Raw genomic sequence first — 144179 nt, forward strand, 5'->3', positions numbered from 1 at the left:
TCATCCCTGGGGGGGGGGGGGGGTCATTCCCTGGAGAAGAGCAATGATAAACACACTATCATTGATTGATTATCCTACAATGGGTCTGGCAGGAAGTAAAAATACATAATACTATTCATTTAATTCTCCCCAAATCCTATGAGATAGGTAATATAATATTTCCTTTTTACAGATAGTACTACTGAGGCTCAGAAAAGTAATGTCCCATAGTTAATAAATGGCAGAACTGGCATATAAACTAGATCTGGTTGTCTGCAAAGTGCAAGCTCTTAATCATGGGGCTTGGGGTCTCCTAAGCCTGGGTTGGACACCAAGTGGCTGAAGCTGGATATGAACCAGGATTTTGCCTTGTTCCAAAGCCTGCACTTCAAAGAGAGCATTCTGCTGTATATATTTGGGTTCTAGGGACCATATTATTTTTTTTTAAGATTTTATTTATTTATTTGAGAGAGAAAGGGAGCACAAGCGGGGGGGAGGGGTAGAGGAAGAAGGAGAAGCAGACTCCCTGCTGAGCAGGGAGCCTGATGCGGGACTCAATCCCAGGACCCTGGGATCATGACCTGAGCCCAAGGCAGGTAGATGCTTAACCGACTGAGCCACTCAGGAGCCCGAGACCATATTATTTTGAAAAAAATCTCTAATACTAAAGACACAATAAGAATCACAATAACTTTGAAATATGCTGAACTTCATTGTCATTCAGAACTTCCTCCAATTGTCTTTTTCCACCGCCCCTCCCCACCATGTCCCCTTTCTCCTAGGCATTCAGCTAGATCACCTTTCCTAGTCCTCCTTGCACTTCTGTGTGACCACATGACTGAGTTCTGACCAACATGAGGCAGCAGAAGTGAAGGGCATCACATCCAAGCCTGGTCCTTCACTTTTGCCCTGTGGATTCCTGTCTGAACCAGGCCCCGCTTCCAAAAGGGGATTCACATCATAGTATTCCGATGCCTGGTCCATGACTTCAGATACCTGTATGTCAAGACTCGGGACATTTTGCTTGACGTGATCCCAACTCTGTTATCAGAAGCATGATTTGTTTTCTATGTACAGCTAATATCTCTCTACTCTTGCTTAGAAAAGACTGTTTTGCCATGTCCTCCTGCTTCAGGGCCACATGCTTGATTCTCCTTTGTGTATGTCTACTTTTCCACCATCAGAGCTCTTGAGTCAGACTGTGGAGAAAAGGGCCCCATTTAAAACATTTCTCAGAGAACTTTAAGATTCTCTAGCCCAAGTTCCTACCAAGGACAAGGCAGAGACCCAGGTACTCAGTCACCTGCCTAGGGACACACCATTAATAGTGGCAAGTGATGATACTAGAACCCAGGGCCAGGACCAGTGGGAGGAATCTGGGGTGGACAACTTAAGGAGACCCTCACTTTCAGAGGCTGACCCTGTGTTTATAACAGAACCCTCTGAGATGTTCTTTTCTTTAAGAAATAGCCACATTTTCTGCTGGGTAGCTTTCTCAGCCTGCTTCCTACTCCTAAACACTCAAGAGCAAAGAGACTTCTTTTCATTTTGAGTTGTCTCAGTCTGTTTTAGCTCATGCTCATCCAACTCCCTTAAAGTCTTTGCATTGTATTACTGTCCACTCCATTAGACAAAAGCTACACCCATCCTTCTTTTCCAGACAAGCCTTTCTTTCCTGACATACAGATTTCGGTTTCTGGGGGACTGCAACCTGCAGATCCATAAAAGTTCTTTTGTCTAGCTGGGCGGGTTTACTGGGTTTAAAGAAAACCTCAATCTTCCTCCTGCATTTCTCCTTTCCTCTCACATGACGACACACTCCAACACTTCTGACCCCAGACTCATGGGGGTTTCCCACAGCAATTCTGTGACACCATCTGGGTGTCCTACAATTTAAGTCAGTTCTGACACCATCTACCTGGAGACAACAACAGGTTAAGGGCTCAGTCCCACAAGACTAAACCTCCAGCCCCAACACACATACTTCAGATGCCAATCACAAGTAGGAGGTCCCCAGGTTACCCACAAGTTTTGACTTGGCTACAAATCGGAGGTTCTCATGACCTCCTCCCCTTGGATTCAAGTACTTGCTCCACCAGCTTACAGAACTCAGGGAAACACCTCCTTATGGTTACCAGTTTATTAAAGTATGTGATGAAGGACACAGATGAGCAGCCAGATGGTACACAGGGCCAGGTCTGCGAGGGTCCTGAGTACAGGAGCTTTTGTCTCCGTGGAATTGGGGTACTTCGAGCTCTCAGTATGTGGATGTGCTTACCCACCTGGAAGCTCTCTGAACCCCAAGCTTTGGGGATTTTTATGGAGACTTCATTATGTAGGCATGATGGAACATTAACTTCATGTCTAGCCCCTCTCCCCTCTCTGGAAGATAAGAGGTAGGGCTGACAAATTCTAAGCTTCTAATCCTGGCTTGGTCTTTTTGGTGACCAGCCCACATCCAGGAACCCACCAAGAGTCACCTCATTAGAACAAAAGACCCTACTATCACCCAGGAAATTCCAAGGGATTTAGGAACTCTGTGTCAGGAACTGGGGTCAAAGACCAAATATTAGAACAAAAGATGCTTCTAGTGCTCCTATCACTTAGGAAATCTCACAACGGTTTTAGGAGCTCTATGCCAGGAATGAGGGGCAGACGCCAATATATGTATGCTCTCTATTATTTCACACCAGTATCACCTTAAACATTTCAAAAGTCTTAACAAAGGGTCTTACAGCCAGATCTTTGATTTGAGCTATTTCTCACTTTTAGACCCTTGGGCCCTTTGAAGAGATCAAAATGTGAAATAGTGTCATTTTCCAATCTAGCAAGCCCCGGGTCCTCTACATTTCTTCTAAATCCTGCCTGCAAACACAACAGTTCCTTCTTCGGCTTATCTCTCTGCAGCAGCTGAGAGCACCCGATGTACTTTTCCAACACGTGTTGGGAAATTTTAGCCAGGTCCAGACATTTGCTAGCTGTTTTCCATCTTTCCACTTACTCTAGACAATGCTTGGTCAGTCGTTTTGCTACCGATAACATGGGCCATCATTCTTCCAGCCTGCCACCTGAGTCTCCACTAAGGTTGGCTTTATCATTTACCCGGTCTTTGCTAACAGTTTCCTCACCACTTCTCCAGCATCTTCTCAGCCAGTCCTACGGCCAATGCCTAACTTCGTTCTTCTAAGTTTTGGTTACAGCTATGCCACTTCTGGTACCAATTTAGGATCAGTTAACTAATATTGCACAACAAACCAACCAGAAAACTTATTGGCTTAAAAAAAAAAAAGCCTTTTTTTTTCTTTTTTCTTTTTATTCCTTAAGTTGCTGTGGTTTGGCTGAAGGGGTTTTCTGATCAGGGCTAGCTGGACTAGAGCTGGAGGGGCACGGGGGGCCCGGTCACATATCTGAGGACGAGCTGGAGCAGGACCCCCAGGCCGTTTATCTCCAGCAGCTAGCATGTGAGCCGAGGCTTCCTCACACGGAGGACACTGGGTCCTGAAAGCAGTGACAGAGAGCAAGCCCTTTTCTGTTATCTGTTTGCATTTCATTTGTTAATTGCCAAGGGACCAAAGCCTTGTCATGGGGCCAAACCCACACATACTTCAGATGTCATGGGGCCAAACCCAGATTCAACCAGTGGACAAATGAAATTGATGATGGTGATGTGGGAAGCAAAGGCAGAGGGAAATGTAGATAAAATTAAACATCCTTACAACCTGCAGCCTATTGACAAATACTTGAGGCAGGCAGAGTATAATGTTCCTCCAGGAAGGTCCTGTCTTTATGTTAATGCCTTGCGAGAGGGAAAAGCAACCTTAGTTTGACAATAGCAAGGCTTCCTGTATCGCATGAGTCTTGTTTAGCATATGAAAATCCTTTTGGAACCTCTCTTATCTTTATTTCCCCCAACCCCAAAGTATATAATCACTTGTTCCTCATAATCCTGGGGCAGCAGAAGGCTGCAGCAGCTCCTTCTGCCCACAGGTCCTGTCCCCGCGCTTTCATAAAACCACCATTTTGCACCTAAGACGTCTCAAGAATTCTTTCTTGGCCGTTGGCTCCAGACCCCACAGAACCTCACATATATTCAAAAACTACATCAATGGGAACTGCAAAATATGTGGCCATTCTGAAAATCTATAATGTAAAGTAAGCATTGTTTTGTGGAATTATTTCATGCATGCTTAGGGGACTGCTTGTCGTCCAGTGTGATGGATAATTTTATGTGTCAACTTGACTGGGCCACAGAATGCCCAGATATTCTGTCAAATATCACACTGGGTGTGTCTGTGACAGTATATCTGATGAGAGTCACATTTAATTTGGTATGATTGGTATATTGGGTAAGGTTGGTTGCCTTCCATATGTTGGTGGGCTTCATCCGACCTGTTGAAGACCTACATAGAAAAAAAATTGGGTAAGAGGGATTCTGTCTGATTGCTTGAGCTTGGACACTGGTCTTCTTCTGCCCTCGGCTCTCTAGTTCTTGGGTCTTCCTTCAGATTGGGACTAGAACTTCACTACCGGTTCGCCTGGGTCTCAAGCATGCCAACTGTAGACTTTGGACTTCTCAGCCTTCATAATTGTGTGAGCCAATTCCTGACAATAAATCTCTTTATAAATATAAATTTAAAAAATATCTATCTATATCTATATGTCTCCTATTGGTTCTGTTTCTCTGGAGAATACTGACTAGATGCAGCCAGTATTCCGGTAGTTGTGGGATGGTATGGAGAATCATCGTCATACATCATACGTAACACTGCTCATGTGACTGTTATACTCCAGGTACTGTTCTAAGTGCTTTACTTTTATTAACTCATTTAATTATCATAACAATCTGTGAAATAGACATTTTTATGGTACTCATTTATAAAAGATAAATAGGAGATACAGAGAAGGGAAGTAACGTGCCCAAGGACACATAGCCACCAACGACAAGACTGGGTTTGCGACCAGCCCATCTGGCTGTAGAACTTGTGACCTAACCACTATACTTTACTAACTTTCTAGAAGAAAAGGAAGTGGTGGAGGAAGGAGCGAGAGATGGAGGAGAGGCCACAAGAGGAAAGGAGCTAAGGGATGATGTAAGAGAGGTCTGTAGGACCCAGATCATAACAAATCTTGTGTGACAAAGTAGGCACTTTGGGGGGGTATCTGTATATCTATACAGGTCACATAACCTTTTCAAGTGCTTCTTCCCGCCAGACACTGTCAGGAGCTATGTATGAATGCATATTACCCCTTTCTCCTGACTCCAGTTGGTTGAACTGGATCCAGTCTGGGCCAATAATAATCTTGGCAGAGTTTGGAAATGGGACTGAGAGATGCCAGATGGGTCTGGACTTGACTATTGTACCTGGAAGAAGCAAACTCAGGAGCTTGGGGTGGGGGTGGGGGCAACTTCTGCGTCCCATGTGTCCTTGAGAGACCGAGGAAAAGAAATTCTAGATGCAGGCGAGAGCAGAGGAGATGGCTGGCGGGTCCCTGAGCTGCCCTTTGTTCTCAGTCCCAGGAGCTCCCTGTACTCCTGCTCTTTCCGTCTGTGAGGCCCCCCCATTTCCACCATTTCCTGCGTCCCTTAGAGCCCATCCACCCGTGGTACTTAAAACCCGAGGTCTGAGGGATTTCCTACAACCAGGGAAAAAAAAGTTTAAACTTACTGGAAGGTGATGGAAACCCTCAGAACAACTTAAAAACAGAGAAGAGGAAGGGGGAGTAGAATTGTTCTGTCTGTACCAAGGTGTGGAGGCTCAAGGGAGACCAGTCGGAGCTCCGAAGAAAGAAGAACTTCCCGACATCAGCGCGGTCTGAAAACAAGGCAGTGTGAACCCCACAGTGGGGCTGACACTTGGGTGGCACAAGCCCAGAATAACCCACCAGGTGACAGAGAGAATTCAAACGTCAGGAGGGGCAGGAGTTGGATGGGGCGATGAGGGTCCCTTCCACCCTGCAACTCGTGATTCTGTGAGTCTGGATTGGGGCGCAGATGTGTTTGTCAGGACCTTGTTTCTGGGAGGAGGCCCTCGGGGTTAAGAAGCCCAGTTGGACCGGCCACCTCAGGGAGCAGTGGCTTCCGCGGGAGAGCCGCTGTGAGGGGACAGCAGGCGTCCTAAGGCCCTGCGCTGGGAAGGCCGAGGCAGGAGCCAGGGCCTTCCTTGTCCTGATCAACAGTGTTTCTTCCCCGCACCTGCCCTAGCGGGCCCGCCAGTACCCGGGGCCCGTTAATGAGCTCTCTCTCTGGCGCAGGCCCCAGGCACAGAGCCCCCGACGGGCGATCACAGCCCAGGCAGTGTGGGCAAGCCCACGCCGGCCTTCTGCAGCTCCGCACCCCTCGCCGTGCCCCCTTCCCGCCCGCACACAGGTACCTGGTGTTGCGAGCTCTGAACCCCACCGGCAGTTACTCATTCGTAAGGAAATCCAGAAGGCCTAGAGAACAGAGGAATTATTCAAAACCCCGTCTCTCAGGAGTCATCAGCAGTCACCTTTTTGGTGAGCATCCATCGCCTCTCTGCCAGCCACACGCCAGCACATGCCGCTCCCCTCCTCTGGGGCGCTCTGTAAACGGCTTTTCAGGGTACCCCCTCTCCCACACAGGTTTTCCAGCCGATGAACACGGGCCAACCTTCCGAGGCCCGCTCGTCTCCCTTGCGCGAGCTTTCCCCGCTCCATTTGGGTTTCGGCAGCCCCGTCCGCCCCGCCCGCGCGGCCGGCGTCCGTCCCCAGACGCCAAGAACGGAACGAAAGCCTCGGCCGAGTGCGGGCTGCGCCCCCGCAGCTGCCCCCGGGCCCGGAGGCCGCCCTGCGCTGCTCAGCCGCCACCTTCCCGCTGACGCTTGGCGAAGAGCAGCTGCTCGGGAAATCACACTGAAAGAGAGCGGCGACAGAACTCTCTCTTGGCTCCTCGACTGGCTTGTCTCATTCCTCCTTTACGGCATTCTTGGTTTGTCTTTAATTATGTAGCGCCCGGAGCCTCTGGCGAGGCTGTGGCTGAGAGGACGCCGTGCTTCCAACAAGTCATCAGGGGCGCGTAGGATCTTTGGCACAAAGGACACTGTAGAAAAGCTGAATGCGGCCGTGGATCCATCAGACTCTTGCCGACTGAGACTCGTGGCTTCGCAGACCACAGGGACGGTGCCTGATTCAGGGGGAGGGTGTCCAGTGGGTGTGCCTGCCACTGGCGTCCCCACTGGAATGTTCATCCCGATGGGAACCTGCCCCACTCCCCGGGGGCTTATCCTAGAACAACAATCAATGCTTCACCTTTCGAGTTTTGTTTTTCCTCTAGTTGGAGGCATTAAATAGAGGACATGTTTTCTCAACTTCTCAACTGGGCACTATTGACATTTGGGCTGGATAATACTCTGTCTTAAAGGGCTATCATGTGCATTGTAGATTATTTATTTATTTATTTATTTGAAAGAGAGAGAGCACACAAGCATGAGTAGGGGGAGGGGCAGAGGGAGAGAACCTTCAAGCGGACCCCCTGCTGAGTGGGGAGCCCCACAGGATCCATGAGATCAGGACCTGAGCTGAAACCAGGAGTCGGGTGCTCAACCCACAGCCACACAGGCACCCCTGCATTATAGAATATTTAGAAGCATCCCTGGTCTCTACCCACTAGAAGCTGGTAGCATCCCCCCCCTTAGTTGTAACAACCAGAAATATTTCTAGATATTGCCAGATATTCCTGGGGAGGGAGGCAAATCACCCCTGAGTGAAAACCACTGGCATAGAGGTTAAAAGGGTAAGCATTGCAGCCAGACCAGTCTGGATTGAAGTCCTGCTGATGTGGGAAACAAGGGCAGAAGGAAATGTAGGTAAAATTAGATGTCCTTAAAACTTGCAGCCCATTGACAAATACTTGAAGCATGCAGAGTATAAAGTTCCTCCAGGAAACTCCCAAATGTCTTAATGTTAATGCTCCCCTAGAAGGAAAAGCAACTTTATTTTTTATTATTTTTTTAGATTTTATTTATTTATTTGAGATAGAATATGAGCAGGGGGAGGGCAGAGGGAGAAGGAGAGGTAGAAACAGACTCCCCACTGAGCAGGGAACCCCCCGTGGGGTTAATCAGTTGCCCTTCACAATCCCAAGGCAGCAGCTCTTTCTGCCCACGGGTCCTGTCCCTGTGTTTTAATAAAACCACCATTTTGCACCAAGGATGTCTCAAGAATTCTTTCTTGGCCGTTGGCTCCAGACCCTAACCCCAACACCACTCCAAACCACACCACTGGCACTGACCCTACTTTACTGTGTCACCTTAGGAAAGTTATTTTTAATAGTTTTGCTCCTCAGTTGTCTCATCTTTACAATGGGAAAATAACAGTACCTATCACAGGCAGGTTAGTGAGAGGATTAAATAACACAAGGGAAATAAATTAAATAGCAAAGGGCTCAGTGAATTATCTGATTTTGTTTTTCACAATAATTCTTTGAGGTAGATAATATCGGAGTGCCTGGGTGGCTCAGTCGGTTGAGTGTCTGAGTCTTGATTTTGGCTCAGGTCATGATCTCAGGGTCGTGGGATCAAACCTGGCATTGGGCTCCCACTCAGCAGGGAGTCTGTCTCCCTCTGTCTCTGTCCCTCCCCCCACTCTCATGCATGTGCACTCTCTAAAAAATAAATGGATATATCTTTTTTAAAAATGAAGTAGATAATAACAATAAACTCATTTTTCTGGACTGAAAATTGTGCTGGAGGGATGTTGGGCAACTTCCTTGATTAGGAAGTGGTTTGTGTCATTAATTCCTAGGGCAAGGGAACTTTCCAACCATTCCCGGAACAGGTTATGGTATGCTGAGATACCAGCTCCCTCAAACCAGGGGCAGGAGGCAGAGTTTGGGGTGCCCAAACTCATGGACTTCTTGTCTTGGTTTATAGCCCAGTGTGGTTCATAGATGTCATCACTTTTCTCTATGACCGGGTTGTACAAGAAAGCCTTTTTGTAACTCCAAGCCATCATGCAAATGAAAGCCATTATTATTATACAGAACTTATCCCTCAGAGGATGCAAATGCCCAAGGGAGAGGTTTATTTACTTTGTAAGAGTTGGACCTCATTAGCCTTTAAAATCCCTTTCCCTTGGGGCACCTGGGTGGCTCAGTTGTTGAGCATCTGCCTTTGGCTCAGGTCATGATCCCAGGGTCCTGGGATCAAGTCCCGCATTGGGCTCCCTGCTCAGCGGGGAGCCTCCTTCTCCCTCTCCCACTCCCCTGCTTGTGTTCCCTCTCTCGCTGTCTCTCTCTCTCTGTCAAATAAATAAATAAAATCTGTAAAAAAATAAAATAAAATCCCTTTCCCTACTTAAGGTTTTGTAGAGCCAACATCTTATGAATAAAGATGCTGAGAACTAGTGCTCATGATGAGAGAAGGAAGACAGACAGTAAGTAGCTCGAGCTGGACACCTGGGGAGGGAATAGGACCCCCAAGACAAGCAAGTGATCAGGCAGATTACATCACAAGATGGTCCCCCTAGAGACTGCTTCATCCCTGAGGATGCCCCTCTTCTGCTCCATCCTGAACTTCCAGAACCAAGGTTCAACCATGGGTGAATAGAAGGATGAATAGATAGGTAATAAGCAAGTATAGCAACGTGTAGAGGATAGAATCTAGGTGGTGGGTGTGTGGGTGTTCACTGTAACATTATGTCACTTTGCTGTATGTTTTGAAATCTTTCATCAGATAAAATATTTAATCCCTGGAAGAATGAAAGAAAAACTCTCCTCAGGCCAGAGACCCCAGCTGCAGTTGTGGACAGACCTCAAGTCCTCTTCTCACTCTTGCCCATTGGAAGCCTCAGCTGGGCTGATGCTGCTGAGCTGTGGCCACCCCCGCCTCAGCAGCGTGTCATGCCCTGGGGAATGGGGGTGGCCTGGAGAGAAGCAAGACTCACTGAGTCACACTCCTGAAGGCTGCAATTTGATTTCTGGGCTACCTAATTTCTCCTTCCCCCACTGTCTTTCATGCGTGTGGAAGTCCTCTGGAAGAAGCAGCCATCACAAGTATGGTCCCCAGCTTTGGGCCTCTTTCTTCACCTCCTGCTTCAGTGGTGACCTCACTGGGCTCCAGACCCTTCCAGGCCCCACCCTGGCTTCTGATGCTGACAGTTACCTAAATACCGGAATAGTCTATTACAGTTCCTGCATTTACAGTTTTACCAGGAGCCTAGGAGAATATATTTTTCCTTCTGAATTTCAAACTTGAAAAGATGTTTAAAAAAAATTTTAGGGGCATCTGGGTGACTCAGTCAAATGGTTAAGCATCTGACTCTTGATTTCAGCTCAGGTCATGATCTCAGCGTTGTTGAGATCGAACCCTGTATTGGGCTCCATGCTGGGTGTAGAGCCTGCTTAAGATTCTCCCCCTCTCCCTCTCCCTCTGCCCCTCCCCACCTAAAAATTTCAAAGTCTTTCTTAAGAGCAAAAAATTTCCTCCAGATCCTTCACTCTAACCTGTTATTTCCTGTCAGAACTAGTTCTTGTTTGAGATGATAGTTTTTGGACTGGCACAGGTTTGAATCTCAGCTCTGCCACTTTCTGGCTCTATGAACATGGGCCAATTCCACAACCTTTCCAAGCCTCATTTCTTTACATATAAAGTGACAATTGCTGCTTCATGTTGTTTGGAACTGAGAAAATATGTTTAAAGGTCTTTGTGTGATGCTCGGCATAAAGTATGTTCTCAATTAATGGTAGCTATTAATATCATTATCATTATTATATTTCTCTCTTAGCTTTTGTTTACAGATACCTAAATTTTTATGTGAGTGAAGGAATAGTTGACTTACATATAAAATTTTTGACTAAATTTTTGACACAAGAAGGCCCTGACTGTCCAGCTGCCAAGTACTAGGGTGACATTTTCAGTCTCTTAGGAATTTATTTATATTCATCAAACTCATGGAAGGCTGAAATACAAATCCAAGCATCAATTTTTTGACTGAGAGATATGTAACTGTCTCAATTGTTTAAAAAAAAAAATATAGGAGAAGATGTATCCCAAGAGTCTAAGGTCTCTTCCGATGAACAGGAGGGCTTACCTGATTTATACAAGGATGGATTAGTTTAATGCAAGACTGGACAGTTGACTTGCAATTTAAGAGAATACATTCTCTTTCCTACAATGAACATACTAGAGGTTAAATGAACAATAAGATATTTATAAGCTTTAGTGGTCATCCCTTGTTTTACAGTTGGAGGTGACATTCCTCCATGAGATTAAACAGGAAATCTGAATTGTGTAGTCCCGGAAGAATTTTTTAAAACCTTGAATATCAAGAGCACAGAGATGTAAATGTTTTCCAGCTTCCTTTTCTTATCTCATGAGGAAAGAAATGACTAGCCTAGTGCTCTGAGTTGTCAAAGAACTTATGTCAACGAGATTATTTCCTCTCAGGGCTTTGGATTAAATATACCCCTGTGCCTTATGGTCTATATTTCCATTAATTTTAATGAAAGCCAAAACAAAGATTGTAAGTTTGTGATTTGTTTCCACACACTGAACAACAGCAAAGGCATATCAGTATGGTGTTAGCCACTGGAAAGAAAACACTGAGGAGTATGGGTCAGATTGCTCCCATGGGCATGATGAGGTGCTTTCTCTCCGTAGAGACACCATTTAGGAATTCAAACATAATCTAAATTTCCCCAGTAAGAAACCACAAAGAAATAGTAAATAAATAGGACTGGAGAAAGATATAAATTTCTTCAGGTAAAAAAAAAAATGAATGCAATAAAAAGGGAAAAGGCAAACTAGGAAAAGTATTTTCAAAATATGTGGCAGAAAAATGATTAAGATCCTAACTCTATGCAATGAACATCTGCACTCATAATTTTGGTTGTCTGTCAGTTTGAACAACTTTTTTTTTTTTTACAGTTGGGAAAATGCCTGTTATGAGTTCAGCCTCCACAATTTTGAGTCAAAACCAAAATTCCCAGCTTCCCAGCTAGACAAAAGGAAACTGATTTTGAAAAGAGCAAAGAAAGGAATTAGGCTTTCACAGACTTCCACTTCATTGGCACTAGGTCAAATTCCTAATACAGATGGGACAGTGATGAAGATGTGCTGATTTTATGGTCTTATTCTTAGAGGGAAAGCTTATCTGCTTTTTAAGGGTATGGCTTAGTTAATTCCCAGTACTTCCTATATTATTAACACACATTATTAATATTTTATTTAAATACGTTTTAATGATGGGATGTCATAAACCTTGGTCAGTTGTTGGGGAAACCACTTGAGACAAGATGGGGGTAGCAGACTTCTGAAGATGGCCCTAACAATAGCTCCCATCCCACATGCTATTTTACCAAGTGACCTTGCCATGCCCCCCATCAAGAGGTAGAGGCTAATTTCTCTCACTTTGAATCTGAAGCTGTTCTTGGAGTCACTGATAACCAACGAATGCAGCAGAAGTGCTACTGTGTGATTTTTGAGGCTGAGTTAGAAAATGTGCTGTATCTTCCACCTGGCTTTCTTGGGTCTTTCTAGGGTCAGCCAGCCATCCCAATCACCTCAGGATCTCTATGTTGGGATGCCACATGTGGATACCCAGTTGACAGTCATAGACACACCAAATCTTCCAGCCATCTCCACAAGACACAGATATGTTAATGAAACAGTTTCAGACTCTCCACATTAGCCCATCTGCCAGCCAAGTACCACAGGTGAAGGACAGAACAGTCACCTGACTAAACCCTACTGAAATTCTTTGCCCACAGAATTCACGACATATAACAAAATGCTTAACATTTTCATCCTCTAAGTTTTGAAATAGGTTTTCCACACCAATAGTAACTTGGACAAGGAGCTTTGGGGAAAGATTACAATTTAACAAAATATTCAACTAGGGTCTTCTATGTGTGAGGCACTGTACAAGGTTCTGGGGATTATAGCAAAGAGTCAGAGAGATCCCTATTCTCAAAGAATTTATAGATCACTTAATAGAAGCTGACTTGCAAATAAATATTAGTACCATCACATGTTTCAGGGGCTGTAACAGATGTATGAAATAATGTTGGGTGGCATAAAGTAGGGATAGAAAATGATTATGTCACTCATGATTCTAGAGATTTTGCTACCTATTTTTTCTTCTAGCCCTTTGCTTCTGACATGGAAATGTTGACTAGAAGTTGGAATAGCAGACATCCTTGTCTCATGCTAATCTCAGGGTAAAATGTAAATATTGTAGGAGGTGATTTTGGGGGGTTTTGTTTCTTGTTTTTTGAGGGTTCTTTTTGGTAAAAACTGTATGAGATTAAGGAAATTCTTTTATATTTATCAATATATATTTAATCTTGAATGGATGTAGAATTGTCAAATGCTTCTTTCTTTATGAACTTATGATTTTTCTCCTTTATTCTGTAAACGTAATTAATTTTATTGATTGATTTTCACTGTTAAATCACCTTTACCATCCTGGAATAAATCCAACTTGATAATGATATATTATCCTTTCAATATATTGCTAGATTTAATTTTCTAATACTGTAGGATATTTTACATTAAGTTCATGAAAGTGATTAGCCTGAACTTTCCTGTCTTACATTCTTCTTGTCAGTTTTTCACCTCATCTTTTTAAAAAATATATATGGGTGAGTTGTGCAAGACTGGTATAATTCCTTCCTTAAAAGTTTGGAGAATTCACCAGTGAAATCACGTGGGCTTGGAGATTTCCTTATGGGAAGGCTTGTAACTAGAAAATTAATTCCTTTAAAAATTTGTTTTTCTATTATGTCAAAACACAATAGGGGTTTCTGGGTGGCTCAGTTGGTTCAGCTCAGGTCATAATCCCAGGATCCTGGGTTTGAGCCCCACATCGGGCTCCTTGCTCAGCAGGAAGCCTGCTTCTCCCTCTCCCTCTACTTGCTACTCTGCCTTCTTGTGCTCTCTGTCAAATAAATAAATAATCTTAAAAAAAACCACACAATAGTTGTTTCCTGTTAGAAAATTATTTTTTTTGTTGTTAGGAATAGGACAATTCAGATTTTTTATTTTCTTTTTTGTCAGTTCGTTAAGTTAGGTTTTTCAAAGATTGACCATTATTTTATTTAAAGTTTCAAATTTGTTGGCATCAATTTACTTACAATATCTTACAATCTTTTTCATGTCTGTTGGACCTGTAATGATCCCCTTTTCATTTCAGATTTTGGTGATTTGTCTGCTTCTTTTCTTGATTATATTGCTAAAGGTTTTCAAAGAGCCAACTCTTGATTTTCTCTATTTTGCATTTGTTTTCTATGTCATTTGTTTATTCTCTTATAACATTATTGTCTTCTATTTTCCTTAGATTTATATTGTTGTCTTTTTATATTCTTGAAATTGGCACTCTGGATCATTCTTTCCAGCTTTTATTTCTAAATATGCATTTAAGGCTCTAATAATACCTCAACTACAGCTGCATCCAACAAGTTTTAATAGGTTACATTTTCATTATCACTCAGTTCAAAATATATTCTGATTTTGAGTTTATTCCTTGCCTCAGGGCTTACTTAGAAATATATTGCCTAATTTCCCAACATTTGGATAATTCAAATGTTTCTAGTTTAATTCTACTGTGTTTAGAATATTTTCTACCTTAATTCTACTGTGGTCAAAAGACATTATAACGAATAAATCACATTCTTTGGAATCCACTGGAATTTATTTTATGGCCCTGCATATGGTTAATTTTGGTAATGTTTCATGTGCATTTGAAAATAATGTATATATTGTCCTTGCTGCAGTGTTTCATATATGTCAGGTCAAGTTGTTTACTGTGTTATTCAGATTTTCTATGTCTTTATTGATTTTTGTTTCTGTATGCTGTTTTGTCAGTTCCTGAGAGTGGTATTTTAAAACAATACCCCCACACAAATACACACCTACCCACCCTATGATTATAGGTTTGCCTATTTCTTGTAGACCTGCCAATTTTTGCTTCTTAAGTTTTGAAAGTATGCTAACAATGCATGCAAATTTAGAATTGCTATATCATCCTGGAAGATTGACTTTATCCTTATGAAATATCTTCCTTTTCTGTGGTAAGTCTTCTTGACTAAAAGTCTATATGTCTTCTGGTATTAGTATGATGAAAGCAGCTTTCTTTCCATTTGCATCTGCATGCATTCTTTTTAATGGAACACATTTTAAAAATGAAATTCTCCGTATTGTCATCAGTTTCTTGGATCATAATAATTAGCAATTTAAAACTCTGTGCCTAATAACAATAATGTTTACATTGCCCAAAAGTCTGTTTTTATCCTCTGCTTTTTTCCTTTGTTTTATTTCTTGGTGTGCCCGTTAATTGTGAATGCTAGAAACTGTCTAAGAAAAACTGTGAGGCCCTGGATGATGTTATATTTCTCCAGAGAATATTTGTCCTATCTTCTTCTTTTTTTTTTTTTTTTAAAGATTTTATTTATTTATTTGACAGAGAGAGACACAGCGAGAGAGGGAACACAAGCAGGGGGAGTCGGAGAGGGAGAAGCAGGCTTCCCACTAAGCAGAGAGCCCGACGCGGGGCTCGATCCCAGGACCCTGGGATCATGACCTGAGCCGAAGGCAGACGCTTAACGACTGAGCCACCTAGGCGCCCCTGGCCTATCTTCTTTTAGGCATCTAGGCTGGAGGCAAACTGTCTTAACCTAATCAGGGATTGGGCTCACCTGAAGTTGGGGTACAGCCTTTGTAAGGCTTAGTTGCAGAATTTGCATGATTTGCTCTCTGCTTGATTTGCCCCAGGCTCTAAGGTAGAGTCTCAACCAAGAGACCGGAGTACTTACCAGGGCACTTGCCCTTGGCAGATCCTAAATTCTAATTTTAATTCCTTAGCATCACAAAACTTTCCAAATTTGTTCTTGGATTTCCAGCTATATTCTCCTCATTTTTTTAGTCTCTCATGTCATCTGGCCTATGAAACAACAAATTCCTTGAAGTAAAACAGGAGTAGAGCATTGGTCTCAGTTCTTTGCATCTCTTTTCTTTTTGGAGTTTGGCCCCTCGATTCATGGCAGCCATAACACATCCAAACCCAACTTTTGCCTTCCCAGTCTCATGAGGTTGATAAAAGCTCTCTTGTCTTCTCTCTAACATCAGCTGTCTCCCACCCATCTTCTCAGCCTCTCATCTCACTACTTAATATTTGATAAACACTCCAGAGGAGAAAGTCATAATCCATTTGTCAGACTCAAATCAGTAACATTTCCTTCTCTCTAAAATCTTGATCCCTCACATCCTGGTTGCCTCTGTATCTCTGTGGCTTCATGCAGATTTTTGTTGCCTGTTTTGTTGTTGTGTTTTATCTGCTTTTCTACTTCCTTCATTGTTCTACTGCAAGTTACTCCAGCATAGCCACTGTTAATTATTTACTTTTAAATATAAAATAATCTCATGTACAGAACTCATACATGTTCTCATAAGGTCCTATATTAGTTATGTTTTATAATAAAATCTGTTATACATATAAAACTCATAGATTCTAAGGTTACTACAATGAACTTGGATGTAACCATAGAGGCTCAAAGAACTAGGCTTATAAATGGAAACCACAATGGGAAATCTACCAGTGTGATAGTTCCAAAAATGGCTCTATGGCTTTATTATAAATCTTTTAAAAAGTCCCTAAGAATTAAATTTTTACCCATGTAAATTAAACTTTCCACTTTACAGAGCAATAAGTAAAGAAAATTAGCTCTGTGCCCGAGACATGTGTGCCTGACACATACGTTATAAATATGAGAATATTTATAAAATAAATAAAAGAAAACGGGTTATAGCTGACAAGGTTGTAAAGGGGATTCTTTTACTGAAAAAACATAATGCTTGATTTCTACCAAAATAAAACAAGAAATTGATAAAGACTGTGAAGATGATGGTTCTTTTGAGTGAAGAGTCAGCTACTTTGATCTTTCATGCAGTGAATAATTTTATAGAAAGATGGTCATAGTACTCAAGAGGTCAAACAACTGAAATATTTTCTCTCTACTTTCATGAGAAAAAAGAAAACCAGGAAGATAGCAACCAGATGGTAAGGAAATCGGGTTTAACAAGTTTCAGGTTAACACTTAAATAACTTAGGATATAGGTTCAGCTGTTCTGACAGACTTAAAATAACATGTTTTTAATTATATAGATCAGGCGTCCTCAAACTATGGCCTTGGGGTCAAATCTGGCCCACTGCCTATTTTTGTAAATAAAGTTTTATTGGAACATCAATATACCCATTCATTTATGAATTGTCTGTAGCTGCTTTTGAGCTACAACAGAAGAGTTAGTAGTTGTAGCATGTATCATATGGCCTGCAAAGTCTAAAATATTTACCATCTGATCCTTTTTTTTAATTAAAAGATTTTTTTTTAATTTAAGTAATCTCAAAACCCAGCATGGGGCTGAAACTCACGATCCAGAGATCAAGAGTCACACACTCTTCCGACTGAGCCAGCCAGGCTCCTCTACCATTTGATCCTTTACAGAAAAAAAAAAACAAAAACTTGCCAACCCCTGCTATCACAATTTCTCTTTTGTGTAAATATATGAGCAGTTATGATGGCTCTGCTCTGTGAGGTCTTCAGGAGCTCAGGAGCTTTCCGTCCTATCCCTTGACCTTCCCTAGATGTTGTTCCTGTCTGCATACTACAATATGACTCACCATTAGGTCTGTATTACAGCCACTGGAAAGGAATCATGTAAATTCCAGTCAACCTACATCTATAGCACAATAAGTGAATTATTATGTAATGGTCCTCTATTTCCAAGAAAGAGTTAAGCTATGTTCAGAATATCCTGGGTTTTTTTTTTTTTAAGGTAGCAAAACAACATATTTTAGAAACATATTTCCATTTTAAATTCTCTACACCTGAAGGGAAAACTTTAGTTATCTTGTGTACCTCTGCTCCCAAACATGACAGTTAAATGATGGATATAAAAGCTGTATGATGTAGTGGAAAAAGGATGTGCTTTAGAGTCAGATCAGGTTTAATCTCAACTTTCCCTCAATGACTTGGGCAAATTCTTTAACCCTACTGAGCCTCAGTTTCTTCATCTGTAAAAATGGGTTGCTGAGCAAGTAGTTGTGAAGAGTAAATTAGATATGTATGCTGTGCTGACAGCTAGTAGGTACTCTGTAGCTGTTGATTTTTCCCTTTTTGTGGGTTTTCCAGTTATGTCAATAGGAACTTGAAACACGGAAATATTAACTTCACTGTTTCACTCCCATAGCAATGTACCAGGCCCTACACACATTATTTCTTGTACCAACTTTGTGTAGTTAAGTCCCATTTATGTATCAATCATTTGTGAAGAGCCTAACTAGGAAGCACATCTTTGTGCAGGAAGCCGATGACCATTCTTTGGTAGTGGGGGCATGTGGATTGAAGAGCATCTTTGTCTACTCTGCTTCTGAAGCCAGTAATTGATGCCTTAAACTACAGTATGTAATTTAGTGCGACAGACTTCTTTTGTGTTAACAAGAAGTTCCTCAATAATTCATTTCCTAGACCTCTCCCTATAAATCGTGATAAACTAATGTGGTTTTAATGAGGCTGTAATATGCTTTTCCAAAGGAATTCTGCTGTAACAATTAGTGTACCATGATTTTAAGGCATAATTGCCTCAAGAATGGATGCAGCTCAATACCAAAGGAGATGACACTTTCAGTGCCAGTGATGGGCAGGTCCCCAAAATACTTTCCACACAGTTGTGGAAGATGGAGATTAAATGATAAGCGCTTAGCACAAATCTCAGAGTCTGGCCTGTGAAATGAAACAGTGTTCTTCCACTCCCTGAAAACTAGTGTCCGCTAAGGAAGAAATAAAACAAAGAGACGAGACACATTGAGGCTTCCAGCACTCATTGCCTTAAACGCGGTAACTAACCCATTCCAGGTGCTTGATAAGACTCCTCCGAACTTTGAATTCCTTTGTTCATTTTAATGCGATTACTTTTGTTTTGATTTTCTTTGTCCTTTAATATTTTGCTTAATCGTGGGAGTTGGCTCGTGTGTTTTTTGAAAGGAAGGAGGGAGAGAATTACTTCTAAACAGAAAGCCGAACAAACAAATGCGTAAGACTTATTTAACTGTCGTATATCCTGCTACTTAAATTTCTCCTTCCATACGCTAGGTGTTTCTCCAGTATACACATTACAACATTTATCCACAAGGAAGGTAAGTGACCACCAACATCGATTCAATTCAATAAACATTATGTACGCACCTCCACAGGTGCTTAATACAAACAAAATGCAACATATTATGAGGACATAAAGATGAATAAATGCTCCTAGGATCCCATAGCATAACAGAGAACACAAAGGCAAACACACACAGTGCTGATATGTGGGACTGTATGAGAGCTGCTATTATAGAGTACTAGGTATTGAGGAAATATAATAACTTTAAGATGAATTGTACTTTTATAATTTACAAAAGGCTTTCATGTACATTATTATTCATTTGGATCCCACAAAAATTCCATTAAGTATATGAAGATTATCATCCCAGTTTTAAAGATGAAGAAATTGTAGTTCAGAGTTGTTGACTAGCCCAAGTTCATATGGCAATTAGGAAAAGGAGTCAGGCTCTAAGTTCTTTGCTTGATTGGCAGTATTATTCTGCTTTTCATATATAATATGAGCAGGCAAGACATTAGTGCGTTCTCTTTAAATAACGTTAAGTCCAGTAACTGTCAGGAAAGGCTGATCTGCCCATGTCATATCCAAATCCTTCACTGGCTTCCCAAGCCCTGGATAAAGTCCAAACTTCAGGGCCTTGTATAGAAAGCCGCTCATCACGGTGGCTCTTGCTGGAGTTTTCGGCCTCATTTCTTGTCATTTTTGGCCTTGAAGTCCAGCAACACCGTGGCAGCGGCATCTGTCGTTAGTTCTGCATGCAGTCAAGTGGTTTCTCGTCTCTGCCCAACTGGACCCCTCTACATAGAATACACTTTCTCCCCTATTTAACCTGACAACCTCCTATCACCTTGAAGACGGCTATTCTACTTCCCATTGGAAGTTTTCCAAACTCTATCAAGGTCAGTTAGGTTTTCATTCTCTGTGTTCCTCCAATATCCTTAGTTGTGTTTTCCTCACTTTATTATCATTATGTCCATGAGCCTTTCTCCTCTATTGAAGTGTGAGCCCAGTGAGTATGGGAACTAGGTCTTCTTCCCTGGTGCCTGATACATAGGAAGTGCTCAATAAATGAGGCCTGTGTGAATGACTGAATTTGTTTAACACATAAGTGCCCCTTCAATGAGGCTCAGCACAAACCATCAAGGGCTACAGTGGCAAGCTACTGGAGGTACCTTTTCTCACATTCTATAGGATGCCACTTGTGGATGAATGGAGAAGCTGATCTCTGGTCAGCACTGGGCTGTCAACAGTGCTTCTTCGTCTAGACTAGAGGTTGTACTAAAGGTAAAATACAGTAAAATTTTCCTAGTACAGAGGAGACAACTAAGTAAAGACAGCTTAAAATGTTGAAATAAGTAAATTATACTTTTATTAAAAGAGAGCAGTAATACTATAAAGTTTGACTCAAAGATGCTTTATTCCTAGAAGCAGATCATTCGAGGCAGATGGAATGCAAAGGATTGTCTGGGCCAGCACTGATGTGTAATCATCACACACATACAAAGCTGAACCTCACTACGAATGCAAATGAGGGTAAGACAGCAATCCCACTCCCATATCTCTCACTCCAGTCACTCTTCCACTCTTCTAGATGGCCAATTAGCGCTTTCTTTTCCTTTTATTGTTTCCTGCTTCATTGAGAAAAGGGGTGTTGTACTAGCACCTGGAACCCTGACCCTCCTGATGGGGGGATGCAGAGCCACTCATCCCAGCTAACTCATCTCCAGGCAACCCAAAGAGGTCATCTGGCAGACCATCTGGTCTCTTCACAAATTTACCATGACCAAAACTAAACTCATGACTTCTCCCCTAACCCCAAACCTGCTCCCCCCACAATTACCCCTATTTCAGTAAATAGCAATTCTTTTTTTTTTTTTTTAAGTTGTTCAGACTGAAAAATTTGTGGGCATTCTTGATTTCCCTAGTTTTCTCAGACCCTACATCCAAACCATCAGCAAATCCTATAAACTCTATATTCAGAGTTACTGGTCAGTGGGCCCCTCCTTCCCTGTTCTCTCCCCCGCCCCTCCCCCCGCCCCCCTGCTCTCTGCCACCCCGTGCTTCCCTCAGAGCTCTGTACTAGTCTCCCAAACTCATCTCACAGCTCCCCCTTTGCCTCGCCAGTCTAGTCACCACTTAGCAGCTGGGGGATCCTTTAAAACACCTCCGAGGGTTTTCATTTCATTCCGAGTTAAAACCAAAGACTTCACAGGGGTTCTTCCATGACTGGTTCCCCACTACCTCCTGCCACACTCCACCTCACATGCTGTGCTCCAGCCACATGGGCCTGCTCTCTGTTCTCAAACACACCAAGTAGGCTCCTGTCCTATGGCCTTTGGTAGCATTTGTTCTGCTCTGAGCCAGGGAGGCTCTTCCCTTAGACAAATGCTTGGTTCCTTCCCATATTTCAGTCAGGTTTCTGCTCAAGTGCCTCTGATGAGAGAGGCCTTCCCTGCGCAGTCTTCTAAATACTAACCCTCCTGGGGCACCTGGGTGGCTCAGTCAGTTAAGCATCTGCCTTTGGCTCCGGTCGTGATCCCAGGGTCCTGGGATCAAGTCCCGCATCAGGCTCCTTGCTCAGCAGGAGCCTGCTTCTCCCTCTGCCTGCAGCTCCCTCTGCTTGTGCTCTCTCTCTGACAAATAAATAAAACCTTAAAAAAAAAAGATTTAAATTCTAACCCTCTCTCCTACACTCGCCATCACCCTTACCTAGCTGTATTATTTTCCACACTTACTACCACCTGACTTATTGTATACATAGTATATGTTTGTTCGTCCATTTATTACCTCTTTCACCTCTAAAACAAAGTTTATTGTTGTGTGGACAGAGACTTCATGTCTTACACTGAAGTATCTCCAGGAACTAGAGACCTGGAGGCACATGGTAGGCTCTTAGTACGTTATGTGTTGATCGAATGAATGAACGGATGAATGAATCACATTGGAAAAATTGAAAGGATTAGTAATATTTAGTGGTGGTGGGGATATGGAACAACAGCGTCATATTCTGTTTGTGGGGCGGGGGAGGAGATAAATTGAGACAATCATTTTCAAATGCCTATTTGAATCAAAATAAAAAAAAAGTAGATATCCTTTTGCTCCAGCAATTCAATTTCTAGGAATTTCTCCCATAAGAGTACTAGTTCACAAAGATACATGGCCTAAGAAGTATTTTTTTAATAAGTCAAAACAACCTTAATGACCATTGATAGGGTATTTGTTAAACAGGTTTTGGTGCCTTGGAAAACAGCTTTGGAAACAAACAAGAAAGACCCAAATGGGAGGTACTGTTGAGGGGGCGGGGGAGGGGGGAAGTAGGTAACAGGATTGTATGAATAGAATGCGCCAGCTTACTTCTTCAAAGAGGCATGGTGTAGATTTACACGTACACAAACTTTTGTGCACTAGCGGATCCCCGGCAGGGTGTCATCAAAGAGGAGCTGTGATTATCTGAGGGGGAGTGGGAAGGGGACTTTGCTTATTTACGTAGTTCTGTGCTATTTTCTTTAAAAAATTATTTTTAAATGCCACATTTCTCAGAAAGTCTAAAAGCGCAATGAAGATAGATATGACGACTTGTTTGAATTTTGGCTCTGCAATTTACTAGCTATGTGACCTTCAGCAATCAATTTAATCTTTTAAGAAATCAAATCCCTTACTTGACAAAGAAGCAGGAGCATAGGACTCCCACCTGGCTGTAGGATGGGGGACCTTCTCGGACAGGGAACCACACTAAGGAGGGAGTAGCAGATAACGGAATAGATGGGGTTTGGGGAAGAGGTTAGCATAACACTGTTTCATGTCATTTAATACTGACATTAATGGGCTCCATAAAGCTTTTTCCCCTTTTTACCCAGGATGTGAACCAGACGTCTTTAAGATTGCGGCAGTTAATTTTATCCATCCAGGCTTCCCAATCAATGCTTTTACTTGGAAGATATTTATGTTTAGGATGCTGAAAAGCTTTCCTCGCAGTCAGGTCCGTAGGGCATTCTAATACACTTTCTAGAGTTAAGTGCTGAGACCTTGGACCCTTGATGTGAGAAACAATAAATAATAATGACTGCAGCTCTTGGCAAATCTAACGCTCTGTGCAAAGTCGTAGAAAGAATGCTCAAGCATGCGGAATGAACAAGTGAAACAGAATGTATGCTCCCAGCTTTTGATCCTAGCAATTAGAAGTGAAAACAGCGGCTACAATTTTGAATGTTGGACTGTCCCCTTCCAAGCATTTTCTCTGTCAATTGTCACTGCTTGTTAGGGTGCGTTTCCTTTTCTTCTCAGTTTCTGGGCCCCTGTTCCTCCTTCCCACACCCCTCTCGCTGAGCTGAGGCTCTCTTGACCCACACCATACCTTAGTTACTGCTTTCTTTCTTCCCGCCCTCACTGGAGTCCATTTTCCATCTCAACCAGAACATTCAGCTTTCCATAGCACTCTTTCTGACATGTCCATCCTCTGCTTAAATGCTTCCTAATATGTGCTGAATCAAGCCTTTCTTAAATTGGTACTCAAGGACTCCTCGGTAATCAGATCCCCTCCTTCCGCCCTAAGAGCAAGAGTAGATCCTGTGGTGTTAAGAGACTTGGGTTCGAGGTCAAGCTGATTAGCTTGTTTGCATTTCTTGGACCTCTGTTAGCTTCAATTTTCTCATTTGTAAACTGGGATTAATAATAATACATAGCTCTCAAAATTGTTGTGGGGATCAAATGAATGAGTGCTGGTGAAAACACTCTGGAAGCAATAAACACTGTACCACGGAAGAATAGCGCAGACATTGAGTGAACACGTGCGTGAAATGCCAGGTCGTATTCTTGGATCTCACAGCACCTAGAAAGCCTATTGCAGGTTCCACCTTAGCAATAACATAACGGAGCACACGTGGGCTAAACAGTGCATCCCAGTCACACCGCAGCCCATGGCAGAGCTGGGAGACTAACACAGCCCGTAGGGCCCTGGAGCTCGCGCCTTCCCCACCGTGCAGCCCTGCAGTCACACAGGGTGACGGTCTGATCCTGACAAAGGGGCATCCATTCGGGCTGCCAGGCTCGCTCTCCCTTTTCCGTGTTTCAGAGCACACCACGCTTATCCCTACCTCCTACCCATATGAACCCTCCTTTCTTCCCTTCTACGGAGCCACATCCTTCACTGCCCAGTTCAACTCCCACCCCTTTCAGCAAATCTCCCTTGCCTGCAGAACCCATTTCTCGTCAGCAAATCTCGCCCAGCCATGTATTTGCGTCCTCCGTGGGCTTCCGCAGGCCAGAAGGATCTAATTGCTGTGTTTTTCAGCATTCAGCGTGATAGAAGTTGCTCGGTGAATACTTCTTGAATAAATACGTATTATCTAATTTACTATTCTTCAAACCCATTTGTATGAATCACTTGGAGCAATTGTTAAAAATACATTTCTGTGCCCTATGCTGGACCCGCTAAATCAGCAACTCTGGTGGTGGGTGGAGCCAGGAAATATATAGTTTAACAAGCTCTTCAGGTGATTGTTGTGGACAGGTAAGGCTGGGAAGTACTGGTCTCATTCAATGATTGGTAAGCAGGGTATACACCTGAATCTCCTAGGAAGCTTTCAAAGCGAGCAAGGCCATTTTCACCTCCACTTGTCTCAGAGATTCTGATTCATGAAATCTAGGATATTTTTAGAAAAGCTTCTTAGGTGATTCTTATGTTTCCCTTTGCCATCCCTGCCTCAGTTAAGAACCCATTTCTATTGCTTCATGTATAAGCACTGTGATCAGCAACCCCCCATTTCCCATCCCCCCATCCCAACCACAAAAGAGACTAAAATATTGGTGGTAAACATGGTGTCCTATAACTTTGAATCCAACACAATGCCAAGGGCATAATGGTCTTCAATGGGAAATTATTCAGTTGATTTAAAAGTTCTATTCCATTCCCTATTGCTACCCCATCTTCCATCTAACTAGCTTTTAACTCTACCATGTATCCAAACCTACTTTTGGTTGAATTTACTGTGTCTTCTCATTTACCCACTTAGGTATCTTCTTACACTGGAATCCATGTTAAGTTACTTCAGAACCTGTCCTCATTAGAATCAGTGCATTCTGATTTATTCAGGCCATTGACGTAAGCCCTACATCACATTTGAAGCACACCCTGGCTGCCAGTGAACCTCTGCCCTTGCTCTTGGTAATGATATATGTCCACAAGATCAATTTTACTGCAAATGAATCATGGGTATCCCTGCGATGTGACTGATTGGACCAACGAGGACTGCTCACCCAGAAAACATCTCCCCAACAGACCTGCCCAGGTGCTTAGAATTTCTAATAAGACAACTATACAGTCCCTGACCATCAGAACAATGCAAACATAACAAGAAGGCATAGTAACACCCATAAACACCCACTAGTTTGTCCAGTTAGCTCAGAAGAAGACCATGAGAGTAGAACATGGGTTGAGTCAGCTTTGCTAGATGGGAGAGGGGAAGGGCTGATCTGCCTAGCACTTGAGGGCTAAGGGACTCTACTAAGGCTCTGTGAGATCTATGTATTTGTGACAAAGACAGGTGCTGACAAGGGCAAAGATGCTTGATGAAGCTGGGAAGTCATCGTGTAATGCTTTGTCTGAGAACACAGGAATGAAATAGGACACTCTGATCACTCGATTCAATTTCTAACCTCACATCCTCCCTCAACACAGTATTAATAGGCTGATACTCATTACTCGTTTGGTGTTCTCATCCTCTTATTTGCCCTCTCTCTCACTCTTGTTTCTCTTCCTGTCTCTAAGATCCTTTAAACATGCTACTTTCCCTCAGGCCTAGATTTTCACTCTTCCAATTCTCCTCAAATGTGAGATGAGTTGGTAAAGAAGAGGAAAACAGGGAGCACCTGGGTGGCTCAGTCACTGAAGCAACCGACTCTTGACTTCAGCTCAGGTCACGATCTCAGGGTCATGGGATCAGGCTCTGCACGGGGCATGGAGTCTGCTTGAGATTCTCTCTCACCCTCTGCCTCTTCCCTGATCTCTCTTGTGTGCACAATCTCCCTCTCTTAAAAAAAATTAGGAAGACTTTTTTTTTTTTTAAAGAAGGGGAATAAAGACTTCAATGAAGAATGCATTTGGCTGTTTTGTAGTTGATGTGTGTGTGTGTGTGTGTGAGAGAGAGAGAGAGAGAGAGAGAAAGTGACTCATTAATTCTCTATTTTCCTTAAAGAGAATTGGGATTTCACTGTATTATGTAATTATATATGAGGTTTGGATTTCTTTCTTTTCTTTCTTGTCTATCCCTCCCTTTTCCTTAAGTTGCTTTGGGTTGCAATAAAGGCCAAACAATCTGCCATTGTGTATAATTTGCACACAAGCTGCCAAGCTGGCTGCCAGGTTTAGTCTTGATGTGATCAAGAATGGTTGAGTTACAAAGCCACTGAGAAAACCGGTTTTCTACAGGAAATAGAAATTTATTAAAATCAGACCTCCACAAATGCCCTGGCTGTTAGGCTGGCAGGCGGCCAAATCAGCTGGGCTGGGAGGGAAGGAGACCTGTGACGCGCTCTTCCAGCCCTGACTCAGGCCAGGCGGGGGGCACCGCAGGGGCCTGGAGACGCATCTGCCGGGCATACAAAAGAGCCTCCATGTGATTCCACCTAGGACACCAGAATTTTGGTCTTCTCTTTGCTTTAATTTCCAGGTTGTCTAGGGGGCGCCATTTGTGGAATCTGGACATTCAGGGGCTCCAAACTACATTTCAACTGAAATCTGATCTACTTGTAGCTTTTCCCCAGCAGGATAAAATGTTAAGACCTTTATGGAATCTTGGGTTCTTATCGCAACAGAGTTCCTTAACTTCTGAGCCTTAGTGACCTCATCTCTACAATGTGAACAATACTCACCCCGTGAATTGTGAACTTAAGTGAAATAATGCCCAGTGACTGATAAGGACTGCTATTGTTACCTCCTCCCACCCCAGCACTGGGTGCAGAGGATGACTGGCCCTCTCTAATTACCCACCGTGTTTGGACACTGCTTCAGTGCAGGGCCCATGGGCCTGAGGTGGCACCAGCCTGACTCCCCAGCTTCTCCTCTAACCCTCCAATGCACTAACAATAGCTAACATTTACTGAAGGCTTACTTGGACCAACAATCAGTCCACCCACTTTTTAAAAAAATTTTTTTAAAGATTTTATTTATTTGCAGGAGGGAGGGGCAGAGGGAGAAGGAGAAGCAGACGCCTTGCTGAGTAGGGAGCCCAACACAGGGCTCCATCCCAGGACCCTGGGATCATGACCTGAGCCAAAGGCAGATGTTTAACCCACTAAGCCACCTACGTAACCCTGAGACACAGAGTTTTAAGGTAGTTTGTTACACAGCAAAAGCTAACTGATACACTATTTGATCCCTTCCTTTTGTGAGCAACTACCACACCCTTATAGATGTTAGGATAGACACAATAGGGACACTATCTCTGTGCAAAAATAGATAACCCTAGTACATAGAAAGATCGTACCTATGACTTGACTTTAGAACAAACTGGACTGACGGATTTTGGTAAAATCATGAGCTGGTGTTTTATTTATTTTTTTTTTTTTTTAAAGATTTTATTTATTTATTTGACAGAGAGAGACACAGCGAGAGAGGGAACACAAGCAGGGGGAGTGGAGAGGGAGAAGCAGGCTTCCCGCAGAGCAGGGAGCCTGATGTGGGACTTGATCCCAGGACCCTGGGATCATGACCTGAGCCGAAGGCAGTCGCTTAACCGACTGAGCCACCCAGGCGCCCATGAGCTGGTGTTTTAAAGTGCAGAGATTCATATTTTTCTTAAAGTTCACATATCTCTTTTTAAATTGGAAGACAAAGTGAATTTGGAAGATTGTATCTATTTGGATCTGAACTTCCGAAGCTTCTTGATGAAATTCAGACTTTTTTTTTCCATTTCCAAATATTTTAGTTTAGTAGTAATTGTGTGTTTATTATTTTTGGCAAAGTGAGATAGGATATCTGTTAGCTGCTCTGACCAAAACAAGATGGCATGTTCTGGAGGTTTACTTCTTTGTAAGGTAAGTAAATGTTCAGTTTCATGTAGCTATCTCGTGAGCCTGAACATTCTTTAGATATTCTTTGAAAAGTTTCTTTTAACTTTTTCTGGCGAAATTAAGATTGTTAAAGGTAAAAAAGAATTCTTGAGATTTTCTGGTTCTCTGTTTGTACAAATCAGATTTCTTAATATGGGACCATGGCTCTGGACTTCTTTTATCCCTAAGGCAATCAACTGAGGGCCCAAGTCTGGGAGACTTAGATATAAGTCTCAAAATGTTCTCATTTATAGAGTGAAAGCAGTTCTGCAACTCAGAGCTTTTCTGACATGTCAGTCTTGAATGCTGAGTCCTCCCCACCAACTCCCCAGGGACACTGCACTTTACCACTCTTAGATAATGATCTGAGTTGCTCTTGATCATGGAGTACCTTGTTCTCCCATCAAGGTCTCTTGGGTCTAGACCTGCAGTTCATGCTGGATGATGACATTAAGCCATCACTTTCTGGAGCCACCCTGGGTCTGACCAGCCCTGACTGCTGCTGTGTTCTAGGGCACTGTGGTCTAAGCACACCTTCGTTTATGGCATGTCAACAGACAGCCTACATCATTGAAGTCTACAAATTCTGAAATACAGAATGGGCCTAATCATCCCATTATTGATTCATTCTAAGCTATCTTATGATTGAAAAGAAATTCCTTCAAGGAGGGCTCTGTATCATGAATTTTTATACCTACTGGTTTCATGGGAAATGTTAAAAGCCTGTGTCTTAGGCCAGCCAGGATATTTGGTAATGCAACCAAGATGTAAATGCCTAGAATTCCTATAGTCTCAATTCCCTGTCTCCCATCTGAGTCAAAGTGACCTGGACATTTTTGCAAGTACAAAAATATAAAAATGTAAAATACAAATGGATATATATATATATATATAATTACCCATTTTCTCCCTTATCAATTATTAAATGCATTTTAAAATGTGGCAAAAGATATTGAAAACTACCTATTGAATCAGCAATGAATTAAAATAATGAATGTATGGATAAATTATTAACAGGACTGACTTTAAATTTGCTAGCAGTTTTGGTTTCTAACACTGAAGACATTGACTCTTTTTGAGGTAGGCGTTTGCTCTGAAACAGAGGAATAGCATCCAGCATCACTCCCCTTTCCTGTTCTCTCCTTCTTCCACACAGAGGCGAAACACAGTGGTTAAGTCTGGAGCTTTAGCAGCTATGTTTTAATTATGAAGCAAAAGGTCTGAAGACAAAAGCCAATGCTCCAAAAATGTCAGAGTAGAAATAGAGAAAAAGCTTGATCTTTGATGGCATCATTGCATGACTAGCTGGACCACTGCCAGTAACTTCCCATCTCAGGGCTCCTTGCTTTATGAGAAAAATAAGTCTCTATTTCTTTAATCCTCTAGTAGGTCTTCTGTGAGTCATAGCTGAATGTGGAAAAAAGTTTACTTCTAGTGATCACATGATATGAGAACTCAGAGTTATAACCTGGACATTTTTGAACATTAAAGTAACATCTTATTAATAGCCTTTATTGGTGACATAGATTGAAGTTTATTTTAGACTTACTATAAATTAATTATTACATATACACTTAGCCAGAACAGCATCTTAATTATGTAGTTTGACTTCGAAATGGATAGCAGCTTGTGGACACATCTGCTATATATATGACTTTAGAGAAAACATTTGTCTCTATCAGTAGAGCATCGTTAACATGAGCTACTTGTTGAGACACATAAAAAGCCTCAGGAGATCAGATTGGATATCGCAATTGTATTGTTGAAACAGAATTCAACTTGTAAATATAATTGTCCTTGGTCATTCGAGTGGTCACTTTTCATTTCAATTCTAGTCTGGTCTCTAGAACTTAAAAGTGAGATGAAGAGACAGAAAGAGGGTTTGGACATTCAGGCCGTGACAAAAAGCAAAAAAGGCTGGAGCTGGTTAGTACAGATAGTAGGAGAGTATGGAACTCTTAAAATTAGCCTTCAGATCTATTAAGGGATACTGTTCAGAAAATGAAAACCAGCTGTTCTCCATCTTTTATGATGAAAACCTCAAATCAAGTAGGCTTATGCTTTTGTATCTGGGAATCAGATTAGCCAAAAAGAACTCCCTCTTGAAAGGTGAATATTGAATATTCCTCCTGGGACTGAATATTTGGGTAAGATTTAGATCTCACTCTCCGGAGACAGTGGCTTAAATTTAATTCTGGGACTCCCAAAACAAAACAAAACAAAAAGATAATTAAATTCTGGTTCTCTTTATACCCTTTGTTAATAAACAAATAAGCAGAGATGCCTAGGACAGGGTCTCCTGCGATCCCCCACCCCACCCAACAATGCTTGGCATTTACTCTTTAGGGACAACCATGGCCGGTAGGTGAGAAGCCAGAAGGCAAAAGGCTCTCTAGGTGGAGGACTGGCCCTGGAGCCTTCTGGCTTTCTGCCAGCCCCCAGAGAAATTCCTCTTTCCCTCAGGTAGGAGGCAAAGCAGCTCTCAGTGGATGCACGATGTCTGGAAGTCATTAAACAAAAACCTGAGCTTTACTGTTCTCTCTTTATACTCATTCTCATCTACAAGAGGGTGGTGTCTGTGTGGTCCTGCCTGAAGGCAGTGGTGAGGACTGACGGATTTCTTCAGGAGGTTGGTTCTACGATTTTATCAATGTGCATAATGTGTAAGCTCTGGGTCATTTTCCTCTTAGTAAACCTTTCCCAGCACTGAGTAAACAACTTCCTGGGAAGGGAAAACAAAATATTCCTGCTTTTATAAAATGTTCATGTGCCATGCAAGCCTTTAAAAGCATAGTAAGATATCTGGTGCCTGGCTTCTAGGGAAGTCCGGGCACCTCGGCTAGAGTACAGAAACTAGCAGCTAACTGGCGCCATCTGGAGGGAAAGAAGAGTCTAAACAAAAAGGCGAAATTTAAAAACCTAACTCTGGGGTTCTAATGACAAAATCCAAACATTATAGGAAATTTTCAAAAAATGGAATCTCCTGTTCCTTTTCTCCTGTCTTCTCTGAAAGCACCTGGACTTATAACAAGGAGGCTGGGACTCATGTTCACACAGGACCTCAAATTTAGACTTGACATCTCTCTCCAAATTAGGCTGTGTACTCAGTCATGGGGCTTCATTATAAAATGAGCCCAACCCCCAGTGGCACCACTTGCACCGTGTTAATCATATTAGAAATAAATCTTGGAATTATATTGTGTCACGAAGTGTCAACCACTGATAATTTACATCAAAATCACCTGGGTATTTCATAAAACTGCCGATTTATTAGGCTTTCTGAATATGAATTTCACACTTCATTAGAACAATTACTGGGAGGAAGTAAAATGTGCTTTTTATTTTATCAAACATATATATGGCACTTACTATGGGTTAGGCACTGTTCTTTTTTTTTTTTTTAAGATTTTATTTATTTATTTGACAGAGAGAGCAAGAGAGCACAAGCAGGGGGAGCAGTAGAAAGAGAGGGAGAAGCAGGCTCCCCACCAAGCAGGGAGCCCGATGCGGGGCTCGATCCCAGGACTCTGGGGTCATGACCTGAGCCGAAGGCAGACGCTTCACCATCTGAGCCACCCAGGCGCCCCTGGGTTAGGCACTGTTCTAAGCACTTTACAAATATTAATGTACTGATGTATTAGGTCCTCTCAACAACTATAGGAACCTAGGTGTCATTATTATCCATCCTTGACTGATTAGGAAACCAAGATGCAGGAAGGTTAAGTAATTTGCCCAAGGTTACAAGGCTAAGTGGCATATGACAGAGTCAGGCTTTTTTTTTTTTTTCCTTTGTTTAAGGAAAACACTCCTATTTTGGCTTTCATGTATTTTTAGTATATTTTTTCTGTTTACATCCCAAAGTAGAAAATATGAATATAACTATAGCTGGGTAATGAATGCAGTCTGATATGTTAGGAAATGTTCTCATTGCCTTGAATAAAGAGAAATAGCAAATAGTCACAGTAATTAACAGTAAATATTCACTACGTCCTATGCTCTGTTATAAGTAATACATCTTATTTAATTCTTTTGAAAACTCTAGAGATAGGTAAAACTGTAACAAATAGGTTAAAAGCAAAAGAATAGGGGCACCTGGGTGGCTCAGTTGGTTAAGCCTTCAGCTCAGGTCATGATCCTGGGATCCTGGGATTGAGCCCCATGTGGGGCTCCCTGCTCAGTGGGGAGCCTACCTCTCCCTCTCCCTCTGCAGCTCCCCCTGCTTGTGCTCTCTCCCTCTCTCTCTCCCTCTGTCAAATAAATAAATAAAATTTCTTTTTAAAAAAAGCAAAAGAATAGAAAAAGATATACCATGTTAATATTAATCAGAAGAAAACTGGACTGGCTATATGATTATCAGACAAAGTAGATTTCAAAGCAAAGAAAATCATTTCATAATGATAAATGGGCCCGTTCATCAAGAAGACACAATAACCTTAAATGTTTTCAAACCTAACAACAAAGATTCAAAATACACAAAGCAAAAACTGATAGAACTGATGGGAGAAATAGGTTAACCTACAGTTTCAGAGAGCTCAACACATCTCTCTCAATAACTGATAGAACAAGCAGAGAGAAAATCAGTGAAGATGCAGAAAACTTGAACAACACAATCAACCAGTTTGACCTAACTGACATTTTTTTAAAAGACTTTATTTATTTATTTGAAAGAGAGAGAGAGAGAGAGCAGGAGTGGGGAGGAGCAGGAGAAGCAGGTTCCCCACTGAGCAGGGAGCCCCACGCGGGGCTCCATCCCAGGACCCTGGGATCATGGCCTGAGCAGAAGGCAGACGCTTAACCAACTGAGCCACCCAGGCACCCTTGGATAACTGATTTTTGACAAAGGTACTAAGATAATTCACTGGAGGAAGGATAGTCTTTCAACAAATGTTGCTGGGACAACTGAATATCCATATGGGAAGACATGAATGCAGGAAGGGAGGGAGGGAGGAGAAAGGGAGGGAGCAAGAAAGGGAGGAATGGATGGAGGAAAAAGAAAGGAGGATGGAGGAAGGAAAGAAAAGAGATAGCAAAGAAGGAAGGAAGGGGGGAGAGAGAGAAACACATACAAACTTTGATTCATTCCTTTTACCACATACAAACATTAACTCAAAATGGATCATAGACCTAAATAGATAATATAAAATTATAAAATTTCTACAAGAAATAATAAAAGAAAATCTTTGTAATCTTGGATTAGGCAAGAATTTCTTAGATACAACATCAAAAACACAATCTATACAAGAAAAAAAATCGGTAAGTTGGATTTTATCAAAACTAAAAACTTCTATTCTTTGAAAGAACTGTTAAGACAATGAAAAGACAAGTGGCAGACTAGTCACTAGTTTGCAAATTTTCTATCTGTAAATCATTTATCTGATAAAGGATTTGTATCCAGAATACAGAAAGAACTCTCAAAACTTAGTAATACAAAAACAACCAACCCAGTAACAAATGGATAAAAGCTTTCAATAGATATTTCATCAGAAAAGACAGAAGGATGACAAATAGGTACATGATAAGATGCTCATCATCACAGCCATTAGGGAAATGCAAATTAAAATGGGATGCCACTTCACATCCTTTAGAATGACCAACACTTAAAAGACTGATCATACCAAGTGTTGGCCAAAATGCAAAGGAATTCTCATACACTGCTGGTGGGAATGTAAAATTGTAAAATTCCTTTGGAAAATAGTTTGGCAATCTCTTAAAAACTTATGCACCATATGATCCAGCCATTTACACGAATGTTCGTATCATCTAGCTTAATCTTCTATTGTTGCATAATAAATTCCCACAAATTTAACAGCTTAAAAACAACACACATTTGTTATTTTGTAGTCCAGGTATGGCCTAGCTGGGTGCTCAGGATCTCACAAAGCTGAAATCAAGGTGTTAGCCATGCTGCATTCCTTTCTGGGAGTCAGGTCTTTTCCAAACTCACACAGTTATTGAAAGATTCAATTTCTTGCAGTTGGAGGGCCAAGGTCCCTATTTTTTTGCTGGCTGCCACCCAGGAGCTACTCTTAGCTCCTAGAGGTTGCAGGCAGTCCCTGGCCGTGCAGCCCTTTTTTACAATATGACAGCTTATGTCCTCAAAGCCAGCAGAAGAAACTCTGTCTGCTAAGATGGAGTCTTAGGTAATGCAACATAATGACAGCAATGACTATCCAATCACCTTTGTCATATTCTATTGGCTAGAAATAAGTCATAGGTTTTATTCACACTCATGGGGAGGGGATCATAAAAGGGCATGACTCACTGTTGGTAATCTGCAGGTAGATCTGCCACACCAGCTTTTATATTTATGATAGTCTCAAGTTGGAAACAACTCAAATGCCCATCAACAGGGGAAAGGATAAATAAATTGTGGTATATCTATACAGTGGAATACTACATGACAATAAAAATAAAAGAATAACATATACAAAGCATGAATCAATCTCAAAATAATGCTGAGTGAAAGAAGCTAGGCAAAAACAAGTATTTACAGTATGATTCTATTTACATAAAAATGTAGAAAATTCACAATAATCTATAATGACAGAAAGCATATCAGTGATTGCCTGGAAATGAGAAGTGAAGGCAGGAAGTGCTCGGGCAGGAGAGAGGTATTACAAAGAGGTATGAGGAAACTTTGGGGGGTGACAGATGGGTTCACAATCTTAATAGTAGTGATGATTACATGAGTGTCAGAATTTATCAAATTGGACACTTTAAATAGTTCAATTTATTGTATGTCAATCATACCTTACTAAAGCTGTTTTAAAAAATCTAACATCTTTTTTCAGAATCAACTCTTTCAAGGTATTCCTGCTTATTAATAAAAGCTTCCCTTTTTGTCACTTTAAAATTCACCAATTTGCTAAATTTTTCAAGTTTATTTTTTAACAGCAGATTCTATGACAGTGAAACAGGACCTTTTGTATGAGGTGGAGAATTTGTGACAACTGTTCGTATGTGGGTCCTACATTATGAAATATCTGAGTCTGGATTACACAAACAGAAAATTTCAATATAATATAACTGTACACATACATACACATATGCAGAGAGAGGAATAGAGAGAGAGACAGACCGAGACTTAGCCCAGCCTGGGGTGGGTCTGAGGCATGCAGAGAAGATTTTATGGAAATGATGAATTACGCTTTAAGAGATGAATAGGAGTTAGTCAAGTGAAGAAGGGAAAAGGCATCCCAGATAGAGAAAGTGGCATAAGCAAAGGCAGGGGAGAGCATGTTACATGTGGAGAGGCATACAGAGTTTGGTAACATTAGGCACAATGTGGGAAGTTGTGGTGGATGAGGTTGGAGAGGGTGGGTGATTTGGACATTCTCTAATAAGAGGAGATTCTCTGAAGAATTTTAGGAAAGTGAATGATGTCCTTAAAGAAAAGTATAATCCCACCTATTTATTAAAAGGGCTTCATAATATAAAGTAATGGTAAGAACAGGAATGAGAAGATGGATTTGAGACATCTAAAAGATAATATTGCAAGTCTTGGTGATCAATTGACCGTAAGTGAAAAAGAGAAGTCTATAGTGATCCCCAAGTTTTTATCTTGTGATTGTTCCATTAACTGAAAAAGAAACAGGAGAGACAGAAGGTAGAGGAGGAGAAATGAGTTTAAACCAGGCATGTTGAGTTTCAGAGGCATGGGGGACGTTGAAGTGAAGATGCCTTTAAAGGCAGGTAGAAAAAAGGTCAGGGAATGACAATATGTGTGGGAGGTAAAACTCTGACAGTGGCAACATTTTTCAAGAAAAATGTATAGAGAAGAGCATTGGGCTGGAACCCAAAAGAATCTTTCACCAAGGGTCAGAGATGGAAGGGAAATTCCTATTGAAGACCCAGAACGAATGGCCAGAGTTATAGTGAAGGTAATTGAATAAACTATCCTGTTCTACTGATTAATGTCTCTATTCCAAAAATGTGTTCTCTATCCGTCCTTCCCCCATCACCCACTTTTACCCCCAGGTCTTCTGGTTGCAAGAAAATAAAGCAACAAACGTAAGTTCTTTTAAGAAAGAGATTAAATGAAAAGAATAAAGTACAATATATGACAGCTGATATCAAGGAAATATTTTTGGTTGACTGTCATGGTCCTTTTGGGTTTAATTTCTTGGTGACTGCTGTATATCTGTTGACAATCTACGTGTTTGTCCTCCTAGAAAACCACAAGAGAAGAGTCAGAGGCCCAGCCTCCATCAGTGTGACCATCCGTAAAATGCCTCTTTCGACCACATTCTATAATTTCATTGAGGTATTGGATGGGCCATTCACAATGGTACTTTTTATTGGGTATAAAAATAACTCTGATTGTTATCAAGTTGGGCGGGATCATGAAGCTGGCTCTTCTCTGTGTTTTGCCATTGACAAAAGGAGGGAAAATCTGGGATAGCTGCTAGAACTTTGTGGTTCTGGCTGTGGAGGATAATGAAAGTGTTAGGCAATACCATCACTGGGGGCCTTATTGTCTGAACTCCCACAGGCAGACTTGAAGACATCTAGCTAGCCAGGGAAGTGTCCAGACACCAGAGTACATACAACAACTTTTTCTTTTTTCATAGGAAGTAAAATCAGTTTCTTTAGAAATGAGGGAGAGGCCTATTTAACAACTAGATCCAAGGTCAGGCATCTATCTATGTCTCTATGTAGCTAACATATTTATATGTATACATATTTATGGTGTTTGCAGGAAGAGATGTGTGTATAGGTAGGTGGCCTCAAAACAAGCCTCTTCAAAGGTGAGGCAATAAACATTAAAAATGAGAGATAGAAGTGATCAACAATATTGAATATAGCCTAGAGGTCCAGTAAGATAAGGTAGCTATTGTATTTTGGCAATATGGAAGTCTTCGGTGATCCTAGTGAATTTTAATCAAGTAATATAAGCAGAAGACAGATTTTATTGTGCAGTGGAATGCAAATGGGAAGTGAACCTAAGAAATAAAGATGGCAAATGATAGACTGTTATCAATAAACATAACTGAGAAAATATGAATAATATAGTGTTTGCTTTTGTTTTTTAAAGATTTTATTTTTAATCTCTACACCCAGCATGGGGCTCAAACTTACAACCCTGAGATCAAGAGTCCCATGCTCCACCAACTGAGGCAGCCAGGTGCTCCTGAATAATATAGTGCTGAGGGAAGTAGAAATATAGGGTCAAAGGTAGAGACATATTTTAAAATAGGAGAGACCCGAGTACATTTTCAGGTTGAGACAATGCAGCAAAAAGAGAGGAAGAAAATAAAGATATGAGAATACGAGGGGATAAGGTCCAAGAGGAAACAGAACATGTTTTCTGGGAGAAAACAGAAGAGGAACATTGGTGGATGGATGACATCTCATCCCCTGAATATGGAGGAAACATGACACTAAACCAGGCAGATGTAGACATCTGTAAAGATCCCTCTCTTTGGTTAATGTCCAGCCTTTGAAGCTCCCGAGTGCTCCCCTCCTACCCCAGCCTCTTCCTGACTCATATCCTGCCCCTGCCTGCAAAAACTTGCATCCCATAGCCTAACAACTCTGGGTGTAATACCATTGATTGAAATGCCACAATGAATACCCCTAATTTGGTTAACTTAGCTTCAAACAATGAAGTAGAGGCTCAAAAAATTCAAAGAAACATATTCAGTGATTTGTACTTATATTTCTAATGTGTACTTGACATGAGAGCATGAGGCCAACTTCAAAAAAAAATGGAATCCAAGTTCCAAAGTTGCCTCATGAAGCCCAGCTGTGGTTTTAAATCCTGGAGCATCAGGCTGAATCTTCTAAAACATCTATATCAAGAGTGTTAGTCCAGGCGACCAGGTCTTCTGCTTCTTCTTCCCATGACTCATTTGCATTATCATCATCTGGTAAAGCTACACTCCTCCACCTCTCCTTTGTTCTACCAGTCTTCATGACAATGTCCATTTCAGTCTGTGAGTCAGCAAAATTTTGAACTATAAGAGGAAATATAAAAAAAATTAATAGACATGGCAGGGAACACAATAAAAAGAGATGTGTTCCTGCATTTTGGGGATAGAGCCTAAGATCAGGTAGTGAATACAAGCAACTTTTTAAAACTCTAAATTTTACATTTTGCAATTACTTTGTCATAAATCATTCCTTCCATTCTGGTCAGTCTTCTTTATGCTTTGTTAGTTCATTCATCTAACGTGTAATTGCTGAGTCCCCACCAAGCACTGGTAGGCATGGAAGGGAAACAGCGTCTGAGAGTGCTTCAGCAGCACAAGGGTGGAACTGTTGTGTGTAAGTGAAAACAGGCTTGGATTTTGACAGAGGGGCAGTTTGCTGAACAGAGAAGGGCAAAGAACGAAGATATGAGCACTCTGGACTGAGAACACAGCACATACCAAGGCACAAAGGTATAAGAGGACTTGACAGGTTTGGAGGTAATCAGAGTTGACACATCAGCATTTATGCTGAGCCAACTGCTGTGCTAAGCAGTCTACGTGGATAATATTATTTAACTTAGATACGACCCTTGTGACAGTAGGTATTACTATCCTTATTTTATAGATGAGGAAATTGAGACTGAGTGACCTACAGTAACTTGTCCAAGGACACCCAGCTAATAAGAATTGATTCCAGGTCCATCAGATCCCAAATCCCTGGGTTACAGAGGAGAGTTGGGTGGGGCTGGCTAGTTAGGCTGAGGCCAGATTAGGAAAGCCTCCTATATCATGCAAAAAAGATTCATCTTTTACTATAGGTCTTGTAAATAGGGAAATAAACTAATTACGTTTAAAGGAAGAATATAGATATAGTATCTATATTGCTCAATATTTCTACCCAGCATGGGGAACTTGGTTTTAGGAATGTTTAACCCTAGTCGTGCTATTTATGTTTTGCTATAGTTGCCACCTAATTCATTGCCTAGTAAGGGATCCAGGACAAATTCTGTTGTCTCATATGTCATTTCCCCAATTACATATCCAATAAACTTTGTAATATTCATTGCCTTCTAGTTGTGCTATGGACAAGGGTTATGAGCAAATTGTTTTCTTGGTCTCTTTGTTTTATAGAAAGACTTGTAGAGAGCTATGAGCTTAGACAACTGCCCTTATCCTAGGAGAATCTTGAGGTCTCCAACGATTGAGTTTTTAGTTTTGTATTTTAATATTTACCTCTAGCTTTCATTAGTTTAACTGTGAATTCTGTCTTTCCCTTGAGAAAACCTACTTTATTTTCTATGAACACATCATTGATAGACTAACTCCAGTCCTTTTTAACCAGGTTTAGACTGTTCTGAATTTACATGTTTTGGGGTATGAGAGATTCAGAGCCCAATTCAAACCAGTTTAAACAATAGGCAAATGTCTTAATCTCACAGAAGAGGAAAATCAGAGGTAGGGCAGGACTGAATGATCCAGTGACTCAACAATATCATGAGGGACCAGTTCTTTCCACTGATCTGCTTTCCCATCTTTGGTGTTGTTTTCATCTTCAGACTCATAGCAAGAGAGCTGTAGCCATTCTAGTACTCACATCAGACATGGCAATATCCAGAGGAAAAAAAGGGGTCTTTCTCTCCAGAGTCTCATTTTTAAGAGTAGGAAAACCACCCCCTGGAACCCTCAGCATACTTCCTCTCAGGCAGAATTGTGTCACATGCTGCTCCTAAGCAAGTTCCTGGCAAGGAAAATGGGATTACCATGATGGGCTGACACCAGTTGTTGGCCAGGAATGAATGCTGAAAGTCAATCAATCACTTTGACCATTTGCCCTCTAGCTTCTGCTCTGTTAAAAACAAGAACTAACAAACAAAAACAAAAAAAACACCAAAAACCAAAAAAAAAAACCCAAACCATAAAAACCTCCTCAGAAGCATAAAAAGAAATTCTGGCTAGAGTAGCTGACCATAATGTAAAACAAATATAAAAATATTTCCTTACGACACAGAAAAAATATTATTTTGAACTTCCTTCCTCCAGAAAATCTTAAGTATTATAAATCCCTCCAAGAAACCTTGGATTTACTAGTTGGAATCAATACTAAAGATGGGAATTCTGTTACTATGTTAACAAAATAACTTCTGAAAGCACAAACACTAATTGCCGTAGAGTTTGTATGCCTTTCTGGGGATGGATTCTGGAAACTCATATATATATATATATATATATATATATATATATTTTTTTTTTTTTAATCTGAAAATAATTTAATTGGTAAAGGTATTAAAATTTATTCTGACTGGTGAGCTCTGATTATTGCCAAATGGTTTATATCCATTCACTTCTGTTCCAGTCTGGGTTCAGTTAGGAAAACAGAGGCACTATAGCTAATACAAGAACGAGGAGTTTAACATAGAAAATAGGGATTACACAGGTGTGGGGAGATGCAGGGGAGTGAAAGTCTGGAAGGCTACAGCCGGAGAACTGGAAAAGCAGTCACTACCTACTTTTTAGCCTGATGTGGAAAAACCAGGAGTTCATGGGGCAGTGCAAGGAGCTGTACACACCTAGCCACCCAAAGTGGGACAAAAATTGAGAGTTCATGGAGATATTTGTGAATCCATCGTATCTGTAAAGTGGGAGTTTGTGAAGAGTTGCATGAAATTGCAGTCTGAGGAAACTGCCAATTTCTCAGGAATTAATGGCCTCTGCCTCCCTTCTACCTCCTAAATCTTTGATGTATTTTTCTCATTAGCAAACTATGATATGCTAACCCCCTCTACAAAAGAGGAGCACAGAGTTCATTCCTTTTTCAACCGAGTCATGCTTCCCTTTCATATGCTGTATAAGCTCACTATTTCGACATAATAAGCAACCACAACATCTCGGCGGTGAGCATTTGTCCAGATCACATGTCTGCAGGTCCACCAGAGATTGGCTTATCTGGGCTGGGGGTGGCTGGGGAGCTTATCTGGGGAAGCCCAGCTCTATGGCTCTCATCTTCCTCTGTGACCCGAAGGCTAGTCCAGGCATGCTCTTGTGATGGTGGCAGATGTGAAAAAGAGCAAGCCAAATTGCGCAAGCTGTTCCCAAACTCCGGGCATACCACACCCACCAACAGTCCACTGATCAAAACAAGTCACATGGCAAAATTCAAAGTCAAGGGTCAAGGGAGTATATTTTGCCTATGGAGGTAGAACAGGATAGTGAATATTTCTTTTGTTCTTTTTTAAAGATTTATTTATTTATTTTGGGGGAAGAGAGAGAGAGAGTGAGTGTGTTGTTTAGGGTAAGAGTGGGAGAGTGGGAAGAGATGTTACTGAAAAGGCAGATAGACATTAGAGCATTAAGGACTTTGCCATGTCAAAGAGTATAAATTTTATCCTGAACGAAATGGAGAACAAAGGATTTTAGACTCAGAAAAACATAAGCAGATGTGAGCTGTAGAAAGAAGTCTGACAAAGCATGAGCAGGAATTATTGTAATCATCAACTCAACCAAAAGATCTCTTCCCCTCGTACAGATGTGAGGGTGTGGAGAGGACAGAGTTTGCAGAGAGCAGAGAGTTCATGGAGGAAGCAGAGTCTGGCTGGAAAAGGCAATGTTTCTCACCAAGGCTTGCAGGTACCCTGAAATGTAGAAGGTGGCAGAGTGGAATAGAGAAGATTGAGGCTGGTCAGTCAGATGAGGGAGTCTAAGTGGTACACCAAACCAGGAAGGAGGAAGAAAAGTAGAATCTGAGCTGGGGAAATGCAAGTCAGAATAATGGAAACAGGGCTCTTGGAAAACCACTGAATGAAGGCTGCTGCCTCTGCCTGCCATGTCTATGCTCTTGTGTTTGAAGGACAGGGGGTCAGTGAAATGTGATAACTAGGACTTCTAGTCCTTTCCTATTCACAAAGAATGTTTACATACATGGAGTCACTTAGTCACAAGAATCCTGTGTGTTAGGGCAGAATATTAGGTACTAGTATTTACTGAACATCTTCTATGTATTCAGTACTGGCTGAAGATGCAGAAACTGAAACTCAGAGGTTAAATGCCTTTCTCATAACTGCACAGACCTGGTATCTAAACCCAAGTTCTCTGACCCCAAATGTCTTGCTTTCCCCTCTAAACTAGCTGATTTCTATTATAAGTTACCAACTTTCTTCCTGCTCAAGACCCTCCCTCAACTTATCCCAAGTATTTTTTTTTTTTTAAGATTATATTTATTTATTGAGAGAGAGAGTGAGAGCAAGGGAACACAAACAGGGGAATGGCAGAGGGAGAGGGAGAAGCAGGCTCTCCCTGATGTGGGGCTCGATCCCAGGAGGCCAGGATCATGACCTGAGCCAAAGGCAGACACTTAAGCGACTGAGCCACCCAGGCGTCCCCCAAATATTTCTTTAAAAAACATTAATTTTAAAAAAGATCACCAAAAACAATTCAACCAACATTATTCCTTTCTTCTCAGCCATATTGCATATATCTCTGAATCTACAGTGATCTTTAGGGATCAGTTTATTTGGTGTTTTTCTTGTTTTGAATGCCTTTATACACCTTGAAACTTAGCCTTAGATTTTCAAATTGTACATTAACCTATTAAAGGGTGGTGAGCTTCAAAGCGTAAGTAATTCAATTTTTTCCCAAGCTCCAATTCCTATGTAAATAATTTACTGAATTTATTTGGTTAGTCAGAAAGAGTTAAAGCAACCTTAGAAGGAGAACACAAGATTAGGCCTCACAGATTTATATTTATCTGAACTGAAAAAAATTTACATCTATTATTATGACTAATATTTTAGTTCTAAAAACAAAGCAAAACAAATAGGGTGAACTCAATGTACTTGGAGTTGGGCAGAGATGGAATCTTTCAGTTGGATAATTGACTTTGGAAGGCCTTCTACTTTCTCTAGCCAGCCGAGCCATGGAAGCAGCATACCTAGAATGAAGAAAAGAAATCATCTAAATTTCCAAGTGAATTCTGAGAAGTGTACATTACTTTTGAGAAAGATAAGGCAAACATATTAAATCAGACAGACAAGCAGAGTAGCAGGGTTTGATTGTGGTGCCATTCTGAGTGTTCACTAGTACAATGGTCAACGGAAATTATTCCAGTATGTTTCCTAGCAGAATAGTCATTACAAAAACAAATATGGTGTAAGATAAATACTGTAAAAGTAATGAAAGCTTCAACTGGTAAGGCAAGGTGCATTTGTTTCCTAGGGCTTCCATAACAAGTTTATTCTCTCACAGTTCTGGAGGTTGATTTTTTTTTTTTTTAATTAGGAACCGGATGTTGAAATTTTCTTCACTTATTGAGATGATCATATGATTCTTCTTTCTTATTCTATTTTATATTGTCCGAATTTTTCAAATATTAAACCAAGGTTACATTCCTGACATAAACCCCACTTGGTCATGTATAATCATCACAATTATTTATTATATAATTATATATTTATGTTATTTATGATAATTATACAATGGGATTTAATTAGCTAAAATATTTGCATCAATGTATATGAGGTGTATTTATCTGTAATGGGGTTTTTATTTTCTTTCTGGTACTGTCTGGTTTTGTTATTGAGGTAATGCTGACTTTATTTTGTTTGTTTCTTTTTATTTTATGTTTTTAAATTCAGGTATAATTAATATACAGTGTTATATTAGTATCAGGTGTACAATATAGTGATTCAACGATTCTATACATTACTCAGTGATCCTCGTGATGAGTGTACTCTTAATGTACTCTTAATCCTCTTCACCTGTTTCACCATAACCCCCCCACCCCCCTGCCCACCTCCCCTCTGGGAACCATCGTTTGTTCCCTATAGTTAAGAGTCTGTTTCTTTTGTCTCTCTTTATTTTTCTTTGTTGATTTGTTTTGTTTCTTAAATTCCACATGACTGAAATCATATGGGATTTGTCTTTCTCTGACTGACTTCTTTCACTTACCCCTGTACTCTCTAGATCCATCCATGTTGTTTCAAATGGCAAGGTTTCATTCTTTTTTATGGCTGAGTAATATACCACTGTGTGTGTGTGTATATATATATATATATATATATATATATATATATATATATATATACCACCTCTTCCTTATCCATTCATAAGTGGATGGCCACTTGGGCTGCTTCCATAGTTTGGTTATTGTAAATAATGCTACAGTAAACATATTATTGCATATATCTTTTTGAATTACTGTTTTTATATTCTTTGGGTAAATACCCAGTAGAGGAATTACTGGATCATAGGGTAATTATATTTTAAATTTTTTTAAGAACTTCCATACTCTATTCCACAGTGGCTGCACCACTTTACATTCCCACCAATAGTGAACAAGGGGTTCTTTTTCTCCCCATCTTTGTCAACACTTGTTTCTTGTGTTTTTGATTACATTTTACAATCCTTGAGTACATTTTATAAGATAAATAATAGCTACTTTAAAATCCATATCTACTAATTCCATCATCTCTATTATTTGAGGATCTATTTATATTGATAGATTTTTATTTTGGTTATGGATTATATTTTCCTGCTTATTTGCATGGCTGGGATTCTGGACGTTATAAATTTTACTTTTTGTGGAATCTTATATATTCTTTTAAATATGGTTGTTCATTGTTCCAGCATGCAGTTCAGTATCTTACAAGTCAGTTTGATATATTCAAGGATTGTATTTAAACTTTCTTATGGGTCTAGAACAGCTTTTACTGGGGGGCTAATATAGCCCTAAGGCATGACCCTTCTGAAGTCTTTCTTCAATGTCCCCTTGAATTAAGAGGTCTTGCACTCTAGCAAGAACACACACTGTTTCTAGCCCTCTGCAACCATTGTGTGAGTACCAAAACAAATAAACAAACACAAAAAACAAAAACAACAAAAAATTGGAATCTTATTTTCCTCAGGACAAATATGATTTTGGAAAATAACATAACTGGGGTGCCTGGGTGGCTCAGTCGGTTAAGTATCCGACTCCTGATTTTGGCCCAGGTGATGATCTCAGGGTTGTGAGATCGAGCCCTGCATTGGGCTTCGTGCTGGGCATGGAGCCTGATTAAAAGATTCTCTCTCTCCCTCTCCGTCTAATCCTCCCACTCCCCTAAAAAACAAACAAACATAACTTGATTTATACATTTTATCCCTTACTGATAAATCTTTGTCTTCAAAAAACTATGCAAGTATTAATATTTTCTTTTTTTTTATTCAACCATTTGCCTTTATATAATTGAAAACATAAATGATAAAAAAGTTTAGTGTTGAGCGCCTGGGTGGCTCAGTCGTTAAGCGTCTGCCTTCGGCTCAGGTCATGATCCCAGGGTCCTGGGATGGAGTCCCACATCGGGCTCCCCGTTCGACAGGAGGCCTGCTTCTCCCTCTCCCACTCCCCCTGCTTGTGTTCCTGCTCTCGTTATCTCTCTGTCAAATAAATAAATAAAATCTTTTTTAAAAAAAAGTTTAGTGTCACTAAAGAAATACAAATTAAATGACTATAAAGGAAGATGTCATAATTATTGTTAAAAAATAAAACTAGGAACCCAAATACTTGTTCATCTTAAATTCGTAATAATTTTGTTAGCACTGTAAGTTACTACCTGTTCTTGGAAAGTAGCTTTATGTACATAAGGAGGGTCATAAAACTTATTGTATCCCTTCCATCTAGTGATCTGACTTTTTGTAACATGTTCTAAGGGAACTTCTTGGCTTCCTTCCTGTTTCTCCCTTCAGGTGGAACACAATCTAATAGGCCTCTGGGAAACCACAGCCCTCCTCAATTTCACCCCTGCTCAGACCAAGGCCCAAGCTAATCTAAGTATCATATTTCTGTGGCCACAGTTGGGGGTGGGGTGGGGTAGGGTGCTGAGGGGAAGAGGAAGGTAGGGAGGGAAAGGGACAGAGAGACCCCTCACAAGAGTGTTCTATGTGGGTACAGAACCAAAGGAACAATTCTCAAAAAAAAAAAAAAAAAAGCCCAATATGTGTTTTTGACTCCTATCAAAATCCCTCTTTTGGGAAGTGAAGGGGAATGCAGCTTTAAGTCATGGTGTTTATAATATAGAATGCCCCACCAGATTCTGTGCTACAACCAGAAATCCATGGTAAAGTTTTGGGGGTACATTCTGAGAGAAAAGTTGATTAAATGAATTAAACCCATAAAAGGTGAACAATAAAAAATGTGGAATTCATTAAAAAAAAACAGTTGAAAGAACTGGGTGTGTTTATTCTGAAAAAAGAGAAAACGGGAAGTAGGAAAAAGACACAATAGCTATTTTCTGAGAGTTAAAGGATAATTCCACAAAAAAAGAAGAGTCTTATTTGTGTTGCTTCCAAGGACAAGTGGAGACACTTTCTTTTCTGCCACAGTATCACCGCTTGAACCATGCCTACTACCCATATCCGAAGCCATCCCCGGGTCCTCAGTGTCTGGACTGGTGCTGGTCCTACTAGATAAAAGCATGGGTTGTAGCATCTGGCAGGCCTGGATTTGAATTTCAGCTCGGTCACTTTCGGACTGTGCGATCTTAGGGAATTTTTGTTTAACTTTTTCTGTACATCTTCTTTATAAAATGGAGATAATTTCTCATTTTCTGGATGGTTTTGCAGACAAATGTATAAAAAACATAGTAAGTCCTCAATAAAAATCTTAAGTGAATGAAAGAAATCTAGAATTGTTGAGTATCATAAGGTATTAGATTTGAGCTAGAAATACAGGAGATTCCAGCTATTTGAATGGTCCTTGAAGTACTGAGCTCCCTGTCTCTAAAACCATTCAAGCAGAGACTAAGTAGTTGCTTGACAGAAATCATTTTTTTAAAGGGATTTTTTTCCTTTGCCTATATATTTTTTCCATGTCTATTTTTAAAGGGGACATTTCCAATGCCCATTCTAATGCTAATTCTCTCTTTAACCACAAGATGGCATTCACAGTTCAATCTTTGGGGAATAAAATAAAGCCAGCATTCCTCCTTAAAAAGGCATTAAATATATAATTATGTAAATCTATAAAAATAATGTTTAACTTCAAAAGCCCTGAAAGGACAGCACAAACATACATTAAAGTAATGTATTCAGCATAAATGTTTTCTATATAACTGGAGAAAAGGGAATCAAACATAGTAATCCCATATTTTTGTGAGTTAAAACGCAAAATCAGATAGGAACTTAGGAATAATATATATTAACCCCTTAATTTAAAATACAGTACAGCTATGTCCATAGTATATTTTATAAATATAGGAGTGTTTTATGAAGGAGAAAGGAACTAACATTGTTTAATAATAGAATTTGAGATTGACCAAAAAAACCTTTTCCACAAAAGGTAGACTTGATCTGTGCTTGCAGTTGGGTAGACCATATTTTCACATTACCTGAAAAATTTAAGCTTTTAATAAGCATATATTAATAGGAAAGTAGGAAATAATTTAGTTTTAGTTTTCAAATACAAAATGTGTTTATCAGTAACTTTGGGCAAGTTGGTTAATCTCATGTTTCTCTCATTAGTAAAACTGTAGATACTATCTACATCGACGTTTCCAGCCTTTCTGTGGAGAAACTTAGGGGTGACAACCCAGATGCAGAGGGAGGCTGGGGATTTAGTCTTGGAGCTGCGTCTGCGTGTAACAAGGATGTGGTCTGACTCAGCCTGCGGGCGGACTTGCTACGGCTTTGCAGGGGGCTGATGGGTACGACTGGGGGGTTACACTTAGAGTGTGGGCGTCAACTCCACAGATGGCTGGTGTTCCATTAGGAAATGAAAGAATACCTGGTTCCTGTTCCTTCTGCACCTCCGACGTATGGACAAGAGCAATACTCTCCTCTGAAGCTGAGAAGAATGTAAAACTCCAGAACTGGTAACTTTTATTTAGATAACTTGCTGTCTGACAAAGCTTAGGCAACTGGCACAGGTATTTCCATTACCACATAAGCACTCATTAGCCACAGAGTATGACATGATCAGTTTTACATGTGCATAAGGAAGAATATTTAACGAACAGCTTGCACTGCCTTCTAGTTTTGAATCTTTCATTCTTTCTCCAGAGAAAATAAATACAAACTACTGATTAGCCTCTAGATTCATATTCCTTCCCATGTCTTAGTAGAAATAAAGCATTTGCATGAATAGTTAAGAGACAGGCAAGGCAACAGGGGAGGGAAAAATGCCTTAGAAATGATCAAATGACCAAACCAAATGATTGATTCATGAATATTTATGAGCTGCTTATAATGACAATGGGATCCTATTAATACTAACTAAAAACATGTGTACAACCTAAGAATTTGCATAAAATATTCATAACAGTCATTTATATTTCCAGTTTTCAATCACTCTTCTATTACACCCTTAGAATTCCCCAAATAGAACCATTATCTTTCTATTAGAACTGGCCTTAATACAAGTCAGTGTCTACATTTAATTTTTCTAAAAGTTAACTGTCTTCGCATTTAATTCACCTATTGAGTGGGGCAACAGGGTAAGTATGTACCATCCAACAAACACGACTGCGTGCCTGCTAGGTGCCGGGTACCGTGTTAAGTGCTGAGAATAGAAAGCCACAATACTGGCCTTGCCCTGGTCACTCTCCATGAACTGATGAATTTCTCCACCACAGGTGCTGAAAGAGACAGGGACAGAGTGCTATGGAAGGAGAGCATGGGGGGACGTGGAAGCCTGACTCAGGGTTCCTTTCACAAAGAGATGTTGGGCTGGATTTTCACGCCATCCTTGTGATGCACTTTGCCAGGCAGGAGAGAGCACAGCGGCGGAAAAGGGAAAAGAACCACGTGTATGCTGGAATTAAAATAAATGTGGTCATGATACGTGGCCGTGCCTGTGTTCTAACTGGAGAAAATGTTACAATTTTAACCTCTTTCTGACAGAGACTATATTTATTCTCTGAAAAGTTGGGGGGTGTGGGTTTTTGTCTCCTCCTCTCCTTAGGAACTGATATTTATTGAATGTCTATAAGTCAACACTATATGACTATATATCTATTATCTCAAGAGAGCAAATGCAAAACAACTTTGCAAGGTAAGTCATGTTATCTCTATTTAACAGATAAGGAAACAAGCTGAAAGTGGGTAAGAATTTCTCTAAGATCCGTCTGACCCTAAGGCCCATGCTTTTTCCCCCCATGCTACCTCCAAAGAAAGGTGTTCTGTCTGAAAATGGAACTAGGGCCACAGTAGGAAAAGCATGAATAATAGTGAACCAAAGAGATACTGTTTGAAGAAGTTTACATGTATTAATTTATTAATCCTCCCGATCTCCTTGAGGGGTGGGTACAGTTATCACTGCCACTTAACAGATAAGGAAACTGAGGCACAAAGAAATCTGATAACTTGCCCTTGCCCTATCAAGGCATTGGTAACTGGCAGAGCCAGGATTGAAATTCAGATAGTCTGGCTCCTGTGTCCCTGTGCTTAAGGACTCCACATTCCACCTTTTCATTCAGACCAAAGCCTAACTCTAGACCACCAGCAAAGACCCTGCTGGGAAAGATATCCCAGGCGGAAGGCACAAAGTGGTGAAGAGATCTTATGTCCCGAAATAATAGTGAGAAAAAAGAACTTCGTGTGGCTTAAGAATCGAGTCTTGATTGATGAGGAGATGGGAGGACAGTAGGAGGAGGGATATGAAGCAGGAAAGATAGGTCTTTTTCCTTAATGCTATGCAGATGAAAGGCTGTTAATTTGCATTTTCTGGCTTTTTTTTTAAACAGGAAATTTCAGTGCAAAAAAAGCATTTTCAATATTAAAACAGAGAAATGCATAATGGTACTATATTGCATGCATATATAGACCAATCACTCACTTGCAAAGATGCCCAAACATTTTCTACTTGAGTCTCTAGGAATTGACCACTTTATTATATTGTATTTTGACAGAACGTGAGACTTCTAATAATTATTTGAAAAAGAAGCGGATTCATCACACTTTAGATTTTTGCAACATATTGTTGCATACTTATGCCACAATAAAATTATTCAGCTAAATGTAATATCTTTCAAAAACTTTATTTAGTGTTTTTAAATTAATCAACTCCCAAATTTTAAAAAAAACTATCATTTGATCTAAATATATTCTCATCAACCACCAGATGGCATAAGGTGTGAGAGTTTTATTCTGACAAGTCAACCATGCACATGATAATTTGACCTGTAACTTCAAAATAATGTATTTGGAAAAGTGTTCTAGCACTCAAACAGCTCACAATTATTTCAACCATATATAGAAGTGTATGGATAAGTTGAAAATGACATGGCCCTACTATTTCTAAATTTGGGGTTCTGTGGGATGCTGGCATTACATAATGAATTGATGATCAAATAAATAAAACAAAGCAGTCTGTTAAAGGAAATAAAAAAGGAAGTCATGTCAAAGCAAAATTAACCTTATATTCTAAGTAGCTTTCTTTAACTCTAAACGAAACTTGAAACACGGCTTCAAGAAAAAAACATGCTTGTACTCCTTCAAATTCTGCTTTAAAAAACTTTTCTACTGCCTATAATTTATTCTGAAAGCAGAAAAATATCGAATGCAAAAGCTTTTCTCCACTTTGGCTCGAAGGGAAGTTGTCACAGACGTCAACTGAAAAAAGAATATCCAACCGAAAAACCCAATCTGAATTATGATGTTAAAGGACAGGAAAGTATGTTTTTTTAAGAACTTCAATTTCTACACAAATTCAAAATACACCACATTATTTTTATTAATCCCGTATTTCCATTTGTTAGCAAGCTAAAGAGCTAAAAACTAAGGTAAATGAGGTAAATGCCAAAAAAAGAGGAGGGATCTTTAATTCCCCTTGTGTTGTGTAGAATATGTACTGAGTACTTTGAAATAAGCGTACTAGACTAAATAAGTACTATAGCCTAGCCAACATCACAGGGCTTTGCTCTAGTATGATGAAAAAGAAAAACTGCCTTTAGGACTCAAGTGACCAAAGATGAGATTAAGATCCCTTTAATGTAGTCTAATAGTCAATGATTTCTGAAGATACTGTAATAGTTTAATTTCATATTTTACTATATACTTCCTTGTTAGATGAAATAATTTGGTTCCTGAATGAAAAATCTGTGGAAGAGGAAAAGATATTTGGAACTATGAGAAGGATGAAAAGCTAACTGGTGATATATAAACAGGGTTCTGTTTTGTTTTTTTCCAATTTTTTAAAAGAGTTTATTTAAGAGAGAGAGAAAGAGAGCGCACATGCGCACAAGTGGGGGAAAGGGGCAGAAGGAGAGAGAGAATCTCAAGCAAACTCCCCACTGAGCCCGGAACCCCAAGTGGGGCTCCATCCCACAACCCTGAGATCATGACCGGGACCGAAATCAAGAGTTGACAGCTTAACCGACTGACTCACCAAGGCACCCCTTTCCTAGTTCTAAGTCATATGTTGATAAGGATAATGGGAATGGGCGAAAGAGAATTAATGCAGAGGGTATTGTGAGAGTCCTTCACTGTGCCTCATGTCCATCTTTATTTTTGGCAGTCAATAGGTGAAAATTAATAAAGAGAACCCTCACTAAAATGGAGTTGGGGGGCCAGAAGGTGGAGCCCTACTACCCAACATCAATTACAGGAACTGTTCATTACAGAGGAATCATCAACAGAAAAGAATCCTCAAAATCCTCGGTCACAGATACCAACAGGGAAAGATGTACATTGCATCTCCTGTAAGAAACTGACTACTCCAGCCACTCAGCCAAACAGGCATCATTCTGAACACTTGCTTTTCTCCCATGGACTTCCTTTCAAAACAACTCTTCCCAACTTCTTCTTTCTCTATAAAGTGACATTCCTCTTCCTAATTTCTTGGACTTGCCCTGTGGTTTTGACCTAGCTTGCAAATCCCAAATTGCTATTCTCTGCTATTCCTGAATAAACCCATTTTTGCTGGTCAAATAATTTACATTTTTAAAGTTAATAGTAGCAAAGATGTTTCCCACCTGGGTTCATAGGAAAGGAAAAAAATTATATGTCTAATTCTTGTTCTTATGTTTAGAAAAAGGCATCCATTGTTATTTCCAAAGATTTCTTCTGATGATTCAGTTAGACAGTAGAAAGTAAAATGATAGATATTTAAGTTAATACAAAGTACTTACTTTAAATTCCATTCTTTAGGATGTTTTAATTCAGCTTTCTTCCATTTATAATACCCTACAACAAAATTTGGATCTTCAAGCACTGAAATTAGAGTTTTGAAAAAGGAGTTGTGTATGCATTCTTTAATAATAGTTCAAAGTTTAAAATAATTTACTTTTCATCAAGTCGATATATGGCAATGATGTACACTATATAGTTCAAGTCATACTACAATGCTCACTTTATGAATTTCTTCCTTTTACTTGAACTTTGAAACAAGTAGATTTATCTTCAAAGTTTTCATTATAACATCTGTTTATATATCATTTATAGTAATGAAGAAGGTGTTAAAATAACTCATATAGAAACTACAGACACCACAGTTTAACACCACACTCACTACAAGTGAAAAAATAAAATCTTGGAGTTGGAAGTGACATTATAGGTCTTGATCTTCCACAAAGAATTGTCAACGGATGGATCAATTGGATGATCACCCAATCCAGCCTCTGAATGAATCCCTTGCCAATGACAGAAGACTCCCCTCTCTGTCGTTGGGAAACTGCCTGTTCCATTGCCAGACAGTAAGGTCACAATGTCTTTCTTAATCTGAGTGCTGAGTTTCCACTCATCCTAGTTCTGACCTCTGGAGCAATACTAACTAGGTTCATCCTTTCCCCATGGGAGAGAGCCCTTCTAATATTTGAAGATAGCTCTCAGAACAGCCTCAGTTCCCTTAACTTCATCTTAAGACATGGCTTCTAGAGACCTAACCATCCTCACCATCCTGGTGGTAAACTTTGTTAATGTTCCTATTAAAGTTCACATCCAGAACTGGCTCAGGATCTTGATTTCTTTTGAATAGCAAAGGTGTAAGTGGGTTACTACCTCTCTTGACCTGTGTGCTACACTTCTATCAATTCATCTCAGATCTGTAGTAGGATTTTCTGGAAATCACATTATACCACTGGCACATATGTCTGTGGTTAATTATAAGCCTTATGCCTTCAATCAAATTAACATAAAATTTATTGAAAGCCAGATCTCTCACACACACACACACACCTTATCTATCTATCTATCTATCTATCTATCTATCTATCTATCATCTATTTCCCTGTTTCTTGTAATTGCTCTGGCTTTATAGTCTTGAACAATTTAACCAACTAGATGCTCTCCACCAGACTTACCTTTATCTGGAGCTTCCCTCTAAACAATGATTGATTAACCTCTGCTAGCCTGATGAAATATGTCATTGATAGAAACATTTAAACTGAATAGTTCTCATTTTCTTCTGTTAATATTACATAATTTTCACCAGCAATGTTCCTGTCTTTGATTTTTTTTCTTCCTTCAAACACAAATACACATACACTTTTTTTTTTTTTAAGATTTTATTTATTTTATTTGAGAGAGCACAAGTGAGGGGAGGAGCAGAGGGAGAAAAGCAAACTCCCTGCTGAGCAGGGAGCCCTGGATGGAGCTCAATCCTAGGACCCTGGGATCATGACCTGAGCTGAAGGCAGACACTTAACCAACTGGGCTACCCAGGCACCTCTACATACATATTCTTATAGCCTTTATTAATATTCTTTTTGTTAGTATTTAGACTTATGCTCCTCCATTCCTTATTAAGGAAGCAAATCTGAGCTCCCTAGGGTTCTTAGGTCTCATTATTTCCTTTAGATGATTATAGTAACTAATATTAATAGAGTTCTTCCTACACATTGGACACCTGTAAAGTAGGTAAGCAGTGGTTACCATTACAATATACACTTTACAGCCGGGCGCGGGGGCGCGCGCCTGTAGTCCCAGCTACTCGGGAGGCTGAGGCAGGAGGATCGCTTGAGCCCAGGAGTTCTGGGCTGTAGTGCGCTATGCCGATCGGGTGTCCGCACTAAGTTCGGCATCAATATGGTGACCTCCCGGGAGCGGGGGACCACCAGGTTGCCTAAGGAGGGGTGAACCGGCCCAGGTCGGAAACGGAGCAGGTCAAAACTCCCGTGCTGATCAGTACAATATACACTTTACAGATGAACAAACAGAAAATTAATGTCTTCTCATTGGGACTATTCTTTACCACTTAGACAAAATTTAAATTTGAGGTTTCTATTCAAGAATAATTCATATATTTCCTTAATTTTTTTGAAATCACCTTTCCTACATTTTCTATTTGAATATGTGCATTAGTTTCTTCCTTATATGTTATGAAACCCCAAATGGCATGGTCATCCTTCCTGAATATTTCCATTAATTTTATATCATTGACTCATCTTCTTCATTGCTTTCTCTACTGAGAGATGAAAAATGCCACAGTATTTGTACAGACTTTTATTTTAATGCTTCCTATTTTATCCCTATAATTTTTTCATTCACCATTCTACCATCTGACCATAAACTTCTTAAAAAGCTTAGCATAATATGTATGTTGTCTCTAACACACAGCCCATTGTCTAGACATGGAAGATGCTCAATGAGGGATGGTGATAGGAGGGCAATAATGCAGGGGGAGGGGGCACGTGAGAGCAAGTAGGAGGAAAGGACCAGTGAAATTTTGTCAGAAGTTTTTGAAGCTGAAATTCCCCATCATGACCATATCTCGTCTTTGTGGCAGTTTTGTAGTCTGTGGTAAAAAATCATCTTCTGTTGGCTCCATAATACACTTATTTCTTCCCTTCCTTCTAAGGATTACTGTACCTCACCTTCACTTTGTTTTTTCCATGGCCAACATCTGTATAGGTTGATCTAAATTTTTCTTCCACTGCTGGGACTGTCACATCCAAAGAAACATTATAGCATCAACTTGCCTTAGGATGTTTTATTTTCAGACATATTATCTCATACTAACCATAGAGCAACTTAAAATAGAGTGGAATGCTTCTGTCAATGAAAAGAAATGAAAAATGAGGCACAAAGAGTTAAATGACTAACCTAAATGCACTTAACTGTAAGTGGCAGAAGCAGTACAGAGCTATGGAGTCTCTAACTTCCAACCTCATGCTCTTCCCACTGCAGCCTTTTCAACCTTGGTTGCACATTGTAATCACCTGGGGACCTTTAAAAACTTGACTACTGCCAGCCCCTGCCCCCAGAGATCCTGATGTCAGTCTGGGGGTGTGCCTTTTACACAGGAATTTTTACAAGTTCCTCTGGTGGTTCTAATGAGCGGTCAAGACTGAGAACCACTGCATTAGAATGAGGTGATGCTGCCTCTTGCATCTAAATGCATTCTGGAGACACTTGCCCTTATTTCCGGCTCAAAGACTCAAAGAAGGGAAGTCTTTTAGGGTGAAAGCAAGCATCCCCATGATGTTTCAGGGTGTCTGGTCTGTCTGATGACAGCAAACCAACACCAGGAAGCCTCCATTCAGTATTACAGGGTACACTGGTCTAAAGGAATTCTTTTCCCTTTAACATAAATATTTCCTCATGGGGATCATATTCTGTCATTAAGGTGCTGTTGCCCACAACCATATGTATTGGTTTGTTCTCTGCCAGACTTTTGTTTGCCATTCTATACTGATGGACAGAGAACAGTGGATCATCAGTACATTTCCCCATATGATTGCCTATGATTATAAACTAATAATTATAATTATTGAAAAATATACTGCATATACTTCGGGGTTTGAATTTAAATCTCAGGCTACATAGAGATAGCATTTTTATACCACACTATGGAAGCAGTATAGCATGATAAAAAGAGCAACAGATGTGGAGTCAGAGGAACTGGGTCAAGTCCTAGAGCGACAGCCTACTTGTACTAATTAATAACAGCCACCTTCATTGAGCACTCACTATGTGCTAGGCACTATTTTAATTGCTTCAGTGCTATGAGATATGTGCTGTAATTATTCTCATTTTACAGACAGGGAACTGACACAGAGAGGTTAAGAAACTCACCCAAGGTCACATAGCTAGTAAGTAGCAGAGCCAGAATTAAATCTCAGCAATCTGGCTCTAGAATTTATACTCTTTACCAATATATAATATCCCCACCTACCTGTGTGACTTTAGGTAAATTACTTAGCTTCTCTTGGTCTTGGTTTTCTCATCTCTAAGACAGAGTAATAATAATAATAATGCCTGGTTCATAGGCTTGATATACTACTATGCATGACATATATTAGGCATTCAGTAAACATTGGTTGACAAATGAATAAAAGATTAAGATGAGGATGATTAAAAAACAATACAGAGTATACTTTGTAAACTGTATTGTACATGAATAAACTTACTATTACTATGGCACACATGACTATGGGTAGATTTGTAGCACAAAGATATGGAAAAGAGTTAATACCCCAAATCAAAATATAACCACTCATCAATATGAATAAAAAAGCTTTTAAAAATATGCACAAGAGTTTCATAATCTTTGCAGTGATAAGAATGTAACTGTAGAGGGGCACCTGGGTAGCTCAGTTGGTTAAGCATCCGACTCTTGATTTCAGCTAAGGTCATGATCTCAGGGCTGTGAGATTGAGCCCCGTGTTGGACTCTGAGCTGGGAGTGGAGACTGCTTAAGATTCTCTCCCCCCTGCCTCTACGTCTCTCCAAAAAAATAAAATAAATTTTTAAAAAAGAATGTAACTGTAGAAACTGAAGTTATTAGAAGTTTCCCTTTTATTTCTCAGTAGCTGAAGAAGCATTCTATAATCTCAAAACTTCATCTTTATTATTGCCAGGAAATTAGGCTGTTAAAAAATAGTACTGGATCTCATCCAGCTGAATTATCCAAAGACAAAATGGCCAGCAGCACATGTAACGTTTAAATTTAATTTTTAAAAATTAAGTGCTGGTTATTATTAAAGGAAAGCTCCTGAAACATTCTTATAACAAATCCCTAGGGGAAGAACAGGCAGGATGATTGTGAAATCTTGCACCAAGGGCTAGAATCAGTCTCAGAAATTCTTCTGGGCTAGAGGCAGCCAGTAAAGCTATTGCCTTTGCAAAAGGGGATAAATTACATACTAAGTAGTGATAACCATGGAAATGAGAACCAAATTAAACATTTTAGTGTTAACTCTTTTGAAGAAGAAACTGCAGTCAGTGGTACTTCATTATTTCCTTCCATTTTTAATTGTTTTTTATTGCAAGACAATCATTTCCAAATTCCCTGAAGTTCTGGCATGTGCTTCTGTTTGTTTTTCTTAGCAGTTTGAAGTTTCCAAATGCTTCTATATATTTACATGCTCTTCCATAAGACACCATTTTCTTGGTTTGTTTTGTGGTTGAAGGAGTTGGATGCTGAGTCTTTCCCTAGACTGTGCCAACTGCCTCTGGACGCCTTGTTTGTTAAGGGTTCCTGCCTCCTGGAGCCCATCTGAGTTCCTCAGTGTTTCCACACAGGAGGTACTCAAGATGTGTTTGCTGAGTTGACTAGGCAGCACCCAACCAAAAATCTATGAAATGAAATAAATACTCATGTACTCTGGCATCAAAAGTAATAAAATTCTTTATACTGATAGTGTTGCCAAAGATTGTGTTTCTTTAAGCACCTTAATAATTTTTCATAACCACTAATCTATGATTAGTGAGGAAGGTAATGGGTGATCAAAAAATAATACCCAACATCCTGAAAGAACATGTAATTTCTTAGAAGTTACTGATCTAATTTATTTTTAAATATTTGTTAAGCTTGGCATTACTTTTTTGCTCTAATTTGTGCCTTAAAACTACAAACTTTTTTGGTGATATTTTGTTCTATTGAAACCAAATATGAGACTATCACAATAATGAGATGAAATTCAGTGAGACCACAGATTAAAGCAGTGGTCATCAGGGTGGAGTGGGGAAGGAAACACTCTTAATGTTGTAGGAGATAAAGTAAACAAGGCTTAATTTGGCAGGTAAAGAGCTCTAAGAAGCGTCTATGATTTTGGTCTAGACAAGTAAATGCAATAATGGTGATCTAGCACTAACCAAGGGAGGTGATAATGGTGGGAGGATAGGTTTTGGGGCAAGATAATGAATTAACTTTGGGACATCTTAAGTAGGAGATGCCTGAAACCCATGTAGGTGAATGTCCAATGGACAGTTGTAAATATGCATGCAGAATTCAGAAGAGGGCCTGACCAGAGATGAGGCTTTGGGAATTACTGGCAGGTAGGCATAGCAAAAAAGAGTACAAGTAAGATAAAGGCTAAAAAGTTATCATTGAACCTGGGAGTTAGGAAGTCATGGGTCACTTCTGAATTCTCCATTTCAGCAGGATAGCAGGGCAGCAGACTGGATAACTTACTTGGATCTAAATCATGAAATAGCACACTAAAGATTCAATTAGATGGGACAGAAAGTTGTCCAGCTCTCCCCTTCTGTCTTTTTAGCTCCTAATATATGTGATTTTTTCCTTAGACTGATATAATTGAAAGCCCTAGATTCATATGTTTTCTTGCTATCTTTCTACTTAATACTTTCTCTGGCTTTGAGGATAATTGTGTTTAGAATCAAAAAGGCTCCTCTTGCTATGAAGGTGTAAACATATCCATGTTTCGGGGTGGAGTAAAGTAAGTCTCATAAGATTGAGAACGTCATCTTTTATTCCTCCAATTGTCTATCTTTCTTTCTGACTTTGAATGAGGCTTCAGTCCAGGACTCTATACAAAAGAGAAACTAAATTAAGAGTTGTTGAATGTTTCATATATAGAGGTAACAGAGAAGTTTATCACCTTCTGATTATAACTATATGTCAATTAGTCTTTGAAAGCAAGACAAGTTGAGAATAATTAGGAGATTAATATATACAAAAGGACAAAAGATAAGGCTAGACCACCTTACATGGACTTCTATAGTATTCTGTGGCTTTTGATGTTGCTATTCCAGACCATGTCTTGTAGTAATCATTAAATGAGATTGCTTTAGTTGATCTGAAAATATACATTGAAATCAGATGAGTATTGGCAAGTTTCCTTTTTAAAATTATTTTATCAGAGTAGATTGTTTCAGATAACAATATCCTGCCATAAGACATTAAACTGATTTGCCATTTCTAACAAATGATCTATCAATTTCTCCACTAACACATACAAATCACAAAAAAGAAAAACTCTCCAAAACATATTTCAAAATAAATGTTAAAAATGTACACCCATGTGTATATTATAAAAAGAAAAATACAAGTTTAAGATATCTGCCTTTCATGACTACCATTAAAAAAGGATTTTAATAAAAGCATCATACTTGCACTTCTTTTCTTTCTACAATAAACAGTTTTCTTAAATATCTATGCCAAATTTCAGTAAAATCACTTTCATTTCCTTTTTATTATGAGGAGAAGTAAAACACCAGAATTGAGACCAGTTTAATTTTCACACAGAATCTGGCCATTTTCATAGAGGGAAAAAACCAACTCTTCTAACAATCCTGCCTACACTTATCCTTCCCTGTGCTAATATTACTCTATCCTAATGGAAGAGCAAAAATAATAAAATATTGAACAGGATCTGCGAAACAGTCAATTAAATAACTGCATTTCTAATTTTTTTCCTACAAACAATTTAATTGCAGAGATTCTCAATGCTCTACAAACAAAATGTTTCTTTGGGCTGTTTTTCAGACATGTGAAATCACCAATTAGCTGGCTTAAGTAGATGCTGAAACATCAGACATAAAAGACCTTATGTCTGGTTTCCATTTGAAGTTCTTAGCTCTTTGGAGGAAGCAGCAACTTTTCAGTTAGAATGAGTACACCAGCATTAATTTTTATAGGTGAATTGTAGGTACCTTAAATATTGAACTCAATTTTGAAATGAATAGGACAATATCTAAATTCTTGAATGCGTCATTTATTTAAATGATAATTACAGATGCCTAATTTTAAGAGTAACATTTTTTCAAATGTGTTATTGTTTTTGCAATCACACTTAAGTAGAAATCTGAAACTGGGTGAAGATAAATTAATCACTACTATTATTGCTTCCAGAGCTACATGCAGTGCTTTACACCACTAAATGACATATTAAACTAACATTAATTTTGCCAACGAAATGTTTCGGCATTTGGCAACAGAGGTAACAAAATGAAAGGCTGCATTATATCTCCTGCATGAAAAAGCTTGTGATCAATTTGCTGTCACAGATCATTTACCAGACAACAATGACCCAAGAGGAAGGAAACTGTCAACACACTGTCTCGTGAAAAAAAATACACCATCTTTAGGCACAATCGTCTCCATTGTTTTTTTGTCTGTTTGACGACGACCCATGACCCTCTCCCTTCCCAGTGGTGTCCTGTTCAATTTCAAACTGTTAGCCTTCAGGGGCTTTCTTTTCTTCCCCAGAATAATTAAAAATATTACCCTAAAAGGTATGACTTTAGTATAGTTTGAATATACAAAGCAGAATGTCTTAAACATTTGAGAATACTGCATTTTCAATTCTGTAAAAGAAACACTCCTTAAAATAAGAGAACAGTAACAATTTTTATGATTATTCAGATAAGCTACTAAGTTTACAGGGAAGTATAAAATATACATGTGTTTATAATTTGAAACATTAACAGGAATTTACTGAGTATTATCATTAGCATTATGAATAAGGAAAAGTAGAAGATAATTTAAAACTGAACATCAGAGCTTATTATCCTATTGGGAAAATAAGATATACACCCAAATTAGCAAATAGAATAGCTTTATATATTGACATATAAAGTGTTACATCATTTAACACAGACATTTGGAGATGACAACGACAGATACTTCTTTGGCAGTGGCAGTAAGCTAAAAAAGTTGGAAGAGAGAGATGTAACTTTGTCTTGGAGCCTTTAGGGAAGGAGTCACTTGGGATATGGACCTAGAACAGATGGCGGAGGCATTTTAAGTGAGGAGAACAGTATTAGCAATAGCTCGGATGGGAAGGAGCATGGTGCGTGTGCAACAGAGCATGTTGGGGGAAGAGACAATAGAAATGAGATAACTGACTAGGGTGGAGAGTTCCAATTTCAGAGGAATTGGAATTTGATAGAATAACTGAAACTGGGCAATGCAGGTCTTCAGATTTAGGCAGAGAATGGGTTAGAGTTGATTCAGGAATCTGATTTATTAGGTGATAGAGAGCAAGCAGAAGTTCTTGAATAAGGCAAGTAAATTATGAACCGCGTGTCTGAGTAAGAGTTTTTTCTGGCGTTAGTATGCAGGGTGGAGTATATGAGAGATTAAATACAGGGAGACAAGTTAGGAAACAGATGCAGTAATTCAGGCAAGAAATGCAGAGCTAACAGAGGGTGGGAGCAGAGACTATGGAGGTGAGGAGATGAATCTCTGACATGCTAATGAAATGACTGGACTGGTTTTCTGATAGGGTGTGAGAGGTGAAGGAATCTGAGGGTCAGATATTTTTCTAAAGCCCAGAAGACCATTTAGTTTTGCTATTAACAGAAAGCATCTAGAGACTCTGAAGTAAAATATGAGTTTAAATTTAAACATGGGTTTTAGGTGATGACCTTTAAGAGTGTGATTGAGAAATTGAGACTGGAAATAAGAGATTTGGGTCAAATCAACATAAAAGTTGATAGATGACGCCATTAGGGAAAACAAACACAGAAAGAGTAAGTGTTTAGAAAAGAAAGATCGGAAACCAATTCAGAGTTAAGGGGAGCCAGTGAAGGAAATAAAAAGGATCATTAAGGGAAGAAGAGAGTCGGGGTAGTGCTAGTTCATGGAAGCAACATCCCAGCCATAACCCAAGCCTACTAATTAAACCCCTACAAATCTCGGGATATTTAGTCGTGTAATATCATGATTAAGAGTACAGGCTCTGGAATCATCTGGCCTGTGTTAAAACACTCAGGTACCACTACTTTTTAGCTGTGTGACTCTGGGCAGGTAACTATTTCATTCCTGTTTCCTCATCTATAAAATTAAGAGATAGAAATTTGTCCAGCAGTTGTGGTGAGAATTCTAATGAAATTATCCACAGGAAGAGCCAGGCAGGAGTTTAGCATCCCTTAGTACTCAATGTCAGTCTTGGGCAAGTACCTCATCATTTCTCTTCCACAAACTCTACCTCAGTTTCTCTCTCTCTATTCCAGGACATCATGCCTCTGCTTAAAAACCACTTTTGGTTATGTAATTCTATAGGATGGAGTCTAAACACTTTCAAACATAACTTGGGGTTCATTAGCATCTGGCTATTTCCAACCATTTCTTCCCCCATTCATCTGCACATGCAGAGGCTCCATCATATAGAACTTCTCGATGATGTGGAGTACACCACAATATTACATTCCTGTGTGTGTGCAAGCAGGTCTATCTGGAGACTTTTGTGTCTCCTGTACTTGTCAAACTCTTATTTACCAAGGTTTCAGTCCAATAAAAATAGTATGTATATGAAGGCTGTCACAGTGGACATTGCGGTTGCCTCTCCAATAACTATTCCACTCTTCCCCCCTTATGTACATGACATTCAATCTGACAGGACTGACCTCCACCCTGACTCTAAGTCAGAGCCTGATGGGTTTAAGGCTGTCTGGCAATCGTAACTATTTAGGGACAGGAACATGAACCTAGAAAAATCCAATCAGAGTGAAATTTATTCTAACTTTCCAGTACACCTTGATATCTGAGAATGTCAATCCTCTTTGTTCAAGATTATCTTATCCTAAATCCTTTGCATTTGTAGATATATTTTATTTTTTACTTATGTATTTATTTTTTTAGAGGGAGAGAAAGAGAGGGTGAGGGGCAAAGGGAGAGGGAGCAGGGGAAGGAAACAGGGAGAGGGAGAGAGGGAATCTTAAGCAGGCTCCGTGCCCAGCTTGGAGTTCGACACAGGGCTCGATATCACAACCCTGAGATCCTAACCTGAGTTGAAATCAAGAGTCGGATGCTTAATCGACTGAGCCACCCAGGTACCCCTGTAAATATATTTTAAAACCACCTTGTTAATTTCCAGGAAAAAAAATGTTGAGATTTTGACAAAGATTGAGTTGAATCTATAGATTAATTTGGGAAGAACTGACATTGCAATAATATTGAGTCTCTCTCAAGTCACAAACATTGTATATCTATTTCTTTAGGTCTTTTGAAATTTTTTCCAGATATATCTTGTGGTCTTCAGCGTAGATGTCTTATTCCTCTCTTGTTACATTTTGATGCTATTGCAATGGTATTTCTTTTTTTTTTTTTTTTAGATTTTTCTTTGAGAGAGAGAGTGAGAGGGAGCACAGGCGGGGGGGAGGAGCAGAGGGAGAGGAAGAAGTAGACTCCCCTGCTGAGCAGGGACCCCATCATGGGGCTTATTCCCAGGACCCTGGGATCATGACCTGAGCCGAAGGCAGATGCTTACCCCACTGAGCCACCCAGACACCCCTGTAATGGTATTTCTAACATTTCTATGTATTGATTGCTACTGTATAAAAATATAGTTGCTTTTTAAAATGTTCATCTTATATCCAGGGACCTTGCTAAATTCACTTATTAATTTTCAAGTTTATGTATTCCTTTGGATTTTAATATTATAAAATCCTGTTATCTATGAATAAAGATGGTTTACTTCATCCTTCCCAAACTTTATAACTTTTTCTCCTGGCTTCACTGCACTGACTAGGACTTCCCGTACAATGCTGAATAGAAGTGGTGATAATGGACATACATGCCTTGTTGCTAAACTCAGGACAAAAGCATCCAACATTTCGCATTTAAGTATGAGGTTTGCTGTTGGATTTTTGTAGTTTCTCTTCACTGGAATAAAGAATTTCTTCTCTATTCCTAGTTTGGTGAGAATTTTTGTCATGAATGGGTGAGAAATTTTAGCAAATACCTTTTCCTGATTCATTGAGATCATTTTATGTTTTTTTCCTTTATTTGGTTACCTTAGTTACACTGATTTTTACTGCATGGAGCACTGGGTGTTACACGAAAACAATGAATTGTGGATCACTACACCAATAACTAATGATGTATTGTATGGTGACTAACATAATAAAATAAAATTAAATTAAAAAAATAAAATTTTTAATATTCTTTATTTCATTTTATTTTTTATTGTTATGTTAGTCACCATACAGTACTTCATTAGTTTCTTTTTTTTTTTATTTTTTTATTTTTTATTTTATTTTTTTTAAAGATTTTATTTATTTATTTGAGAGAGAGAGAGCACATGAGAGGGGGGAGGGTCAGAGGGGGAAGCAGACTCCCTGCTGAGCAGGGAGCCCGATGCGGGACTCGATCCTGGGTCTCCAGGATCATGACCTGAGCCGAAGGCAGTCGCTTAACCAACTGAGCCACCCAGGCGCCCTACTTCATTAGTTTCTGATGTAGTGTTCCATGATTCACTGTTTGCATATAACAGCCAGTGTTCCTTGTAATATGTGCCCCAACCTGGCTTTCCTGAAATAAAGCCCTCCTAGGCATGATGTATTATCCCTCTTTATGTATCAGTGGATTCAGTTTGCTAATATTTTGATTAGGCTTTATGCTTCTGTGCTTATGAGAGATATTGGCCTATAATTTTTCTTTCTTGTAATAATCTTATCAGATTTTCAAATCAGAGTTTGGAAGTTTGGAAGTATACCCATTGTCTCTATTCAGTGAAAAAGTTTGAATACTTTTCTTCAAAAACTTCTTTTGTTTTGAAATACATGCATACCTTGTTTTGTTGTGCTTTGCAGACATTGCGTTTTTACAAACTGCAGGCTTGTGTTAACCCTGTGTCAAGCCAATCTATGGGCATCAGGTTTCCAACAGCTTTGGCTTACTTCATGTCTCTGGGTCACATGTTGGTAATTTTCGCTAATATTTTAAGCTTTTTCATTATGATATTAATTATGATGATCTGTGATCAGTGCTCTTCGATGTTACCATTGTAATTATTTTGGGTTGCCATGAACAACGCCTATATACTATATAGTACGGCAAATGTACTTGATAGATGGGTTCTGACTGCTCCACCCACCAGTTATTCCCCTGTCTTTCTCCCCCTCCTCCAGCCTCCCTATTCTGTGACACAACAATCTTGAAATTAGGACAATTAATAACCCTACAATGGTCTCCAAGTGTTCAAGTGAGAGGAAGAATAGCACATCTCTCATTTTAAATCAGAAGCTAGACATGATTAAGCTTAATAAGGAAGCCTTACAAAAAGCAGAGATAGGCTGAAAACGAGGCCTCATGAACCAGTTAGTCAAGTCGTGAAGGCAAAGGAAAAGCTCTCAAAAGAAATTAAAAGTGCTACTCCAGTGAACACACAAATGACAGAAAGCAAAACAGCCTTACTGCAGATATGAAGATAGTCTGAGTGTCTGGAGAGAAGATCAAACCAGCCACAACATTCCCTTAAGACAAAGCCGAATCCAGAGGAGGGCTCGAGCTCTCTTCATTCCATGAAGGCTGAGAGAGGTGAGGAAGCTGCAGGAGGAAAGTCTGAAGCTAGCAGAGGCTGGCTCATGAGGTTTAAGGAAAGAAGCCGTCTCCATGACATCAAAGTGCAAGGGGAAGCAGCAAGTGCTGATGGAGAAGCTGTGCAAGTGATCCAGGAGATCGAGCTCAGATAACATATGTAATATTTCATAACCCATCCTTCACCTCCGTTTAATGTTAGTAAGTAAACGTCTGCAGAACCATGTCCAAAAGACACTTCTATTCTCTTGATATCTGGTAACCAATCCCCTTCTCCCCTCCCCCCTTTGGTTTTGTATCTCAGCTCCTGATACACTTTTGTTGCCTCTGGCATCTGGATTCACTTTTTATTCTGGATGTCAACTTACTTTCTGTTAGGTCAGGCTGTGGGAAATATGCTCTCTCATATCTCCGTGCTTTTGAGTTATTCTCTCTGCCTGAATGTCCTTCTTCTCTTGTCTGCAGGTGAATTCCTATTCTACCTTTAGAAATCACCTCAGGCATCACCTTCTCCTGGAAGCTGGCCTTTATATGTCCCTTCCCCCACTCCAGGACTCCAAGCTTTAGGAAGATATTTCTCCCTCCAAGCTCTTCCAGCATCTAGATCTTGTCTGTATAATACCACTTATTATAAGTATTCATGTAATAAAACAATTAATAGGTATGGCCCAAAGAAATGTTGGATTGCATCTGACAAAGGTAGTACCAGTGATAGATGACTTAGTGAAAAAGTAAAAGCCTCTGGGGGGGGGGGGAGGAGAAAAGCTACAGGGGAAGAAGTTTCTACTCAATATGACTCATTTTAAATATGCTTGCATTTGACCTTAGCATTCCCCCCGGCCATGATCCTGGTATTTGCTCTGTGCTCTTCCAACTACATCTCTGGTAGCAGTTGCTCCTAGATGGTCCTGTAGGACTGACAGTCAGGCACACTCCCTGCACGAACCCCTCTTCAGAGGAGAGCTTCCAATCCTAGATTATAAAGCACGTGAGATCAAAGATCACATATTATTCAGGTGTGTGTCCCCAGGATGGGAGCATGGTGCCTGGCAGAGAGCAAATGCTCAGTGAATACATTTTAAATAAATAAGTAACTGTTCTCCCAGAGGCTGCTCTATATCTTGTTAAGTGGTATCCTGCAGCCCATGTGCAAACATCCCAGATGACAAGCACAAGCTTAAATCACTTTCAATTACTGAATATCAACTGGATTCCCCTGACTATATTCTACTCCGTTGACTAGACTTTGCTTATGTTTTGTTATATCTTTTGGAAACAGGATTTAACTGTCTGGCTAGGCCTCTGGAATCCATTTCTATAATCAGGGTAATTCTTTCAGCTCATGAAGTAGTGTAAAGTTCTAGCAAATGGCGTTAGAATGACAAGACTAAGAACAGCATCTCTCTTGGAATAATTTCTGCAGGACCTCATTGTAAAATTCTACATAAAAACTAAAAGCTAGACTTAACTGAGCTTTATCCCATAACAAATGTACCAGGACTAAACATTTGGATTCACAGATACATAATAAATTGCAACCTTCTATATACGAGGAATGTAGAGTATCTTTGAAGTCTAGATTGTATTGCTTTGATTGAATCCTAGAGATTTCTCTAGAGATTTCAAACTAGCACTAGGTGAACACCATAAATAAGACCTGATTCTGGCATCATCTATTCTTGATTTCATTCAGGTGCCTGCCAAAGCTGGGACCACAGAACTTCTTCTGGCCTCGTCTTACTGCCTTATCAGTAACTGCTGGCACTGTACCTTTATGCACTGCAAATAACTATACCACAAGTAGAAAGAATTTTGTAATATTCCAGGGATATTCATGTGTTGTAGGTGATAAAACAGTGTTTATGCATTCAACAACTATTTACCACAGGTCTATTTTGTGCCAAGAAGGTCAGTCGCTTCTCTCCACATTGACAAGTTTAAGGGACAGCAATATCCTTTACTGAATGCCAGCCTGGTGCACTACCCATTAAATTATGCTTGCCTTTCTGAAATTTTCCAATACTTTCACAAATCAAAGCCACTTGAGTTACCTAATTTGTTCATCTTTTACACAGGGCCAGTCAAGGAGACCTAAGCTGAAGCAAGTTATTTCAACACTAGTTAACTGGCTGTTTTCTACATCTGATTGACTATCAAATTAAGGCTGATGGAAATGCTCAAGAAACTAAATGCTGCAGAACCATTATGAGAATATTGATCTATATCTTGTTCAGGTGTTCATGGCTAAATTGATGCCACATTTTCATGTTGTCTCCTAAAAGATACAATGGGTTCATCCCTAACTCACCATTTTCCTCTTTATCTTTTCCTAAACTGCTTGCTTTTTGTGATCTATAATGGTTTGTACTCATTATGTTGACAACATGTTTTTTTCCTTTTCAACAATAAAAAATAAAAATGAAAACAATAGGCAAGTTCAGATAATTACATTCAATTTTAATTCAACAGTCTAAAAAGAATTCAATAACTTCTCACATTCTTCCTGAAAACAATATTTAAAAAAAAAAGCATTATAAGAGGGGGCGCCTGAGTGGCTCAGTCATTAAGTGTCTGCCTTCAGCTCAGATCATGATCCCAGGCTCCTGGGATCAAGCCCCGCATTGGGCTCCCTGCTCAGCGGGAAGCCTGCTTCTCCCTCTCCTACTCCCCTTGCTTGTGTTCCCTCTCTCGCTATCTCTCTCTCTGTCAAATAAATAAATAAAATCTTTAAAAAAAAATTTTTTTTAAAGCATTGTAAGAGGAAAAGAGATCTACTTCCTTTTCTAGTTAAAAAGTGAAAATTCAATTATGATTAAAAAAATGTAAACAGTTTAAATCAATAGTCCTTTTAATAAATAAATTGAGGGGCTCCTGGCTGGCTCAGTTGGTAGAGCATGCAACTCTTGATCTGGCTTGTGAGTTTGAGCCCCATGTTGGGTGTAGAGATGAAAGAGAAAGAAAGAGAGCAAGAGAGAGAAAGAAAGAAAGAAAATTGACATGGGATTGTATAAAGAAAAACTTACCTGATAAGTTTATCTGGATCTTTAGGAAACTCAGGGCTGTTATTTCTCACTATAAAGAAAAACATGAAAGGATTCTGGTTGACTTGGAAGAATGAATATATGGCTTTATGTAAGCTCTTTCCAAAACCTCGATAAAATGGTAATAAAAGAATAAAAATAAAGTATAAAACCTCAAGGAGAGGAAAAGAAAAATGGTAAGAAAAATTTTTAAGATGAGGGGTGCCTAGGGGCATCTGGGTGGCTCAGTTGGTTGGGCATCTGCCTTCGGCTCAAGTCATGATCCCAGGGTCCTGGGGTCGAGCCCCACATCTGGCTCCCTGCTCACTGGGGAGCCTACTTCTTCCTCTCCCTCTGTCCCCTGGCTTGTGCTCTCTCTATCCCAAATAAATAAATACAATCTTAAAAAAAAAGATGAGGGGTGCCTGGATGGCTCAGTCAATTAAGCATCTGGCTTGTGATTTTGGCTCAGGTCATGATCTCAGGTCCTGAGATTGAGCCCAGTGATGGCCCCTGCATCTAGCCCTGTGTGGAGTGGGCTCCATGCTCAGCAGGGAGTCTGCTGCTCTCCCTCTCCCTCTGCCCCTCCCTCTGTTTGCACATCCTCTCTCTCTCTCTCTCTTTCTCTGAAATAAAAAAATAAATCTTTAGGGTTGTTTTTTTCCAAGATGAAAGATGTCAAGAGGTAACTGTCTTAGCCAGGAATTTGAAACCTAATGACTGAGGAGGGGACACTAATAAAAAGCATGCAGATTTACACTTCAGAACTTGAGAAACAGTTCAGGAATTGGAGATGTCAGATGCTTCTGAAATGTAGGAGGTATAGCACAGACATCAAATACTTATATTTTCACCCTGTACAAGCAGATGATCACCACTACCAAGGCAGGAGGGCAGATACTTACTTCCTGGAGAAACTGAATCAGAGAGACTCAGAACTGAAGGATATTAGGTACAAAGCAGGATAAGAGTATGGTGAGGGACTGGAAGCAGGGAATAAATCACATAAATCTTATTGGATAGATAGGACTCCTTATTCTTTCCCACTGTCCAACTCCCAGAGTTTAAGCAACTAGTGTCTCTCTCTCCAGGCACAAGACTGGAGGATTGATTTCAGGAGAAATAGTTAAGCCTGACTAATGACATGGCTAGGTCATCACTGAATAACCCAATAAATAAATAAAACTGTCAACAAATCTAGTCTGTATTCAAATATTTCCAATATTTTTAATGATTGATTTCCATTCTTCATATGTCCATCAATGGACAAAGATCACTACACATTTGTGTAAAGTCAATATCATGAAAGATAACAACCAAAACAAATAAACAGGGAGAAAAGTAGGAAATAGAAACATACTTTGCTGGAAAACTTCCAGAATATAGAACAAAAAACAAAGAGATGGGTAATAGGAGAAAATAGATGTTTCAAAATTAGAGGAGCAGCTCAGTAGATCCTGCATCCAAATATGTGGATATTTAAAAGAGAGAATAGTGAAAATGGAGGGGGGAAATGATAAAAGAAATAACATAAGAAAAAATTTCAGAACTAAAGGATTAGAATTTGAGATTTAAACAGCCTAGCAAATGCCCTATATGATGAGCGAGGAAGGAAAAAAAACTACATCAAAAAACATTATCAAAAAATTTCAGGGGCTCAGTTGGTTAAGCATCTGTCTTCGGCTCAGGTCATGATCCCAGAGTCCTGGGATTAAGCCCTGCATCAGGCTCCCTGCTCTGCAGGAAGCCTGCTTCTCCCTCTCCTTCTGCCTGCTGCTCCCCCTGCTTATACTCTCTGTCAAATAAATAAATAATAAAATCTTTAAAAAAAAATTTCAGATCCCTGGGAATAAAGAGGAAATTTTAAAAGTTTTAGAAGGAAAATATGCCACATGTGAAAAATTGTACATAGTGAAATCAGACTGCTCAAGAGCAACACTAGAAACTACAAGGTAATAGGATCTTTACAATTCCGAAAGAAATCTGCAAACTAAAATTTAACTAAATTGTGAACATAAGACAGTGGAATAAATACATTTGTAGGCATATAAAGTAATAAAAGATTTAGCTCTCATGTACTAGGAACCTCCTAGAAGAAGTGCTCCAATGAAATGAAGGAGCAAACCAAGCAAAAGAAAAGCAAGGGATCAAGCAGGAGCTCCAATTCAAGAAACAGGCAAAGCATCATCCCAGGACACCTACCAGAGAACTGCCAACTTGGAACTGAAGGAGGATGGAATGCCAGAGGAAAGAGGTCTCCAAGGGAGTAAAATGCAATTGATGGACTACCTGGGAGTTGTTTTATAGCTTTGTCACAAAGTTTAGGGGTAGATAGTAGATATATTAAAAAACAAAAAGCAAGGGAATGAAAAATTGGGCCACTTGTACAAGGAAAGAAAAAGAATCATTCACAGTTCTTTTGTGACAAATAATTACTAAGTCATAGTAAGTATTAATGTAACCAAACTATATTAGGAAGAGGGGGAGGGAAAGATGGATGGAAATAGTATAAATCTAAATCTTTATATTTCAGAAAAAGCCTATATGTAATATCTAAAACTGAACAATCCACAAATATTAGTATTAAAAAAAAACTTAGAAATATAGTGGTAAGTTCCAGAAGAAATATGTGTTGAAAGCTGTTGGTGGTTTGTGGGGGTGGGGGCAGCACTCAGCAAATGGAAGGTGTGGGGTTCCAGGGTCCGCTATGTTTCATTAAAAACCAATTTGTATGCTTCCAGGGAAGATGGTAGAGTAGGATCCTAAGCTCACCTCATTCCATGGATACAATTAGATAACACCCACATCAGTGTAAATAATCCAGAAAACAACCCAAAGACTGGCAGAACACATTCTTCACAGCTGAAGGTAGAGAAGATGCCACATCAAAGAGGATAGGAAGGGCAGAGAGTTGGTCAGGAGCCAAACAGACCTGTGGACTGTCTGTGGGAGGGAGGTACACTACGGTTGCAGAGACAGGAAAGAAACAGACCCTCACACCAGGCACCCCAGGGACATGGATGAGGAAGATGAATCCCCATGATATTTGGCTTTGAAAACCAAAGAGGCCTAACAATCAGTGGGGCTTAACACCTGGAAGTTTAAAAATCAGCAGGCACTGCTCTGGGGGAGCCAAGAGAGTGACAGGAAACTGCCCTTAAGAAGACAACACAACAAACAGCCCTGCTGAGATACAGCACAGAAGCAGCAGTTTGAAAAATACCTGGAGTATATGGGAAGGAGATTTATTTACTAATCTCAGAGCATGTGCTGGATGGGCAAGGAACTTTGGGAGACTTCTCCAAGAACAAAAGAGCTATTGCATGCCATTTGCCTCCTCTGCCACTTAGCCTAAACACATGGACCCCTGCAGGAACCAGTGCAGCACCAACACTCTGCACCTAGCTGGCTAATAGCTTTCCCTGTCCCCACGGTTCTTCTGTGGACATGCCCCTCCATCCAAGCCTGGGCAGTTTTCCTAGGCAGTTGCAGATTCCCTCCCACACCAGACCCGCACAAACCTTGCTAAAACCATGATTCCTGACCGTGTTTTCTCCTGCTGACCTGTCCCCTCAAAAACGCCCTTGGTGGGAGCCCATTCAAAGTGGTACACCAAGCCTGGCAGTGTGCAAGCAGCCCCAGTAGGGGCCAGCACCACCCCAAAGTGACTCCTGAGCTGGTGAGAGGGGAAGATAACCACACACACCAGTCCAACTGTGGCCCCAGCAGTGGGCCACAAAAGCTTCTCAGGAAACAACACATGGAATGTGCCCTGCCATTTGATTCTATTGCATCTCTGGCAAATACCTGGTCTGACTCAGCTCAAGTCCAAGGTGGCCCCAGACTGACCCACTAACATCAGAGGAACAAAAGCCTGCTCACAACAGGAAAAGAGAGCCATTGCAAATGAGTGGACTGAAGGCAAAAGTGGCTCATCCACAATAGCAGGGCACATGCAACACACATAGGAGACAACCCTGAATCACCAGGTTCTGGTGAACAGGGGCATTGGACTGCAGGGTACTACAGGACATTTTCATGAGGTCACTACTTCCAATAGCAGGAGACATCACTGACCTTCCTAACATAAAGACACAGACACAGAGAGCTAGACAAAATGAGGAGACAGAGGACCAGGCCTCAAATGAAAGAACAGGACAAAATCATAGAAAGAGAGCTAAACAAAATGGAGATAAGTAATATGCTTGATAGAGAATTTAAAATAATGGTCAAAAAGATACTCGCTGGATTTGAGAAAAGAGTGAAGGACCTCAGGGAGACCCTCAACAAAGACATGGAAAACAGAAAAAAGAACCAATCAGAAATGAAGGACTCAATAACTAAAATTAACTAAAATTAAAAATATATTAAATGGAATAAATAACAGACTAGAGGAAGCAGAAGAATGGATCAGTATCCTGGAGGACAGAGTAATAGAAAGAAATTAAGCTGAATAGGAGAGAAAAAAAGTAATAAAAAATGAAAATAGACTAAAGGAACTCAGCGACACCATCAAGTGTAATAACATTTGTATCATAGGGATCCCAGAAGAAGAGGGAGAGGAGGAGGTAGAAAATTTGCTTGAAGAAATAATAACTGAAAACTTCCCGAATCTGGGGAAGGAAGCAGAAATCCAGATCCAGGAGGCACAGAGAGCCCCCAAGAAAATCAACCCCAGAAGTCCACACAAAGATACACAGTAATTAAAATGGCAAAAAATAGTGAAAAATAATTTTTAAAGCAACAAGAGAAAAGAAAACAGTTATATACAAGGGAAACCTCATAAGGCTATCAGATGATTTTTCAGCAGAAACTTTGCAGGTGAGAGTGTCATGATACACTAAAAATGCTGAAAGAAAAAAAAATCTGCACCCAAGAATACTCTATCCAGCAAGGCTATCATTCAAAAAAGAAGGAGAGATAAAGACTTTCCCAGACAAACAAAAGTTACAGGAATTCATCACCACTAAACTAGCCCAACAAGAAGTGTTAAAGATGTATCTTTGGTGGAATGGAAAGATCATAAGCAGGAATAAGAAAAGTAAGAAGCACAAAAGCAGTACAATTAAGTATATCTATAAAAACCAGTCAAGGGATTCACAAATTAAAAGAATGTAAAGGATGACACCATATACCTAAGACAGGTGAGAGACACGTTTCAAACCTAAGTGACCATCAACCATCAATGCATAAACTGCTATATGCATAAGATGTTATATATAAACCTAACGGTAACCACAAATCAAAAACCGGTAATAGATATGCAAAAACACAGAGAGAAAGGAATCCAAGTATATTACTAAAGAAAGCCAGCAAATTATAAGAGAAGACAGCCAAGAGAAGAAAGCAACAGAGAAGAACTACAAAAACAATCATAAACAAGTAACAAAATGGCAATAAGTACATACCTATCAATAATTAATTTGAATGGAAATGTACTAAACACTCCAATCAAAAGACATAGGATGATGGAATGGATAAAAGAGGAAGACCCATCTCTATGCTGCCTAAAAGAGACTCATTTCAGACTTAAAGACACATGCATATTGAGAGTGAAGGGATGGGAAAGTAAAAAGAAAGCTGAAGTAGCAATACCGATATTGGGCAAAATAGACTTTTCAACAAAGATTGTAACAAGAGACAGAGAAGGACACTATATAATCATAAAGGGAACAATCCAACAAGAAGATATAACAATTGTATATATTTTTGCACCCAGCATAGGAGCACCCAAATACATAAAGCAGCTAATAACAAGCATAAAGGAAGAAATTGATAGAAATACAATAATAGCAGGGGACTTTAACACCCCACTCACATCAATGGATAGATGATCCAAACAGAAAATGAATAAGGGAACAGTGGCTTTGAAGGACACATTGGGATCAGATGGAGCAAACAGATATATTCAAAACATTCCATCCTAAAACAGCAGAATACACATTCTTTTCAGGTGCACATGGAACATTCTTCAGAATAGATCACGTTAGGCCACAAAACAAGTCTCAACCAATTCAGAAAGACTAAAGTCACACTCCACATCTTTTCCAACCACAACACTATGAAACTACAAATCAACTGCAAGAAAAACTCTGGAAAGAACACAAATACATGGAGGTTAAGGAATATGTTACTAAACAATGAATGGGTCAACCAGGAAATCAAAGAGGATATCAAAAAACACATGGAAACAAATTAAAATGGGGGCACCTGGGTGGCTCAGTCATTAAGCATCTGCCTTCAGCTCAGGTCATGATCCCAGAGTCCTGGGATTGAGCCCCGCATTGGGCTCCCTGATCCATGGGAAGCCTGCTTCTCCCTCTCTCACTCCCCCTGCTTGTGTTCCCTCTCTCGCTGTGTCTCTCTCTGTCAAATAAATCCATTTTTTAAAAAATCTTTAAAAAAACAAATGAAAATGAAAACACAATGGTCCAAAATTTGGGGGATGCAGGAAAAGCTGTTCTATGAAGGAAGTTTATAACAATACAGGCCTACCTCAAGAAGCAAGAAGAATCTCAAACAACCTAACCTTACACCTAAAGGAGCTAGAAAAAGAAGAACAAACAAAACTTAAAGCCAGTAGAAGAAAGGAAATAATAAAGATTAGAGCAGAAATAAACAAAATAGGAAATTAAAAAAGTAGAACAGACAATGAAATTAGGAGCTGGTTCTTTTAAAACATCAACAAAATTGATAAACCTTTAGCTAGACTCGAAAGAAAGAAAGAAAGAAAGAAAGAAAGAAAGAAAGAAAGAAAGAAAGAAAGAAAGAAAGAAAGAAAAGAAGAAAAGAAAAAGAGAAGAGAAGAGAAGGAGGGAAGAGGGGATTTCAAAATCAGAAATAAAAGAGAATAACAACTGACACCACAGAAATAAAAAGGATTATAAGAGAATATTATGAAAAATTATATGCCAACAAATTGGACAACCTAGAAGAAATGGATTAATTCCTTGAAACATACAACCTCCCAAAACTGAAGCAGGAAGAAATAGAAAATTTGAGCAGACTGATTACCAGCAATGAAATTGAATCAGTAATAAAAAAAGCTCCCAACAAACAAAAATCCAGGACCAGATGTTTCACAGGTGAATGCAACCAAATATTTAAAGAAGAGTTAACACCTATTCTTCTCAAACTATTCCGAAAAATAAAAGAGGAAGGAAAGCTTTCAAATTCATTCTATGAGGCCACTCTTACCATGCTACTAAAAACAGAGAAAACCACTACAAAAAAAGAAAAAAAGAGAGAGAGAGAGAACTACAGGCCAGTATCTCTGATAAACATACATGCAAAAATCCTCAACAAAATATTAGCAAACTGAATCTAATAATACATTGAAAAAAATCATTCACCACAATCAAGTGAGATTTGTTCCTGGGATGCATGGGTGGTTCAATATTTGCAAATCAATCAACATGATACATTACTTTAACAAGAGAAAGGATAAAAACCATATGATCATTTCAATAGATTCAGAAAAAGCATTTGATAAAGTACAACATCGTTCATGATAAAAAACCTTCAACAAAGTAGTTTAGAGGGGACAAAACTCAACATAATAAAGGCCATATATGAAAAATGCAAAACTAACATCATAGTCAATGGTGAAAAACTGAGAGCTTTTCCTCTAAGATGGGAACAAGACATGGATGTCCACTCTTACCACTTTTATTCAGATTGTACTGGAGGTCCTGGTCATAGCAATCTGACAAGAGAAAGAAATAAAAGGCATCCAAACTGGTAAGGAACAAGTAAAACTTTCACTATGCACTATGACATGATACTATATATAGAAAACCCTAAAGACTCCACCAAAAAACTATTAGAACTGATAAATCTAGTAAAGTCACAGGATACAAATTCACTATACAGAAATCCACTGAATTGCAAGTAGCAAAAAGAGAACTTAAGAAAAGACTCCCATTTGCAAATGCACCAAAAGTTATAAAATACCTAGGAGTAAATTTAACCAAGGAGCTAAGAGACCTATATTCTGAAAACTATAAAACATGCATGAAAGAAATTGAAGACCACACAAAAAATGGAAAAATATTCCATGTTCATGGATTGGAAGAACAAATATTGTTAAAGTGTCCATCTACCCAAACCAATCTGCAGATTTTTTCTTTTAAGATTTTATTTATTTATTTGACAAAGACATAGCAAGAGAGGGAACACAAGCAGGGGGAGCAGGAGAGGGAGAAGCAGGCTTCCCGCTGAGCAGGGAGCCCGATGTGGGGCTCGATCCCAGGACCCTGGGACCATGACCTGAGCCGAAGGCAGAAGCTTAATGACTGAGCCACCCAGGCACCCCCAATCTACAGATTTAATGTGATCTCTATCAAAATACCAGCAGCATTTTTCACAGAACTAGAACAAATAATCCTAAAATTTGTATGGAACCACAAATTACCCCAAATAGCCAAAGCAATCTTGAAAAAGAAGAACAAAACTGGAGGTATCACAATACCAGATTTCAGGACATACTACAGAGCCATAGTAATCAAAACAGTGTGGTATTAGCATAAAAAGAGACACACAGATCAATAGAACAGAATAGAGAGTCCAGAAATAAACCCACAATTACACGGTCAATTATTCTAGGACAAAAGAGGGAAAAATATGCAATAGGAAGAAGTCTCTTCAACAAATGGTTTTGGGAAAACTGGACAGCTACATACAAAAGAATGAAACTGGACCACTTTCTTGCACCATACACAAAAATACACTCAAAATGGATGAAGGACCTAAATGTGAGACCTGAAACCATAAATACCCTATAAAAGAACACAGGCAATAATTTCTCTGATATTGGCCATAGCAACACTTTACTAGATATGTCTTCTGAGACAAGGGAAACAAAAGCAAAAATAAACTATTGGGACTACATCAAAATAAAAAGCTTCTGCATAGCAAAGGAAATAATCAACAAAACTAAAAGGCAACCTACTGAATGGGAAAAGATAGGTACAAATGACTTATGTGATAAAAGATTAATATCCAAAATATATTTAAGAAAACTTATACAATTCAATACCAAAAAACCCAAATAATCCAATTAAAAATGGGCTGAAAACATGAACAGATATTTCTCCAAAGAAGACATCCAGGTGGCCAAGAGACATATGAAAAGATGTTTAACATCACTCATCATCAGGGAAATGCAAATCAAAACCACAATGAGGGACGCCTGGGTGGCTCAGTCAGTTAAGCATCTGCCTTCAGCTCAAGTCATGACCCCAGGGTCCTGGGATCAAGCCCTGCATCAGGCTCCCTGCTCAGCGGGGAGTTTGCTTCTCCCTCTATCCCTCCCCCTGCTTGTGCTCCCTCTGTCTCTCTCTCAAGTAAATAAAATCTTTAAAAAAAAACCACAATGAGATATCACCTTATGCCTATCAGAATGGCTAAAATAACAAACACAAGAAACAACAAGTGCTGGCAAGGATATGGAGAAAAATGAATCTTGTGCACTACTGGTGGGAATGTGAAGCAGTGCAGCCACTGTGGAAAACAGTATGCAGATTCCTCAAAAAATTAAAAATAGAATTACCATAAGATCCAGTAATTCCACTACTGGGTGTTTACCCAAAGAATAGGAAAACAGTAATTCAAAAAGATATATGCACCCCTATGTTTATTGCAGCATTATTTACAAAAGCCAAAATATGGAAGCCACCCAAGTGTCCAATGATAGATGAATGAATAAAGAAGAGGTGAGATACACACACACACACACACACACACACACACAGAATATTATTCAGCCATAGGAAAGAATGAAATCTTGCCATTTATAACAACATGGATGGATCTAGAAGGTATTATGCTAGGTGAAATAAGTCATTCAGGGAAAGGCAAATACCACATGATTTCACTCATATGTGGAATTTAAGAAACAAACAAAATAAAAAAGGGACAAACCCCAAGATAGACTCTTAACTATAGAGAACAAACTGGTGGTTACCAGTGGGGAGGTGGGTAAGGAGATAAGTGAAACAGGTGAAGGGGATTAGAGTACACTTATTGTGATAAGCACTGATTAATGTATAGAACTGTTGAATCACTATACTATATACCTAAAATGAATATAACACTGTATGTTAACTATCCTGGAATTAAAAAATATATGAATTTAAAGAAACAATTCATATCATTTGTTCTTTGAAGCTATGAACATCTATTTCTTTGATAGAAAATAAATAATATTTTTAATTAAAACTAGCAACTAGATACTTTGCTGAAAGCTACTGGACTACCTGGTACAATAAAATACAAACAGGAAAAAAAGAGGTTTGTAACTCCACCAAGTAGATCCACATGCACCATCCTGTTAAACTTGGTCTCCACATCTCCTGACATCTGTGGATAACAGGCTATCTATAACAACACTGCAATCATCAACAACCATACTGGGTCTGAATGATGGTGCTAAAGCTCATGTTCTTTCATGAGTAAGGTGTGCTATTGGACTAAATTTCTTTTCCTTTGACATCCAGAAAGTATATTTTCCAGGGGAAGAGGTATCCCTACAGCTAACAACAAAAAGCGATCCCTTTATTTTATTATTTTTTAAAGATTTTATTTATTTATTTGACAGAGAGAGACACAGCAGGAGAGGGAACACAAGCAGGGGGAGTGGGAGAGGGAGAAGCAGGCTTTCTGCAAAGCAGGGAGCCCGATGTGGGGCTCAATCCCAGACCCTGAGATCATGACCTGAGCCGAAGGCAGATGCTTAGCGACTGAGCCACCCAGGTGCCCCAAAGCAGTCCCTTTAAAGAGAAAAACAAAACAAAACAAAACCAGAAACCCTATGAGTCACCACCTAGCTTTAAGTGTAGAAACAATTTTCTTTAAAATTGTTCTACTGTTAGGATGAGACAAACAAAAATGAACAAATTGGAAGCTTGAACTGAAGAAGGAGCAAATGCCTATCACATCTTCCTAACCACAAGAAGAATGGGATTTATTTGCACAATGATCAGGTTTTAAAGCTATATAGTGTAAATTAGTATTATAATCTCCCTGATATTTCTATAATTCCTCTCTATTCTTATTATTACTCTGTCATATATCTTAGTTATTATACTACAGTTTATTCAGATAAGTATCTGAAACTTATTAGCACAACTCTCCTTTATTTAACAAAAGCTATAGGAATATGCCTAGCTAAAAGAAAAATTATTATGTTAGGCATGGTCACTATTATTGAGTTTTACTATTTTTATACTCTTCTATTTTCTTTCAACCAAAGATTTTTTTAAGATTATACAAACCTTGTTTGAGAAAAAGATGGCAGAGGACTCTATTCCAACCGGTCGCCAGAATTGAGCTGGATATCAACCTGACAACTCTGAACACCCAGGAAATCAGTAAAAAGATAGATCTGGATCTCTACAAAAAGAATATCGCAGGCGGTTGGCTTTGAGATACGAAGCAGGGAGGCTGTGATTCCGTGGGCACAAATCCAGAGATAAACGGAAGGGGGAGGGAGACGTTGGGATCTTACACTGCCAGCAAGCGATAGCCTCCCGCGCTGGGGACAGGGCAGACTCACAGACTGGTAGCAATGGGGAAAGGACTTTAGGGCAGCTCCCCGGACATAAACCTGGAGCGGCGGGGCTGCGCCTGAGAACTAGAGGCGGCTGGCAGTTTTAGAAGCACAAAGGGCAGACACAAGCCCTGACCTGGAGGAGAGGACTAGGAGCACTGCTGAGGGGTGCACAACCCAGAATGCTGCAGTTTATAGCACCACAGACAGAAATGGAGATAGTGTGGCCTGGAGAGCTCACTGAAGAACAGACTGTGATCTCTCTGCTCTGAGGCAGAGGGTTGGAAACGATCTATTCTGCTCTGACTCTTGGAAGAGATGAGGAAAGCTGCCAGGGAAAGCCACCAGAGAACAAAAGCCCCCAAAAACTGGTTTTCACTGAGCCCATCCCCCGCCACAGGGGGCAGGACAACTCTGCCCAAACAGGGTTGCCTGAGTAACAGTGTGGCAGGCCCCTCCCCCAGAAGACAGGCTGGGAAAACAAGAGGCCAGCAACCCTAAGGTCCCTATAAAACAGGTGCATCTTGCTTGGGTTGTGGTCAATAATTTGGACTCTATACATCCCATCAACCATCCCTCAACAGAATGACTAGGAAGAGGAACCCCCAAAATAGAAAAGACTCAGAGACTATGACTTATGCCACAGATGTACAAATGGATTCAGATATAACCAAGATGTTGGAGATGGAATTCAGGCTAGCAATTGTGAAGACAATAGCTAGAATGGAGAAATCAATTAATGGCAACATAGAGTCTCTAAGGGCAGAAATGAAAGCTGAATTGGCAGAACTTAAAAATGCTATCAATGAGATCCAATCTAATCTAGATAATCTAACAGCTAGGGTAAGTGAGGCAGAAGAATGAATTAGTGACCTAGAAGACCAATTAATAGACAAAAAGGGAAAAGAGGAGGCCAGGGAAAAACAACTCAGAATCCATGAAAATAGAATCAGAGAAATAAGTGACACATGAAACGTTCCAATGTCAGAATTATTGGAATCCCTGAGTGCGTGGAGAGAGAGAGGACTAGAGAATATATTTGAGCAAATCATAGCTGAGAACTTCCCTAATCTGGGGAATGAAACAAACATTCGTGTCCTAGAGACAGAGAGAACCCCTCCCAAGATCAAGGAAAACAGGCCAACACACCGGCAGGTAATATTAAAACTCGCAAATCTTAGAACCAAGGAAACCATCTTAAGGGCAGTTAGGGGGAAGAGATTCCTTACGTACAGAGGGAGGAGCATCAGAATAATGTCATACCTATCCACAGAGACCTGACAAGCCAGAAAGGCCTAGCAAGACATATTCAGGGTACTAAACGAGAAGAACATGCAGCCAAGAATACTTTATCTGGCAAGGCTGTCATTTAGAATGGATGGAGAGATGCAGAGCTTCCAAGAACGGTAGAAACTGAAAGAATATGTGACCACTAAGCTGGCCCTGCAAGAAATATTAAGGGGGGGGGTCTATAAAAGGAGAAAGACCCCAAGAGTGATATAGAAAAGAAATTTACAGGGACAGTCTATAAAAACAAGGTGTTCACAGGCAACATGATGACAAATTCATATCTTTCAATAATCACTCTCAATATGTGAATGGCCTAAATGCTCCCATAAAATGGCACAGGGTTGCAGAGTGGATAAAAAGACAGGACCCATCCATATGCTGTCTACAAGAGACTCATTTTGAACCTAAAGATACATCCAGACTGAAAGTGAAGGGATGGAGATCCATCTTCCATGCCAACAGACCTCAAAAGAAAGCTAAGGTAGCAATTCTTATATCAGACAAATTCGATTTTAAACTAAAGACTGTAGTTAGAGACACAGAAGGCCACTATATCATTCTTAAAGGGTCTATCCAACAAGAAGATCTAACAATTGTAAATATCTACACCCCCAATATGGGAGCAGCCTTCTACATAAGCCAACTATTAACCAAAATAAAGAGTCATATTGATAATAATACGTTAATTGTAGGAGACCTCAATACTCCACTCTCAGCAATAGACAGATCATCTAAGCAGAAAATCAACAAAGAAACAAGAGCTTTGAATGACACACTGGACCAGATGGACCTCATAGATATATACAGAACATTCCACCCTAAAACAACAGAATACTCATACTTCTCGAGCGCACAGGGAACTTTCTCCAGAATAGACCACATACTGGGTCACAAATCAGGTCTCAACTGATACCAAAAGACTGAGATTATTCCCTGAATATTCTCAGACCATAATGCTTTAAAACTGGAACTCAATCACAAGAAAAAATTTGGAAGAAATTCAAACATTTGGAAACTAAAGACCACTCTGCTCAAGAATGTTTGGGTCAACCAGGAAATCAAAGAAGAACTTAAACAATTCAGGGAAATCAATGAGAATGAAAACACATCGGTCCAAAACCTATGGGATACTGCAAAGGTGGTCCTAAGGGGGGAAATACATAGCATCCAAGCCTCACTCAAAAAAACAGAAAAATCCCGAATTCACCAACTAACTCTACACCTTAAAGAACTAGAGAAAAAGCAACAAACGATGCCTAAGCCATGCATTAGAAGAGAAATAATTAAGATTAGAGCAGAGATCAATGAATTAGAACCAGAAACACAGTAGATCAGATCAATGAAACTAGAAGCTGGTTCTTTGAAAGAATTAATAAGATCGATAAACCACTGGCCAGATTTATCCAAAAGAAAAGAGAAAGGGCCCAAATTAATAAAATTATGAATGAAAGGGGAGAGATTACGACTAACACCAAGGAAATAGAAACAATTATTAGAAATTATTAACAACAACGACATGCCAATAAACTGAGCAACCTGGATGAAATGGATGCCTTCCTGGAAACCTATAACTCCCAAGACTGAAACAGGAAGAAATTGACAACATGAATAGGCCAATAACCAGTAACGAGATACACGCAGTGATCAAAAACCTCCCAAAAAACAAGAGTCCAGGGCCTAATGGATTCCCTGGGGAATTCTACCAAATATTCAAGGAAAAATAATACCTATTCTCCTGAAGTTATTTCAAAAGACAGAATCAGAAGGAAAGCTTCCAGACTCATTCTATGAGGCCAACATTACCTTAGTCCCCAAACCAAGCAAAGACCCCATCAAAAAGGAGAATTTCAGACCGATATCCCTGATGAATATGGATTCCAAAATCTCAACAAAATCCTAGCTAATAGGATCCAACAATACATTAAAAGGATCATCCACCACGACCAAGTGGGATTTATCCCCAGGATGCAAGGGTGGTTCAACATTCGCAAATCAATCAATGTGATAGAACACCATTAATAAGAGGAGAGAGAAGAACCATATGGTCCTCTCAATTGATGCAGAAAAAACATTTGACAAAATACAGCATCCTTTCCTGATTAAAACTCTTCAGAGTATAGGGATCCTCAAGTTCATAAAATCCATCTATGAAAAACCCACAGCGAATATCATCCTCAACGGGGAAAAGCTGAGAGCCTTTCCCTTAAGATCAGGAACACGTCAAGGATGCCTACTCTCGCCACTATTGTTCAACATAGTACTAGAAGTCCTAGCAACAGCAATCAGACAACAAAAAGAAATAAAAGGTATTCAAATTGGCAAAGAAAAAGTCAAACTCTCTCTTTTCGCAGATGTGGAAAACCCAAAAGATTCCACCCCCGAATTACTAGAACTCATACAGCAATTCAGTAATGTGGCAGGATACAAAATCAATGCACAGAAATCAGTTGCTTTCTTATGCACTAACAACGCAACTGTAGAGAGAGAAATTAGAGAAACGATTCCATTTACAATAGCACCAAAAACCGTACGATACCTCAGAATAAACCTAACCAAAGAAGTAAAGGATCTATACTCTAGGAACTACAGAGCACTCATGAAAGAAACTGAAGAAGACACAAAAAGATGGAAAAATATTCCATGCTCATGGATCGGAAGAATAAACATTGTTAAAATGTCTATGCTACCCAGAACAATCTATACTTTCAATGCCATCCTGATCAAAATTCCAATGACATTTTTCAAAGTGCTGGAACAAACAATCCTAAAATTTGTATGGAATCAGAAAAGACCCCGAATCTCCAAGGAAATGTTGAAAAAGAAAAACAAAGCTGGGGGCATCACGTTGCCCGATTTCAAGCTATATTACAAAGCAGTGATCACCAAGACAGCATGGTACTGGCACAAAAACAGACATATAGACCAATGGAACAGAATAGAGAGCCCAGATATGGACCCTCAGCTCTTTGGTCAAATAATCTTCAACAAAGCAGGAAAAAATATGCAATGGAAAAAAGACAGTCTCTTCAATAAATGGTGCTGGGAAAATTGGACAGCCACATGTAGAAGAATGAAACTCGACCATTCTCTAACACCATTCACAAAGATAAACTCAAAGTGGATGAAAGACCTCAATGTGAGACAGGAATCCAACAAAATCCTAGAGGAGAACATAGGCAGTAACCTCTTTGACATCGGCCACAGCAACTTCTTTCAAGACACATCTCCAAAGGCTAGTGAAACAAAAGCAAAAATGAACTTTTGGGACTTCATCAAGATAAAAAGCTTCTGCACAGCAAAGGAAACAGTCAACAAAACAAAGAGGCAACCCACGGAATGGGAGAAGATATTTGCAAATGACACTACAGATAAAGGGCTGGTATCCAAGATCTATAAAGAACTTCTCAAACTCAACACCCAAAAAACAAATAATCAAGTCAAAAAATGGGCAGAAGATATGAAAAGACACTTTTCTGAAGAAGACATACAAATGGCTAACAGACACATGAAAAAATGTTCATCATCATTAGCCACCAGGGAAATTCAAATCAAAACCACATTGAGATACCACCTTACACCAGTTAGAATGGCAAAATTTGACAAGGCAAGAAACAACAAATGTTGGAGAGGTTGTGGAGAAAGAGGAACCCTCTTACACTGTTGGTGGGAATGCAAGTTAGTACAGCCACTTTGAAAAACAGTGTGGAGGTACCTCAAAAAATTAAAAATAGAGCTACCCTATGACCCAGCAATTGCACTACTGGGTATTTACCCCAAAGACACAGATGTAGTGAAAAGAGGGGCCATATGCACCCCAACGTTCATAGCGGCAATGTCCACAATAGCCAAACTGTGGAAAGAGCCGAGATGCCCTTCAACAGATGAGTGGATAAAGAAGATGTGGTCCATATATACAATGGAATATTACTCAGCCATCAGAAAGGATGAATACCCAACTTTTACATCAGCATGGATGGGACTGGAGGAGATTATGCTAAGTGAAATAAGTCAAGCAGAGAAAGTCAATTATTATATGGTTTCACTTATTTGTGGAACATAAGGAATAGCATGGAGGACATTAGGAGAAGGAAGGGAAAAACAAAGGGAGGGGGGGAATCGGAGGGAGAGATGAACCATGAGAGACTATGGACTCTGAGAAACAAACTGAGGGTTCTGGGGGGGGGGGGGAGATGGGTTAGCCTGGTGATTGGTATTAAGGAGGTCACGTATTGCATGGAGCACTGGGTGTTATACGAAAACAATGAATCATGGATCACTACATCAAAAACTAATGATGTATTGCATGGTGACTAACATAATAAAATAAAATTAAAAAAAAGATTGTACAAACCTTATGCTTGGAAAAAAAACATGATAAACAGAATAAATATTATTTGATGATATAACCACATAGAAATAAAAATTCACTCAGACTGGGGAAAAAAAGGACATACAGGCTTATATAAAATCCCTTGTGACACAATAGAAAATAAATAAGCAATACCCAGAAGCTGGGATGCAAGACAGTTGTTAAACATTATCTCCTTCCAGATCTTTTCTCCTCCTTCTTCCAAGTGTTCGTAAACAAGTTGAAGCCGAAGTTGGAAGGTACTTGAAAAATCCCCTAGCCCAACCCTGACACTGAGCAAGAAGCTCTCTCACAACATCTGTGAAAAAGAGCTCTTAAACCCGACTAACTGACCACAGTTCTCAAAGCAGGCTGTTAGTGATACTACCAGCCAAGGTAGTCTTCTCCATTCTTTTTATTTTTTTATTTTAGATTTATTCATTTTTTGACAGAGAGAGCAAACACAAGCAGGGGGAGCAGTAGGCAGAGGGAGAGGGAGAAGCAGGCTCCCGGCAGAGCAGGGAGACTGATTCAGGGCTCGATCCCAAGACCCTGGCATCATGACCCGAGCTGAAGGGAGACGCTTAACCGACTGAGCCATCCAGGCACCCAAACAATAGCCTTCTCCATTCTTAAGCAACTTGAGTTTTTAGAAAATTCTTCCCCCTATTTGGCCAGCTGGGACCTGGATGGGCGGGCGTTACCACCAGGGATGGTGTAACCACTGTGGCATTTGCTTTTAGGACAGATCAGTCAGGCACCCAACTGACTTTATAATTTGGTGTGCAAACTGGAGCACAGAGTCAAAGGGGGTGCTAGAAGTCATTATACCAGGACTGTCCCAGGCAGTCTGGTATATGTGAGCACCTTCACTATCAGTAAGGGAGACAGGGTCCAGGCCCAAAAGAGAATGGCAGGATTTGGGAAGGTCATCAGGACCTCCACCAGCTGGGTTTGAGCTCAGAGCTTGGCGTATTCTTGTCAAAACAGCAAGGCCAAGACCTAGCGGCTCAGGCTAGGCAAACAACACGTTATGGAAAGTTTGGGGAATGAGAGGCATTTGCATGTCTGCATACCAAATACCAGACTCAGGCTTAGGATAACAAAATTAATTCCAGACCACTGATGATGAGGGAAAAGACCCCCATATAGTCAAGGTATGTTCCCGCACAAGGCAGGGCCAAGCCTGCAGATTCTGGACTATAGTGGCTACAACCTAGTAGGCCTAGAGACGGTACAGCGGATTGTAACTACTTCAGTTTTTTGAAACAACAGAGAAGAAATGGCCCTTTTCTATATGAAAGTCCTTCAAATATTTGAAAACAGCTTTGACAACTGCCTTTTGTCATTTCTTCCACTAGCTAAACATACACAGTTTCTTCGGCTCAGGAAATGTGATGCTCCAAATGGAGCATGCTGGTATTCCAGATGAGGGCCCACCACATCAGAGTGGGGCAGAATTATCATACAACACATGCTTAGTGCAAGGGCACTTTCCATTAGTGGTTCACATTAACTTTGTGATCAAATAGCTCCGCAAGAACTTTTTCATAGAGTTCTGCTATCAAGTCAGGCCTCTTCCATTCTTTACTTGGAAATTTTAATCCTTTGATCCCAAATGAATGACTTTATGCTCATCCCATTAAATTTGGAGGCACAGGGGAGGGGAACGCCTAGGTTGATGCTCTGGCTCTGCAGCTTGCTCTCTGTGGCTTTGAGCCAACCACTTATCACTGATCCTCGGCTTCCTACTGAGGGAGAGGCTGAGGATCAGATGAATAAATGTATGTGAAAGCATTGTGTAAACTATGAAGTAAAATCAGGATCTAAGCTCACATGTATTTTTTCATTTGTTCATTCTACAAATTTTTATTCAATACCTACAACCAGATACTACACTGGCTACTGAGGATATAATTCTGGCCTACAATCAATGCTTACAGAGATGATACAGTTCTCTGCCTCTTGAGTTTCTCATTTATACAATTAACTATCTGTTCCAGTTTTGTGTTACCTAGAATGTGGTAATTCCTTTATGCTTTTTCTAGATCTCTTTATTAGCATTTTAAATTATATGGAAGATGATTCTTGCAGCATTCTAGTGAGATCTTTTTTCAAGTTGTTACAAGTAATTAATTCTCACTGGATGCATTTTTTCACAGAAATCCACATAGTTGTAGATTACCACCTAATTGAGAGGACACAAGTTTTCTGCAACTTCTCCCCCACCCCCTTAGCAGCTGTGTCTGCTGTATTATGACACTCTTGCCCTTGGAAGCTGCGGGAAGTCACTCTCTTCATGGCACCCGAGACTACCACTCCTAGTCTGGCTGAGATAGAAAGCAGGCTGATAACTATTTACTGTCTTGGATTTCCACGTATTTCACCAACGTAACTAAAGAACATAGTGAAAACCTGCCAAAGTCTATTTGCTGTTGCTCATCTGCTGGGTGATTTGGCAACTGGGGCAGCTTTTCTGTCTGACTTGACAGTACAGCTGGAGAACTGAAAGGAGTGAAGGATGGCATCTGCTAGGCAGGGGGACAAAAGGAAGGGCTGACTTCTCTTCAGTTTCTTTCTCATCCTTCCTTTTGGCAGGCTAAACCCAAAATCTATTGCACAGAATCATTTACTGTAGACAATACTGTAAAACCAGGTTTTAAATTTCCATTTACCAGACTATGGATATAGCTTTGTTATAGAATATTTCTTTATAATGATAGTACTGCAGGGCTCAGGGAAGGTTTAAGTGATATAAATTGTTCATTCATTCGTTCTACAAATAGTAACTGAGCACAGAGGACACAGTAGTGGATGCTACAATATTCTGGGAGATCAGAAATGTGGTCAGAATGAAGCAATAGGACTCCTCTGTGCACAAACCAGCTTTAAAACTGTCAGGGAATGTTTGAGGGACTCCACAACAATCATGACATGTTTGAAGATACCGAAAAGGATGCGTGATCAACACTGCTTGATTTGCACCAGACCCAAAGCCCGGAGGAGCACTTGAACTTGGTCACAATTGTACACACCTAGCTAATGGACTGGCAGGCCCTGGAAGGGGACTGGAAAAAGAAACAGGGGACATCTGAAAGAAAAAGCACATGAGAGATCAGTTTGGTAGAACGAGTCTGAACAGCAAGGCTTGCTGTTAGGGAGGAAATGACAGCAGTTACTATGTCTGGCTGCTGTGCATGGCTGGAAAAAGGAGGGGCAGGATAGAGAGGAAAGAACTATGTGCACTAGGGCCCCAACCCCCACTTGTGATGAACCCCTCTGGGCATAAGGAGCCAATAGCCTTATTCTGCTAATTGCAGAGAGAACACAGGAGCAGTAGAGAGACTGGGCTAAGTCATGAAGAGGTCCCCAGCAGGATAAAAGAGAGCAAAACAAGGGTATCAAAAGAAAAAAAAAAAAAAAACCACTGGTCAATAGAGCAGAAAGATTGAAGAGCCTCGGATGTCATTTCCACATGGACTCTTAGAAGGAATATCTTGGGGGCGAACCCTTCAGAACAAAAAGCTGAACATTTTGCTAATCAAGAGGAAAGGAGTCCCAGTTCAGTAAGATCTGGGGTACTGCAGGTCAAATCTGGGAAATATCCATTTTGGATCAAAGAGTTAAAATCAGATGTCATATCTTTATGATGGGTAAATAAGTTTCAGTCAGTACCACCATCCATATGACCATAACATTTAAAAATACTAAGCTTATGATCACTGATAATCTTTAAAGAAGAACCACTTTTTGATTGACTTTTTGATAACTGACTGGTTTGACAAAGAGGTACAATAGGAGAAATCTTAGTATGATTTCATTCCTGAGAATGGATACAGAAAATATTCGCTTATATAACACTTATTTGCTGGATCATTTATTTGCTATAAATGCATAATTAATAATTGGCAAAAAACAATAAATAGGCACTTCTTACATTGTGTTGGTTGGTTGAAAAGTCTTAGAACTTCTTGTTTGTACAGAGATTCATCTTTAATCAGCATTTGGGCTGCTTCCAAATTCACTGGATTTTCTAGCACTGGATTAGAAAGCATAACCTATAGGAAAAAATATAAAAATTAAAGTTTTTAAAGTAAATTTTTTGCTAGAGCAAAAAGACAAGCCAACACATACAACAGTAACAAGCATTTATTACATGGCTACTACGTATCCATCTGGAGACAGATACAAAGACAAATGAGACACAGTCCGTCTCAAGAAACTCTTGGTCTATCTTGATGTTATCCTGTACATTCATGAGCCAAACATTAGGATCAAAACAAGTTACAAGTTCCTTCCTCTAGCCTATTCCTTTCTATCACATGAATTTAAATTCAATTTACATATAAAGGAAACTAAACATTAGGAAACACTGAAACATTTCCATTAAAAAATAAGTTTAATTTTTAACGTAAGATCATATTTAGATCATGGATAAACAAACGTATGTAATAAGGCTGTGTATACTGTGTATACTTCAACATCCCTCCAGATCATTGAATGAATTTGGTGTCTACAGTTTTCTCTTGCTGCTGTGACAAATTAGCACAAATTTAGCAGCTTAAACCAATACAGATTTGGGGCACCTGGGTGGCTTAGTCGTTAAGCATCTGCCTTCAGCTCAGGTCATGATCCCAGGGTCCTGGGATCGAGCCCCACATCGGGCTCCCTGCTCAGCAGGAAGCCTGCTTCTCCTTCTCCCACTCCCCCTGCTTGTTCCCTCTCTTGCTGTGTCTCTCTCTGTCAAATAAATAAATAAAATCTTTAATGGAGCACTGGGTGTTATACGCAAACAATGAATCATGGAACACTACATCAAAAACTAATGATGTAATGTATGGTGATTAACATAACATAATAAAATTAAAAAATCTTTAAAAAAATACAAATTTATTATCTCACATTTCTGTAGGTGGCTAGTCTTAGGTGGTCATTCTGGTTTCTCTTTTCCAGATTTAGTAAGACTAAAATCAGTGTTGGCTGGTTGGGCTCTTATCAGAGGTTCTGAAAGAATGTTTCCAACCTCATTCACGTTGTTAGTTGAATTCAGTCCCTTGCATTTGTAGGACTGAGGTCCCTGTTTCTTTGCTGGCTGTTAGCTGGGGGCCATCCTTAGCTCCAAGAGATCTCTTGCAAATTACATCTGGACCCCTACATCTCAGAGCAATTAAGGTATGAAAAATCCTTCTTATGCTTGGAATCTCTCTGATGTTCCTTCCTGCCACATCCATTCTCCTTCCACTCTATTTCTCTGAGCAACCCTTGTGCCTTCTTCTTCTATTGTTAAGGGGTTATAATAATTACTTTGTACACCTGTATAATTCAGGGTAACTTTCCCATTTTAAGGTAAGCTGATTAGTAACTGTAATTCCATCTGCAAAGCCCTTTTACAGTAGTATGGAGATTAGATTAAATAACCAGAGGATGGGAGCCCTAGCGGGATATCTTTAAAATTCTGCCTGCCACCTGGGTGGCTCAGTCCGTTAAGCATCTGCCTTTGGCTCGGGTCATGACCCTGGGGTCCTGGGATGGAGCCCTGCATCAGTCTCCCTGCTCAGCAGGGAAATCTGCTTCTGCCCCTCCCCCTCCTCATGTGTGCATGAGTGCACGCGCGCGCTCTCTCTCTCTCTCAAATAAATAAAATATTAAAAATAAAATAAAATTCTGCCTGCTATAGTATATGTGCATCTGGACAAAATAGGGGACCAGTAGTAACGAAAAGTTAATAGTTCTGCTAGACCATGATCTTGTTTATCTAGTACCTCAAAATTATTATTTTCCCAAATTGCAAATATTTATTCAATAATTTCAGTATTTTGAATAGTATAACACGCAAATTAGATAATAAAATATAGCCAAAATAATAACTACCAGAATACTAAGTGTAGATGTAGTTCAAAGTGGCTAACTGACTTAAGTGTCTTGGAAACGATGGCAGTCATCACTAATGAAAGCAATAATCTGACATCTGATATTTCAAAGGCAATAAGAATTTACTGCTGTTATTTGAGTTTTTCTGTTTGGAAAAGACATTTGAACATATCTCCAAGGATATTCTAAGTTGCTTAAATAAGGATTCAGTGTGGATTGCACTATACCTTTCAAAGTGGGTAGGAAGCAGATGAAACTTATCTTCAAGAGTAAGCTTTTGGGGGTGCCTGGGTGGCTCAGTCGTTAAGCGTCTGCCTTCGGCTCAGGTCATGATCCCAGCGTCCTGGGATCGAGCCTCGCATCGGGCTCCCTGCTCGGAGGGAAGCCTGCTTCTCCCTCTCCCACTCCCCTGCTTGTGTTCCCTCTCTCACTGTGTCTCTCTCTGTCAAATAAATAAATAAAAAATCTTTAAAAAAAAAAAAAGGGTAAGCTTTTGGTCTTTGGCTGAAGTGATAATCCTACTCAGAGAGGCACATCTGGTAAAGTTTATTCAATGCTCTTTGCATTGACACTATGCCTAAGACCTTTTCATATTATGTGTACACAAGCTACTAAGTATACTTAATGATTTTTAAGAACTGGAATATATTGAAATGTATGAATCACACACCCTGCTAAAATAGTAAAAAGAAAAGGTCCAACTTTTACTTTTTTATAGACTTTATTTGTCAGAGAGAGAGAGTGTGCACTCACGTGCATGCAGGAATGGGGGGAGGGGCAGAGGGAGAAGCAGGCTCCACACTGAGCAAAGAGCCGGATGTGGGACTTGATTCCAGGACTCTGGGATCATGACCTGAGCTGAAGGTAGATGCTTAACTGACTGAGCCCCCCCAGGCATCCCAAGGTCCAACTTTTAAATTAGCCATGTGATAGTGTGGAACAACATAAGCACCTTTCCAGGGGATAAGTACAAAAAACTGGAGCATCAGTAAAAAACTACAACAGTAGGTAGAATTTATAATTTCCAATTAGTTAAAGCCCATGAATTTGGAATTCCTTCTATGGATGGGTGTTGCTATTTACCTTCGCATTATATATTGAAGTACAAGTGTTCTTATAATCTTTTGTAAGATTATAAAAATTTTAGGAGGAGATGATTAGTATATTTAGACTTTAAAATATTTTAAACACCATTTCAAATGCCACTCCCTTGAGTAACAATGTGATAACTATACATATGTCTCATCTATTGTTCAAAGGGAAATATTCAGAAATTACGGTCTGTGTACTGTCCATTACAGTAGGCACCAGCCATATGTGGCTATTTAAATTGAAATTAAAATATATTAAAAACCCAGTTCTCCTCAGTTACACTAGCCACATTTCAAGTGCACAGTATCCACATGGCTAGTGCCTACTGTATTGGACAGCACAGATACTGGACATTTCCATCAGTGCAGAAAGTTCTACTGGGCAGCACTGACCTTGAAAGAAGTATTGAATAGCCATTAAAATATTAACTGCAGCAATATGAAAATTACTTGAGATAAAGTGGTAAGTGAAAAATAAATAGGTCAAATAATTTGTCCATATAAACCATATTTGGAACGATGTAAAAAATTCAGGTTCATTCTTTCATTTGTGTTACTTAGCATCTACTGTCAGCATTGTCCTTGGTGGGTACTGGGGAATCAGAGATGAATTGGACCTGTTCCCTGACCTCGAGGAGCCTGTAGTCCAATAGGGGAAGACATAGAAGAAAACAGTATGTGCATTACAGTATTACAGTCCTCTGATAGAAATCTACCTAGAGCACCACTCAGTGGGTGGGAGACAAAAGAAACCCCTCAAACACCAAAGCCGTCAATTCTACCTCTGAAAGAAAGTCAGGAAAGGCATCCCAGTGGAGGACTCATTGGCCCTGACTCTTCCAGTGTATGCAGCTTCTTCCCAGACAGACTGAGCAAGAGAGTAGCAAGAGAGAAGGAGAAAATGGGTTGCCAGTCAGAAACTAGACTGAGCACTTTTTAAGGTTCAAGACTTGCTTGGGTTTGTAACTTTAGAATTGAGAACTCTATAAATGTTTTTTAACGTGAACTGAACCAAGCACTGTGAGTGAAGAAAAGCATGAAAATATAATAGGAGTGGGGCTGCATGGTGCTGTTAGGGAGAGTCTGAAGCCCAGCTGTGAGGACAAGTAGATCGTTTGTCAGGCAAGAGAACTGAGGCTAACCCTGCAGTGAATAGTGCTACTGAAAGATTTTAAACAAAAACATGGGAGAAAACATTAGAGGGAAATGCTAATCACAGTAGGGTTAAGGTTTTTCTTTATGACTATCATTGATTTTCCTTTTCTTTCTACTCTCTTTTTTTTAATTTTAGAGAGAGAGAGCATGCTCTGGATAAGTTGTATTAATTGGGGGGGAGGGGCAGCGGGAGAAGGAGAGAGAAAATTCCAAGCAGACTCCCCGCTGAGCCTCAAAACATTCAGTTTTATTATTCTTTTTAATTTAAAGATTTATTTATTTGAGAGAGAGAGCACATGCTTGTGCAGGGGTAGGGGGACAGAGGGAGAAGGGAGAGAGAATCTTAAGCAAACTCCCTGCTGAGCACAGAGCCTGATGTGGGGCTCCATCTCACCACACTGAGATCATGATCTAAGCCAAAATCAAGAGTCAGATGCTTACTGACTGAGCCACCCAGGCGCCCCTCAGTTTTACTATAATTAAGGCAGATCCTAATTCAGGTAGAAGAGATAGGACTATGACTCAGTTTGAAGGAATCAAAAAGATCAACCCCAGGTATTTGCAGATCATGCTCACTTAGTTCTTTACAGTTTTTGTTCAAATGTCTCCCCCAAACACGGCTTAGCACAGGTAGGTGTTCAATACATATTTGTAGAATGAATGAATGGATAAGTTTGGACATTTAATCTCTAAGAAAGATTGCTTTTCTCAGTATACTAAGATGACTAGACAGAAAATTTTTTTCAAAAGTAAGAAATGGGGGGGCGCCTGGGTGGCTCAGCCGTTAAGCGTCTGCCTTCGGCTCAGGTCATGATCTCAGGGTCCTGGGATCGAGCCCCACATCGGGCTCCCCGCTCTGCGGGAAGCCTGCTTCTCCCTCTCCCACTCCCCCTGCTCTCTCGCTGTGTCTCTCTCTGTCAAATAAATAAAAAAAATCTTTAAAAAAAAAAAATAAGAAATGGGATTTGTATTATAATTCTATGTGATTGAGAGAATTCAATTAAGCCAGAGTACCACATTTCTGTAAGTATTCCAAATAATCAAAATTTAATAGTTTATCTTCAGATACTATTAATGATGAGTAGGTCCATGGGAAAGTCACTGAGTCAGATTACAGGTGGTTAAACCAAGTGCCATTGAAATAATTTATTTTAGCACCAGATGAGAAAAGAGGTTTTTTGAGGGTCAGAAATAACAGAACACTGAGGCATGCTCCTAAGGACCATGAATCCAGGGGACCTAGGGGCATTCCAGAAACAGGCAACAATCTGAGGGGAGGAAAAAAATCCCTGCTTTAATTGTTCCCTGGATTTGATATGAAAGTTTATAAAAGAGCAAGTAGCTAGCACTGTCAGAAACAAAGGATAAAGCTGAACATTTTAAGTTGTAGTCATTTGGTTCACCTTTCTAAGGAAGACAAGATTCATGAATGAGGAAAGATCATATCCAATATTGTGAAGTAAAGTTAGAAGCCAAAAGAAAACTTGAGACTGTATTTCTAGAATTAAAACCATCCAGTTCTTTTATAAATAAAACATATATTCTTTCATTGTAAAGGGCAGTAACTCTCAATTTCACTTTAAAATAATATTTCTAAGTTTCACTTTATAGCCTTGGTGTAAAAATGCTATTGATTTAAATAAGTTTACTCAAATCCTTCAAACATTTAAATATTCCTTGTACATCTTATTCCATATATTTTGAAAAACTGGGATAGTTGAAAGTATTAAAGAGAGCATTACATTAATCTGTTCTTACCTGGAGGGTAAGTAAGATGCTGCTCAAGGTATAGCTTGTATTCCACTTATCGGGGTCATCCAAAATATCTATACAAGCCCGACCAGTATTTTGGTCTACTGTATTAAAATAATACATGAATATTCACACATAGAATACAATTATTATTTAAAATATCATAGGCAAAATCAGAAAGCAAAAGACAAAGCAGAAAAGTATTTTCAATGAATGTGACCGACAGCTGATATAGTATAGCTGTTAAAAGCACGGGCTTTAGTGTCAGACACATGGAGATCCGAATGTTGACTCCCCCGCCTGTCAGCTCTGCTATGTTGAGCAATTTAACTTTATCTCTCTAGGTCTCACTTTCCTAATATGCGAAATGGGGATATCATGAAAGTACCTTCCTTCACTGAAAAGAATTAAAAAATAAAGTACTTAATAGAGTACCTGACATGTGGCAAATCCCCCCCAAATCATAGACATTATTAACAATAGTCTTATTAATATATAAAAAAAAAAAGCTTTTGTAAATGACTAAGAGAAACATTTCTACTCTAACAGAAAAATCTTGCAATAAAAAGTTAAGAACTGAAAAGAAAATTTTGAAAAGGTGAAAAGAGGGGTGTTGGATTTGACATTGTACCGTAAAACTACAATAATTAGAACTGCAGAGTGGGACATGAGATTAAACAATGTGATAAGAGCCTTTAGAAACAAAACCTAGTATGTATTAAAACTGTTGTATGTTAAAAGTGCAATTATGATTCAGCAGCAAAAGATTATCAACAAATGGCATTAATAAGTGCTGTGCAAATTACTGATTGTCCTTTGGTATTTGCACTTCCTTTCTCCAATCTCTCCTGGAATAAGGAGCACTATGCCTGCCCCCCATCTCCATCCCTCTGTGTGGTTTTAGATAAATACATGGTTGCCCACATTTTCCCCAGCCTTTCCTCCAGCAAGATGTGGACATGTAACTAACTTGTAATTGTGGGATAACAGCAGAAGGAAAGTGTGAAACTTCTAGATATACTTCCTGATGGGAGCTGTTTTGCCCTCTTTTTCTTTTCCCCTTTCCACTGGCTGGAAATGGTCACAGAGTAAAAGTCTTACATCCAAAAATGATAACCGCACATTCAGGATGGCAAAACCTCCCTGCCAGCTTTGTTTTGTCATACACAGATTGGAAAGATATCGAGAAGCTTGACCTATGCCCTAACAAATTAATTAAATCAGTATTAAAAAAAAAGAATGGAGTTAAATATGAAAAATAAGACTACAGAATAACTAAAAGAATATTAAAATGATGATTTGATTGTATTTGGGGAAGGGATCATCTAAGTTTAAAGGTAATTGCAAAAATCTCAAAGGATGAGACTAATAGATTTGACTACAGAAAATGTTTTAAATCCCAGATATAAAAAAAAACAGCATAAGCAAAATTTTAAAAATTAGTGACAAAGGGAAATATTTGCAATATCTAAGACAATGTAATAACACTGTTAAGTCTGATGGTTCACAAAATAAGAAATACAATCAACAGACATGAAAAAATGTTTAACTCACAAGTATTCAAAGAAGTGCTTATTAAAATAACAGTGACATTCTTATTAAATTGGCAAAAAATGTCTCTGAAGTTTAAATGCCCAGATATGGAGAGTGCTAAAATGACGACTTTATACACAGTTATTGGTGGAAGTGTAAATAACATCCTAAAAGGCAACTTGGCTTTATGTATCTGAAGACTTAGAACCCTATAGAGCCATCCTTCGGCGTTTGGAGGCTAATAAATAATACTCCCCTCCTCCCAAGCTCATATATAATGAAATAGACCTAGAAAGATGGAAGTAAAAAAATGAACTTTATTGTAGGTAAGACTGAAATGGAGAATGCATGTGATCAATGGCTTTACTCGAGCTCCACAAAAGTCCCCCTGATTTGAACTTAACACCCAAACTGAAGGCCTGCCTGTTTCCTGCCTGGAGAAAGCCATAGGGAACCCATTCTAAGGGAAGACTGGCTGGAAAGAAAGTGTTGAGCCACACATGTTCAATTTTTTTCTCCTATTTCCTCAATAGGTAAGTCACTCAAGGAGTGAGGGAGGGAAAGAAGAGCAATCACAAGTTTTCTGTACTTTCCTTCCTAGAGACAGAGGTTCTCCGTACTCTGTGGAAATGGAAGGTGTGGGGACTAGGGGATGAGAACACTGACCCCCACTACATTTAACCAGTAATTCCACTCCTGTTTATGCTAAGCAAATAATAGCAACTGTATTCAATGAATTGTGTACCATAAATTTAATTTTATACCTTAAAAATAGCTTTTAATTACAAAGTAATAATATACTTGGAAAAAATTATATAAAAGTACCTGGTGATTACATGGAGCACTGTGTGTTATACGCAAACAATGTATCATGGAACACTACATCAAAAACTAATGATGTAATGTATGGTGATTAACATAACATAAAAAAAAGTACATGATGATTAACATAATAAAAAATAACAAAATAAATCATATTTTACAAATAAAAAAAAGTATGTAAAGTAAAATATGAAAGCTCCCTTGCCTACTAATACCACCTCTTCAGAGTTATTACCAGTTGGTCTAGGGACACCTGGGTGGCTCAGTCAATTAAGCATCTGACTCTTGGTTTCGGCTCAGGTCATGATTTCAGGGTCTTGAGATCAAGCCCTATGCCAGGCTCTGTGCTCAGAGTGGAGTCTGCTTGAGAGATTCTTTCCCTCTCCCTCTGCCCCTCCCCGTTTGTGTGCATGTGCATGCATGTGCTCTCTCTCTCTCCAAAATAAATAAATAAATAAAATCTTCAAAAAAATAAATCTACCAGTTGGTCTATACAAATACACATACACACGCGTGTGTGACTGTGTGTATCGTTTTTGGTTTTTTTTTAATTAAATGGAATTATATCTCACGTGTTATTCTTTGAAGGTTTTTTTTTTTCATTTAACAGTAAATCATCAACATATTTCTGGACATATTTATGAAAAAATATTTGAGCACCAGCTATGTGCCAGGCAAGGAATATTCTAGGAATAGCAGTGACCAAAAAGTCTAGCTGTATATATCTTCCTTGTTATGTATACAGCTGTAAGGTATTTTACTTAAAAATTCCTATATTAACAGACATTGGGATTATTTCCCTTTTCCCTATTTCCAACATTGTTACTGGGAACAAACATATTTAAATATTATACATACTCTTCCACACTTGTGCCAGTATTTCTATAGAATAATTTATAAACACGGTATTACAGGGATTTAGGGCTATTTGCATTTTACAGCTGATTAGAAACTATCAACTGCTTCCCCAAAAGGTCACACTGAGGTCATCATTATATCAGAGAACCCACCCACCCACATTTGCCACCCCTACTAAAATTGTTAAATTTTTGACATTTTGTAAACATAAGCAATGAATCATAAATTTTTGTTTTAATATGCATTTATTTTCTTACTAGTGAAGTTAAACACCTTTTTCTGTTTATTTTTGTTATGCTTCTCCTATCAAGTGTTTGTTTATAACCTTTGCCTGTTTTTATATTGCTTTATTTTTTCTTATTGATTCTTAAGTGTTCTTTATATGTAGATATTCTGTTTTACACATTGCAAATATTGTATCTTGGTTTGCAAAAGTCAATGTATTTTGTCTCTGTTTATAATACTGTTGGCTGTAGAGAAGTTCTAAAAAGTTTATGTAGTTTAATGTGTCATGCTTTTTTCACAGTTACTAGGTTTTATCATATTTAGAAAAGCCTTCCTCCCAAGCCGATTAAAAATTCTATTTGATTTTCTTCTTTTTATTTAAGATTTTATTTATTTATTTGACAGACAGAGAGAGATAGCGAAAGAGGGAACACAAGCAGGGGGAGTGGGAGAGGGAGAAGCAGGCTTCCCTCCAAGGAGGGAGCCTGATGCAGGGCTTGATCCCAGGACCCTGGGATTATGACCTGAGCTGAAGGCAGACGCTTAATGACTGAGCCACCCAGGTGCCCCTGATTTTCTTCTTTTTAGTATTTAAAACTTTTAGACTTTTTGATACATCAGGAATTCATTTTGTATATAACTTGACTAGCAATCTAACTCATTTCTTTCTAAAATGTTAATGTCAGTCCATTATTTTTTACGATAATAAAATCAGATCAAATGAGAATATTGAATACAAGAATAGTTAAGTTTATCATTTAGTCATTAAAAATGACCTTTTGAAGAATGTTTAATAATCCAGAAATAAACATGTCATTTTATAAACTTCATATGTAATACTTCAACTATGTAGAAGAAATACATACATAGTAAAAAGAAAATACATTTGTTTAAATATTGAGAGGAATAGCTCTCTGAATTAGCATTCAAAGTGATAATTTTTTTCTGCCTTTTTGTATTTTCCCCAATAAGCATGCTTACTAAATATAACCATAACAAAGTTTTTAGAAACATTATCAAACACTTATAAGGAACAAGGATAATAGGGACAGAGCCCCAGCGACAAAAATCTCATTTGGTGCTTACCATTTGGATGAAAAGGAATTGTTAGGAATTTCACAACTGGAGGGACAAAATTGTATTGTGACGTAAAGTTTATTTTCAGTTGGAAGAATAATCCTATGATAAAGAAACAAACATTTTTACTTAAGTGTCATGTTGTATTGATTAATTGAAACCTGAAGTTTCTCTTTAGCTTAGCCTCCTCGAGGTCCCTAGAGTTTTATAAGTAAATTGGATCATACGGTACATAAAGTCCTCTAGATAGTCTAATAGACTCCTCACAATCTAATTCCACTGTGTTTTCATCCTGTTTCCCACCAGTCCTTTCCATCCACTAACTCCATCCCCTAACACCTGCCCCTTTCACTGTATTGCTCATATTTACTGAACTCACTGTTTTAGAACTATCTCTTGTTTATAAGCTTTTGCCATGCTGTTTACGCAGACTGAATTTCCTTCCCCTCCTTCCAAACCTAACAAACTCTTACCCATTCCTCAGGATTCAACTCAAATGTCACTTCCTTGAGAAGCCAGCCATTCTTGACCTTCTAAGACAAAAGTAACTAATCACTGTCTTCTCAGCATTCCAGTCAAGATCCATTAATAGCACATATTAGATTTTATTATAATTAACCACTTACGTTTTTCTCCCCTACTTCACTCAACAACTCTATTTTGTTAATCCATAAAGAAAGAGTGCATGGCCATTAAAGATTATAGTGGCCCAGTCTTCTCAAGAATTTGATTTATAAAAATTTTGGGAAAAATCATGAAGGAAAAAAATGAGAGATAATTGTGGGATTTTTATGCAAGTAGGAATTTTGATAGTTATTCTCTATTTAATGGAAGACTTACATGATATTCCCAATTGATATGCTTTATTGTGTCTGCTTCTTAAAAGTGTAATAACATTAAAATTTGGCATAAGGAAAAATTCAAATCTAAAATTTCCATCTACATTAACAAATGGCAAGAAATTAAGCAACATGATGAAAAAAATAACATGTGAATACCTTTAGAATTCTAGAGAATTTATATACTGTAACCTTATTATACACATAAAGAAGATGGGCTAATAATGGTATAAAGACTTTAAAAAAGTAAATTGGTTTTGAAAACACAAACCATGCCAAAATGTATTTTGTAGACCTTCAATATCGGCTCCCCATTCCATTAGATCTTCACTTACAGGAAAGAATCGTTTTTGGTTTTTTTTTTTATTAAATGGAATAATACCCTTTAATTAAAAAAAAAAAAATCAAAGCAGAAGAAAAGATTTAATATCACAGCTTTGAAAATCAGATGTCAAGTTACAGTGAATTCCAAAAACTCCACATTTTCTTTTCCTGATAAATTTATTTATTTGTTGATTGGGGAGATGTTATATGTTATATACTGTCTTATTACACAGAAGTTAAGGTAGATTCCAAGAAACACACAAAATAGTAAATTTAAAATAAATCATAAGCATGGAAATCACAAGTGGACTACAAAGTCAAGCTTGGGATATATAAAAAAAAAGCTTATATAAATCAATAGGTCAATTTAAGATTCCAAATAGAAAAGATGGAAATAGTTGGAAAGATGCATTTCTTCCAAGCTTTAAAAAACTATATGGATGCTATATGGAGGGCATGGAGTAGAAAATTTTCATTAAGAAAAACACAACTCCAACATTATGCTTGTATATAAAAATAAAATTTTCCTACGCTTGTGGTACTGTCCCAATGGAGGGACAAGAAATGTATTTCATGGAAAAGTTTATCCTTTATGCTGAGGGATACACTTAAATATAGTGAACAAATATTTCTGAGCAACCACATAGTTATTAAGTATGTTATATGCTAGTCTGGATAAACATTATATCTCTATTATCTACATTATTTGTAGTTACATATCACTTCTTTCTTCATCAAATTCTCTTTTACCAGACAACCACAAAGTTCAGGTAGAACAGAAACAAACAACATCAGATGTTAGGTTGGTATGTCTGGGATTGTTGCTGGACTCAATAATTGTTCCTAACATCTGCAGTGAAGACAATACTTCTATAGCACGGGGTGGGGGGGTGGGGTTGGGCAGAACAATGCCATTGAACTACACCTGAGGCAACTGTTGGTAGCCCTTTGAGCCCTCCCTCTAAGGCGGCTTTCTTTCTATTCTTTCTCTTAAGTACTCCCTCCCCCTCCCTTCCATTTTTTATTCTCCATAGAATAAGTGATAAATCAGCCTGTGGCACCTATGGACCTCACTGTAATATATATGATCGCATTTGGCAAAAAGTGCACTAGACAGTGAGGAGTAGAGTTTAAGACTTAAGAGTGAGGGGTTTGGAATCAGAAAACCCTGTGATGGAAGCCTGGGGCCAAATATTTACTGAACCTTTCTGGGGCTTAGCTTTCTGGTAGGTAAAACAAAACACTACTTATTTAATAGTGTTGTAATTAATGAGCACAACCCTGCACCTACTCATCACCCTCTGATAGGGCTTAAGTAGACATAAATTATTCTGCACAATATGCTCCATGTTTTTATTATTATTATGAAATGATAATAATTCGTATTATCATAAGATGATTGTTACGGCGCAATCCATTCTTTAAATAACAACACTGTAGTGGCAAATTAGGTTTAACTAAATTATGCCTTATAGAATAAACACGGATTGAAATGATTTTAAAAGCGTCTGCCTTCGGCTCAGGTCATGATCCGAGGGTCCTGGGATCCAGCCCCGCATCTCCCTCTCCCTCTGCTTCTCCCCCTGCTCATGTTCTCTCTCTCTCTCTCTCTCTCTCTCTCTCTCTGTGTCTCGAATGAAAAAAAAAAATCTTTAAAAATTCGTACCCCAACGAAACACATCCCTCCAGGTTCCCAGGACTCACCTTAAAATTGTTCTCCTTCAACTCTTGGAAGTCTCTTTCCAGCAAGAAGTCAGCTCTGCACTGCATGATAAGGCAACAAAGGGTCTGGCACTTGTCCCCACGCGCCTAGCGTTTACTGAGACAGGTGTCTGAGATTACGGGTCACTCCCCCAACCCTAGTAAACTCACGTAAACTACTTGTTTTCTAGAGCCCCAGAGCGCTCTGTCCTCCCAAGGTACGTGCCTCTAAGTTGGATTTACAACAGCGACTTTTCTTTCTCCTCTGACTCCTCCCACCCGAGACCTCCAGAAGGAAAACGGGCACGTTCTCAACTGCGGCGTGTCACTGCGGTGCCAGCTCTCAGCCCAGGCTCAAGGCAAACTTGGAGGAGCACCTGGGACAGCTCGCGTTGCTCGTGCGGGAAGCGGGCGCGAGAGGGGGAAGCAGAGGCAGCGGAGGGCGGGCGTTAGTCGGGGTAATCTACGCTTCACAGGTGTCAGTGGGTGCCCGCTTCGAGGGAGGTCGCAAATCGGTTGCCAAGCAACAGGACCCCCTGCGGGAAGGTAGCGGAGCTTGGCTGCCCCTCATCCAATCAGCGACGGGGGGCAGGCCTCTGGAAACCTTCGCAGCCAATCGTCCAACCGTTTCACTTTGACTGGCCGTGAGCTCCGTTGTCAAGGCAACACCCCCCCCCCCCAGCCAACTCAGTCCACCAACGAAGACGGTAGACTGTACCCAACTAGTGTAGAATGTGAATAAAGTCCCAGGATCTTTCAGAGCCTTCACTCGAAGTCCTTCTCTGAAATGCTTTCCTTTTTCTTTGAATACAAGAAACTATCGGGTAATAAGTGATCATGAGGTACAAGTCTGAGCTTATTAATCAAAACTTACATGGCAAGCCACCATTCATAATACGTTCGCATACATTATTATGTCATCGTACCCTACAGTTACCTTGGGAGGATGTTCCAGGAACAGAGAAGTACTTAAAATGTCTCGGGTTCCCATCTTTTGCCACAGGGTTTTGCTCCTGCTGTTCCTTCTATCTAGACATTTACCGCATCCCTTCCACCCTCTCTCCGCCCATTTTTCTTCACTCATCTCTCAGATTTAACTTTGCTCACGATTCCTTATGGGATCCTCTAAGACAAGATTAGGTTCCTCTCTTTTGTGATCCTAGAGGACCCTCATTAGCGTTTATCACACTGGATTACAATTGCCTATTGTCTTCTTCAGCCAACTGGGAGCTACTGAAAGGTGTTCATTTACCAGTGCCAACTACAGACATGGGCAACATAGTTCAGAGTGCTTTTTGGTTATTTACTTATTTGTTTTACTAATTTTATGGAAACACTATCAGTTCAATTAGCTCATTCATTCCACAAATATTAACGACTTATTATGTATTGTGGAAAAATTTTTTTTTTTTTAAGATTTTATTTATTTATTTGACACAGAGAGAGAGCACAAGCAGGGGGAGCCGCAGGCAGAGGGAGAAGCAGACTCCCCGAGGAGCAGGGAGCCTGATGCGGGGCTCGATCCCAGGATCCTGGGATCATGACCTGAGCCGAAGGCAGCCGCTTAACCGACTGAGCCATCCAGGCGCCCCATAAACATACTGTGGAACAATTCAAATGAAGTGACAGCCTTTATGCCTCCAGTATACAATAAAGTACACAAAACAAAACAAGTACACAAAACAAAAATACATGATAAGTGACATGTAGACAATAAAAGAGTAATGTGACCAAGAGTGCAGTGGGTAGTCAAGGGTTAGACGTGGTGGTCAGGGAAGGCCTCTGTCAGGAGAGGATTTTGAGATGATACTTCAAAGACAAGATGAAAAGGAGCCAGCTCTATGAAATGGAGGGCAGATACTTCCAGGAAGATGAAAACACAATAGTTCTAGTCAGGAAAAAGCTAGGCTTAAAAAAAGAATCACGCAGGGCTTGAGAGGGTATGAGTGAGATATAATTAGGGTGGGGCACTACAGGATGGGAGGTTTGGGTTTTACTTGAATAGCAGTGGGGACCCACTGGATGGTGTTAAGTCCCAAGAGAGAGTAATGCTCTGGTTTACTTTTACAAAATTACCCTGGCTGCTTTGTGGAGAATGGATTATGGGGGAAATCATTTAGAAGGCTCCATGTTCAATTTCATGGCCGGGTATGATAGCTTACAAATTCCCAACAATATATTAATTTTACTAACATTTTGGCACAATAAAATGATTTTATTGTATATTTCATAAAACTGAATATAAAGGAATTTTTCCTATTAAAACATCAACTAGGATCTAAAATTGAATTTTTTTGGCTGCCCTTTATATCCATCAGATTTTAACTTGGATTTATGTAGGACTGTGAATGTAAGGTGAAAGTGAAGACAGGGCACTTCAGTGAGAAGAGAATGCACCAATTTGGGGTTTTTAGCTAGCTTTTTTTTTTTTTAAATGATGATATCTTGATGATTTTTTGATGATATCATGGTGGTCCTGTGGCTCCTTTGACTCCAATAGGGGAACACTGTGATAGTAAACGCAGGATCCTTTGTTATTTCTTTAAAATTTTGTTCTAAGGATGCCTGGGTGGCTCAGTCGGTTAAGCGGCAGGCTCTTTTTTTTTTTTTTTTTTTTAAAGATTTTATTTATTTGACAGAGACACAGTGAGAGAGGGAACACAAGCAGGGGGAGAGGGAGAGGGAGAAGCAGGCTTCCCACTGAGCAGGGAGCCCAATGTAGGGCTCGATCCCAGGACCCTGGAACCATGACCTGAGCCAAAGGCAGATGCTTAATGACTGAGCCACTCAGGCACCCCAAGTGTTAGGCTCTTGATTTCAGCTCAGGTCCTGATCTCAGAGTTGTGAGATCAAGCCCGCATTGGGCTCCGTGCTCAGCATGGAGTCTGCTTGAGATTCTCTCTCTCCCTCTGTCCCTGTCCCTCCTCCACCCTCTCTCTCAAATAAATAAATAAATAAATAAATAAATAAAATTTTGTTCAAGGGGAAATTATGTTAAGGTAAAAGAAAAAGGTAAAATTAAAACATTCTTCTGAATTTTTAGAAATTGGTATTTATATCCTACTTTAATGCAATGAAGATCAAGTTGGTAGATTCTCATATGACCCCTCCTGGACCTCTCCTCGGGACTTCAGCCTAGTATACTCAATTGCCTAGTTCTTCCCCAGCTGTTTCAAAGACATTTCAAATTCAAAATGTCCAAAAATGAACTCATTACCTTTCCTCCTCTCCACTAGCCTTCTATTTCATTTTGTTCATTCAGTTTCTCAAGCTGGAAATCTGAAGGCCCCTCTGACTCTTCTTCCTCATGACTCACCTTCAATTATTCACCAACACCTGCTGCTTTTCTAGCTTCTTCTCAAGCCTTATCACCAGTGCCCGAGCTCACAGCCTTGTTATTTCTTGCTAGAACACAGAACATCTTTATACTATACTCCTTGCCTCCAGACTTGCGTGTCATGATACTTCATTGTAACGTATGTAAACTAACATGTGATCATGTAATTCTCTGCTGAAAGTAGTGCAAGAGACAACCCCCCCCCCGCCCCATAACCCCAGCTTACCCTACCTCCATCTACAGGGCTTTAAATGTGGATTGACTTCTGGGGGTGTGGGTTGGGAGACTAAAATTGTGGGCAACCTTGTATGTGTCTGTATAACTATATGTGTACGTGTGTGCACATCGACTTTTTTTGGTAGAATGGGGTCATGGGATTCATTAATTTCAGTCGAGCCTGTGATATAAAAAGCTTCAGAAACCATGCACTACAGAGTTAAATCCAGGCTTCTTAACATGGTGCTGCAAAACCTCCCACGCTATTATTCCCATCGACCCTTCCTTTATCGATGCCCACTCTGCTTCACATCTGAAACAGCAGCATCACTCAGTTGCATCCCTCAACAGGGATACTTTTCCCTGTATCTACCATCTTGCCCAGGTCTCTACCTGGACTTCCTTCCTCTTCTTCTTTATCTGGCTAACCAGCTCTTACTCATGTTGAAAGACATAATTCCTTCTCAGAGTCTTCCTGAAGTACCAGGATGGGTTGTGTTCTCATTTAACCTGGTTGGTGAATAATTGAAGGTGAGTGCATCTTTGTAGATCATTACCACATTGTTTTGAAATGATCTGCTTATGGGGTTTTCTTCCTTACTAGAATGTAAATTCCTAAGGGCATGGAGACCTATTTATTCATCACTGCATTCCCAGCACCAAGCATCTGGCTCGGAGGGGCATCCCTATATGCTGATTGAATTGAACTGAGCAGATAAAAAATTAGGGGGCCAGGAGAGTGACCCTTCCATGACAGAACCAGACATAAGCAGAGGAAGGTGTTTGCAGAGATGGGGGGCGGTGGGTGATTTCGAGGAGTTCGACCAGCCCCGTGGGACACATCGCAGGTTCAAGTCGGGAGGACAGTGACAAAGTAGACGATGGAGGAGAAGAATCACTGACAGTAGGAGCCCGCAGAGCAGAGGGGCTGGAGAGCTGCAGGCGGGGCGTAGATTGTAAGCACAGTCCCCAGGGCACCAAGTGGAAAGTGCAGGCACTTAGAAAGGTCCACAACCATTGGGTCTCAAGGGACAAAGAGGTTAGAACTCCTGGAACTGTTTTGGGAATGAAATTGCTGGGAAAGACAGCTTCCTGCCAGTCTGCCTCTGGGGGCTTGGCTCTATTGTATTTGGACGTACTGAGTAAACGGGATCACAGTTGACCTCGCTGGCTGGCCAACATCCTGTGTTTTTACAATTAGCTGAGCTCCTGTGTGGATGGGAGATGGGCTTTGGTTACAGAGGCTCCTGAGCTGATAAGTGGAACTGGGGCTTTGGAGAGGGGTGGGAGTGAGATGTGTGTGCACGCGTGTGCACGCATGGAGCACGTGGGTAGCAACTGGCTGGGTTTGCTTCTTGCATTAATAGCAGTTGCTGGAGACTAGTAGCATCAGCTGTTCAGATATCTGAGTCACTTGAAATTGCAAACTTCTAAGCAGAGGCTTATCTGAAAATATTTTTCTCCACATGGACCCACCTTCCATTTATTATGGCATATGTTTTAATAAAATTTCCCCGTACATGATAGCATTGATGTTATGTCCTTGCCACGGCTCATTCCTAAGCCATGTCCTTCTCTGCCTTATTCATCAGATTTGTTGTTGTGGGTGTTTGTGTTTTAGATAAACCAACCCAACCAGGAAAATAAATCCTATCTGTAGTCCTTCTACTGTCTTAGTTTATTAGTTTGGGTAAAGAATGTGTGCTCTCAGGACAGACCTGGTTTGTGTCCCAAGATACCTATGTTCGAATAGCCAGCACGCCCTTGAAGGAGTTACTTAGCCTCCCTATACCTGCATTGTCTTGCCTGAGGGATGCGGCCAGTAAGGTAGATGCCTACTGCTCAGGATCACTGTGGAGGCTGAAAGCAGTAACGGCGGCCAAGCACTCGCTCACTGGCTGGCCCGGAGTGACAGTCAACGCCTGTGCCGACCATGTGCCGAGCACACCGTTCGAAGTGCTCCAGGGGAATTCATCACTTCCTCAGAAACAACTCTATGAGGTAGGCGCCATTATGATTCCAATTTTTGCAGAAGAGGGAGGTACACAGTCACAGAGCTGGAATGCTGCCGAGCCAGGAGGCAACCCCAGGGTATCTAGCTCCAGAGTCCATGTTTTTAACCACTAGGCTACCCGGCCTCACAAATGTCTCATGTTCTACCAAGTGAATTCTCTGGCCTTCTTTAAAAAATTATTGCTACTCTCAATAAATTTTTCTTTTGGCGTGTCTGTTATTTTTGATTTTGTTATTTTTGGTGCATCTGTTTCTAACTGTGTTCCTACTTGCTTGCTTTCTGAGTTTTCCTCTGCTAAAATATAAACCCAGGAAAGCGAGGCCACTGCTGTGCAATAATATAGTGCCTGGCAGGTAATAAAGGCCCACTATGAATCTGTTAACTGAATGTGAATTCTGTCTTCCCTTTTAGATTATAAATTCATTAAGAACTCAGTCTGACTTCTATAACTTATAAATATGTAGTACTCCGCTGCTCAAAAAAAGTATACCAACTACAAAATCATTATTTTTACATTAACTTTTATTACTTTTGTACCTTCAAGTGGAAAGTAGATTTTATTAAGTCCTATTATATGCATTTTTTGGGCTTTCTCTCTCAGTCTTTCCCCCTAAAAGTAGGCCTAGAGGATGGAAAAGCAAATGTTGCATTCTATTTCTTATGGTGGGCAGAATTCTAAGATGACCTTCAAGATCTCCACCCCCTGCATAAGCCTCCGGATTGTGAATATGATGCATTTTTTTACTCTTTCGGTTAAGTTATATGACTTAGTTGACTTTAAGGAAGAGAGGTCATCCTGGGTGAGCCTGACCTAATCAGGTGAGCCCTTAGAAAGGACTGGGCTCTTCCTGAAGTCAGTAATTGAAAGTGTGAGAGGGATTCTTTGTGAGGGAGATTCTCTTTTGCTACCTTTGAAAACTGAGGGGTTCATGGGGCAAGAAATGTGGGCAGCCTCTAGAAACTGACAGTGGTCTCTTGCTCACAGAAATTCCGGCAAGAGAATCAGGGCCTCGGTCCTACAACCAGAAGCTACTGAATTCTGTCACAAACGCATGATCTTGGAAGAGAACCTGAGCTCCAGATCAGAACTCAGTCTGGCCAACAATGTATGAGACCCTGAACAGGGAATTCCTTCACGCCATGCCCAGATCTGACCAACAAAACCGTGGGCTAATAAATGGGCATTGTTTTAAAACATGAAGTCTGTGGTATTTTGTTGTGCAGTATGGCTAATTAATACAACTTACCCAGAGCGTACAGCCACTGACCAAGACAAGTTACGTGGCAAAAGTTCAGTCACTTCCTGAGCCGGGTTTACCCTGATTTAGTAGGAAAAGAACTTGAAACCAGTTGATAGACATTACCATATGGCTTTAGACAGGGTTAGGGGATAAAATGGTGCTGAAAAATGAAGACTGAACTAAAGTCTCATACACAGACTTTCATCATCCTAGGTGAGAGAAGCAACGAGCAGTGTAATTATTTAACATTTGCAAAGTTACGGAGGCCACCTCCAGCTTCAACAACCAGGCGTCCCCTCCCCCTCTTTTTAAAAACAATTCTTTCCCTCAGGACTTGGACAGATGTTTTCATTTTACTTAAACTAAAAAACTGTTTTCCTCATCCACCAGGAATATGTACCAGTACAAAGTGTTAACCTCGTTTGGATTTGAACCCCCATCCTCAAGAACAAAAAAGGGCTGAGGCTCGCCAAATGTCAGCTCAGCTGTGAGAAGTGTTTTAAATCATATTTTGACGTATGTTACGCTGTTAACTAGAAAATGAAGTGCAGCACACATGCTTCTAGTAACTCTGGTTTCAAATCATATGATCCCTTCTTTGTCTTGAAGACCTTTTGATGTGCGTTCCCAATATTGAGTTTCTCTGCTTTTAATAATCTTATATTCCTTCCTCAATATAAATGTCATGAAAAATACTGAATGCTAATCTTCAAAGATCAAACAGGAAGAAAGAGGTGGGCAGCATAGTTCAGCAACTTGAATTCCTGAAATTTCTCATTTAAAAATTTTATTTTAGCTTATAAAAGCCTAGGCTAAAAGAAATGCTCCATTCCCCTTTGTAAAGTTGAAGTTGCAGGCTCCCCCCAATTTCAGAATTGTGTTAATTACAGAATAATTCAGTCTCTCCCTCTAAGGCACCTGAGATGCAGGGGCCACTTGATCACTATTCATATCTGAATTTGTGGCTTCCTAACAGAGAGGAACTCAGAACCGATACATGCTGGCTTTTATTTCACATTCTCTGCTTTCGGTAGGATTACAGAGAGTCCAGGTTTGCCTAGGCATGGGGGCGCTCTTTTTTTTTTTTTTTTAAAGATTTTTATTTATTTGAGAGAGAGCGTGAGAGAGAGAGAGAACGAGCATGAGCGGGGGGGGGAGGGGGCAGAGAGAGAGGGAGAAGAAGGCTCCCCACTGAGCAGGGAGCCGGATGAGGAGCTCAATGCAGGGCTCCATCCCAGGGTCCTGGGATCAGGACCTGAGCCCAAGGCAGATGCTTAACCAACTGAGCCACCCAGGTGCCCCCATGGGGGCTCTCTTGGGAAAAAGGACTATCAGTGCTAACAGTGGGATAATCCCTGGCAAACTGGCACAGCTGGTCACCCTACCTTGGGCATCGAGGACATTTTCACAGTGGGAATTATGTAGACAACCTGGTAACAGCTGTTTACTTGCTTTGGAGCTTGGTGTTTAAAGGAACCCAATTTGTTTTCTCTGGCAGGCTGGTGTCCAAACCCCATAATCCAAGTATTAAAACATAGTGCCCAGAATCCCATTAGGCGTGGACTTGGGTCTATGATGAAGGACTGCAGTGCCCGCCTGGGCACTTTACGTGCACTCAAGTGTTTTAAGAAGATCAGGTCTCCTTTTATTTCATTCCCTACATGGGAACACCAGTTGTTGAGAGATAACACATTTAATATTATCTAAGTACAATTGTGACTAAGTGTGTGTGTGTTGGGGGGGGGTGTAGGGAACCACTTAAAAGATGTAATTATTCTAGGCTTCCTTCACATATATTGATTTAATATACTTCTTCATGGTGCTCTCAGTTGCCCCCAGGGATGATTCCAGAATTTCAACATGGGAGAAGCTTTGAGGTGGCAATCGGCTTGGGGGTATAAGGGATGACATATGGTTGAGGGATGGTCTAGGGATGTGTCTTGAAGCTGTTTTTACTTAGTGTATGTTTATTAGGGCTGGTTTGAAGGGAAATGATGGAAATGATTGGAGGGCTAAGCCCACCCCCACCTCACTGGCACTGGTACTGGGTTCTATACTATGGCATGTGCATGAATGATTAGGTAGAATGCTTTGTGCCCCAAGTATTTTACCACATTAGAAAATAATTTATCCCTTTGTAAAGGTTGTTTAAAACACATTGAATAATAGCAATGTTACCACTTTTTGAGCACCTACTATGTGCCAGATACTTCTTAACATATTTATACATATTCTCATTAAATGCTTGTATCAACTCTGAAAGATAGATACTCTAGAAAAATCATAAAATTATCTAGACTTTATTTTTTGATAACTTTGTGTCAGGTGCACTTCACTGCGGTTGACATAAATTAGCTCATTTCGATTAATTAGCTTCAATTCAATGAAGTAGGTGCTTTTTCAGATGAATAAAAGTATAGTTCAGAAACTCACCTAAATTTACATGGTTACCGAGGAGTGAAATGGAGATTTAAGCCCAGGCAGCAGGACGTCAGAACCTTTACTCTTACCCTCTATGCTACATTCACAGCATTTTACGGATAGGGAAACAGAGATTGCCTTACTTACTCAAGGTTATCCCGCGCCTGTGCAGGAACAGTTAAAAAGTCCATGCGGGAGATCTTGCCATTTGCAACGACGTGGATGGAACTGGAGGGTATTATGCTGAGCGAAATAAGTCAAACAGAGAAAGACATGTATCATATGACCTCACTGATATGAGGAATTCTTAATCTCAGGAAACAAACTGAGGGTTGCTGGAGTGGGGGGGGCGTGGGAGGGATGGGGTGGCTGGGTGATAGACACTGGGGAGGATATGTGCTCTGGTAAGTGCTGTGAATTGTGCAAGACTGTTGAATCTCAGATCTGTACCTCTGAAACAAATAATGCAATATATGTTAAGGAAAAAAAAAAGAAGAAGAAGAAGATAGCAGGAGGGGAAGAATGAAGGGGGGAAATCGGAGGGGTAGACGAACCATGAGAGACGATGGACTCTGAAAAACAAACTGAGGGTTCTAGAGGGGAGGGGGGTGCGGGGATGGGTTAGCCTGGTGATGGGTATTAAAGAGGGCACGTTCTGCATGGAGCACTGGGTGTTATGCACAAACAATGAATCATGGAACACTACATCTAAAACTAATGATGTAATGTATAGGGATTAACATAATAAAAAAATTAAAAAAAAAAAAAGTCCATGCTGGAGCCCCCCAGTCTCTTCATCCAGGTCCCATGAAGGAGATAGTGTTGTATGTTATATCTGAGGAATTTATAGGAGATTTTTGGGTAGCCTTTCCAGTACATTCTTGGATGGTCCTGAGGTTGTAATTTTCAGAATCTCCCCAGAGAATCTTGAGAAACTGGTTTGACAACTATTGCTTTCCTGCAGGGATGGCTAGTAAGTTTCGCCTCCCGGTGTTATTTCTGACTGATGAGTAGCTTATCCAGGGCAGTATGTTGAAAATTTTAAGGCTAACTGAGTCGGCTGGAAAAGCATCAGGGAAGGGTACTGGCGCTGTGGGTTTGCTGTTCCGAATCCATCCACTCAAGGCTTCAGCTTGGGGGGCGGGTGTGTTCTTGTTCCCAACTATTTGCCCCCTTCCCTGCAAGGAGACCCTACATCCCTGCCTGTGACTCTGATGGGGTGCCGCAGTGCCTCTCAGCAGTTCGAGATACATCCATGTCCTACAGTCAGGTTCATCCTCAGAATTTGTGTTGGACAAGAGAATAAGACAGAAGGTCGTGACATAGAGCACGTCCAAGCAGAAGGTTTTCAAGTGCCCGTGTTTCAGCTCTGCCTCTTCCTCTTTCTTCTGTGCCATGAGAACAGCTGGTCCTTCTGAGGCCGGAGAGCAGGGCTGTAGCCCCAGACCTACCTCCGGGGGCTGATGTGAGTGAGGAGTAAACATAAGGCAAGCCACTGAGATTTTGGAGGTATTAACTGCAGCCCAGCTGAGCAGTACAACTCATGCACTCTGTTTCCAGAGTGAACTTTGGAAGTACAAAAAGTCCTAAACTGTCATTTTGCCTGAATATTCGTTTTAGTCTTACTAGGTTGACTTCTAGTAAACTACCTAGATCATGCAATTGGGGGGTTTTGGTCTCTCTCAAGTGATTTTTTTTTAAGATTTTATTTATTAGAGAGAGAGAGAAAGAGAGAGAATCAGACTCCATGCTGCATGGAACCTGACGTGAGGTTCTTCCCATGACCCTGAGATCATGACCTGAGCTGCAATCAAAATTCCGTTGCTTAACTGGCTGAGCCACCCAGGTGCCCCACTTTCAAGTGATTTTTAATGTGTGTGGACTCAAAAGAAACCTTTCAGGAAATTGTATTAGAACGAGCCCCACTGAGGGGCGCCTGTGTGGCTCAGTCGTTAAGCGTCTGCCTTCGGCTCAGGTCATGATCCCAGGGTCCTGGAATCGAGCCCCGCATCGGGCTTCCTGCTCTGCGGGAGGCCCGCTTCGCCCTCTCCCACTCCCCCTGCTTGTGTTCCCTCTCTCGCTGTCTCTCTCTCTGTCAAATAAATAATAAAATTAAAAAAAAAACAAGCCCCACTGATAACCGAAATTACCATTTCGATGCCTGCAGTGGTCAAGGAGAACCCATTGTAGGATGGAGCCTGACCTCTCCCTATTTCTGCTCAAAATCCATGTGCCTCTAAGGTCAGGGAGAGCTTTAGCACTAACTTATGGCTGTATGCAGCCAGTTCTGTTGTTCTGTGTGTGATCTGAATTTCAGTCAAGAGCACAGGTCCACAAAGACTGATACTTAGAACCACTTTCCTTCACATCGAATATTCCCTGAATTATCTGTATTCAGCATGTCAGGGTATTGGCCTTTTTCAAAGTGTAAGGAATGTTCTATCTAATTTTAAAGAAAGGGCTTTCTCCTAACTTAACCATTCCTGGTTAGTAAATAGGAATAGTTACTAACCTGGTCACTTTGGTGAGCATATGCACTGTGTCAGGCCTGGTCAGCAAATGCTATAGTCCTCATTTGTGAATAAGCAGTTCATAGGTGCTTGGGATTCAGCTAGTCATAAATATGTCAGCAGACCTTCTCCCTGTATGTCTCTATTTTTTAAGCCTTCCCCTGCCTAATTTCCCAGGGGATTACATTGACCTTGAGTACTTTGATGGTTTGTAAGGCTCTCCTTCCTCTGAGTTAACAGACTCCTTAATACTCTTGGCATTTATGGTAACAAGCTTCAGGTGCAGTCATATTTTGGCTGCAAACATTTTCCTCTTATGTGTGTGATCCTTTGCTCCTTCTCCTCTAATATAGCATTTCCTCTTCAGCATTTGAACTCTTAGTTGAAAAAAAAAATGCTGTATAAATTAAAAAGAGTATGAGCTTCACCTCTAGCACCTCCCTTGGATCCTTCTTGCTGTCCCCCCTCAGAGCTTTGTCTCTAAAGGCTGTGGGGAGCATAGTCTGAGCAGAGGACTCCTCCTCACAGCCAGCCAGCAAGGACTGATGGACTGCCACTGGCAAAGAAACACAGAGGAACACGCCACAGGTGACTGGATCCAGCCAACTGGGTCAGCTTGTCACAGGAAGCTCAGGGGAGGGGGGAGCCCCTGCAGCTGCTTCTGCTCGATGCTTACTGGGAGCTGGATCTTTCCTCTTCCCAAGAAAGATCAGCCTATGCCTGACCCTAACTTTGTGAAGTTGCAACAGAGAGTTCTTTTAGTTGTGTTAATCATCACTGCAAGGAGTCAAAGGTACACTAAGAGACCAAGTCTTTTGAGCTTGTCCACATGAAGGGAAAAGCTTTTGATTACTACTCAAGAATATGGGTCTTGAATGAACTAGACAAGGTAGTCTTGTCAGAGGCTGGGGCTGTTTGTTTTCTATCCAAGAGAACAACTACAGAAATAGAACCATTGTCAAATGGTTAAAGCAAAAAGGGTTTTAGTGCTAAGTTTTTCATTAAATAAAATTTGGTTTTTCCTTAAGGGGAACTAAAGTGGCTAAAATGTTATTAAATGCTTATTTCTAAGGAGGTAATGACCATTCCCTTCTTCCACCCCCAGGCCTTTAATGTGATTCTCAATCTTTAGAATACAGGAGCGCTTGTTAAAACACAAACTGCTGGGTCTCACCCCCAGAATTTCTGATTCAGGGCTTCAAAGAGGGGCCTGAGAATTTGCATTTCTGGCAAGTTCCAAGGGCCGCTAGTCCGAGGACCACACTGTGAACCACTGCGCTAGGCAGATAACAGAGCTCCCTTTAATCAGTAGTTAGTGGTTTGTACTAGGCATTATTTGAGGTGGTGCCGCAAATTTGCAGATGTTGGTGATTAGGGAACTAAGGATAAAGGCCCAAATCACAGAGCTGAAGGGACTGGGGATGGTGGGAGGGGAAGAGCCCGGAGAGACAGAAGGAAATAGGAGTGAAGGGCAGACTGCGGAATTCATGTGAGAGGGAGAACCCCACCCTGACATCCATCTCGTGGCCATGTGAAGTGACTGCTTTATTGAGTTTGATTGCTGAGGGGGTGACAAGAACTGTACCTAAAACAGATGGATAAGGCCCTGAAGGTTTTATTGTATTCCCTTCTGTATCAAATAGCAGAATGGACAAGTTCTTTGAACTTTCATAATGATACTCATTTTCCTTGACAGTGTGTATTAATTGCCAGATGGGGAACTCTTTCTTTTGGGCAAAGAAGGTCATAAAGATAAGCTGTGACAATTAAACGGCCACATCTCTTTTATTTTATCAGTATGGTTGGAATCTAAGTTGAACATGATAAGATGTACACAGCTTTTTCTTCTTCAGAGTTCTAAGACATGATTTTTGATGTCTAAGTTCACATGGAAACAAGGCAGAAAAGGATGCAACTTTGAAAAACCAATTTTTACATTCCATTTGGTTGTAATTATTCAATATATTATTTTGATTTTAAAAACTAAAATCTATATAGTTGGATAGTATATGGTCATGAAATCATTGGGATTTTTCCCTCCCACCTGTGGTCGCTGGCAAAAGAATGCCCAAGTCTATGTTAAGATCTACTTAAAAAAGAAAAAAATCATTTCAATGAAATAGCAGTAAATAGGAATTGTGATTCCTTTTTCTATGAAATGTCAATAATTAGGAGAAATAATATTAAAATTCCCAAATACCTCCATGATAGCAATATTCAGGAAATAGTATTATATGGTAAACACTTTTAATAAACAGCAGCATAAAGTAATCAGTGTTTAATATCATCTCTGGTGTGTGAAATACAAATGCACATATCCTCAATATAAAATAGCCTTTTTGTCATTACATCCATGCTTGTCTATTTGAAATGCCCATAATAACAAATCAAACATTAAGTAATACAGTGATTAAATGCATGCAGTGAAAGTAAGAAAAGATATGGGAGGGCAAGATAGTGGAATATTGCCATGATATATTTGAAGAAAATCCATATTGAGTTAAAAAGAAACAAACAAAGGAAACAAAGAAACAGACCAGATATAAAAATGCAGATATATTTTCACTTCTGTGATACAAACCATAAACATAGTTTTGTGCAAAAAAAAAAAGAAAAGAAAAAAGATCTGAAAATAAAGTCATCTTACAAAACATTGTCAACAAAGCGAAAGGTATTTTTTAGTTTGTGAAAAAAATACTATTTAATACAAAAGGGACTGTGTTATGTAGTATCACAGTGCTATCATAAAATACATTATTACAAGTGGTTTTGAAATTTGGTTTGCTCACCATAATGGCCTCAGTAATTATAAAATGTTTAAAATAAATGTTATAGTTCTTTATAAAAAACTAACTTGAGTTTATTTTTTAACCATAGTAATGTTTTACCAGAGTAGGTATTTTACTGGCTCATGGAATGCTAATTTCCCTTTAAGGGACTCCTAGAAAAACTCAGATTCACTGAAATTGTGTTTACTTAAAATAATAAATATTCTTGGAAAACAATTGATTGTCGTATGATATACAAAATTGTGGTTTGAATCTTCATCATTAAACAGTTGCATAGCAACAAAAGGATACAAATATTCTCCTCTACCTAAAGTTAAGAAATGTAACTTTTGAATCAGCTTATTTATGTCACAAAAATATTTCTTAATTTATCTCCCAGTAAAACTGGATATAGCCAATTCTTTGAGTTCACAGTACCGGTAAGTCCATGTTTATTGTTTGAAGATTCAGGGTTTGGGAAAATTGCAACACATTTGGTAAACATACTTCCTTGATTTCTCATCCTAATTGCATTTTTATTTTTATTTTTTTTACAAAATTGAAACATCAGTGTGCTTCTAATTCTTTTGCATTCTCCTCATCAAATATCACTTCCAGGAATTATTTTATATCCTGTAAGTCTCTTTATAAGTCTCTTAAGCTGTAAAATTAAAAAAAAAGAGAGAAAGAGAGAGACCTTGAGACACTGTTCTTAGAATAAAGGAGTTATTTTTTAACAAGAGAAAAAATCAAACATAACATTCCTTTCTATATAGAACTTGAAACCCATAAGAATTCTAAACTTGGCAAAAGATGGCTAGCGGGTAAGTGGCATGAGATGCACATTTGATGCCTCCCTCCTAACTAAGGCAAAAATGATTATGCTGCTTCTATTCACCAGCTTAAAAAATTCAGTTCACGGTAATCTTTGAAATGAGAACTCAGTACCTGTTTTTTTTTTTTTTCTTTTAAATACTGTCATATTTTGCAAAATAGAATTCATAGTCTTTGGATTCCAACTAATTCTATGAATAAACTGTCATAACTTCTGGTGCTGGGATAACATCTATGAACATTTCCAGATCAGAAAAAAAGGTGAGAGAAACTTTAACTAGATATCGGTGTCACAGGGTTTCCTACTTCCCCAGAGTTCACTGATGCTGAGCAGTCTGCACCTTGGACAACCCCTCTGCAGGAGCTTGTAAGCACTGATGCACTGCTCTGCAACCACACCTCTCTTCTTCAACGTTCTCGGTCCAGGGAAGCTCCTGTGAGGCTGTCCCCATGGGCACCCTTGTTCCTCTCCCATGGGTGCTGATCTAGGCCGAGGGGCCGTTTTCCTGACTGTGCTTCCTTTGGTTCCTCATTTCTAATGCCACGGAGTGAACTATCAACCAACAATCAATTCCAGCATCCGCATCTAGCCTTCTCATGGTCTGAGGCCCTATATTATTTCAAGCGCTTGTGTAAACACACTGTGGAAAAGGCCTTCGTGATCAGCAGAGGAGATTCACAAAGAGGCACACTCTGCACCTTTCCAAGGAAGGCCCACTGTGTAGAAGGCTTCGGGGGATCTTACACTTGTCTTAGGGCTCGTTTCGAGCTGGGATTTCAAATTTTGCCTAAAGGTTTCCTCATTGATTCTGAATATCATTTCCATACAAGTATGCATAGAGTCTAAATTGAATCAACATAATTCCTGAACATTTGTCCTGAAGATAAGACAGCAGGTAGACAAATGCTATGATATATACATTTTGGGGAGAGACCAGTCATGGAGAACGAAGGCAAATACACAAAGCACCGTTTGACTTTCCTTTTTGGTTTGATATTTAATCACAAAATTCTTTTCCTCTTCACTGGTTTGCAGTTTTTAGTACTTGAAACCAGATGTCCCAATCCCAATGCCATGTCATGTATCCCTGATGGAGTGTTAATCCCACTTTTTTTTTTTTTTTTTTCTGGCTGGTGTCTGCCCTGCTTGGTAAGACAGTTAAACTTCACAGAAGATACTTGTTGCAATGTCTGCTAAATGAGAACCTTACTTTAATTAAAAAAAAAAAAATTTTTTTTTTGAATTTAAATCTTTTCTACGGCTTTCTAGTTTTTTCTGTATACCACATTTACAAAAGTCGTGCATTTTACAGTTCTGCGGAAATCATAGATTCGGTGTGTCCGTGAATATTGGAATCTCCTAGCAAAGATGGTTGCTTTGAGTCTATTTTGTAGGGTTTTTGAGATTTGTTGCCAAAAACGGTGATACCCATTCCACCAGGATGATTTGGAATCGACATGTGTGGTAGTAAGGGAATATTGGCTTCCTGGTTGGATCCCGAAGAGGGCAGGCTGGTCACATGACCAGTGCTCGTGGACCCACTGGCGCTGCTCGGGGACCGACTCTTGGGAGGCGGGCAATGCTGGATCACTCTGGGAGGGCCTGTTGGCTGATAGTGGGCGGCTGGAAATGCTGCATATCCAGGAGGTATTGGGTATCCATTGATGGGGATGAATCGCTGGTTCTGAGGTATTGGTGGGCCAATGAAACCAGCAATCTGGCCCTGTGGCGTAATACCCTGGCTTGGGAACATATAATTGGGATATCTGGGGTTACTGAGATTACTCACTGGGCTGGCGCTAAGGGAGGTGGTCTGCGTGGTGGCATTTCCTCCCGAAGGGGTCGTAGAGCTGGTGTGACTGGACAGTCCCTCCCAGGAGCGAAGCCGGACATGAATATCTTTAAATCTGGGTCTCCTGGAAGGAATCTCATTCCAGCACTCCGTCATGAGGCTGTACATTCTGGGCGGGCAGTCTTCGGAGCACGGCAGCAGCTGTCGTTTTCTTACCATTTCGATCACCTCCTGGTTACTGAATCCGTAGTACGGCTGCAGTCCAAAACTGAAAATCTCCCACAAGACAACCCCAAAGGACCAGATATCGGAATCAGATGAGAATTTGCCATACATGATGGCTTCAGGGGGCATCCAGCGAATGGGCAGCAAAGACTTACTCTGCACCCTGTAGTAATCGGCAGAGTATATTTCTCTGGAAAGCCCAAGGTCTGAAATCTTTACATGAAGCTGCTCCCCGATTAAAATATTGCGAGCTGCAAGATCCTTATGGACAAAGAAGTGACTAGACAGGTACTCCATGCCGGCTGCAATCTGAATCGCAATGTGCAGAAAATCTCCGTGATCGAGGCTGGATTTTACGGTCCCGTCTTCGTCGCTGCTACAGCCGACGTCAGAATGCGGGGATCGCATGATAAGGAACTCGTGGAGATCCCCCTGATTCATATACTCGAAAAGCATACACACCGGTTGCTCCTGAGTGACGGCCCCTAGAAGGCAGACGATATTGGGGTGGTGTAGTTCGGCCATCAGGGAGGCTTCCTGTTGAAATTCTGTCCATTGCTGGGGGTTGTTGCAGTCTTTCAAGGTCTTTATGGCAACCAGCTGAGCATGGTCCATGCCTGGGAGATAGAGATGGCCCTTATAGATCTTTCCAAAGGCACATTCACCCAGTTCTTCCATAAAACGTACAGCCGAGAGTGGGAGCTCTTTAGCCTTGCTCTGTATAAAAAGAAGCGAAAAGTGTGGTTTAAAACATTTCTTAAGGCAAGACATCTTGGCCTCTGAAAGAAGGGGTGGGGCATATAGAGAGAGGCTCTATAAACCAGACTGAATAAAATACTGTAGGTCTGTAAGTCTTTAAAGTTGTCGGCCACAACTTGGAGGAGGTACCAAAGGCGGCTTCCTGTCACTCCCCCGGCCCCCATCCACATCCCCTGCTCCGAAGGCCGCTTGCTGCCGGAGACTAGAGTCTTGCTAGTGTGGTTCTGAGACCGGCAGCATCGGCATCACTCAAAGCTTACAACACATGAGGGCTCTCGGGCCCACCCCAGGCCTGCTGGATCAGAATGTGCATTTAACAAGACCCCAGCTGATTTCAGTAAACATTACAGTGTGTGAGGTGTTGCTGCGGGGGATACGGCCCGAATTCTCAGCCTGGCACATAGAGCGTGTGTGATGTGGTCCTAACCCGCCTACCCTTGCCACTTCTCTATATGTTAGCATCACTTTACTTAAATAGGTCTCCTCAGTGTCCACCCCTGAACACCACGGCCATTCTTGCCTAACAGCTCTGTTCGTGCAATGTGTTCTTATTCTTAGGGTATTTATTGTGCGAAAAGCCAGAGAAACCAGGCTGTCCTCCTGCGGTGCTCAGAGTAGAGGCAGGGAGGTTTGGAACGTGCTCCCCAATGCTTATCAAATCTTGTTCCCTCCGAAACTCTCCCTGACCACTAAGGTCTTTGCCTTCTCTGGAGTCCTTTTGCTTTACCTTCTGAATGCCGCCACACACAGGAGGCAGAGTGAGCTGGGTACATGCGTGGCCTCCCCAGACAATCTGAATCTGAACCCCACCTTTTCCACTTACCAGCTGTGTGGACTCTAGCTACAGTATTCAACCACCCTATGCCTCAATTCCCTCATCTGTAAAATGGAATGCTCATAATGGATAATTGTACTTGTAGGGTTCTTTGTGAATTTGTAATGAATTAACATTTGTAAAGTACTCAGCATGATGTCTGGCACATGGTAAGTGCTATTTAACTTTTAGCTGTTACCTTGCTGTTGCTATTCTTTTATTTTTTATTAATTAATTAATTAATTTTATTAACATATGATGTATTATTTGTTTCAGGGGTACAAGTCTGTGATTCATCAGTCTTACACAGTTCACAGCGCTCACCATAGCACGTACCCTCCCCAATGTCCATCACCCAGCCACCCCATCCCTCCCACCCCCCTCCACTCCAGCAACCCTCAGTTTGTTTCCTGAGATCAAGAGTCTCTTATGGTTTGTCTCCCTCTCTGGTTCATCTTGTTTCATTTTTCCCTCCCTTCCCCTATGATCCTCTGTCTTGTTTCTCAAATTCCTCATATCAGTGAGATCATATGATAATTATCTTTCTCTGATTGACTTATTTCGCTTAGCATAATACCCTCCAGTTCCATCCACGTCATTGCAAATGGCAAGATCTCATCTTTTTGATGGCCACATAATATTCCATTGTATATGTTGCTGTTCTTTTAATGAATATTTTGTCCTCTCAATCAGATTTCAATTTTTTTTTTTTTTAAAGATTTTATTTATTTATTTGACAGAGAGAGACACTGCGAGAGAGGGAACACAAGCAGGGGGAGTGGGAGAGGGAGAGGTAGGCTTCCCTTAGAGCAGGGAGCCCGATGCGGGGCTCTATCCCAGGACCCTGGGATCATGACCTGAGCCAAAGGCAGACGCTTAACGACTGAGCCACCCAGGCGCCCCCAGATTTCAATTTCTTGAAGGGAGGCATTGCTCTTCATACCAATTGATAACACTACAGCTTCGCAAGTGGGTTGTTTACTAATTGACGTTAAGACAGACAGGACAAAACACCTAGCTCACAATGGAAATATGTATTAAATTGTCATATTTGGTATTGGCAATAATTTTTGAAATTCACCTCAAATCTAGCCTGAATTCTAGACGAATTTGCTAAGAAACAAATCATAAAAGCAATGCATTTGTACATAATTTTAAAAATAATTCCCTCACTTTGAATTTTTTAAGAAAAAGAATACTGCTCTGAGTATTCCAATTAAAGCTGACAATGTTGCAAATACATACAGAATTCAGAGTTCTCTGTACAGAGTTTAAAACAACAGTTTAGAAGATTAAGTAAAATATTTCTCTAATCCAAACTCTATTAAAATTCATGATGATTAGCTCTGTTCTGGGCTGATATTTTCCAGGGCAAAATGCCCATTAACCTAATTATATAAGTGTAAATAAACATGCAGCAAAATACTTAAAAGGACAAAATAAAATTGGCCATTTTGAAACGTTAATTTCCTCATGCAAATAATATTTCCTATTAGAAACAGGGCTCATTTATTCATTAAAGCCAATCTCAAGGGGTTTGTATTTGGAAATGTCTTACAGGAAAGTTACTTCTGCTGAAAGTAATGGTAACACATTGCTTTAAACATTCAGTAAATTAAAGTTTATTGATCCAGTCCTATTCATCACAGTATTATAGGAGCAAAAGAGTAGAAACAACCTGAATGGGGGTGCCTGGGTGGCTCAGTTGGCTGAGCGTCTGACTCTTGATTTCAGCTCAGGTCATAATCTCAGGGTTGTGAGACTGAGCCCTGTGTTGGGCTCCGTGCTGGGTGAGAGAAGCCTGCTTAAGATTTTCTCTCCCTCTCTCCCTCTGCACCCCTCCCCCCTCTGCTGCTCGTGCTTGCTCTCTCTAAAAAAATAAATAAATAAAATAAAATTTTCCTTAAAATAAAAAGAAACAACCTAAAGGTCTATCTAAAGGAGACTGGTTATGTTAATTATGGATTGAACTAATAAAGAGTATTATATAGTTTAAGAATGAGGACATTTTCTATGTACCAATATGGAAAGATCTCCAAAATCTTATTGCTAAGTCAAAAATAAAAAGCAAAAGAACAATTAATGCTGCATGGTGTTTTGTGTGAAGGGGGAGGGGAAAAAGAATGAATATATTCATGTTAATTTGCATATGTATAAAGAAACTGAAAGGACACTCAGGAAACAGCAGTGATTATGGGGGCATACAGAAGTGCCCCCATAATGCCCCCATAATGTCTTCCTTGGAGAAAGGAGACAGAGCTGGGAGAGTTTTCACTTCATGCTTTTTTATACTTAAAAACATTTTTTAAAAGATTTTATTTATTTATTTGTCAGAGAGAGGGGGAATGAGAGAGAGAGAGAGCACACAAGCAGGGGGAGCGGCAGGTGGAGGGCGAAGCAGGCTCCCTGCCAAGGAAGGAGCCCGATGTGGGACTCGATCCCAGAACCCCGAGATCATGACCCGAGCCGAAGGCAAACGCTCAACCTACTGAACCACCCAGGCGTCCCTATCCTTTAAAATTTTTGAACCAAGAAAAAGTAAAAAAGTAAAAACATATGACCAATCTTTCTATCTGACTGAATATGGAAATTTCTTTTGCAATCACAGGTCCATCCACTATTTTTCCTTTTGCTTATAGGGGTTGGATTCTTATGGGAGCTATGTTGTTCCTCTGGGAGAGCTGCGTGTGGGTGATGGGAAAAGGAACCACTTGAACCAACCTTACTTTTTTCTCTTTTGGCACTCAGATGATTTTGCTTTTGTGGGAAGACTAACCCAAGGTGAATTTCTCCTGCATGATGTTCAGGTTGGGATTTCTATCACAATTTTTCCTAATCATTTATTTTTTTACATATATATTTTTTATTTAAGATTTTATTTTATTTATTTGAGAGAGACAAAGCAAGAGACAGAGCACGAGTGGAGGAGGAGTGGCAAAGGGAGAGGGAGAAGCAGACTCCCTGCTGAGCAGGGAGCCCTATGGGGGGCTGGATCCCGGGACCTTGGGATCAGGACCTGAGTCGAAGGCAGACGCTTAACTGACTGAGCCACCCAAGTGCCCCTTTCCTAATGATTTAAATGAATCCAATTTATGTGAGGGTCCCTTGAATGGCATAATAGGTATTTACTTACTTTTCCACCTAAACAGGATCCCCAGGCTTTGGTGAGAGAGAAGCGTATGTGACTAATAAAATTTTTTTGAGGGAAAATCAGAATTTACACTCAAGGAATATTAGACTGATTTAATGAGGAGTTAGGAATACTTTTTCCTGCCCCCGCTGAAACTAATGCATAAGCAGTGCAGGGCATTCAAACTATGTGATCTTTGGAGTCATACCAATCTGAATTTGCATCTTGGACCTGTTGCTTTCTATCAATATTAGTTAATACTTATATAACATTTACTATATGCTAGATACTGTTAAGCACTTAACAAATATTAACTCATTTAAGACAACAATCCTGTGTGGTAGGTCCTATATCTTAGCTGGTTGACCTTGGGTGAGCTTCTTCACTTTTCTGAACCTCTATTTCCATATCCATGAAATAATATAATATGCAGCTTCTATAGTTACACTAGGGACTAAATGCAACAATGTATGAAAGTAATTTCCACCTAGTAAGTGATCTTTACATCAATATTACTATCCTTATTATGGAAGTAATCTGGGAAGCGGAGTAAATGCAAGTGATTTAGATCCATTTACAGCCTTAAGTAGTTCTAGACAGTTTTCTATAATTCTCTTTATGTTTAAAAAAAATGCATTGAATTTCCTCCTATTAATCTTTCCCTGTTCTCCTGCAGTTGTTGGTTTAAAACAAAAATCTTAAAATCTTAAAAATCTTCAATCTCAAAACAGAGAATCTGTTTTGGAGCCCGAAGGTGGGTCCGATTGGAGTGGCCTGCTCCTCTAGGATTCTGGAAAATGAAGACGGGTGGAGGGAGCAAGAACCCATGTGGAAGAGTAGATGGTGGCAGATGGGACAAAAAAGCAAGCTGGCCAAACTTCTGGGGACTGGAAGAGAAGAGGGGTGGACAGGACCTTGGCACGGGCCTGACACATGGCCCCTGGGGCTTCATGGCTAAGAAGACCGGCTGCATTCCCCTCCACTGAGGTAAGCAAATTAGTTCTCTTCTATTTGCCCTTGGAAAAAAGAACTCTTACTCTTACCATTTTACAGATGGAGAACGAGGCTTGAAAAGTGTCAAGCATTTTTTAGAAGAGCCAAAAAGAGCTTCACTTGCACTGCAAGGCCTTCTGCTTCGGGCCACACCATTCTGTCTGAAACCAGAGAAGCTTGCTGGCTGGCAAGCCCGGTTTGACACAGAAGGTCTCTGGAGGCTCAGCCGGGGGCCTGACACCTTACAGGGCTGTGAGGCCAGCCTTCAGTGTGTGGTCGTTCCTCGGAGTTACAACTGTTCTTTATCCCCCGTTCAGACACAGGAAAGGAGGTTTTGACCCCAAGTGTGTCTTGTCAGACCCCACCTGTCCCCAGTGGGCCCTACAGCACAGAGTCCCAGCTCTTCTCTAGCCCAGAAAAGGAAGGAGCAGTTCCCCACAGCTAGTCATACCCAGACTGGGGGATTTTGCTTTGGAAAGAAGCACGGAAGGCAACGAAAACGGCAGACTTCACAAAACCTTTCCCTGGAACACCTGTGTGGCAGCCGGCATAGAAGTACCCGGAAAAACTGCTCGGAGCTTGGTTTCAGGGGAACAATTTACACAGTGATTTGCATTTTTAAAATGCTCAAGTTACTCGGTACAAATGTGTCTTAACTACAGACTCATTTTCAAATTTTACATAAATCCTGAACTAGTTAAAAAATCATAAAACCCCTTAAAGCAGCCGTCAGTAGACTGTCCAGTGACGGCAGGAAATGAGCCGTATTGTTGAGGAACAGATGGTTTACATTATAGAAACCCTTTAGGCTAAACTTGTTTAGGTCTGGCATATTGTAAATTATATTTTAGTAATGAAAGTGAAATGACCTTGGCTTGACCTCAAGTGGGGTTTGTCTGTTTGAACCAATGTAGTGGAAAACTATGAAAGAAAATGAAGTCATAAAGTTTTGGCAGTTCAATTTTGGCTCATTTCAAGTTAAGGGGTTATAAATCTGTTTAGTTTTTGTTTGACAAGTATTTGTCATACAGGGATGTACAAAATGTAAAGAAGTGTAAAATACACATGAGGCGCGGTGCCAAAGTAAACGAAGTACAAAGGAAAACTGGAATGAATAGGGTCCTGGGCTCCTATCTCTTTATCACTCCCTCCATTAGTTGAATGACAAGATGGGCTCGGTTTATGATATGCTCTAAGGCAATTAAGTACCTTAAAACTGAAACAGGCTTTCAGTTTAAATGTTAACATTTTTACTTCTCAAAGTAAACACACATCTGCCTCAGTGAGGTTTTAAAAATTATATAATTTGGGGGGGGAGAAAAACCAAAGTTGATGTAGAAGTTGATACATGATTCTAAACTCCAAATCTGCCTCTTCCCTTAGACATTTTTGAAGAGCAACTGTATTAGAGTTTACATGAGCTCTTCACAGAAGGAAAATGAAGGGAGAACATTCTAGATGATGGTCATTTAGCTGTGAGTCAGATGTGACTATCGTCGTCCTGTGTCTAAACTGCTGATGGAGGCCAGGCTGATGTTGGTGGCTACCTTCACCTGAGTGACATTACTAAATGGGGACATGGGATCCTTTTAGATCTATTACCTTTAGATATGAAAGCAATGGACCATGAGTAGAGTTTTTAAAAAATTGTCATGAGGTAGGTGGCAGATGGATAAGGAGGACAGACTCAATGACTTCATCTCCTTCCACCTTTGGGAAGTTACACCTTAGGTGATAATACATTTGAAATGATTCCTCTGGGTGACACAGCTTACGACTAACCTGCCATTTCCTGCTCGCTTGACAGAAGTGATTGCCGTAGGCGATGAGGTGAGGATGGCCTGATGGCCTGCATTTGTGTGCAGCATGGATCCATGCATTTGTGACTTTTTGCTTCTAACCTGAGCAAGGTATGAATGCTCTACTTTTGAGCCCCACTTGAAGCTGGACACAAAGAAAAAGCTGAGTGACATGAGGTGGAGGAAACAGAGCTCAGCATGGTTCTCCAGGATAGGAAGGTGACTCCAACAGCGGAGGTTGAAAAAGAACTGAAGTTATATTCATACGATTGACCCAAACCCCTGTAGTCCCTCTACTGGTTCCTTCCCATGCCCTAATGCTCCAAGATGGCTGCCCTTTTACAAATCTCATTTGCTATATACTTGCCAATTCTAGCTGGACCCACGTGTCTTCAGGAGAAGATCAGGTTCCACACGGTGGCATCTGTCCTCAGCCTCGTTAGAATTAGAGCAGGATTTGGGGTAATAGGACATTACCTGTCCTTTTTCTTTTTGGAAGCACAGTTCTCCCTGAGATCTGTATTCCTTGGGGACTTGCTTGCTCTCTGATTCTCAGTACTAACCAGCATAGTCTAATTCAGAGCAGGCCTTGGAGCCCCTCAGAAGGCTTGTTAAAACACAGATTGCTGGGTGCCTGGGTGTCTCAGTCGTTAAGTGTCTGCCTTCGGCTCAGGTCATGATCCCAGGGTCCCGGGATCGAGCCTCGCCATCAGGCTCCCTGCTCAGTGGGAGCCTGCTTCTCCCTCTCCCACTCCCCGCCTGTGTTCCTTCTCTCGCATTCTCTCTGTCAAATAAATAAAAAAATAAAATCTTAAAAAAAAAAAAAAACCACCACAGATTGCTGGGACCCAATCCCAGAGTTTCTGATTCTGTAGGTCTGAGATCCTGCAGTTCTGACAAGTCCAGGTGATGAGGATGTTCCTGACCTGGAGGCTTCACTGTGAGAACCACTGGGATAAATGAATATGGCTTTCTGGATCAGACCATTACTGGTGGTCTGGATCTCTTCTCCTTGCATGATAAATGACTACAATGCGTCTGAAGGGCCTGGTTGAGCAATTTTGACTTATAGGAGCCAGAGAAAATAACACTTGGCTTCAGAAGATGCTTTGGAAATGCCAGCTAAAGTAAATATAAGAACGACCGGCTGATATTTACTGTGTTTAGAGTCTGCTGCTGTCTTAGTGAGACTCAAGGTTTTGAAATTAAATCACTCTATATGTTGGGTTATGTCATCAGTTTATTCTATTTTCATGGGTAACCAACAGTGTGGGATCTTTTTAAATAGCTGATTGTATCAGCCAGTCAACGGATACTGTATATACTATATACCAAGGAGCATACATATGGCAATAGTATGTGAGGACCCATGCAAGAAGCATGAAGACTGAGGACACAGCGGCTCCTACCCTAGATGTCTGTACTTCGAGTTTAATAATAGCTACCATATATTGAATCCTTGCCCTGTGCCAGACCCTGAGACCATAACAATGCCTACAATTTGTTTTTGGAATGCTGATATGTTAAGTTGTTAAGTACTTTATACATATTAATCCTTTCATCCTTACAGTAACCCCAGGAAGTCGGTCACTATGACTACTAGCCCCATTTTACAGATGGCAACTCCGAGAAACAGACTGGTTAAGTGATTCCACAGCTGGCAGGTCATGATGTCAGACTGCAGAGCCTGTCTTCCTAGTGACTACTGCACAAGCCCTCTGTTTGCTCTCTCAGTGCTTACTGCATCTACTCATTGAAGCTTCATCCCAATCCCATGCGAGTCACACTATGATGTCCTATGGATCTTTCAGGAAATTAAGACATTCAGAGGTTAGGCAGCTTGCCTGAAGAAGCCCACCGATCAAGGGGTGATGCCAAGATGCAAATCCAATATGTCTGCCTCCAAAGCTGGAGCATTTTTCTGGGAATAATTGGCAGTTTCCATTTTGATCCTCGAAGGGCTCCATAATTTTAAAAGCGTAAAGCCGTCTGGTATAAAAGTGGAATGTCAAGGTGTAATTGCTCTCTGGTCTCTGATCTAGACCTTACTCTGGTTGATTCTCTGTTGTCCCCATTGGTTGACTGGGACAAATGAACAGAACCTTCCCACAGCAGCCTTTGCCTGCGTGGGGCACAAGAGCCCTGGAGAGTATATAAAAATAGAGCTCTCTCAGTATCTGGACTTAGCTGTTGACAGGAATCTGCTTGACTCCAAAGCCTATTTTCCATTCTTGTGCATTTTACTGGTTCTGAGGTAAACAGTGTTCAAATTGCAAAACAATTGGCTCTACTCCTCAACAGAAATGATTATGTTTTAAAAACTTAAAGGCCACAGCCGTTTCATTTTGGGAGGTTATGGACATTTTCAAAGACTACAGCCGAACTAAATGCCTTCCAGCTTATGCCATCAAATTCTGGAGGGAGTTTCAACCAACAGTCTGCCACATTTGCCAGGAGTTTAGCTGCACTTCTCTGGAAGTGATTTATCTTCGGAAGCAATTCTTTTCTCTGTCACGTAACTTTCTGATGGTTAGTTTGAATGTTTGGTGGTGACCAGGGTTCATTCTGTGGTGGTTACTTGATAATGTCAAGGGGAGACGTTCGCTCCTGCCTGGAAACAGGCAGAACAGAGGCCAGTACTTCCAGTGTCAGCTTGAGCCACCAAGTGCTCAGAACTTGAGCTCGGGCATTTGGTCAGCCTCAAAATTAGGCAGTAGAGTGCAGCACGGAAGCAATGGGGACGCACCTGGGCAGAGCTGGGTTCAAGTTTTCTCACTCCCAAATCAGGCTCAAATTAGCTCCTTCTTCATAAGGTCGTAAGAGAGATCCCATTGAGATAATGCGTGTGATGTACTTTAGCTTATTTCTAGTACCACTTATAATATATCCACTTCTAATACTCACTCTCCCTGGAAGTCAGGTTTCTACAGACACAGATTGGAGCTGAGGCTCTGTACTGGACAGCCTCCTAGCTCCAACTATCAGACCCTCTCCACCCTGATGGATTTTACCCAGGGTGTCAACAGGGTGTGGGCAGGGGCATTTATGGGAACCAGATAGGAATGGAATACCAGAGCTGTCCAAAGAGCTCCCTCCAGTATCCTTGCTGTGCTTCCCTTGCTTCTGTCCTCACCCCAGGTAATGGGAGCTGCTGGATCCTAGAGCTTCCTCACAACCCACATTATCCTGTGCACAGCATTTGGTAGTTGATTAAAATATCTGTGGTTGTTAATATCATCACTGTAACAAAAATAATAGTAACTTCTAGCTAGCGAGTACTTGTGAAGTACCAGACACACTATCTCAAAGTGCCAAAAAGATTGGATGTGGGGGTGATCTGGCTGCGACATCTGTTACCCCCTTGATTGCCAGGGTTGATCTGGCTGATCTGGCTGCCTGGGGGGTGTCCCCTTCTTCCTTCCCTCAGTGTTCCATGCACATCCCCCCCGAAGCTGCACGCTTTGTCGAAGAGGATGACCTTCCCCGATAGAGGAGGACTGTTCTTCGGTCAAGGGTATATGAATGGCTGTGCTCCCCCTGCTCCAAATAAGAAAAAAAAAATCTCTAAGTACTATTCCTGTCCTTGTTTTACAGGGGAGAAAACAAAGGGTCAGAGAATTTGCTTAAACCTCATGGCCGGGAATCAATGGCGCTGAGATTTGTTAATCATCTCTCTCTCCTTACAGTCCTTGCCCTTTGAAGTATATCAAACTACCTCCCAGAAATCGACTAAGAAAAAAATGTGGCTGGTAAGGTAAGCTAGGCCCAAAGAGTATGGATCCTTAGGCGCAGGGAGGAAGAATTTTATAACTTGACATTGGTTCTTCCAGATTGGGGAATGTATATCAAGTGGGAGCAAAAGCAATGCCAGAGGATGAAATCAGCTTGAGAGAGAGAGAGAGAGAGAAGAGGGGGAGGAGGGGGAGACAGAGAGAGAAGAGGGGGAGGAGGGAGAGAGGAAAAGAGGAACCGAAGGAACTAGTGAAGGAAACAGAGGAGATAGGAGGAAAGCCAAGAGAAAAAGTATTTCAAGATGGTGGTTCAGAATATCCAAGGCTCCAGGGAAATTAAAGAGGATAAAGTCTTGGAAAAGGCCATTGGATTGAATTACATCACTGGTGATTCCCTAGAGGGCCCTGTCAATAGAATGATGAGCTCAGAAGTCTGGGGAGACAAAGGCTTTAAGGACTGAGTGGAAAAGCTATTGAGGACATTTTAACACCAAGTGTGGTGACACTGGGTAAGGCCAGGGGTTGAAAAGGGGCAGCCAGACCACAGCAGGGCTTTTTAGATGGAAGCATGTTGCATCTAAAGGGGACAGGCCCAGAGAAGATAATCAAGTGTCAGCACCTTCAGCAGCTACTTTGGCTGGAAAGGAAAAGGGGAGAGGAACTGCCTGGAAGCAAAGAAAGAGAAGTTGGCAAGAGATGAGGGTAAATTGAGAAATAAAATAGAGTCACCAGCTTCAGAACGCGAGGCAAATCCTGCTTTCCCCCAGATGTTCCTTATACCAGCCCAGAGCTGCAGGAGTCTGACCCACGGGCCTATTCAGGCTTTGGCTGTGCCCCCCCCCAGCCCCCAACTGTTCTTTGTTCCCCATTCTCAAGCTCCTCCACCTCTTTACTTCTCTGGCGCCCACATCCCACACAGGTGAGTCACAGAGGGAAGGACAGAAGCCCCCACCGCTCTGCTGTGCTTGAGTGGGAGGCTCTGACGCCTTCTCCCTCCCAAGGAGAGTGCTCCACAGCCTGTTCTCTGTACAGACACTGCCCTGTTTTTCAGACACAGGACAACTGGGGGGGCGGAGGGCAAAGGAAAAGAATCCAGGAGAAGGGAAGTTAGGGTTTCCCAGGCTTCTTGGAGAAGGTTCACTTTCCACAGTACTCTTAAATAACACCCCCCCGGATCATAACATTTGTAATGCAATATAGAAGAATCCTACTTAATTCATGCATTGCTAGAATACTCATCGGGGGATTTTAAAGGCGAAAGAGAGGAGGTTATCTTATCCAACTGAATGGCTTGAAATCTCCTGCTGAACAAAATAAAAGGAAAACAAATGAACAGTACCTTGTATGAACAGGGTCTATCTACTTCATTCTCTGAACAACTGAGAAAAGTAAGACTCAGAGAGGCCAAGTGGCTTCTCAGGGCCACGGGGCAAGGGGGCGGGCAGGGGGCTGCGGTTAGAGCCAGAGGAGCATCTCCATTTCCGGACGGTTCGTGGCTCAGCGCTGAGGTGCCTCTCTGGCCCACTGACTTCTTTTCCCCACGGATCAGCAGGAAACTCAAACCTCATCGAGGTCTAACTTCCAACTGCCTCACTCACCTCTCTGGACACCCAGGCCAGGTCTGTCCACCAGTCTGTCCATGACTGCTATTGTCCCCTCTGAAGGGTATGGGTTTCTAATCTCCCTGAGGAGCCTCTTCTTAATCCCAACACTTGCAGGGGATTTTAGAAGCTCAGCAAGTAGAGAGAAAGAGAAACAATTTAAAACCTGAAGGGCATATTCATTTGGATCAATAAAAATCCTGGAGCCTCTGACTTTTGAATTGACCAAGGCAAAATAAGAGTAAGCCTCGGGCATACCAGCTTCCATGCTTTCTTCTTTAACACCTCGGCCTCCAAATATCCTTTTGATTTTATGCTGGTAGGGCGTTTGTTTTCAGGATTTTTTTTTTTTTTCTCTTTCTTTCTTGTGTGTGTTCTTTCCTTCTAACTTTTATAGGTACATGTAATATTTATGTGTCAGTGACCTTTCAAAGCACTTTTAGAGAGTGATTGTTTACAGTTAAGAATTTTCTTTAAGGTCTACGAAGTCCTTTGTGCTTTTTCCAGGAAAGGCACTCAGTAAGAACCAAAACAAACAACAGAATAACTCAAATTTGATTGGAGCCAAATCTCTTAAGAGAGTAAGAGAAAAAGAGCGAGCATTTGTTTTTGTTGTTTCTTTTCCCCTCCTCAACTCCGTCAAAGATACTCGAGTCATTCTGACCTACGGTGTGGTTCAGAATTATTTGAGAGCTATTTAAGGCTGAATTTTAAGCCTTGGGTTGGAGAAATCTTGGCACTGGGAGATTTTGCAAGGGACACTTCAGAAATCATGAAAACCATGTTTACTTCACCAAGTCTTTGGGAAAATTTGTCCCAGGATATTTTACATTTGTCCCTACGACCATGGAGGAGGGAGGACTATTACTGCTCTGGCCCAATTTCACATGTCTTTGGCAGGACTGAAGCTATAGCATTTAGACGTGTGACTGTTAGACAAGCCTCTTAAGGATTTATCACAAGGCAGGGTGATGCCTGTGGTTAGTGTTCAGCCCAAACTAACCAAATGGAATCATACTCAGTTGTTTGCCTGACCCCCTCCCACTCTCCCTTCCCAGCATGATTTGTCCTGTGAAAAAGTTATTATGGCGTCAGGCGAGTGCAAGGACTTTATTTAGTCATGAAAAATCCTATGTTCACATTTCATCTCTTCCAATCTCTAGCTCTTTGATTTTGGACAAATTACTTAATCTGTAGAAGTCTCAGTTACCCTGGTTGTGTGGTAGCAATAATCACATCTATATTATAGAATAGCTGCAAGGACTAAATGAGATGATGAGTATAAAATCTCCTGGGATAGTACCTGGCAATCTGCATCCCTCAACACACATTAGCTTTCTCCGTTTATGCCACAAAGCTCTCTGAGATCTTTATTGGAAAGACTGCATACACCCAAAACATCATGCCTCTTGGACATCATGCTTTGCAAAACAAACCTCTGCTAATAATGGAATTGAGTTGCTGACTGAGGCTGACCTACACAATTGACAGTTTTCCCAAATGGAAAGAACTCTTCCCATGGTTCCTGCCGCAGCCCGGAGGAGCCCGCCTCTCCGGGATGGTGGCAGGGGCAAGGTGACTGCTGTAAGCCAGATGATCTGGGTCTCTCTCCTGTCCAGAGTTCTGGCATTTCTAAGGTTTCTCAACATTTAATAACAGAAATAATGGAGAAAGATGCTCATGGAAAAAGACCATTGCACTAGAACTCTGAAGCTTGGGAAATGTAAAAGTTCAACAGGGTGTTACCTCATTAACCCCTCTTTTTTCTTCTACTCCCTTGTAAGGATTAGATGGGATGTTCTCTAACATGCTGTAATGGACGTAAGCTGGCTAGCTGGCAGCTAGGATGTGAGAAACAACTGAACCCCCACTGCTACCTGTCCCCTAACCTACTTAGTGAACGCTGTTGTCTTCAGGGTCTGTGGGTTTTTTTTTTTAATGGTAAAAATTCAGACTTAAGAGAACTGTGGTTTTGCTTGGGACAGAATACTTAAAAAATGAATTTTTAACACTTAAGAAATCCAAAAACCTTACCAACAAATATGACTACAACAGAAAAATGTCTTAAGACTTTTTAAATTAAAAAAAAAAAAAAATCTAACTGCAACACAGACTAAAATCAAATGAGGGGCTAAGAGTCAGCCCCAACAGGGAACTCTACTAATTAGTTAAAAGGATTAGTTAATTTGAGTGTGAAGACATTTTTCTCTAAAATTTTATTAAAGAGATGCATCTTCTCTTTATGAAGGTCAAATGAATAATATGGTCACTAACCCACAGAGAAGATAAATATTTGCAGAATGAGTGAATGAATGTCCTATGGAGTTGGAATAAGAAGAAAAGACAGGCTTTTTGGATGTCTTCTGAATTATTTAAATGAAATCTCTTTGCCGAGAGCCTGGGATTGAGGTTCTGGCTTTCTGGAGAGAAAGGCTCTGTTGTATTTCAGCTTCAAGATGTGGTGTGTGTGTTCCGTTTAAGGTAAGGGCTGGTGACCCTGGGTTTCTTGCCAAGACCTGGAGCAACCCACATGTTGAAAGATGAGGAGGAAGAACTAAAAGGAAGTGGGCTGAATTAGCACAGAGATGAGAAGGCTAAGGTGGGCGATCATACAACAGAATTCGAAGATTATAGGAAGGACAACACTTCTCTTTAAATATGCTTAAACCAAAGAGAAATGGATTTAGGTTAGGTATTAAACCTAACTGAGCTCCTAGGTTAGGACTTAGGTTTTGTTCTTGTGGCAAAAAAGCACATCACATAAAACTTACTGTTCTTAAGTGTACAATCTATGCACGCTGTTGTGCAATATAAAGGATTTTTTGACAGTTAAAAGTTAGTAAACCATGTTTTCTTTTTTTCTCTGTTCATCTCTTTCAGTTTGATTGGAAGGGTATGGTCTTTCCTTCTTTGAAATTTTGCAAAATAGCTCACACTCGGAATCCTTAGGAGAGATGATGTCCTAAGGATTCTTTCTAGCCCAGACTCGATGGTAAGGCAGTGATGGGGCTGGCCTGACACGGACGTGGACACACTGATGAAAGAATGTTCCAGGTGCCCTGGATAAAGTTACAGGTGTACAGTTTGCTGAAATTGACCTCTAGAGCTTGTAAACTCTGAGTCTAGATCATTTGATTTCTAAGCTGGGGAAGGTGCTAAGTTTTGCTTTAACCCGAAGCCTGCGGAATCTATGCAGCTCCGTACTGCTAACTTTACCTTGGGTTTATATGCATTCAGCATTGACATCTCTACATTTTGACCTCTGACGTGTTTCGGTTGCCTCTGGACAGGTGGTGACGAGGTCTTCTGGTTATTGCGGCAGACACAAATGAAGAAGAAGAGCAGGGCAATGGCCAGAGGAATGGCAACACTTGGCACAAGTATGTACAAGATTTCCATTTTATTCTTCTCCTTGGAATCCTTCGAATCTGGGCACAGAAATAAAAAAGAGCAAAAGTCACACTAGTTCAAATAACATGTATAATATTACATCGCATAGTTGAAAATGACCTTCTATTCTTCTGTACACACAAATTCACTGGAGAAAAAAGGAACCATTGCTTATTACAATTTGTTTCTATCAAACCTTCAACATAATTTATTGAAGTTTAAAAGTTTAAAGTTCAAGTGTTTAAAAATTGCAGAGGGACATTGTGAAGCCTTTGCATGTGTGTGGGTCCCCCTCTGATGTTGCCTCTCTTTAGCAGCAGACCGGCATTTCTCTGACACCTTCAAAGTTAAACGTCATGTGAATGGACTGTATATACCCAAGAGCATTCATGTGGACCACAGGGCTCTTCTTCCATTGGCTGCCAGCCCAGATCAACGACTACAATGTGTTCTTCCAGAAATCATGCCCTTGTCTTGGCTGGTTTGGACTTACAGGGCCAGTCCTGCATCTTCCAGAATCAATGTCACTCAGGAATCCTGGTCCCGGGGTCCATAAAGCCACTGGCCTGAGAATATGGGGGACCTGACTCAGTTCCTGATGTGACCTTGAACAAACGATTCACCTCTTGGGGCCTCACTTCTTCTCGTCTGCACAAATGAAGTATCTATTTTGGATGGTGTCTACCGTTCCCTCCAGCATAGCATCACTGAATAACGTGACACCTTTTGAAACCCCAGAATTCTTCTTAAATGATTTCATATGAGCCCAGTAATTATGAATGCTAACACTCTGAAGTGTATTTTTGAAATCTTATATATCTACTCTACCATTGCTTGGAAGAGAATATAATATATATAGAAGGACACGAGGCATACTTTTTAAAAATCGATTTGAGTCTGACCTTTAAATACTTTGGGCATACGATAATAAATTATTTGACTGACAAAACAAACAAGGAATTATGGGCAATAATTAGAGGGGTTACATAATACAGGCCCTGATCACCAATAAACTCATCAACTATCTTGCTTGAAGAAAATCCAAAGTGTGAAAATCCAGATTGACCCCAAATTTAGAGATGATTATTTACTTAACCTAGAATTAACCATGCATCCATTCACTCATCCTCTCACTTGTTCAGTAAGTCAATAAACAAAAGCTACTACTGCCAAACATTATTCTACGTACTGGGAATATAAAGTTAAATATGGTATGTCCTTTGTCTTTCAGGAGCTCATGGTTGGGGAAGGAGAACAGAGAAAAGATAATTACAATATGTTGTTGGAAATGCAACAGGGGAAGAAGGACTAGAGTAGTCAAGAGACCCAGAAAGTCCCTCTAAATTGTGAGCTTCCTTAGTACATATAAATTAGAATATACTATACAGAATTTGTTCTTGCACACACCTGCTTTGGGAACCTGTTGTTCAGTGAGATAAAGCAGTAACTAAATCACACTGCCTTCTCCCTACATAAACAGACGGCACCAAGACCCGGGTGTTGGGGCTGTGCTGTGGGTTAATCTTCAGAGAGGCGTGGGGAGGAGTAAAATCTACTTATTGCGTATACTAAAAATAACGATTTTAATATTTACTGAGTGTTTTCTAGAACAAAATGATGTTAGCTATTATTATTAATATGGGCCAGGTACTGTTGGAAGTGCTTTTCATTAACTCATTCATTTTATCCTCACAACCAACCCCACGTGAGGCAGGTGCCATCCTTATGCCCATTTTTACAGGTGATGAAGCTGAGGGGACAGAGTGGTTAAGTAACCTGCTCCAGGATATGCAGCTAGTAATTCTAAAGCTGGGACTTCTCCCCTGTTGGTCTGGCTTCGTATCTCCTGCCCTAGACCCTCTACTGCACTGCCAGGAATTTGAGAATGGCGCTGTTTGGCACCCCTTCTCTTGTGGTAGGACTTCTTGTGTTTCTCAAATGTAGGAAGGATGAGGGAGGTCTGAACGGTGGGGAAGGACACGGAAGCTTTGCCGGATGTGCTACTTTCGCACTCCCCATTTTATACAGTGGCAGGTAACACATAACCCAGGCGTCTCTGGAGGCCATTCTAGTGGTTCTCATCCTAGGAACTGTTCTCAGGTCCTTTTGTAACAATTGTGTCCGCATGTCTATGGGTGGATGGACAGAGAGAAAGAAATCAAATGAAAAGTGTTTACCACAGCACCTAGCAGATAGATTGATCTTCTATATCAGGAATATAGTAGATCCAGATGAGATCATCTGTCTATCTAAGATCTATCTGTCTGTCCGTCTATCTATGTAGACACTTTAGAGATGATATAGCAGAATAAAGGAACGGTGTGTCTTAGAGTCAGAAACCTCTGAAGACTGCCTTTGTCATCATCTGTGCAACCTTCAGTAAGTACTTAGCCTCTCTGAGCAAACCCATCTGCAAAATGAGAAGTGTAATACCTATTTCATAGGGTTGTTTTAAACAGTAAATGAAGGAACATAGGAGGTATCTACTCTAGTACCTATTACAACTCAGTCACTTGATGTTTAGCCCTTACCCTTAGAGTAGAAAAGGATTCAGAGATAAAACTTTTGGGCAGGGAATTCTAAATAACCTCAAGCAGGAAACAACCTCTCTGACCCCCATGTCCTCATTTACTTAAGAGGAATAATTGCTCTACCAATCTTATTTGGTTCGTGTGAGAGATAATGTTCCTGACAAAACTTAAGAAAATTGAAAGCTGCCACACAGTTGTTGGATGCTATGATTATTAACATTATAAAAACACTTTCAAATCTCTCAGTACCCTAGTGTGTGCCGGGTCGGGGGTAGGGGGGAATCCCTCTTGTTATTCTTGGATTTTCAGTGAAATCATTATGAGGGTAACGATTACAAAGAAATGAGGTTAATTTAGTACTCACGTAACTCTAGTCATTTTTCTGGCCCAGATTTTTAGCAACAAGAGAAAGTAGGGCTCTCACCTGTCTGGCAAACAAAGGAGTCTATTCTGTACTCATTCCATATCAGATTATTCACGGAATGCCTGTGATTGTAAATGGGAGGTCTGGGACAAATCCCCCTGTGGGTCTGCACGAGAACAAACTTCAAGAAGCTGAATCCTTTAAACACAGGCAAACTTGGCTCTTTCTGATTACACGGAGGATATGCAAATGAGCCCAGAGTGTCTTCTTGCCAAGGGAAATAATCAAGCAGAACAATACGCGGCCATGTTGGAAGTGACTGAAAACGAATTTCGGCCTATTGTCAACCTGTGATACACCACACTTACTTCCCCACACACCTCTCTCCGCATTAGGCCAGAAGGGAGTCAGCCTGGCTCAAAAAACTTCACATTAAAAACATTCCACAGAACAACTAACCTTACTCATGGAAAATTAGAAAACTAACATTTGCTCAACCTCTTTTTAACAGCCTTGCATTTTTATTCAACACTTTAACCAGGTACTTGGTGTCATCTCAATTTTACATGTAGACGAATTAAGACTAAGAAAGAACAAATAATTTGACAAAGCCAGAAAGTGGTGGAGTCTGGGTTGGAATGCAAGCCTGTCTGCCTTCAGGGCTTCTATGCTTTCAAAATTATATAACTAATAAAAATTAAAATACTGTATGGAATTGTTCTTCATCATTCTCCTTAAGATTCCAAGGCTCCCTTTAATGAGGGCTAATATCTGTTGGGGATTACACTATTAAACAGAATCACATTAGAACAATGGACACTATTCTTTCTATTCACTTTAAAGGGTAATGGACACCCTCAGTGCATTACAAAGAAACCTGGTGGAAAATTAGAATGGTGAAGATTTTTAATACTTCGAAATAACTGTTTAAAATTTAAATGCACATATTAGTTACATCAAGTTAAATACTTGGGATTTTTGAAACCAACTATTTAGTCTGGATCACATGATTAATTTCCTTTTAAAAATCAACAATTTGGTATCACAGGTCACATCTGACATTCCTATTTTATTTTTGCAAAGATATTCAATAGTTTGATTAGTAATTAAATATAATGGAGAAAATACTCCTTTCTTATCCTAGGGCTTAAAACAAGGTAAACGTGATTTCTTATTCAAGAGGTACTTTCATAAAGTGAAACATCATCTGGGATATTACTTTGAGTTAAAACAAAAAAATCCCTAGATCTTCAATATGGCAAAGGTGGGGAAGAAATCTTATAGAACCTTAGAATCCCCAAAATAAATAAATAAATAAATGTTAAATTATAATCATGTCTGAAAAGAAATGAAAACCATAGAAAACAAATAGGAATTGCTATCATCTATTATTTGAAAATTACAAAGTAACTGGGTCTGTAGCAGATAGGAGCCTGCACCAGTGATACTTAAATATATGCCTAGAAGCCAAAGGAGAAAAGGTGTTAACTAGGTCTTTAGTTGGCATGCTAGGTCCGCCATTAGGTCTCTCAATTCAATGATGGAAATATCAAGAAGATGACCTGTATTATGTATTCTCAAATTAATTCTTAAAAAGACTCTGGCCATATATAGTGATTAAAATTTTTCTCTTCAGCAAATATTGTTTTTTAAGATTTTATTTATTTATTTGACAGAGAGAGAGAGAGAGAACAACAGGCAAAGCAGCAGAGGGAGAGGGAGAAGTAGGCTCTCTGCTGAGCAGGGAGCCCAATGCGGGGCTCAATCCCAGGACCCCAGGATCATGTCCTGAGCCAAAGGCAGATGCTTAATCGACTGAGCCACCCAGGTGCCCCTCTTTAGCAAATGTTTTAACCACAGCACACAATGTTTTAACCACAATAAGTGCTCATTTGTGAGCACTTGAGAAAAATCTTAGTAACTAGAATCCACATGAGTTCATTAGAAGTTTCTATAAGTTCTTAGGACCTCAGTTTTCTCCTCTATAAAAGGAAAGAGTTGGGCTAATCTTTTCCTTTTATTGAAAAAAAGTTTAATTATGGTAAAAAAAATTAACAAAATTTACCACTGTAACCATTTTTAAGTGTACAGTTTAGTAGTGCTAAGCATATGCACATTGTTGTACGACAGATCTCCAAAACTTTTCCATCTTGCAAAACTGAAACTCTATACTCATTGAACAGTAACTCCCCATTTCCCCCTCCCTCTAGCACCTGACAACAACTGGTCTATTTTTTGTTTCTATGAATTTGATTACTTTAGATACCTCATACAGTATTTTTTTATGACTGGCTTATTTTCACTCAGTAAAGTGTCCTCAAGGTTTATCTATGTTGTTGCATGTGTCAGACTTCCTTCTTTTTTAAGGCTGAATAATATTCCATTGTATGTATATACCACATTTTCTTTATGGATTCATCCATCGATGGGTTTGCTTCCACCTCTCAGCTATTGTGAATAATGCTGCAATGTACATGGGTGTACAAATATCTCTTTGAGATTCTGCATTCAGTTCTTTTGGGTATATATCCAGAAGTAGGATTCCTGGATCATATGTCTCATTGTGGTTTTGATTTGCATTTCTTTAATGACTGATGATATTGAGCATCTTTTCATATACTGTTGGCCATTTGTATATCTTCTTTGGAGAAATGTCTGTTTAAGTCCTTTGCCCATTTTTTAATTGCGCCAATCTTTAAGTGCCAAAATTCAATAGGTTTTATAAGATTAAATCTCTTTCATTTTGATAGGATTATTTTAGAGTGGTAGAACAAGCACATTTAAACTTTCAGCAAGACATTTGATCAAGTGACCCATGATATCTTTATGGACCAAAGACGGAAGGCTAGATAATCTATCATTAGATAGATTTGTAATTTACCATGTGCCTGTACCCTAATAGTGTTAATCAGCAAATCAACCTCAAATTGTAGAGAGCTAAGCTTGAGCGAACCTGCCTATTTGACATTATCATCAACTACTTGACGATGACATATTTATCAAACTTGAAAATGACCCAAATTTAGGAAAGATATCTGACTATAGAAATAAATTTTATTTTTATTTCTAAATTTTTAAAAAATATTTTATTTATTCATTTGACAGAGAGCTAGAGTATACAAGCAGGGGGAATGGCAGACAGAGGGAGAGGAAGAAGCAGGCTTCCCATGGAGCAGAGAACTCAATGAGGGGCTCGCTCCAGGACCCTGAGATCATGACCTGAGCCGGAGGCAGATGTCCAACTGACTGAGCTACCCAGGTGCCCCTACAGAAATAAAATTTTAGAGGCTCATACAAAGCAGGCTAAAATAATGACCCAAAACCAACAGTTTAAATTTTACAAATAAATATTATAGCTTGCAGTTAGGTTAAAGCTCTTGTTTATAGAAGCCCATGATTAAGCAAATCTACTAAATAATTTTTGGTGTAACAAAACCAAGAAAAAAAAAGAGGAAAAGAGAAGGCTAGTAAGTTTTAATGAAGACTTGAAGGCTCAGCTGGATCCAGCAACAGTACAATGAAATTGCTCCAAAAAATGTTATATATGGTACTTTTAGCAAAAAAGTACCTTCACTGGCAATACTGAATGATGATCAAAAGCATCATAGTCTTCTACCCTCGCTGGTTTAAAAACACCAAAAAAGGTGTCTTCTAAGAGCAACATTTCTAAGAAAGGCTTTAAAAAAACAAGAAACATTCAGAGGAAAAGGAAGATGGGTAAGGAAAGGTTGGAAGAGCTACATGCTCTTTAGACCAAATTAAAAATTGAATGAAGGATGTGATAGGTACCTTCAAATGTGGATAATAAATGATACCAGAGGTTACAGAATGCATCTAATACATAGACTTGTTCCTTATTAGGTTTTAATTTGAATTCATGGCCAACATTTTTTAAAAATCAGGAGATTTCCCATATAAGTTTTGGTTTCAGACTTACAAATGCAGATTTTAAGCAGTGGGAGCCATCCCATAACCTCTGCGGGGTGGTGAGATGTCCCTGTATCTGAAGGTCTCTGGCAATGCTCAAACAGAGGCTGGATGATTTCAATGGTTCCCCTCAACGTTCTCTGATTTTATAAACTGAGTCTACATACCTTATTTAGGTCCCTATTGTTCTTTTGGCTCTCTTGTGAAGCAACGGATTTAAAGCTAGTGATTGAATATTTTCCCTGAGTGTCTTCAGATCCAGTATCAGTCCTTTTCTCCTCAGCTCCATGCTGAGGCTGACTTCTAAGGACAGTATCAATGGGCACCCTTACCCTCTGGCTTCCAGTTAGGTTGGGCCAATGGGAGACATTGGAGGGACAAGAACTGCCCAGGGCAAGAGGAATATGGGTTGCCATGTTTGTTTCCAGGCTCCTTCCTTGCCAAATTGCAGAGGATTGGCTACCTCCCTCCACCAAAGGCCACAGCCTTTGGACGGCTCTCTTTTCATTCTCAGCTCTGCTCCATAAGGTAAGGTAACTAATCATTCCTTTGACTCTTCAAGCCTAGGACGGTAATGCCTCCCACTTCTGCTGGCCTGGGTTCTTCACCTTATTGGTTTCCCCTAATTCTGCCAACACCTTCATAAAGAGTCTCTTTATAAAATTCTCCATGGTTAGCAGAGTAGCGCAGCGGAAGCGTGCTGGGCCCATAAAATTCTCCATGGTGTGTTTGCTTATGCCTTTTGTTTCATGCCAGAACTGTGGCTGATACCAAGCCAATATCAAAGATCATTGTGGTCTTATATCAGAATTCCGTCACCAAAGGGTTAAAGTGACAAGGAGCCCTTCCTGTTGGCATGGTGGTGGGC

At 40.2% G+C, this 144179-nt stretch overlaps 2 protein-coding genes across 3 annotated transcripts in view; both read right to left on the bottom strand.

Annotated features, from left to right (window-relative positions):
• Positions 1–52139: 52139 nt before the first annotated feature.
• UBE2U (ubiquitin conjugating enzyme E2 U) lies at positions 52140–103181 on the bottom strand. The gene is made up of 8 exons (XM_036070450.2): positions 102818–103181; positions 101160–101241; positions 100059–100151; positions 95541–95638; positions 89603–89723; positions 68483–68531; positions 58904–58992; positions 52140–52225 (listed from the first exon to the last, which is right to left on the bottom strand). The coding sequence occupies exons 1-8, from the start codon at positions 102980–102982 to the stop codon at positions 52140–52142; spliced, it is 783 nt and encodes a 260-aa protein (XP_035926343.2). The 5' UTR covers positions 102983–103181.
• A 13734-nt stretch (positions 103182–116915) lies between these two features.
• The window catches only part of ROR1 (receptor tyrosine kinase like orphan receptor 1), a 387985-nt gene continuing 360721 nt past the window's right edge, over positions 116916–144179 (bottom strand). For both annotated transcript variants that reach the window (XM_078073012.1, XM_036070447.2), the window contains exons 8-9: positions 136316–136527; positions 116916–120989 (exon numbers count right to left, since the gene is read on the bottom strand). In XM_078073012.1, the coding sequence (XP_077929138.1) occupies positions 119562–120989; positions 136316–136527 (1640 nt within the window). In that variant the 3' untranslated portion in view covers positions 116916–119561. The remainder of the gene's footprint in view (positions 120990–136315; positions 136528–144179) is intronic.

Source organism: Halichoerus grypus, chromosome 5, assembly GCF_964656455.1.
Source record: "Halichoerus grypus chromosome 5, mHalGry1.hap1.1, whole genome shotgun sequence".
Lineage (NCBI taxonomy): Eukaryota > Metazoa > Chordata > Mammalia > Carnivora > Phocidae > Halichoerus > Halichoerus grypus.

What these genes read in the sequence shown, in the direction of transcription:
- UBE2U (XM_036070450.2), bottom strand. Translation starts at nt 102,982, where the DNA reads ATGCAGTGCAGAGCTGACTTCTTGCTGGAAAGAGACTTCCAAGAGTTG. An exon ending in TTTCAACCAACCAACACAAT is followed by an intron (nt 68,532 to 89,602) that starts GTAAGAAGTGCC and finishes TTTTCTTTATAG; the next exon opens with TGAGAAATAACAGCCCTGAG. An exon ending in AGAATACTATAGAAGTCCAT is followed by an intron (nt 52,226 to 58,903) that starts GTAAGGTGGTCT and finishes CTCTAATTTCAG; the next exon opens with TGCTTGAAGATCCAAATTTT.